The sequence below is a fragment of the Oncorhynchus masou genome, chromosome 2 (assembly GCF_036934945.1).
Source record: "Oncorhynchus masou masou isolate Uvic2021 chromosome 2, UVic_Omas_1.1, whole genome shotgun sequence".
In the NCBI taxonomy this organism is placed as follows: domain Eukaryota; kingdom Metazoa; phylum Chordata; class Actinopteri; order Salmoniformes; family Salmonidae; genus Oncorhynchus; species Oncorhynchus masou.
In genome coordinates, this window is record NC_088213.1 from 8,955,061 (window position 1) to 9,081,725 (window position 126,665).

Genomic DNA, 126,665 nt, shown 5'->3' on the forward strand with positions numbered 1-126,665 from the left:
CGGCAGGTAGCCTAGTGGTTAGAGTGGAGGGGCGGCAGGGTAGCCTAGTGGTTAGAGTGGTGGGGCGGTAGGTAGCCTAGTGGTTAGACTGGAGGGGCGGCAGGGTAGCCTAATGGTTAGAGTGGAGGGGCGGTAGGTAGCCTAGTGGTTAGAGTGGAGGGGCGGCAGGGTAGCCTTGTGGTTAGAGTGGAGGGGCGGTAGGTAGCCTAGTGGTTAGAGTGGAGGGGCGGCAGGGTAGCCTAGTGGTTAGGGCGTTGGGCTAGCTGCCGAAAGGTTGCAAGTTCAAATCCCCGAGCTGACAAGGTACAAATCTGTCGTTCTGCCCCTGAACAGGCAGTGAACCCCACTGTTCCTAGGCTGTCATTGAAAATAAGAATTTGTTCTTAACTGACTTGCCTGGTTAAATAGAGGTTAAATAGAGGTTAAATAGAGGTTAAATAGAGGTTAAATAGAGGTTAAATAGAGGTTAAATAGAGGTTAAATAGAGGTTAAATAGAGGTTAAATAGAGGTTAAATAAAGGTTAAATAAAGGTTAAATAAAAGTAATACTTTGCTCATCCATTAAACCTCTAAAAGGTGTGACACATTACCACACCTCAGATGTCTTGTCAAATAGGAGAAATGAGGCCCAACTTGTATGGGAATGACATCCTCCTTCACACTTTGCTTGTGTCTATAGTCAAAAGTAGTTCACTCCAGAGTGAGTGCCATTTGGCATGCAAGCCTTGTCTTGAAACCTCTCTGGGAGTGGTCTCTACAGCTGGGTGTGATGACAGGTCATTGGAGTTCCCAACATGGCACAGTATCTGTAGTGAGTGAGTGGGTTGTCACTTAGTGCACCTCGCAGTCAATTCTCTAGCAGAGGTTACATTGCCATGGAAATCCTATCTTCACACTGCCAAAACATCATCATTCCTCAATAACTTCAAGCATAGACTGGGGGTCAAAACTACCCAGTAGTAGACATGGAGTCAGGGTTCAGCCTGATGAACCGAACTACTCAGGAGTAGACTAGGGTCAGACTGATGAACTAAACTATCCAGTTGTAGACTAGGGGTCAGGGGTCATCCTGATGAACCAAACTACCCAGTAGTACACTAGGGGTCAGCCTGATGAACCAAACTACCCAGTAGTAGACTAGGGTCAGACTGATGAAACAAACTACCCAGCAGTAGACTAGGGTCAGGGGTCATTCTGATTAACCAAACTACCCAGTAGTAGATGAGGGGTCAGCCTGATGAACCAAACTACCAAGTAGTAGACTAGGGGTCACCCTGATGAACCAAACTACCAAGTAGTAGACTAGGGGTCACCCTGATGAACCAAACTACCCAGTAGTAGACTTGGGGTCAGCCTGATGAACTAAACAACCCAAAATTAGACTAGGGGTCAGGGGTCAGCCTGATGAAACAAACTACCCAGTGGTAGAATAGGGGTCAGGGGTCATTCTGATTAACTATACAACCCAGTCGTAGACTAAGGGTCAGGGGTCAGCCTGATGAACCAAACTACCCAGAAGTAGACTAGGGGTCAGCCTGATGAACCAAATCAAATCAAATCAAATTTATTTATATAGCCCTTCGTACATCAGCTGATATCTCAAAGTGCTGTACAGAAACCCAGCCTAAAACCCCAAACAGCAAGCAATGCAGGTGTAGATGCACGGTGGTTAGGAAAAACTCCCTAGAAAGGCCAAAACCTAGGAAGAAACCTAGAGAGGAACCAGGCTATGTGGGGTGGCCAGTCCTCTTCTGGCTGTGCCGGGTAGAGATTATAACAGAACATGGCCAAGATGTTCAAATGTTCATAAATGACCAGCATGGTCGAATAATAATAAGGTAGAACAGTTGAAACTGGAGCAGCAGCACGGCCAGGTGGACTGGGGACAGCAAGGAGTCATCATGTCAGGTAGTCCTGGGGCATGGTCCTAGGGCTCAGGTCCTCCGAGAGAGAGAAAGAAAGAGAATTAGAGAGAGCATATGTGGGGTGGCCAGTCCTCTTCCGGCTGGAGATTATAACAGAACATGGCCAAGATGTTCAAATGTTCATAAATGACCAGCATGGTCGAATAATAATAAGGTAGAACAGTTGAAACTGGAGCAGCAGCACGGCCAGGTGGACTGGGGACAGCAAGGAGTCATCATGTCAGGTAGTCCTGGGGCATGGTCCTAGGGCTCAGGTCCTCCGAGAGAGAGAAGGAGAGAATTAGAGAACGCACACTTAGATTCACACAGGACACCGAATTGGACAGGAGAAGTACTCCAGATATAACAAACTGACCCCAGCCCCCCGACACATAAACTACTGCAGCATAAATACTGGAGGCTGAGACAGGAGGGGTCAGGAGACACTGTGGCCCCACCCGAGGACACCCCCGGACAGGACCAAACAGGAACCAAACTACCCAGTATAGACTAGGGGTCAGGGGTCAGCCTGATGAACCAAACTACCCAGTACTAGACTAGAGGTCAGCCTGATGAACTAAACAACCCAGAAGTAGACTCGGGGTCAGGGGTCAGCCTGATGAACCAAACTACCCAGTGGTAGGTATATGGGTCAGGGGTTATTCTGATGAACTATACAACCCAGTAGTAGACTAAGGGTCAGGGGTCAGCCTGATGAACCACAATAACCAGTAGTAGACGAGCGGTCAGCCTGATGAAAGAAACTACCCAGCAGTATACTAGGGGTCAGGGGTCAGCCTGATGACACAAACTACCCAGTAGTAGACTAGGGGTCAGAGATAAGTCTGATGACCCAAACTCAAACTACCCAGTAGTAGACAAGGGGTCAGGGGTCAGCCTGATGAACCAAACTACCCAGTAGGAGACTCGGAGTCTGGGGTCAGCCTGATGAACCAAAATACCCAGAAGTAGACTAGGGGTCAGGGGTCAGGTGTCAGCCTGATGAACCACAATAACCAGTAGTAGACTAGGGATCAGGGGTCAGCGTGATGAACTAACTTGTAGTAGACTAGGGGTCAGGGATCATCCTGGTGAACCAAACTACCTAGTAGTAGACTGGGGGTCAGCCTGATGAACCAAACTGCCCAGTATAGACTAGGGGTCAGGGGTCAGCCTGATGTAACAAACTACCCAGTAGTAGACTAAGGGTCAGGGGTCAGCCTGATGACCAAACTACCAAGTAGTAGAATAGGGGTCAGCCTGATGACCCAAAATTCCCCAGTAGTAGACTGGGGTCAGGGGTCATCCTGATGAACCAAACTACCCAGTAGTAGACTAGGGGTCAGGAGTCAGCCTGATGAACTAAACAACAAAGAAGTAGATTAAGGGTCAGGGGTCAGCCTGATGAACCAAACTACCCAGTGGTAGAATCGTGGTCAGGGGTCATTCTGATGAACTATACAACCCAGCCGTAGACAAGGGGTCAGCCTGATGAACCAAACTACCCAATAGTAGACTAGGGATCAGGGGTCAGCCTGATGAACCAAACTAACCAGTAGTAGACTCGGGATCAGGGGTCAGCGTGATGAACTAACCTACCCCGTAGTAGACTAGGGGTCAGAGATCAGCCTGATGAACTAACCTACCCAGTGCTAGACTAGGGGTCAGCCTGATGAAGCAAACAATCCAGTAGCAGACTAGAGGTCAGGGGTCAGTCTGATGAACCAAAATACCCAGTAGTAGACTAGGGGTCAGGGGTGAGCATGATGAACTAAACAACCCAAAGTAGCCTAGGGGTCAGGGGTCATTCTGATGAATTAAATTACCCAGTAGTAGACTAGGGGTCAGCCTGATGAACCAAACTACCCAGTGGTAGAAAAGGGGTCAGGGGACATTCTGATGAACTATACAACCCAATTGTAGACAAGGGGTCAGCCTGATTAACCAATCTACCCAGTAGTAGACTAGAGATCAGGTGTCAACGTGATGAACTAACCCACCCCATAGTAGACTAGGGGTCAGAGATCAATCTGATGAACCAAACTACCCAGTAGTAGACTAGGGGTCAGGAGTCAGCCTGATGAACTAAACAACCCAGAAGTAGATTAAGGATCAGGTGTCAGCCTGATGAACCAAACTAACCAGTAGTAGACTAGGGGTCAGCCTGATGAACCAAACTAATCAGTAGTAGACTAGGGATCAGGGGTCAGCCTGATGAACCAAACTAACCAGTAGTAGACTAGGGATCAGGGGTCAGCCTGATGAACTAAACAACCCAGAAGTAGATTAAGGATCAGGGGTCAGCCTGATGAACCAAACTACCCAGTAGTAGACTAGGGGTCAGCCTGATGAACCAAACTAACCAGTAGTAGACTAGGGATCAGGGGTCAGCCTGATGAACCAAACTACCCAGTAGTAGACTAGGGGTCAGGGGTCCGCCTGATGAACTAAACAATCCAGTGGTAGACTAGGGGTCAGGGGTCAGCCTGATGAACTAAACAACCCAGTGGTAGACTAGGGGTCAGGGGTCAGCCTGATGAACTAACCTACCCAGTGGTAGACTAGGGGTCAGGGGTCAGCCTGATGAACTAACCTACCCAGTAGTAGACTCGGAGTCAGGAGTCAGCCTGATGAACTAAACAACCCAGTGGTAGACTAGGGGTCAGGGGTCAGCCTGATGAACTAAACAACCCAGTGGTAGACTAGGGGTCAGGGGTCAGCCTGATGAACTAACCTACCCAGTGGTAGACTAGGGGTCAGGGGTCCGCCTGATGAACTAAACAGCCCAAAGTAGCCTAGGGGTCAGGGGTCAGCCTGACGAATTAAATTACCCAGTAGTAGTATAGGGGTCAGCCTGATGAATTAAACAACCCAGAAGTAGACTAGGGGTCAGGGGTCAGCCTGATGAACCAAACTACCCAGTAGTAGACTAGGGATCAGGTGTCAACGTGATGAACTAACCCACCCCATAGTAGACTAGGGGTCAGAGATCAATCTGATGAACCAAACTAACCAGTGGTTGACTAGGGATAAGGGGTCAGCGTGATGAACTAACCTACCCCATATTAGACTAGGGGTCAGAGATCAATCTGATGAACCAAACTACCCAGTAGTAGACTAGGTGTCAGGGATCAGCCTGATGAACCAAACAACCCAGTAGTAGACAAGAGGTCAGGGGTCAGCCTGATGAACCAAACTACTCAGTTGTAGACTAGGCGTCAGGGGTCAGCCTGATGACCCAAACTACCCCGTAAAGGACTATGGGTCAGGGGTCATCCTAATTAACCAAACTACCCAGTAGAAGACTAGGGGTCAGCCTAATGAACCTAACTTCCCAGTGGTAGACAAGGGGTCAGGGGTCAGCCTGATGAACTAAACTACCCAGTGGTAGACTAGCAGTCAGGGGTCAGCCTGATGAACCAATCTACCCAGTACTAGACTAGGGGTCAGGGGTCACCCTGATGAACCAAACTACCCAGTAGTTGACTAGGGGTCAGGGGTCAGCCTGATGAATCAAACTACCTTGTAGTAGACTTGAGATCATCCTGACGAACCAAACTTCCCAGGAGTACACTAGGTGTCAGATTGATGAAACAAACAACCCCAGCAGTAGACTAGAGGTCAGACTGATGAACCAAACTACCCAGTAGCAGACAAGGGGTCAGCCTGATGAACCAAACTACCCAGTACTAGACTAGGGGTCAGGGGTCAGCCTGATGGACTAACCTACACAAGTGGTAAACTAGGGGTCACCCTGATGAATCAAACCAGCTAGTAGTAGACCAGGGGTCAGGGGTCAGCCTCATTAACCAATCTACCCAGTAGTAGACTAGAAGTCATCCTAACGCACCAAACTTCCCAGTGGTAGACTAGGGGTCAGGGGTCAGCCTGATGAACTAAACAACCCAAAGTAGCCTAGGGGTCAGGGGTCAGCCTGATGAACCAAACTACCCAGGAGTAGTCTCGGGGTCAGGGGTCATTCTGATGAATTAAATTACCCAGTAGTAGACTAGGGGTCAGCCTGATGAACCAAACTACCCAGTGGTAGAAATGGGGTCAGGGGTCATTCTTATGAACTATACAACTCAATCATAGACAAGGTGTCAGCCTGATTAACCAAACTACCCAGTAGTAGACTAGGGATCAGGTGTCAACGTGATGAACTAACCCACCCCATAGTAGACTAGGGGTCAGAGATCAATCTGATGAACCAAACTACCCAGTAGTAGACTAGGGGTCAGGAGTCAGCCTGATGAACTAAACAACCCAGAAGTAGATTAAGGATCAGGGGTCAGCCTGATGAACCAAACTACCCAGTAGTAGACTAGGGGTCAGCCTGATGAACCAAACTAACCAGTAGTAGACGAAGGGATCAGGGGTCAGCCTGATGAACCAAACTAACCAGTAGTAGACTCGGGATCAGGGGTCAGCGTGATGAACTAACCTACCCCGTAGTAGACTAGGGGTCAGGGATCAGCCTGATGAACTAAACAACCCAGTGGGAGACTAGGGGTCAGGGGTCAGCCTGATGAACTAAACAACCCAAAGTAGCCTAGGGGTCAGGGGTCAGCCTGATGAATTAAATTACCCAGTAGTAGACTAGGGGTCAGCCTGATGAACTAAACAACCCAAAGTAGCCTAGGGGTCAGGGGTCAGCAAACAGAGGGCCACCATGCTACCACCCCATAGACCTTACGATTGCCCCATCGACCTGTTTCCGGGCACTTGCCCCCCAGGGGTCGGATCTTTTCCCTATCTCCACCCGAACGAGCTGCTATGGATACCTACATCAAGGACGCTCTGGAAGCAGGCCTCATGCGTCCATCCACCTCCCCGGCGGGAGCAGGGTTTTTCTTTGTGGCCAAGAAAGACGGTGGATTACGTCCTTGCATCGACTACCGGGGACTCAATGCCATAACCGTCCGTAACCGTTACCCGCTACCCCTTATGGCCACAGCCTTCGAGCTGCTCCAGGAAGCAGTTGTTTTCACTAAGCTTGACCTGCGGAACGCATACCATCTTGTGCGGATCAGACCTGGTGACGAGTGGAAGACCGCTTTCAACACGCCTACTGGTCACTATGAATACTTGGTCAGGCCGAAGGGCATCACCAACGCCCCAGCGGTGTTCCAAGCGCTCATAAACGATGTGCTTAGGGATATGCTTAACATATTTGTGTTCGTTTACTTGGATGACATCCTCATCTTTTCGAGCTCCCTTCAAGAACACACTAAGCATGTCAGACAAGTACTCAAACGCCTCCTAGACAGCCATCTGTACGTTAAGCCGGAAAAATGTGAATTCCATTCATCCCGAGTACAATTCCTGGGATTTGTAGTGGAACCCGGTCGAGTCCAAATGGACCCCAGGAAGGTAGGGGCGGTAGCGGATTGGCCCACCCCCAAATCCGTTAAGGAAGTTCAGCGTTTCCTGGGCTTCACAAACTTTTACCGCAAGTTCATCAAGAACTTCAGCTTGGTGGCAGCCCCTCTCTCAGCTTTAACCAAGGGTGGCAATGCAAGGTTTTTGTGGGGAAGAGAAGCTGAGACGGCCTTCCAAGGACTCAAGCAGCGCGTTCTCTCTGCTCCCATCCTGATAATATATATCCCATTTTAGCAGACGCTTTTGTCCAAAGCGACTTACAAGTCGGCTGGGGCCACTACATTTACATTTACATTTAAGTCATTTAGCAGACGCTCCACTACTTTTACATATGGGTGGCCCCAGCGGGAATCGAACCCACGACGCTTGGCGATGCAAGCACCATGCTCTACCGACTGAGCCACACAGGACTCTGATACTACCGACTACGGATGAACCATTTGTGGTGGAGGTAGACGCATCAGAGGTTGGTGTTGGAGCTGTCCTGTCTCAGAGGGGTGAAGACAAGAAGCTTCATCCGTGCGCTTTCTTCTCACACCGGCTTACCCCGACTGAGAGGAACTACGATGTGGGGGATCGTGAACTCCTAGCGGTTAAGATGGCATTGAAGGAATGGAGACACTGGCTCGAGGGGGCTTCTCACCCGTTTCAAGTGCTTACGGACCACAGAAATCTGGAGTATATCCAGCAGGCGAAGCGGTTGAACTCTAGACAAGCTAGATGGTCTCTTTTCTTCAATCGATTCCAGTTTATCCTCACCTATCGGCCCGGGTCGAAGAATCTCAAACCGGATGCCCTGTCCCGAGTCTACGCTCCTGCCATTCGAGATGACACGGACATGCCTGTCCTTCCTGCTGCTAAGATTGTGGCTCCGATCTCGTGGCAAGTTGAGGATACCGTGAGACGTGCTCAAGCTAGCGAACCGGACCCGAAAGGAGGTCCTGCCAATCGGTTGTTTGTCCCCAAGGCAGTGAGGACTCAGGTCCTTCTGTGGGGGCACTCCTCTCGCCTCACCTGTCATCCGGGCGTAGGTCGCACCTTGGAGTTCATCCAGCGTAAGTTCTGGTGGCCTACCATAAGAGAAGACGTTGTCACTTTCGTCAATGCCTGTCCCGTGTGCTGCCAGGGCAAATCTTCTCACCTCCGCCCTCAAGGACTCCTTCACCCTTTACCTGTTCCCCACAGACCCTGGTCCCATATCTCATTGGACTTTATTACTGGCCTTCCTCCATCCCATGGCAATACTACTATCCTAGTCATAATCGACAGGTTTTCAAAGGCGGCCAGGTTCGTCCCTCTGACTAAGTTACCTTCTGCCAAGGAAACGGCTGAGTTGGTAATTAATCATGTGTTCCGAGTCTTAGGCATTCCTCAAGATATGGTTTCTGACAGAGGTCCCCAGTTCGCCTCAAGGTTTTGGAAGGCCTTCTGCCAACTCATGGGGGCTTCTGCCAGTCTATCTTCAGGGTACCATCCGGAGTCCAACGGCCAAACAGAGAGGATGAATCAAGAGCTGGAAACCACCCTCCGATGTATGACTCGTGACAACCCGTCCACATGGTCATCCTTTATTGTTTGGGCCGAATACGCGCACAACACCTTGCGCTCCTCCTCCACTGGTATGTCCCCGCACGAGTGTCAGTTTGGCTATGCTCCTCCATTGTTCCCGGACCAGGAGGCAGAAGTCAGAGTGCCTTCAGCCTTGAAGTTCGTCAGACGCTGTCGGCTTATGTGGAGGAAGACCCGTCTTAATCTTATGCGTTCCTCACAGAGGTACCAACAACAAGCCAACAGACGTCGCCGTCCCGGGCCTACCCTGCGCCCCGGCCAGAGAGTCTGGCTCTCCACAAGAGACTTACCTCTACGGGTGGAGTCTCGCAAGCTGTCCCAAAAATACATCGGTCCCTTCAAGGTTGCCAGGAGAGTTAACCCAGTTTCTTATCGCCTACACTTACCCAGATCCCTTAAGATTAATCCCACATTTCACATTTCATTGTTAAAACCTGTTGTTTTTTCTCCCCTTGTCCCGGCAGACAGACCTCCCCCTCCGCCTCGTGTCATTGGAGGCCAGCCGGCTTATACCGTCCATCGGATACTGGATTCCCGCCGGGTGCAGCGGTCCTGGCAGTATCTGGTGGACTGGGAAGGCTACGGTCTCGAGGAGCGCTCCTGGGTTCCTGCCAAAGACATCCTGGACCCTGACCTCATTCGTCAGTTCAGGGCCCTCCACCCTGAGAGAGCTGGTAGGAACGTCAGGAGCCGTTCCTAGGGGGGGGATTCTGTCAGGATTTGGCCAGGGTTGTTCCGGGTTTTGGTCACTAGATGCCCCCATTGTGCTTTTTGACCTTGTGTTTTTTCCCTTGTTCCCCATTATTATTTGCACCTGTGCCTCGTTTCTCCTGATTGTATTTAAACCCTTAGTTTCCCTCAGTTCTGTGCTCTGTGTTTGTATGTTAGCACCCAGCCCTAGTGTTCTGTGTATTCTTGTCGATTCCGGTGGATGCTCTTGTGGAATTCTGTTTTTGTTTTTGAGTATCTCTTGAGGCTTTTTTGTGCTATTCCTACCACCTTTTGGATTTGCCATTTTTGTATTGAAGGACTTCTCCTTTTTACTTTATTAAATACACCGTCTTAAGTACTGCTGTGTCTGCCTCATCTTCTGGGTTCTGCTGACTATTCGTGGCTCAGTTGGTTAAGTGACTGTTTCTCACTCCGGACACCCAGGTTCGTAACCGGGTCCTGACAAGTAGTAGACTAGGGGTCAGCCTGATGAACCAAACTAACCAGTAGTAGACTCGGGATCAGGGGTCAGCGTGATGAACTAACCTACCCCGTAGTAGACTAGGGGTCAGGGATCAGCCTGATCAACCAAACTACCCAGTAGTAGACTCGGAGTCAGGAGTCAGCCTGATGAACTAAACAACCCAGTGGTAGACTAGGGGTCAGGGGTCAGCCTGATGAACTAAACAACCCAGTGGTAGACTAGGGGTCAGGGGTCAGCCTGATGAACTAACCTACCCAGTGGTAGACTAGGGGTCAGGGGTCCGCCTGATGAACTAAACAACCCAAAGTAGCCTAGGGGTAAGGGGTCAGCCTGATGAATTAAATTACCCAGTAATAGACTAGGGGTCAGCCTGATGAATTAAACAACCCAGAAGTAGACTAGGGGTCAGGGGTCAGCCTGATGAACCAAACTACCCAGTAGTAGACTAGGGATCAGGTGTCAACGTGATGAACTAACCCACCCCATAGTAGACTAGGGATCAGGTGTCAACGTGATGAACTAATCCACCCCATAGTAGACTAGGGGTCAGAGATCAATCTGATGAACCAAACTAACCAGTGGTTGACTAGGGATAAGGGGTCAGCGTGATGAACTAACCTACCCCGTATTAGACTAGGGGTCAGAGATCAATCTGATGAACCAAACTACCCAGTAGTAGACTCGGAGTCAGGGTCAGCCTGATGAACCAAACTACCTAGTAGTTGACTAGGGGTCAGGGGTCAGCCTGATGAACCAAACTACCCAGTAGTAGACTTGAGATCATCCTGACGAACCAAACTTCCCAGGAGTACACTAGGGGTCAGATTGATGAAACAAACAACCCCAGCAGTAGACTAGAGGTCAGACTGATGAACCAAACTACCCAGTAGCAGACAAGGGGTCAGCCTGATGAACCAAACTACCCAGTACTAGACTAGGGGTCAGGGGTCAGCCTGATGGACTAACCTACCCAGTGGTAAACTAGGGGTCACCCTGATGAATCAAACCAGCTAGTAGTAGACCAGGGGTCAGGGGTCAGCCTGATTAACCAATCTACCCAGTAGTAGACTAGAAGTCATCCTAACGCACCAAACTTCCCAGTGGTAGACTAGGGGTCAGGGGTCAGCCTGATGAACTAACCTACCCAGTGGTAGACTAGGGGTCAGCCTGATGAACCAAACTACCCAGTAGTAGACTAGGGGTCAGGGATCAGCCTGATGAACTAAACAACCCAGAAGTAGCATAGGGGTCAGGGGTCAGCCTGATGAACCAAACTACCCAGGAGTAGTCTAGGGGTCAGGGGTCATTCTGATGAATTAAATTATCCAGTAGTAGACTAGGGGTCAGGGGTCAGCCTGATGAACCAAATTACCCAGTAGTAGACTGGGGGTCAGGGGTCATCCTGATGAACCAAACTACCCAGTAGTAGACTAGGGTCAGCCTGATGAACCAAACTACCAAGTAGTAGACTAGGGGTCAGGGGTCAGCCTGATGAACTAACCCACCCCGTAGTAGACAAGGGGTCAGGGATCAGCCTGATGAAAAAAACTACCTAGTGGTAAACAAGGGGTCAGTATCATTTACATTATCACTGACAGTCCCCAGCTCTCTCTCTATCATATATATTATCACGACAGTCCCCAGCTCTCTCTCTATCACATTATCACTGACAGTCCCAGCTCTCTCTCTATCATATCACAGACAGTATCACCAGCAAAGCACACCCACACCATCACACCTCCACCTCTATGCTTCACGGTGGGAACCACACATGTTGCAAGCATCCGTTCACCTCAGAAAGAGACAGCGGTTGGAACCAAAAATTGCAAATTTGCACTTATCAGAACAAAGGACAGATTTCCACCGGTCTGATGTCCATTGCTCGTGTTTCCTGGCCCAAGCAAGTCTCTTCTTATTATTGCTGTCCTTTAGTAGTGGTTTCTTTGCAACACAGGACACTTTATGTCCCTTAGAGTCATACCTGCTGATCCCTAATCAGATTGACACCACAACAAGACAGTGAAGAATGTAGGTTACAGTCAGTGAGTCAAGATGTGGGGTTTGAAAGGGCTTATTTACTAGACTGAGACCCTTTATCTTAGTCACAGTACACTCTGGTTATGTCAATTCTATTGACCCAGGTCACACACACACACACACACACACACACACACACACACACACACACACACACACACACACACACACACACACACACACACACACACACACACACACACACACACACACACACACACACAGCTCTCTCTCTATCATATACATTATCACTGACAGTACCCAGCTCTCTCTCTATCATATATATTATCACTGACAGTCCCCAGCTCTCTCTCTATCATATACATTATCACTGACAGTCCCCAGCTCTCTCTCTATCATATACATTATCACTGACAGTCCCCAGCTCTCTCTCTATCACATACATTATCACTGACAGTCCCCAGCTCTCTCTCTATCATATATATTATCGTTGACAGTCTGACATCCATGTACTGTCCACCACTACTGCTCCCATCAGAGAGCAGACACACTGAGGGAATTTACTAGTTTGTTTGTGTGTATGTCGTTTAGCCGTCAAAGGTTGCTCATCTTCCAAGAGTCTATAAAGTAGAACATCCCTGCCCTTTAAAACCCACTACAGCTTCTGCCAAGGGGTTTGAGCTTGTTTGGCGCAGCTGGTTATATGGGCATGTCCTCATTGCGCTGAGCTCGTTCTGCCAAGAGGTTTGAGCCTGTTTGGCACAGCTGGTTATATGGGCATGTCCTCATTGCCCAGGGCTCAGTTGCTGGTTTGAGTCCAGTGTTTACAAATTGCATCCCAAATGGCACCATTTTCCCTATACAGTGTACAACTTTGACTAGAGCCCTACTCCCTATATAGTGCACTCCTTTGACTAGAGCCCTATTCCCTATACAGTGCACTCCTTTGACTAGAGCCCTATTCCCTATACAGTGCACTACTTTGACTAGAGCCCTACTCCCTATATAGTGCACTCCTTTGACTAGAGCCCTATTCCCTATACAGTGCACTCCTTTGACTAGAGCCCTATTCCCTATATAGTCCACTACTTTGACTAGAGCCTAAAGGCCCTGTGAATACAATGCCATTTGAGACACATCCCGAATCCACAGACAACCCCCCACCCTCCCCTTCCCCACACTTTACAGTTGAACAAAATGGAGGGTACTACAGGTATAGAGTATCAATCCTAGAAGTACCCTACGTAGGACTGTACTGGCCATGATATGGTGCTTTAAACCTGATCTGAGAAGCACATCGTTCCCATTGCTCACTACTAGCGTCAAGCTCCTTGTGCGTAGGGTCCAGGGAGGAGCTGGAGCTTCAACACTCTGGGCAGATTTCCAAGCAGGGAAATGAGAGGCTATAGAGGCCAATGGACTACAAGTTGGAAATGAGGAAATGTTGAAACTTGGCTCTAGGAGGACCCTATATAATTATGTATTATGATAACATAGATAGGTCAACCACGTTGAATGCATTGGTTACTTGCCCTTCAAAGTGTAAGATTGTATTTATAGGTATCCAAGCAGTGCATGTAGAGGCAGGCTACTGCAGGGCTATTTGACCAGGACGGAGAGTGATAGAGTGCTGCCTCAGATGACCTGGCCTCCACAATCACCCCACCTCAACTCAATTGAGATGGTTTGGGATGAGTTGGACCATAGAGTGAAGGAAAAGCAGTCAACAAGTGCTCAGTATACAGTAGGTGGGATCTCCTTCAAGACTGTTGGAAAAGCATTCCAGGTGAAGCTGGTTGACAGAATGCCAAGAGTGTGCAAAGCTGTCATCAAGGCAAAGGGTGGCTACTTTGAAGAATCTCTCAAATACATTTTGATTTGTTTAACACTTTTTTTGGTTGCTACATGATTCCATATCTGTTATTTCATAGTTTATTGGGGGGGTCGGGGGGGGGTCAGTGAACTTCCTGCATTTCAACACATTTTACCATGGTGCAGAGAGAAAAATGTTCGGTTTTATAATACTATTATACACATTCTGTTTCAAAGTTTTAAAGCTCATTTCCAGCAATTCAACATGTTTTGCCATGGGTCAGGGGGGTTGCTATCTCATATCATGCTTTAGTTCACATTCTGTCATGACACTGAGAGAACTTTTCACTGTTTTAAAGCTGATTTCCTGCTATTACACATATTGACATGATGTTGAGAGAAAATTGTGCAGATTTAAAGCAAATTTCCTGCATTTCTACCCATGTTTCTATCAAATGCTACCTAGGGCCCCACCCAAAGATAGGTTGGGGCCCCTGGGGCACGGGGCCTGCGTGACCATTTGGAAATCCTGCTTTGAGCGCATTAGCTCAACCACCACGAGGTTATCCTAGATCCTGTTAATATGAGTAGTCTGAAAGCAGGCTAACTCTGCTCCCTCCCTGGAGCCTGCTATGCTATGCTCTGTGTGTGTGTGTGTGTGTGTGTGTGTGTGTGTGTGTGTGTGTGTGTGTGTGTGTGTGTGTGTGTGTGTGTGTGTGTGTGTGTGTGTGTGTGTGTGTGTGTGTGTGTCACCTGGGTCAATAGAATTGACATAACCAGAGTGTACTGTGACTAAGGTAAAGGGTCTCAGTCTAGTAAATAAGCCCTTTCAAACCCCACATCCTGACTCACTGACTGTAACCTACATTCTTCACTGTCCTGTTGTGGTGGCAATCTGATTAGGGATCAGCAGGTAGGACTCTAAGGGACATAAAGCGTCCTGTCAGTCAGGAGCCATCTGCTAATTTTCATTCTATCTCAGGCAGAGCCGCCTCTGTCTATAAGCAGACTACATGCTGACCGTCGGGGTCAGTCAGTTTCCCTCTTGTTATGTCAGTCACTGACAGTCAATCAATTACCCATGTCAGCTAACATGTTATAGATTGCCAGTTATCTAAACCTTGTAGAAACAATGGCTGAATTATTGACCAGGCACACAAGGCACGTGCCCAGGGACCCTGACCTCCATTGGGCCAGCATTTATTTTGTTAGTCACTCTCACTCAGATATCATATGATCATGACATACAGTACCTGTCAAAAGGTTTAGAACACCTTCTCATTCAAGAGTTTTTCTTTATTTTTTACTATTTTCTACATTGTAGAAAAATAGTGAAGACATTAAAACTATAAAATAACAGATATGGACTCATGTAGTAACCAAAAAAGTGTTAAACAAATCTAAATATATTTTATATTTCAGAATCTTCAAAGTAGCCACCCTTTGCCTTGATGACAGTTTTGCACACTCTTGGCATTCTCTCAACCAGCTTAATGAGGTAGTCACATGGAATGCATTTCAATTAACAGGTGTGCCTTGTTAAAAGTTAATTTGTGGAATTTCTTTACTTAATGCGAATCAGCCAATCAGTTGTGATGTGACAAGATAAAAATGGTATACAGAAGATAGCCCTATTTGGTAAAATACAAAGTCCATAATATGTCAAGAACAGCTCAAATAAGCAAAGATAAACAACAGTCCATCATTCATTTAAGACATGAAGGTCAGCCAATCAGGAACATTTTAGGAAATGTGAAAGTTTCTTCAAGTGCAGTCGCAAAAACCATCAAGCGCTATGATGAAACTGGCTCTCATGAGGACCGCCACAGGAAAGGAAGACCCAGAGTTACCTCTGCTGCAGAGGATAGGTTCATTAGAGTTAACAGCACCTCCAATTGCAGACCAAATAAATGCTTCACAGAGTTCAAGTAACAGACACATCTCAACATCAACTGTTCAGAGGAGACTGTGTGAATCAGGCCTTCATAGTCAAAGTGTTGCAAAGAAACCACTACTAAAGGACACCAATAATAAGAAGAGACTTGCTTGGGCCAGGAAACACGAGCAATGGACATCAGACCGGTGGAAATCTGTCCTTTGTTCTGATAAGTGCAAATTTGCCATTTTTGGTTCCAACCGCTGTCTCTTTCTGAGGTGAACGGATGCTCGCAACATGTGTGGTTCCCACCGTGAAGCATAGAGGTGGAGGTGTGATGGTGTGGGTGTGCTTTGCTGGTGATACTGTCTGTGATTTATTTAGTCTTCAATGACCTGGCTCCCACAATCACCCAACCTCAAACCAATTGAGATGGTTTGAAATTATTTGGACAGCAGAGAGAAGGAAGTGCTCAGCATATGTGGGAACTCCTTCAAGACTGTTGGACAAGCATTCCTCATGAAGCTGGTTGAGAGAATGCAAAGAGTGTGCAAAGCTGTCATCAAGGCAAAGGGCGGCTACTTTGGAGAATCTAAAATATATTTGGATTTGTTTAACACTTTTTTGGTTACTACATGATTCCATATGTGTTATTTCATAGTTTTGATGTCTTCACTATTATTCTACAATGTAGAAAATAGTAAAAATAAAGAAAAACCCTTGAATGAGTAGGTGTGTCTAAACTTTTGACTGGTACTGTAAGTCACCTTTAAAAATGCTAATTTGTCTCTGTATCCCATGGCAAATTGAGTAGAATCGCATGAAATGTGCTTTAAAACTTCAAGGTTTGCCATATAGCATGCTTCTGTCTCTTTGAGCTGGTTAGTATGTGTAGGTAATCCTGTCAAACGTGTATTTAAAAATATATATATTGCTTAGTAGAACTGCATAAGTGTTGCTCTCCACTTTCTGAGTTTTGAAATCAGTGGAAATGTGCATGTGATAGCTAAGGAGATGGAGAAAACACCTGTCTCCAGATTACATCTTCAAACTATGGCATCCGTGACAGGGAGAAGCATCCAACCATGATGTACACGGGTAAGATAGTCTAGCTAGTTACATTTTCAGATATTGCACGTTTCTAATTTTGACAAAGTAATTTTAATTTCAAGTTAAAGTGTACAGTAAGCTAGCAAGCTAACGTTAGCTGGCTGGCTCGCTAGCTAAGGTCACGTGAATGATCTTTTATATATATATATATATATATATATATTTTATCTCACAGCCATTTGCTTGGCTAGTTATAGCCTAATGTTGGCTAGCTAACATTAAACCTGGTTGGTTAGCTACCTGCAGATTAATGCAGGGTAGTAACATAATGAGTTGGGATTATGGTTAATTGTTTAGCTCGCTAGCTAGCTACATGTCTTAACAAAAGACTCCACTATGCAAGTATCCATTTCAATAGAATGTCACTGCGACAACTGTTGATAGACGTAGCTGGTAAATTTGCTCTGGTTATATACTCCGATTTCAAACCACGGGTAAGATAGTCTAGCTAGCAACATTTTCAGATATTACACATTTCTAATTTCGACAAAAAGTATTTTCATTTCAAGTTAAAGTATACTGTCAGCTAGCTAACTAACGTTACGCGTATGATCTTATGATTTGTATCTCAGATCCATTTGCATTGCTTGTTATAGCCTAACTTTAGCTAGCTAACATTGAACCTGGTTGGTTAGCTACCTGCACTTTGCAAGCGTCCATTTTAATACTGCGACAACTGTTAGCCAGTTAGCTTGTGTTTGCCTGCTTTTGTTAGGTCAGAAAGCTCGGATCAACCCTTAAAGAGATTGGTGGAGCTAAAGCTTAAGAGGGTGTGAACGATACTGAATGGGTGTCGACAAAGAAGAGCTCTCCAGAAGGTACCAAAACATTCAAGGGCCATTTTCTCAAAAGTGAGGTTACAGTTTTATCAACTTTCAAAGCAGTATTACTTTGTCATTGTTCATTGAATGCAGTGCATGATATACAATTTTGTAGCTCAGTGTCTCTGCTTTTATCCAATGTAAAATGTTGCTACATAAGAACGATTCCAGGCGGAAGGTCACAAATGTTATCTTGGCAGCCATGAGGTGGACCCCTAAATTGTTATGCCTGCGAGTTGGGGGGTCAACCAAATCTTGTGTAGGGCCCCCAAAACGCTAGAAGCGGCTCTGTGTGTGTGGCTCTGTGTGTCTATTTTGAGCTGAAAGAGGGTGTATAATATGGGATTTCAGAAGAAAGAATGAAAAACGTGGGCCTCCTGCATTATTAAATACTCAATGCCACGCCCTCACTTGAAAAAACCCATGTTTAGTCGAGTTTAGGCAAAGACAATACTGTACGCTGTGAATCTACAATTTACCCAGAAGCATAGGAGCTCGACGTTGTGCTCAACAATGTACTTGGTTTCTATCCTTTTTGCCAGTTTGGCCATCACACCGCTAGTTCTTAAAACGTTCTTCCCTTACTTCTGGAAAGATGCATTTTACATCGCGAACTTGGTTCGTATTTTGCTGAAGCTTGTTTTACGGAGGAGAAGAAAACCGTTATTTTTGGTTTTGGACCGATTTTTGGAGCAGTCGGTCGCGCATGCCGACAGACCGTTCATCGTGTTTGAAAATAAAACCTATTCGTATCTGGACACGGACAAAAGAAGCAACAAAATAGCCAATGCTTTACAGAGGCACTCGAAGCTGCGACCGGGGGATACCGTGGCTCTTTTTATGGGAAACGAACCTGCCTTCATCTTCACCTGGCTGGCCCTGGCCAAACTGGGATGTCCCGTTGCGTTTCTCAACCATAATATCAGATCTAGATCTCTGCTGCACTGCTTCAACTGTTGCAGCGCCAAGCTGCTCATAGCAGCCGAAGGTAAGTGACCAGTACCACTGGTTCAGTAGGCAGAGAAACTCATCCCGAGGCTAATTCCTCATAGGCGGAAGTGTCTGGTTGAGATTGCTACATTATGACAATAGGTATTAGTTTATCAGAGACATGCACATCCAGACTGATGGAATGAAAAAGATAAACGTGTGTCATAGCCTATTGGAACACAAATGATAATGATAATCAAACGATCATTCAATCATTCAATCACATGGGGGCAAAAGCATTACATTTTTTTTCTCTGCAGTCCAGTTTTGATGAAATATTGAATATTGAGTTGTTTTCTCAGAGCTGCAGGAAGCGGTGGAGGAGGTGCTTCCATCCCTGAGGGAGCAGGGTGTGTGTGTCTACCTGATGACTAAACAGTGTGACACACCTGGCGTGGAGGGGTTCTCTGACCAGGTGGAGGGAGCATCGGACACACCTCTCCCTCAGGCCCTCCGCTCAGACATCACCTTCAAAAGCCCTGCTGTCTACATCTACACCTCTGGGACCACAGGTGAGGGGGAGGACGGAGGGGAAGGGAGAGGGAGGGGTACAGAAGCAGCCACTGTATATGAACCCCCCCTGTCTTCTGCCTGAAGCAGCCACTGTATATGAACCCCCCCCCCCCCTGTCTTCTGCCTGAAGCAGCCACTGTATATGAACCCCCCCCCTGTCTTCTGCCTGAAGCAGCCACTGTATATGAACCCGCCCCCTGTCTTCTGCCTGAAGCAGCCACTGTATATGAACCCCCCTGTCTTCTGCCTGAAGCAGCCACTGTATATTAACCCCCTGTCTTCTGCCTGAAGCAGCCACTGTATATGAACCCCCCTGTCTTCTGCCTGAAGCAGCCACTGTATATGAACCCCCCTGTCTTCTGCCTGAAGCAGCCACTGTATATGAACCCCCCTGTCTTCTGCCTGAAGCAGCCACTGTATATGAACCCCCCTGTCTTCTGCCTGAAGCAGCCACTGTATATGAACCCCCCCCACCCCCTGTCTTCTGCCAGGGCCCATTCTACATTTACATTACATTTAAGTCATTTAGCAGACGCTCTTATCCAGAGCGACTTACAAATTGGTGATTCTACTGCTGTAACTCATCTCTCTCCCCTGTCTGTTACTCCTGTAGGTCTGCCTAAAGCAGCAGTGATTAATCAGAACCGGATGCTGGTAGCCCTGTCCGTGCTGGACTCCACCGGTATCAAACCAGGTGATGTCATCTACCTCAACCTGCCCCTCTACCACACCGCCGGCTTCCTCATCGGCTTCATAGGATCCATCGAGACAGGTGAGTTTATATAGGATCCATAGATACAGGTGAGTTTATATAGGATCCACAGAGACAGGTGAGTTTATATAGGATCCATAGATACAGGTGAGTTTATATAGGATCCACAGAGACAGGTGAGTTTATATAGGATCCATAGAGACAGGTGAGTTTATATAGGATCCATAGAGACAGGTGAGTTTATATAGGATCCACAGAGACAGGTGAGTTTATATAGGATCCATAGAGACAGGTGAGTTTATATAGGATCCACAGAGACAGGTGAGTTTATATAGGATCCATAGAGACAGGTGAGTTTATATAGGATCCATAGAGACAGGTGAGTTTATATAGGATCCATAGACACAGGTGTGTCAAGTTGGCTGGGTGGTGGATCATTCTTCATACACACGTGATATTGTATTGTATGAGGTAGTAGCTGGGTAGGGCTTAAATATTGGGATGGTAGGTGGGTAGGGTTAATATTGAGGTAGTAGGTGGGTAGGGGGTAATATTGAGGTAGTAGGTAGGTAGGGTTAATATTGAGGTAGTAGGTGGGTATGGGGTAATATTGAGGTAGTAGGTGGGTATGGGTTAATATTGAGGTAGTAGGTGGGTAGGGGTTAAATTTTGGGGTGGTAGGTGGGTAGGGTTAATATTGAGGTAGTAGGTGTGTATGGTGTAATATTGAGGTAGTAGGTGTGTATGGTGTAATATTGAGGTAGTAGGTGGGTAGGGGGTAATATTGAGGTAGTAGGTGGGTAGGGGGTAATATTGAGGTAGTAGGTGGGTTGGGGGTAATATTGCTGTAGTAGGTAGGTAGGGGGTTAATATTGAGGTAGTAGGTAGGTAGGGGGTAATATTGAGGTAGTAGGGGTAATATTGAGGTAGTAGGTGGGTAGGGTTAATATTGAGGTAGTAGGTGGGTAGGGGGTTAATATTGAGGTAGTAGGTAGGTAGGGGGTTAATATTGAGGTAGTAGGTGGGTAGGGGGTTAATATTGAGGTAGTAGGTGGGTAGGGGGTTAATATTGAGGTAGTAGGTGGGTAGGGGGTTAATATTGAGGTAGTAGGTGGGTAGGGGGTAATATTGAGGTAGTAGGTGGGTAGGGGGTAATATTGAGGTAGTAGGTGGGTATGGGTTAATATTGAGGTAGTAGGCGGGTAGGGGTTAAATTTTGGGGTGGTAGGTGGGTAGGGTTAATATTGAGGTAGTAGGTGTGTATGGTGTAATATTGAGGTAGTAGGTGTGTATGGTGTAATATTGAGGTAGTAGGTGGGTAGGGGGTAATATTGAGGTAGTAGGTGGGTAGGGGGTAATATTGAGGTAGTAGGTGGGTTGGGGGTAATATTGCTGTAGTAGGTAGGTAGGGGGTTAATATTGAGGTAGTAGGTAGGTAGGGGGTAATATTGAGGTAGTAGGGGGTAATATTGAGGTAGTAGGTGGGTAGGGTTAATATTGAGGTAGTAGGTGGGTAGGGGGTTAATATTGAGGTAGTAGGTAGGTAGGGGGTTAATATTGAGGTAGTAGGTGGGTAGGGGGTTAATATTGAGGTAGTAGGTGGGTAGGGGGTTAATATTGAGGTAGTAGGTGGGTAGGGGGTAATATTGAGGTAGTAGGTGGGTAGGGGGTAATATTGAGGTAGTAGGTGGGTAGGGGGTTAATATTGAGGTAGTAGGTGGGTAGGGGGTTAATATTGAGGTAGTAGGTGGGTAGGGGGTTAATATTGAGGTAGTAGGTGGGTAGGGGGTTAATATTGAGGTAGTAGGTGGGTAGGGGGTTAATATTGAGGTAGTAGGTGGGTAGGGGGTTAATATTGAAGTAGTAGGTGGGTAGGGGGTTAATATTGAAGTAGTAGGTGGGTAGGGGGTTAATATTGAGGTAGTAGGTGGGTAGGGGGTTAATATTGAGGTAGTAGGTGGGTAGGGGGTTAATATTGAGGTAGTAGGTGGGTAGGGGGTTAATATTGAGGTAGTAGGTGGGTAGGGGGTTAATATTGAGGTAGTAGGTGGGTAGGGGGTTAATATTGAGGTAGTAGGTGGGTAGGGGGGTAATATTGAGGTAGTAGGTGGGTAGGGGGGTAATATTGAGGTAGTAGGTGGGTAGGGGGTAATATTGAGGTAGTAGGTGGGTTGGGGGTTAATATTGAGGTAGTAGGTGGGTTGGGGGTTAATATTGAGGTAGTAGGTGGGTAGGGGTTAATATTGAGGTAGTAGGTGGGTAGGGGGTTAATATTGAGGTAGTAGGGGTTAATATTGAGGTAGTAGGTGGGTAGGGGGTTAATATTGAGGTAGTAGGTGGGTAGGGGGTAATATTGAGGTAGTAGGTGGGTAGGGGGTAATATTGAGGTAGTAGGTGGGTAGGGGGTTAATATTGAGGTTGTAGGTGGGTAGGGGGTTAATATTGAGGTAGTAGGGGGTTAATATTGAGGTAGTAGGTGGGTAGGGTTAATATTGAGGTAGTAGGTGGGTAGGGGGGTAATATTGAGGTGGGTAGGGTTAATATTGAGGTAGTAGGGGTAATATTGAAGTAGTATGGGTTAATATTGAGGTAGTAGGTGGGTAGGGTTAATATTGAGGTAGTAGGGGGTTAATATTGAGGTAGTAGGTGGGTAGGGGGTTAATATTGAGGTAGTAGGTGGGTATGGGGTTAATATTGAGGTAGTAGGTGGGTATGGGGTTAATATTGAGGTAGTAGGTGGGTATGGGGTTAATATTGAGGTAGTAGGTGGGTAGGGTTAATATTGAGGTAGTAGGGGGTTAATATTGAGGTAGTAGGTGGGTATGGGGTTAATATTGAGGTAGTAGGTGGGTATGGGGTTAATATTGAGGTAGTAGGTGGGTAGGGTTAATATTGAGGTAGTAGGTGGGTAGGGGGTAATAATGTGGCTTGGCCTGTCTAGTTGAAGCCTTTACTTATCCATTTACTCCCCCCCCCCCCAATGGGAAATAAAATGAAAGAGGTCTTTGTGAACGTAAACCCGGTAGTCTGAACACAGCCAAAGCTACTGGGTGGAAGAAAACTAAACAGCAAGTAGGTTAGTCTGTCCCTTCTTCCTTTTCTCCTCTGCCCCAACTGGCACCCTTTTCCCTTTATAGTGCACTACTTTTGACCAAGGCCCATGCACTATGTAGGGAATAGGGTGCCATCTGATATACCACCTCTCTTCGTGAGACCGTTTTCCTGAGTTCTTCAAGTGGGCTATAGTTCATTCGAGTCCTCTGTTTGACCTCAGAGCAGAGCAGAGGTACTAATTGAAGGAATATTTAATCCTGTAGCGAAAACAAAACAGACTCTTTTACCTTGTCTTGAACTGTGGTTCTGGAATGTCAGGGTCGGTTTAAAGCCAGCCCAAGTTTCCCCCCTCACCACTTAACATGACCAGGAAAAGCTCCTGGCTCTAGTTAGAGACTATGTTTAGGGTCCAGAGTTTTCCCTCACCATGTAATCTGACCAGGACAAATTCTAAACAAGGCTCTAGTTATGGTCTAATGTATAAATGGGGCCTGGAGGTTGCCCAGGGGTTCATTGTATTTGTTCTGGGAAATAATGGTTGATGCTAAATGACTAAAATGTCAAATGAGACAGCAGAGGGAGCACACCCTCATCCACATCGACGGGAGAAGGTGAAAAGCTTCAAGTTTTACACATCACAGACAACCTGAAATTGTCCACCCACACAGACAGTGTGGTGAAGAAGGTGCAACAACACCTCTCCAACCTCAGGAGGCTGAAGAAATTTGTCTTGGCCCCCAGAGCCACGGCCGGTTCATTTCACTACCATCCAGAAGGCCAGGTCAGTACAGGAGCATCAAAGCTGAGAGACTGAAAAACAGCTTCTCTTCTCAAGACCATCAGACTGTTAAATAGTCACCACTATCTGGCTTGTACCCAGTACCCCACCCTGGACTTTAGTCACTGTCACTAGCTGGCTATCATCTGGTTACTCTACCACGCACTTTAATAATGGAACACTGGGCACTTTAATAATGGAACACTGGGCACTTTAATAATGGAACACTGGGCACTTTAATAATGGAACACTGGGCACTTTAATAATGGAACACTGGGCACTTTAATAATGGAACACTGGGCACTTTAATAATGGAACACTGGGCACTTTAATAATGGAACACTGGGCACTTTAATAATGGAACACTGGGCACTTTAATAATGGAACACTGGGCACTTTAATAATGGAACACTGGGCACTTTAATAATGGAACACTGGGCACTTTAATAATGGAACACTGGGCACTTTAATAATGGAACACTGGGCACTTTAATAATGGAACACTGGGCACTTTAATGATGGAACACTGGGCACTTTAATAATGGAACACTGGACACTTTAATAATGGAACACTGGGCACTTTAATGTTTACATACTGTTTTACCCACTTCACATGTATATATCTGTTGAATGCATTCAGTTGTACAATTGACTAGGTATCCCCCTTTCCTTTCCCTTATACTGTATTCCAGTTAAGGTCATCCTATTCAACTATTACTGTACATGTACTATTCCTCAGCAATACTACATATTCTATCCATATACTGTCCATAATGTGTATACACAGCCGGTCAAAAGGTTTAGAACACCTACTCATTCAAGGGGTTTTCTTTATTTTTACTATTTTCTACATTGTATAATAATAGTGAAGACATCAAAACTATGAAATAACACATATGGAGACATGTAGTAAGCAAAGAAGTGTTAAACAAATCAAAATACATTATATATTTGAGATTCTTCAAAGTAGCCACCATTTGCCTTGATGACAGCTTTTCACGCTCTTGGCATTCTCTTAACCAGCTTCACCTGGAATACTTTTCCAACAGTCTTGAAGGAGTTCCCACACACTGTATACTGAGCACTTGTTGGATGCTTTTCCATCACTCTGCGGTCCAACTCATCCCAAACCATCTCAATTGGTGATTGTGGAGGCCAGGTCATCTGATGCAGTACTGCATCACTCTCCGTCTTGGTCAAATAGCCCTTACACAACCTGGAGGTGGGTTGGGTCATTGTCCTGTTGAAAAACAAATGATAGTCCTACTAAGCGCAAACCAGATGTGATGGCGTATTGCTGCAGAGTGCCGTGGTAGCCATGCTGATTAAGTGTGCCTTGAATTCTAAATAGATCACTGACAGTGTCACCAGCATAGCACCCCCACACATCACACCTCCTCCTCCATGCTTCACGATGGAAACCACACATGCAGAGATCATCCGTTCACCTCCTCTATGTCTCACAAAGACACAGCTGTTGGAACCAAAAATATCAAAAGTGGACTCCTCAGACCAATGGACAGATTTCTACCTGTCTAATGTCCATCGCTCGTGTTTCTTGGCCCAAGAAAGTCTCTTCTTCTTATTGGTGTCCTTTAGTAGTGGTTTCTTTGCAGCAATTTGACAATGTAGACTTTATTCACACAGTCTCTTCTGAAAAGTTGATGTTGAGATGTGTCTGTTACTTGAACTCTGTGAATCATTTATTTGGGATGCAATTTCTGAGGCTGGTAACTAATGAACTCATCTTCTGCAGCAGAGGTAACTCTGGGTCTTCCTTTCCTATGGCGGTCCTCGTGAGAGTTTGATCATAGCGCTTGATAGTTTCTGTGACTGCACTTGAAGAAACTTTCAAAGTTCTAGAAATGTTCCTCATTGACTGACCTTCATGCCTTAAAGTAATGATGAACTGTCATTTCTCTTTGCTTATTTGAGCTGTTCTTGCCATAATATGGACTTGGTCTTTTATCAAATAGGGCTGTCTATCTATGTATACCATCCCCCACAACACAACTGATTGGCTCAAACGCATTAAGAAGGAAAGAAATTCCACAAGTGAACTTTTAACAAGGCTCACCTGTTAACTGAAATGCATTCCAGGTGACTACTTCATGAAGCTGGTTGAGAGAATGCCAAGCGTGTGCAAACTGTCACCAAGGCAAAGGGTGGCTATAGATTGTTTAACACTTTTTTTTGTTTAGTACATGATTAAATATGTGTTATTTCATAGTTTTGATGTCTTAACTATTATTCTACAATGTAGAAAATTGTAAAAAAATAAACAAAAACCCTTGAGAAGGTGTGTCCAAACTTACTGTATATATACACTCGGGACTCCGACGTTGCTTGTCCTATTATTGATGTATTTCTTAATTCCATTCTTTTACTTTTAGATTTGTTTGTATTGTTAGATTTTACTGCACTGTTGGAGCTTGGAACACAAGCATTTCACTACACCTGCAATGACATCTGCTGAAGATGTGCATGTGACCAATAACATTTTATTTGAAATGTCCCGGTCAGGTGACGTGGTTAGGAAAAACTCCAAGCTGATTATGATGCACATGCAGTACCAGCTTAGTACTTTCTTTTGTCCACAAAAAAAGGCCCTTGTTCCTCTAATGGATGCATATTTAAGGGACATTTAGTACTGAAGTGAATACAACCGGTTCACAGCATATGTGGCAACTTTTCTGCTCTCACGGCCATTACAAGGTCATTTATAAGAGCACTGTCCTGCTCGTTCCTGTTCCTGGACTAATACCTGTACCTGGGTGTTAGGGATTTTTATGATGATGATGATGATGATGATGCACACTGCTGACTTAGCATAACAGTTTTGTCAGCATTTCAGGTCTGCCATTGGTTGATAATGAAGCGATATCACCTGCATGTTCTTAAAACTGATATTTTCATTGTTCCTCTCTCATCTCTTCTATCTGTCCATCCCAGGCTGCACCATCATTCTGAGGAGGAAGTTCTCAGCCTCGCAGTTCTGGGATGATTGCAGGAAGTACAACGTTACGGTGATCCAGTACATAGGAGAGGTGTTACGCTACCTCTGTAACACACCCAAGGTAAGCAACCTCAGCTGCAAGCTTTATACAAGGTCACCTTCATTTTGTCATTCATTGTTATTACATAATAGTTGCTATGGTTTTCGCATCCTGTCCAGGGGGTTTATGACATAGTAATGACATAGTAGTTGCTATGGTTTTCACATCCTGTCCAGGGGGTTTATGACATAGTAATGACATAGTAGTTGCTATGGTTTTCACATCCTGTCCAGGGGGTTTATGACATAGTAGTTGCTATGGTTTTCACATCCTGTCCAGGGGGTTTATGACATAGTAATGACATAGTAGTTGCTATGGTTTCTAGCATCCTGTCCAGGGGGCTTATGACATAGTAATGACATTGTAGTTGCTATGGTTTATAGCATCCTGTCCAGGGGGTTTATGACATAGTAAAGACATAGTAGTTGCTATGGTTTCCTAGCATCCTGTCGAGGGGGTTTATGACATAGTACTGACATCGTAGTTGCTATGGTTCGTAGCATCCTGTCCAGGGGGTTTATGACATAGTAATGACATCGTAGTTGCTATGGTTTCCAGCATCCTGTCCAGGGGGTTTATGACATAGTACTGACATCGTAGTTGCTATGGTTTCTAGCATCCTGTCCAGGGGGTTTATGACATAGTACTGACATTGTAGTTGCTATGGTTTCCAGCATCCTGTCCAGGGGGTTTATGACATAGTAATGACATCGTAGTTGCTATGGTTCGCAGCATCCTGTCCAGGGTGTTTATGACATAGTAATGACATCGTAGTTGCTATGGTTTCCAGCATCCTGTCCAGGGTGTTTATGACATAGTAATGACATCGTAGTTGCTATGGTTTCCAGCATCCTGTCCAGGGTGTTTATGACATAGTAATGACATCGTAGTTGCTATGGTTTCCAGCATCCTGTCCAGGGTGTTTATGACATAGTAATGACATCGTAGTTGCTATGGCTTCCAGCATCCTGTCCAGGGAGTTTATTTGTACAGCAAGCTGCCTCGTGCCACATAAGCAGGAGGTACGGACCCTTTCTGGCTCAGACAAGGCTTACATATCCTCTCTGGTATTGGGTATGTGACTGACCAGGCATGTTTTCAGCCATGTTTCAGACAAGGTGTTAGTTACAGACTAGTGTTACAGACTGGCGTTACAGACTGGCGTTAACAGAATAGTGGAATCCAGATTGTTCAAGTCAAGTGATCTTCTTCCCAGTATTCAGACAGACTAAGTTAAGTTACACCCGAGGCAGAGTGTCACAGAGAGCTTTTTCTGCATGTTCAAATACTATTTGAAATGTTCAAATACTTTAAAACTTCTTGAAACTCCCCATCCCGGATCCGGGATCGTGACTAAAGCCTCAGGCTCATTAGCATAACGCAACGTTTACGATTTCTGAAAATCGCAAATAAAATGAAAATAATGCGCCTACTCTCAAGCTTAGCCTTTTCTTAAACAGTGTTTTCTGACTGAGCCTTCCTGGCAAGGCTGATGGGCGGGTTTGGACTCGTTGGACTTGGTTCCATTGCATCAGGCATGTTGAATCAAGCACATCTAAACTATTCAAAAGATTACAAATACTACTTGAAGCCAGGTGCGGTTTATGCCCAGGCTTTGTGGCGCGAACTGCTCCCTCTGTGTGTCCAATCAGACCGAGACCCTGTCAGCCACTTCTAAATCTCTCCAGCGAGGTTGTTTTACAACCCGGGCCACAGCTGTAGCGTCAGAAATAGAATCATTAAGATTCCCAGTGTCACCTTACTGTGATGTCACTGACCTGGAATGTTCTAAAGTGATATTTTCAATTGAGTTGGATTGAATCCAGACGATTGATGGAGTTGAAAAGGTCATTGATAGGTTATGTTTCAATCAGGTTATTATGATAGTAGATGTTTCTACCTCTTTTTGGAGGTACAATATGCAGGCAGTTGGGAGATGCCAATTCATGGAAGATGCTATCACCTTTTATTTTCTGGACTAGGCTCCATGCAGACAGTTCTGGACTAGGCTACATGCAGACAGTTCTGGACTAGGCTCCATGCAGACAGTTCTGGACTAGGCTACATGCAGACAGTTCTGGACTAGGCTACATGCAGACAGTTCTGGACTAGGCTACATGCAGACAGTTCTGGACTAGGCTCCATGCAGACAGTTTTGGACTAGGCTACATGCAGACAGTTCTGGACTAGGCTACATGCAGACCGTTCTGGACTAGGCTACATGCAGACCGTTCTGGACTAGGCTACATGCAGACCGTTCTGGACTAGGCTACATGCAGACCGTTCTGGACTAGGCTACATGCAGACAGTTCTGGACTAGGCTACATGCAGACAGTTCTGGACTAGGCTCCATGCAGACAGTTTTGGACTAGGCTACATGCAGACAGTTTTGGACTAGGCTACATGCAGACAGTTCTGGACTAGGCTCCATGCAGACAGTTTTGGACTAGGCTACATGCAGACAGTTCTGGACTAGGCTACATGCAGACAGTTTTGGACTAGGCTACATGCAGACCGTTCTGGACTAGGCTCCATGCAGACCGTTCTGGACTAGGCTCCATGCAGACAGTTTTGGACTAGGCTACATGCAGACAGTTTTGGACTAGGCTACATGCAGACCGTTCTGGACTAGGCTCCATGCAGACAGTTCTGGACTAGGCTACATGCAGACAGTTCTGGACTAGGCTACATGCAGACAGTTCTGGACTAGGCTCCATGCAGACCGTTCTGGACTAGGCTCCATGCAGACAGTTTTGGACTAGGCTCCATGCAGACAGTTCTGGACTAGGCTCCATGCAGACCGTTCTGGACTAGGCTCCATGCAGATAGTACTGGACTAGGCTCCATGCAGACCGTTCTGGACTAGGCTCCATGCAGACCGTTCTGGACTAGGCTACATGCAGACCGTTCTGGACTAGGCTCCATGCAGACAGTTCTGGACTAGGCTACATGCAGACAGTTTTGGACTAGGCTACATGCAGACAGTTTTGGACTAGGCTACATGCAGACAGTTTTGGACTAGGCTCCATGCAGACCGTTCTGGACTAGGCTCCATGCAGACCGTTCTGGACTAGGCTACATGCAGACAGTTTTGGACTAGGCTACATGCAGACAGTTTTGGACTAGGCTCCATGCAGACAGTTCTGGACTAGGCTCCATGCAGATAGTACTGGACTAGGCTACATGCAGACAGTTTTGGACTAGGCTCCATGCAGACAGTTCTGGACTAGGCTCCATGCAGATAGTACTGGACTAGGCTACATGCAGACAGTTCTGGACTAGGCTACATGCAGACAGTTCTGGACTAGGCTACATGCAGACAGTTCTGGACTAGGCTACATGCAGACAGTTCTGGACTAGGCTACATGCAGACAGTTTTGAACTAGGCTACATGCAGACAGTTTTGGACTAGGCTACATGCAGACAGTTCTGAACTAGGCTACATGCAGACAGTTCTGGACTAGGCTCCATGCAGACAGTTATGGACTAGGCTACATGCAGACAGTTTTGGACTAGGCTACATGCAGACAGTTTTGGACTAGGCTACATGCAGACAGTTTTGGACTAGGCTACATGCAGACAGTTTTGGACTAGGCTACATGCAGACAGTTTTGGACTAGGCTACATGCAGACAGTTTTGGACTAGGCTACAGTAGATGCAGACAGTTTTGGACAAGGCTACATGCAGACAGTTTTGGACTAGGCTACATGCAGACAGTTTTGGACTAGGCTACATGCAGACAGTTTTGGACTAGGCTACAGTAGATGTAGACAGTTTTGGACTAGGCTACAGTAGATGCAGACAGTTTTGGACTAGACTACAGTAGATGCAGACAGTTCTGGACTAGGCTACATGCAGACAGTTTTGGACTAGGCTACATGCAGACAGTTTTGGACTAGACTACAGTAGATGCAGACAGTTCTGGACTAGGCTACATGCAGACAGTTTTGGACTAGGCTACAGTAGATGCAGACAGTTATGGACTAGGCTACATGCAGAAAGTTTTGGACTAGGCTACATGCAGACAGTTCTGGACTAGGCTACATGCAGACAGTTATGGACTAGGCTCCATGCAGACAGTTCTGAACTAGGCTACATGCAGACAGTTTTGGACTAGGCTACATGCAGACAGTTTTGGACTAGGCTACATGCAGACAGTTTTGGACTAGGCTACATGCAGACAGTTTTGGACTAGGCTACATGCAGACAGTTTTGGACTAGGCTACAGTAGATGCAGACAGTTTTGGACTAGACTACAGTAGATGCAGACAGTTTTGGACTAGACTACAGTAGATGCAGACAGTTTTGGACTAGGCTACAGTAGATGCAGACAGTTTTGGACTAGGCTACAGTAGATGTAGACAGTTTTGGACTAGGCTACAGTAGATGCAGACAGTTCTGGACTAGGCTACATGCAGACAGTTTTGGACTAGACTACAGTAGATGCAGACAGTTCTGGACTAGGCTACATGCAGACAGTTTTGGACTAGGCTACAGTAGATGCAGACAGTTCTGGACTAGGCTACAGTAGATGTAGACAGTTTTGGACTAGGCTACAGTAGATGCAGACAGTTCTGGACTAGGCTACAGACAGTTTTGGACTAGGCTACAGTAGATGCAGACAGTTTTGGACTAGGCTACAGTAGATGCAGACAGTTTTGGACTAGGCTACAGTAGATGCAGACAGTTTTGGACTAGGCTACATGCAGACAGTTTTGTCTTCTTCTCATGTGGAGAGACTTTTATGAGACTCTTCTGACCAGCATCCCGTTGACCCTCCCAACTAGCCCAACCCCTAACCCTAACCCCCTAACCCTAGCCCAACCCCTAACCTTAACCCTGAACTAATGGTAACCAATTCAGAAATTAAATATTGTTTTGCACGTCATCCACGTCTCCTTACTTTTTTATGGCCGTCATATTTCAGGGCCCTCGAAGGCGTGGCCTGGAGAGCAATGTAAACATTCTGTGTTCCCACCATTGAAACTGAACCCCTCTCCACGTACAGACACACCATGTGACCCTCCCACAGCTTAGTGGTCTACAGCTACATATCAAATGGCAACCAATTCCCTCTATAGTTTCACCAGGGCAACAGTAGTGGACTACAGTATAAAGGGAATAGGTTGCCATTTAGGACACACCCTCGTGGTTCTGATCTGGTGGTCCTCTCAGAATAGCTAGTGGCCTTTACATTGGAACTCTAACATGTGTAATGACAGTCAGTGGCGGGCTGGGGCTGAGGGCTGGCGCTTAGGCTGGGATATATCTGGGTCAGGGAAGGGGAATGTAATCACGTATGGCGGGTCATGTTTTCAAACCTTTTATTGGATAGTTTAAAATAATGTTAGGTTAGAATGTTATAGAACGTTAGGTTAGAATGTTATAGAACGTTAGGTTAGAATGTTTAGAACGTTAGGTTAGAATGTAATGACTGTACAGACTCCTGTCTCTATGACTGTACAGACTCCTGTCTCTATGACTGTACAGACTCCTGTCTCTAATGGTAATACACTATATGAATGTACAGACTCCTGTCTCTATGACTGTACAGACTCCTGTCTCTATGACTGCACAGACTCCTGTCTCTATGACTGCACAGACTCCTGTCTCTATGACTGTACAGACTCCTGTCTCTATGACTGCACAGACTCCTGTCTCTATGACTGCACAGACTCCTGTCTCTATGACTGCACAGACTCCTGTCTCTATGACTGCACAGACTCCTGTCTCTATGACTGCACAGACTCCTGTCTCTATGACTGCACAGACTCCTGTCTCTATGACTGTACAGACTCCTGTCTCTATGACTGTACAGACTCCTGTCTCTAATGGTAATACACTATATGACTGTACAGACTCCTGTCTCTATGACTGCACAGACTCCTGTCTCTATGACTGTACAGACTCCTGTCTCTATGACTGCACAGACTCCTGTCTCTATGACTGTACAGACTCCTGTCTCTATGACTGCACAGACTCCTGTCTCTATGACTGTACAGACTCCTGTCTCTATGACTGCACAGACTCCTGTCTCTATGACTGTACAGACTCCTGTCTCTATGACTGCACAGACTCCTGTCTCTATGACTGTACAGACTCCTGTCTCTATGACTGCACAGACTCCTGTCTCTATGACTGCACAGACTCCTGTCTCTATGACTGCACAGACTCCTGTCTCTAATGGTAATACACTATATGACTGTTCAAATGAGAATTTTAATTAGAAAATCATAATTGTTCACCAAATGTGTGCATTCGTCTTTGACTTCACAATAACATGATTGACATATAACCAAAATTAAAAACATTGAAAAGATGAATGTTTGTGTTTTCTCCCAACGTTCCAGAGAGACAACGACAGAGAGCACAAAGTCAGGCTGGCCATTGGTAACGGTGTGAGAGCAGAGATATGGAGGGAGTTCCTGAACCGCTTTGGGAGCGTCTACGTGAGGGAGTTTTATGCTTCAACTGAGGGCAATGTGGGATTGATCAACTACACCGGGAAGATAGGAGCTATCGGACGAGTCAACTACCTGCACCGGGTAAGGACTGACTACTGAACAGCCCGGTCTCCTGGGCCCGGATTCATAATGTCTCACTACCTACACCAGGTAAGACCTGACTACTGAACAGCCCTGTCTCCTGGGCCCGGATTCATAATGTCTCACTACCTACACCAGGTAAGACCTGACTACTGAACAGCCCTGTCTCCTGGGCCCGGATTCATAATGTCTCACTACCTACACCAGGTAAGACCTGACTACTGAACAGCCCTGTCTCCTGGGCCCGGATTCATAATGTCTCACTACCTACACCAGGTAAGACCTGACTACTGAACAGCCCTGTCTCCTGGGCCCGGATTCATAATGTCTCACTACCTACACCAGGTAAGGACTGACTACTGAACAGCCCTGTCTCCTGGGCCCGGATTCATAATGTCTCACTACCTACACCAGGTAAGGACTGACTCCCGAACAGCCCTGTCTCCTGGGCCCGGATTCATAATGTCTCACTACCTACACCAGGTAAGGACTGACTACTGAACAGCCCTGTCTCCTCAGCCCGGATTCATAATGTCTCACTACCTACACCAGGTAAGGACTGACTACTGAACAGCCCTGTCTCCTGGGCCCGGATTCATAATGTCTCACTACCTACACCAGGTAAGGACTGACTCCCGAACAGCCCTGTCTCCTGGGCCCGGATTCATAATGTCTCACAGAGTGAAGATCTAGGATCAGGTCCCCCCCCCCCTGTTCACGAAACCTTATTCATTATGATCTAAAAGGCAAAATTGGATCCTTGGTCAGTACTCCTACTCTGGGACACTTTATGACTAAGGGGCCTGAAGAGCTGACTCCTAAAGAACCAGGGTTGGGGACAATTCCATTTCATTTCAGTTACTGAATTGAAATGGAATTGACTCCAACTCTACTGAGATATCATGCTTCCCTCTACATTTACATGCCATTTGAATCATTTAAAAGACGCTCTTATCCAGACTCACAGTTAGTACATTTATCTTAACATAGCTAGATACTTATATTTGTATTAAATTGGTAAAGCTTGTACTTCTTACATTGGACATTTTACCAGGGTTGGGATCAACTGAAATGCTGCGTCTTTGTCATAGTGATGTCTCTCTGTTATAGAAGCTGTTTCACTATGTTCTGATCATAGTGTCTCTCCTGTCTCTCTTATAGAAGCTGTTTCACTATGTTCTGATCATAGTGTCTCTCCTGTCTCTCTAATAGAAGCTGTTTCACTATGTTCTGATCATAGTGTCTCTCCTGTCTCTCTTATGGAAGCTGTTTCACTATGTTCTGATCATAGTGTCTCTCCTGTCTCTCTAATAGAAGCTGTTTCACTATGTTCTGATCATAGTGTCTCTCCTGTCTCTCTTATAGAAGCTGTTTCCTTATGCTCTGATTAAATACGACACAGAGAGAGATGAACCAATCAGAGACTCTACCGGACTGTGTGTAGAAGCTCCTAAAGGTGAGATGCTCTTTCATATGTGTGTTAGTATTGGCCTTTATTTAACCAGGGAGATTATTGTACAATAATGACCTCACAATTACACCCATCTCAATGTACATTATGCTATTCATGTTTGGGTGTTTGGCCCGTTCCCTAAGGAAGAGACAGGACTGTTGGTGTGGGTATACATTATTGTGTGTGTGTGTGTGTGTGTGTGTGTGTGTGTGTGTGTGTGTTTGTCTTCCTGAAGATGAAACAGGACTGTTGGTGTGGGTATAAATTAAGGTGTGTGTGTGTGTGTGTGTGTGTGTGTGTGTGTGTGTGTGTGTGACCTGGGTCAATAGAATTGACATAACCAGAGTGTACTGTGACTAAGATAAAGGGTCTCAGTCTAGTAAATAAGCCCTTTCAAACCCCACTTCCTGAAGATGAAACAGGACTGTTGGTGTGGGTATACATTATGGTGTGTGTGTGTGTGTGTTTGTGTTCCTGAAGATGAAACAGGACTGTTGGTGTGGGTATAAATTAAGGTGTGTGTGTGTGTGTGTGTGTGTGTGTGTGTGTGTGTGTGTCTTCCTGAAGATGAAACAGGACTGTTGGTGTGGGTATACATTATGGTGTGTGTGTGTGTGTGTGTGTTTGTGTTCCTGAAGATGAAACAGGACTGTTGGTGTGGGTATACATTATGGTGTGTGTGTGTGTGTGTGTGTGTGTGTGTGTGTCTTCCTGAAGATGAAACAGGACTGTTGGTGTGGGTATACATTATGGTGTGTGTGTGTGTGTGTCTTCCTGAAGATGAAACAGGACTGTTGGTGTGCAAGATCACAGACAGTGCTCCTTTTGTTGGATACGCTAACAGCCAGCAGACAGAGAAGAAGAGACTGAGAGACGTGTTTCAGAAAGGAGATGTGTACTTTAACAGTGGAGACCTGCTGAAGATAGGCCAGGACAACTTTATTTACTTTCAGGATCGAGTCGGAGATACATTCAGGTACGTATTCTGACCTACAGTATGGCATTCCAAATATATGGAACCATATGTAGTAGAAAATCGGATCAAATACAACGCATTACAGAACTTGTGAAGTCAATTCGGCTTTTTAATACAATAATATAGCAAGCCGGGAAGGTCCATGGAACACACTCCACTTCCCAGAGCCCCGGCTCCAGTATTTATCCACATATTGCATATGAGCCCATCCCAAATGCAAATAAAGTTACATTCCAATCCGTGCATCCCGCTTGTTCAGCTCAACAACGCCCATACCTGCTTTCCGTCAGATTATAATGATAAGACCCTTGCCTTGTTCTTGTATTTAGCTAAAAGCATTCTTTTGTTTGTGGACTATCCAGGATCAGCAGACTATGTGTCTCCTCAGTTTCTAGCATGTCCAGCTATACTAAAAATAGTTTACATTCCTCTATTTTACAGCCCTATGCTTTGGCTCTGTAATTAACTCTGTGTCCCTTTTGTGTGTGTGTCTTCATCTCCTTTAGCTTTAGGGTGCCCAGCTGTTCTGGTCGCCTTCACTTCATATGGCTGTCTAAGATCAAACAGACTTGTATCTCCCCTGTGATGTGATTGATATCTGTAATCCATCAGTTGGTCCTTTGGCTGACCCCCTCCTTATACAACCTCTGACCTTTGTATGTCCAGCTGGACTAGGCTTCTATGTGTCCTTCTCTTCATGTAGTCTGGTTTTAATGTTCAGCTATTCTGTACATCTTATGCATTTGTCTATGTGTTATATTTGCTCCCACACATATTATATTATATTGAGTTGACTTGTATTGACCCCTACAGGTGGAAGGGAGAGAATATATTATATTTAGTTGAGTTGTATTGACCCCTACAGGTGGAAGGGAGAGAATATATTATATTTAGTTGAGTTGTATTGACACCTACAGGTGGAAGGAAGAGAATATATTGTATTTAGTTGAGTTGTATTGACCCCTACAGGTGGAAGGGAGAGAATATATTATATTTAGTTGAGTTGTATTGACCCCTACAGGTGGAAGGAAGAGAATATATTATATTTAGTTGAGTTGTATTGACCCCTACAGGTGGAAGGGAGAGAATATATTATATTTAGTTGACTTGTATTGACCCCTACAGGTGGAAGGGAGAGAATATATTATATTGTATTTAGTTGAGTTGTATTGACCCCTACAGGTGGAAGGGGGAGGTTATATTATATTTAGTTGACTTGTATTGACCCCTACAGGTGGAAGGGAGAGAATATATTATATTTAGTTGAGTTGTATTGACACCTACAGGTGGAAGGAAGAGAATATATTGTATTTAGTTGAGTTGTATTGACCCCTACAGGTGGAAGGGGGAGGTTATATTATATTTAGTTGACTTGTATTGACCCCTACAGGTGGAAGGGAGAGCATATATTATATTATATTTAGTTGAGTTGTATTGACCCCTACAGGTGGAAGGGGGAGGTTATATTATATTTAGTTGACTTGTATTGACCCCTACAGGTGGAAGGGGGAGGTTATATTATATTTAGTTGACTTGTATTGACCCCTACAGGTGGAAGGGAGAGCATATATTATATTATATTTAGTTGAGTTGTATTGACCCCTACAGGTGGAAGGGGGAGGTTATATTATATTTAGTTGACTTGTATTGACCCCTACAGGTGGAAAGGAGAGAATGTGGCCACAACTGAAGTAGCTGACATCCTCACCCTGATAGACTTTGTCCAAGAGGCAAATGTCTACGGTGTTCAAGTACCAGGTAAATCTAACCCTAACCTTATCCAAATACCAGATAAAGCTAACCTTAATCCAAGTATCATGTAAATCTAACTTTAACCTTAATCCAAGTACCAGGTAAATCTAACCCTAACCTTAATCCAAGTACCAGGTAAATCTAACCCTAACCTTATTCCAAGTACCAGGTAAATCTAACCCTAACCTTAATCCAAGTACCAGGTAAATCTAACCCTAACCTTAATCCAAGTACCAGATAAATCTAACCTTAATCCAAGTACCAGGTAAATCTAACCCTAACCTTAATCCAAGTACCAGGTAAATCTAACCCTAACCTTAATCCAAGTAGCAGGGAACCCTAACCCTAATCCAAGTACCAGGTAAATCTAACCCTAACCTTAATCCAAGTAGCAGGGAACCCTAACCCTAATCCAAGTACCAGGTAAATCTAACCCTAACCTTAATCCAAGTAGCAGGGAACCCTAACCCTAATCCAAGTACCAGGTAAATCTAACCCTAACCTTAATCCAAGTAGAAGGGAACCCTAACCCTAATCCAAGTACCAGGTAAATCTAACCCCAACCTTAATCCAAGTAGCAGGGAACCCTAACCCTAATCCAAGTAGCAGGGAACCCTAACCCTAATCCAAGTAGCAGGTAAATCTAACCCTAACCTTAATCCAAGTAGCAGGGAACCCTAACCCTAATCCAAGTACCAGGTAAATCTAACCCTAACCTTAATCCAAGTAGAAGGGAACCCTAACCCTAATCCAAGTACCAGGTAAATCTAACCCCAACCTTAATCCAAGTAGCAGGGAAACCCTAACCCTAATCCAAGTAGCAGGGAACCCTAACCCTAATCCAAGTAGCAGGTAAATCTAACCCTAACCTTAATCCAAGTAGCAGGGAACGCTAACCCTAACCTTAATCCAAGTAGCAGAGAACCCTAACCCTAACCTTAATCCAAGTAGCAGGGAACCCTAACCTTAATCCAAGTAGCAGGGAACCCTAACCTTAATCCAAGTAGCAGGGAACCCTAACCCTAATCCAAGTAGCAGGGAACCCTAACCCTAATCCAAGTAGCAGGTAAATCTAACCCTAACCTTAATCCAAGTAGCAGGGAACCCTAACCCTAATCCAAGTACCAGGTAAATCTAACCCTAACCTTAATCCAAGTAGAAGGGAACCCTAACCCTAATCCAAGTACCAGGTAAATCTAACCCCAACCTTAATCCAAGTAGCAGGGAAACCCTAACCCTAATCCAAGTAGCAGGGAACCCTAACCCTAATCCAAGTAGCAGGTAAATCTAACCCTAACCTTAATCCAAGTAGCAGGGAACGCTAACCCTAACCTTAATCCAAGTAGCAGAGAACCCTAACCCTAACCTTAATCCAAGTAGCAGGGAACCCTAACCTTAATCCAAGTAGCAGGGAACCCTAACCTTAATCCAAGTAGCAGGGAACCCTAACCTTAATCCAAGTAGCAGGGAACCCTAACCTTTCCCTTAAAATCAAACAGTACAATAATCCCCATAATAATCTGTCAGTTTAAACTAGAGATATCTTGCATTGGCGTCTCAATCCACCACATCCGCCGATGTCGCACTTCTGCATCTGCAGTGATCGGTGACGGAGCGGTGTTGTCAGACCAATAGGACAGGCACTTCAGAACAACCTTGTTATTCAATGTGTTTGTATGGGCTAATAGCAGTAAGGACAAATTCACTTTGACATCAAATCAGTGTTTTTTCTATCTTTTTTTATACTTCAAGGGGTCTTAGAATTCTAAATTAAATAGATAAATGATCCTTGGTATGACCTTCTTAAAACAATTCCATATAGTTTAGTGGAACGCCCCCTCTCCCTCCCTCCCTCCCCAGCTTAGACGGGGTTTAGACTGTAGAGGGTTTTAAAGGGTTTAAACAGTCCATTCACTCTGACCTGTAATTAACCAGTAGGTCCCAATCATAAGAATACAAAAACACAACCATTACTATAAGTATTTGCCAAATGAAATGTACAACTATTGTTTCCCATTGCAAACATCTTTTTCACATTCAGCACTAAAAAGTAACCAGTGATCTAAAGATGAACTAAAACAATGTTTCACACAGCAAGCGAGCTGGTATAAAAAGTACGGTTCCACTCACCACGTGATCATCATTTCAAACTTAACTTCTTAATAAAAGTGAAAGGAAAATTCCCCTGCAAAAACGATCTTTCGGTATTGTTTTCATTCGTCCACTGTTGATACAGTCCCAAAATGTTTTGCATGTCAACATTAAAAGTTTTCAAGGATTGGAACTTTAAGATACAGGAAGTGTCGTCACAGTATGATGCGTTCTGATTGTTTAGTTGTTGGAATGAGGGATTGTTGTATTCTGTCTCCAAGGCAACGAGGGCAGGATAGGAATGGCTGCCGTCACGGTGAAGCGGGGAGAACAGTTTGATGGCAACAAAACGTTCAGCCATGTAGCCAGCTACCTACCGGCGTATGCACGGCCCCGCTTCATACGCATCCAGGTAACTATTCAAAAGTCTTGCTTCCTTATATTTACATCATTCATTGTAGACAATTCATGTTATTATTTATTTGAAAGTAGAATCAAAAAATGTTTGCTTTTGTTTCAACCTAAGGGTTGAAAAACGCTATGTGGGAGCATATCGGGGTGCGTGGACTCTTTTTGTGGTTATGAGATCAGGGGTTTATCTGGATAAAAAATGAATGTAAGTGCTGGACGTGACAGGGAGCGCTATCAGCCCGTCGGCTTGGCTGCATATTGGAGACAATTTTAGAGGCCCCCATCTTGGTGATGTAGAGACATATTTGCATTTTGAAGTCAATTTCCTACAATTCTACACGTCTCAATTGAGCTGAAACAAGTTTTTGCAGTTTTAAAGCTAATTTCCTGCAATTCTAGGCATTTAGCCATGTTCAATGCTGTGTTCTTTTGTTCAACCTAAAAAACAAAATCTATACGATCCAGGCTGTATCACATCCGGCCGTGATTGGGAGTCCCATAGAGGGGCGCACAATTGGCCCAGTGTCGCCTGGGTTTGGCCGGGGTAGGCCCTCATTGTAAATAACAATTTGTTCTTAACTGACTTGCCTCGTTAAATAAATCTTACATGTAAAAATAAAACAAATCTATAATGCAAAATTCATTGTTTTTGTAACGTTCTATTTTCCCTGACTGTCTAGCTTTTATTTTGGTTATTGTTAGTTCTCAAAGATTATATTATTGAAAAATAATATTTTAGTCGTTTAAGTTTACACTGAAATGTTTTTTCACCCCAAAAAGGTATTTAAAAATAAATTTTTACACTGTTTGGACTTCAATGGCAGAAAAATCCCTGGAGATTAATAGTGAATAGTCCACTGAGCCAAAAGCCTGTGTGTGTTTACATGTCTCTCTATGCCCCCTCTCTCTCGTCTGTCTGTCTGTCTGTGTGTGTGTGTCTCTCTCTCTCTACCCCCCCCCATCCAGAATGCGGTGCAGGTGACGGGGACCTTCAAGCAGATGAAGGTGAGGTTAGTGGAGGAAGGTTTCGACCCGGCAGGCATCACAGACCCTCTGTATATTCTACAGGAGAGAAATCAGAGTTACACACCAATGACTGGCCAGATCTACGGCTCCATAGTGGCAGGCATCATCAAGCTGTGAACAGATCTATGGTGATACTACTCCTGGGTCCTATTCATTAGGACATGCAATTGAAAATGTTTCAAAAATGTTTTGCAACGGAAAACAAAAATGAGCATTACTTAGTCCCTCCCTGTTTTAGTCCACGCCAGCCCTCATTCTTTACCTGCGCATCGTCTGAGACCGGCCACCCGGACAGCTAATGACATTTAGGAGTATTTCTGTCCGTAATAAAGCTCTTTTGTGTGGAGAATCTAATTCTGATGGGCTGGGCCTGTGTTGAAGTGATTTAAATGTTGAAAGATAATGATGAAATAATTCCACTCTGAAACCTTATAACTGTATGAAATTGATTAGAATCATACAATTATTATCTGATGGTTTTGTGTAGTTTTAGTCAGTAAAATTATATATCTGTGAGTGTAGTTTTAGTCAGAATTAGGGTTAAACAATATATCTGTACAATATGTCTTTAGAGTATCTTAAACACAGACTCTCTGAGCAAAATTCAGTGCCGACCTGGCTAGAGGTTTGGGAGAGGACAAGGAGTACTTCTCAAGGTCTCCCTAATCTTTGTTGGCTGGGTAATGATACAGTATGTGTGTAGGATACCTACTGTTTGTGTGTGAAAGTATGTGCGTAGGATACCTACTGTTTGTGTGTGAAAGTATGTGCGTAGGATACCAACTGTTTGTGTGTGAATGTAAGTGCATAAGGAGCCAGTATAAAATGAATGGTTTTGTACAACGGACTAGCGCTGTCATGAATAAACATTTTGACTATCATAGCTGGGCCTCTGTCTGTTTCAATCAACCAGTATCTTACAAATTCTGGGTTGCAGACCGAGTAGTTTAATTGAATTGGGTTTTGAACATTGAGAACATAATTCTCGTGACAGCCTGGGCCTGGCTCCCAAGTGGGTGGGCCTGGCTCCCAAGTGGGTGGGCCTGGCTCCCAAGTGGGTGGGCCTGGCTGCCAAGTGGGTGGGCCTGGCTACCAAGTGGGTGGGCCTGGCTCCCAAGTGGGTGGGCCTGGCTGCCAAGTGGGTGGGCCTGGCTGCCAAGTGGGTGGGCCTGGCTCCCAAGTGGGTGGGCCTGGCTCCCAAGTGGGTGGGCCTGGCTGCCAAGTGGGTGGGTCTGGCTGCCAAGTGGGTGGGCCTGGCTCCCAAGTGGGTGGGCCTGGCTGCCAAGTGGGTGGGCCTGGCTGCCAAGTGGGTGGGCCTATGCCCTCCTAGGCCCATCCATGGCTAGCCTACACCTTCACCAGGGGTCAGAGAGCAGATTTTTACATCTATATAGACTAGGTAGAGCCTACACCTTGACCAGGGGTCACAGAGCAGATATTACATCTATATAGACTAGGTAGAGCCTACACCTTGACCAGGGGTCACAGAGCAGATATTACATCTATATAGACTAGGTAGAGCCTACACCTTGACCAGGGGTCACAGAGCAGATATTACATCTATATAGACTAGGTAGAGCCTACACCTTGACCAGGGGTCATAGAGCAGATATTACATCTGTAGTAAGATGTCCCTTGGGGGCATCCGTACCTATGTAGGACATGCAAGGGTTAGGTTAATAAACAGGCTGGAGCTAGAACCTCGTGGTCGCACGTCTTTATTTTAGATCATACTACAACATCTATATAGACTAGGTAGAGCCTACACCTTGACCAGGGGTCACAGAGCAGATATTACATCTATATAGACTAGGTAGAGCCTACACCTTGACCAGGGGTCATAGAGCAGATATTACATCTGTAGTAAGATGTCCCTTGGGGGCATCCGTACCTATGTAGGACATGCAAGGGTTAGGTTAATAAACAGGCTGGAGCTAGAACCTCGTGGTCGCACGTCTTTATTTTAGATCATACTACATGGTGTCAGAAGTAGTTTAAAAATTCACATAAACGTGAAGGAGGTACCAAGTAAATCATACATTCAGGCTGTTTCAAAGCAGGGAGGGCACAGTGTTGGAGATAAAACAGCGCATATCATTATTTCGCTAGCTAACGGGCAACGACTAAGTTACTGTTAAGCAACATGTTGCAAGAGGAAGAAGCTGGCGGGATTTCAGGGTTTGCGACTCCAAGTTCAACGGGCTCTGGCGCAAACACGGCCAGGCCAGTGGCTCGTGCTGACGGATTTCGCATTAGTTCCCCGGAGAATTTTGTTTGTATGGACATTCAAAACTGGCCGAAATGGATCAGGCGCTTTGAAAGGTACAGGGTAGCATCAGACTTATACGTGAATAATGAGGCATTTCAAGTTAATACACTGATCTACTCTGGGTGATAAAGCCGAGGATATATTAAATGGTTCAACGTTGACCGAGGAAGAGACACTTAACTACAGGGCCGTTAAAGACTGTTTTGAAACGCATTTTGTAGGGAGACACAACATTATTTTTGAGAGAGAGAGACCCCCCCCCCCGGGTGCCTATCCCTTTACTGGCTAGAGTAAAGGAAGAGTTGGGGAGGATGGAAGACATTGGGGCGGTGTCTAAAATAGAGAGTCCCTCAGACTGGTGTGCACGGATGGTTGGTGGTCCCAAAAGCCAATGGGGAAATAAGGATCTGTGTGGACAACTAAATTGAATGAGGCACTCTGCAGAGAGAGACGCATCTTACCATCAGTGGAGCAGTCACTGGCTCAGTTGGATGGCTCACAAGTCTTCACAAAGCTGGATGCCCGCTCAGGTTTCTGGCAGATAACGCTGTCATCAGAGAGTAGGGCACCACAACGTTTATAACACCGCTGTCGTCAGAGAGTAGGACACTCAACGTTATAACACCGCTGTCGTCAGAGAGTAGGACACTCAACGTTATAACACCGCTGTCATCAGAGAGTAGGGCATCACAACGTTTATAACACCGCTGTCATCACAGAGTAGGGCATCACAACGTTTATAACACCGCTGTCATCAGAGAGTAGGGCATCACAACGTTTATAACACCGCTGTCATCAGAGAGTAGGGCATCACAACGTTTATAACACCGCTGTCATCAGAGAGTAGGGCTCACAACGTTTATAGCACCGCTGTCATCAGAGACTAGGTCACCACAACGTTTATAACACCGCTGTCATCAGAGAGTAGGCCATCACAACGTTTATAACACTGCTGTCATCAGAGAGTAGGGCATCACAACGTTTATAACACCGCTGTCATCAGAGAGTAGGGCTCACAACGTTTATAACACCGCTGTCATCAGAGAGTAGGGCATCACAACGTTTATAACACCGCTGTCGTCAGAGAGTAGGGCATCACAACGTTTATAACACCGCTGTCATCAGAGAGTAGGGCATCACAACGTTTATAACACTGCTGTCATCAGAGAGTAGGGCATCACAACGTTTATAACACCGCTGTCATCAGAGAGTAGGGCATCACAACGTTTATAACACCGCTGTCGTCAGAGAGTAGGGCTCACCACGTTTATAACACCGCTGTCATCAGAGAGTAGGGCATCACAATGTTTATAACACCGCTGTCATGAGAGAGTAGGGCTCACAACGTTTATAACACTGCTGTCATCAGAGAGTAGGGCACCACAACGTTTATAACACCGCTGTCATCAGAGAGTAGGGCATCACAACGTTTATAACACTGCTGTCATCAGAGAGTAGGGCACCACAACGTTTATAACACCGCTGTCATCAGAGAGTAGGGCATCACAACGTTTATAACACTGCTGTCATCAGAGAGTAGGGCATCACAATGTTTATAACACCGCTGTCATCAGAGAGTAGGGCATCACAATGTTTATAACACCGCTGTCATCAGAGAGTAGGGCATCACAACGTTATAACACCGCTGTCGTCAGAGAGTAGGGCATCACAACGTTTATAACACCGCTGTCATCAGAGAGTAGGGCATCACAACGTTTATAACACCGCTGTCATCAGAGAGTAGGGCTCACAACGTTTATAACACCGCTGTCATCACAACGTTTATAACACCGCTGTCATCAGAGAGTAGGGCATCACAACGTTTATAACACCGCTGTCATCAAGAGTAGGGCATCACAACGCTTATAACACCGCTGTCATCAGAGAGTAGGGCATCACAACGTTTATAACACCGCTGTCATCAGAGAGTAGGGCATCACAACGTTATAACACCGCTGTCATCAGAGAGTAGGGCATCACAACGTTTATAACACCGCTGTCATCAGAGAGTAGGGCATCACAACGTTTATAACACCGCTGTCATCAGAGAGTAGGGCATCACAACGTTTATAACACCGCTGTCATCAGAGAGTAGGGCACTCACAACGTTTATAACACCGCTGTCATCAGAGAGTAGGGCATCACAACGTTTATAACACCGCTGTCATCAGAGAGTAGGGCATCACAACGTTTATAACACCGCTGTCATCAGAGAGTAGGGCATCACAACGTTTATAACACCGTTTATAACACCGCTTTATAACACCGTCATCAGAGAGTAGGGCACTCACAACGTTTATAACACCGCTGTCATCAGAGAGTAGGGCATCACAACGTTTATAACACCGCTGTCGTCAGAGAGTAGGGCACTCACAACGTTTATAACACCGCTGTCGTCAGAGAGTAGGGCATCACAACGTTTATAACACCGCTGTCATCAGAGAGTAGGGCATCACAACGTTTATAACACCGCTGTCATCAGAGAGTAGGGCATCACAACGTTTATAACACCGCTGTCATCAGAGAGTAGGGCACTCACAAAGTTTATAACACCGCTGTCATCAGAGAGTAGGGCACTCACAACGTTTATAACACCTCTGTCATCAGAGAGTAGGGCATCACAACGTTTATAACACCGCTGTCGTCAGAGAGTAGGGCATCACAACGTTTATAACACCGCTGTCATCAGAGAGTAGGGCATCACAACGTTTATAACACCGCTGTCATCAGAGAGTAGGGCACTCACAACGTTTATAACACCGCTGTCATCAGAGAGTAGGGCATCACAACGTTTATAACACCGCTGTCATCAGAGAGTAGGGCACTCACAACGTTTATAACACCGCTGTCATCAGAGAGTAGGGCATCACAACGTTTATAACACCGCTGTCATCAGAGAGTAGGGCATCACAACGTTTATAACACCGCTGTCATCAGAGAGTAGGGCATCACAACGTTTATAACACCGCTGTCATCAGAGAGTAGGGCATCACAACGTTTATAACACCGCTGTCATCAGAGAGTAGGGCATCACAACGTTTATAACACCGCTGTCATCAGAGAGTAGGGCACCACAACGTTATAACACCGCTGTCGTCAGAGAGTAGGGCACTCACAACGTTTATAACACCGCTGTCATCAGAGAGTAGGGCACTCACAACGTTTATAACACCGCTGTCATCAGAGAGTAGGGCACCACAACGTTATAACACCGCTGTCATCAGAGAGTAGGGCATCACAACGTTTATAACACCGCTGTCATCAGAGAGTAGGGCACTCACAACGTTTATAACACCGCTGTCATCAGAGAGTAGGGCATCACAACGTTTATAACACCGCTGTCATCAGAGAGTAGGGCATCACAACGTTTATAACACCGCTGTCATCAGAGAGTAGGGCATCACAACGTTTATAACACCGCTGTCATCAGAGAGTAGGGCATCACAACGTTTATAACACCGCTGTCATCAGAGAGTAGGGCATCACAACGTTTATAACACCGCTGTCATCAGAGAGTAGGGCATCACAACGTTATAACACCGCTGTCATCAGAGAGTAGGGCATCACAACGTTTATAACACCGCTGTCATCAGAGAGTAGGGCATCACAACGTTTATAACACCGTTTGGCTGTTACTGTTTTCATGTTTTGCCATTTGGAATCGCTTCCGGTCCTGAGCATTTCCAAAGACCCATGTCCCAGCTGTTGGAGGGGCTGAGCGGCGTCATAATCCACGCGGACGATGTGCTCGTGTGCAGAAGGGACAGAGCAGAACATGATGTAAGGCTTACAGCAGTTCTGACCCAACTCCAGGAGACAGGCCTGACACTCAATGAATAATGCACTTTTACACAATCAGAGGTCTTGTTCTTGGGACACAAAATCAGTGCAGCTGGAATAGAGCCGCACCCAGAGAAGATCAGCGCCATCACAGATATGCCCAGACCCCAGAATGTGGCTGAAGTCAGGACCTTCTTAGGCATGGTCTCATATGTGGGTAAGTTCCTCCCACACTTCTCAGATACAACCAAACCTCTGAGAGACTTACTAGCCAAAGAGAATGACTGGTCATGGGGTCACATGCAACAGGTAGTGTTTGACAAAAGCAAAGGAGATCTGGCCTCACAGAGAGTGCTGGCCCAGTACCGTCCCCACGCTAAGACAAACGTATCAGCAGATGCATCATCCTTTGGGCTAGGGGCGGTCCTCACACAGATGCATCATCCTTTGGGCTAGGGGCGGTCCTCACACAGATGCATAATCCTTTGGGCTAGGGGCGGTCCTCACACAGATGCATCATCCTTTGGGCTAGGGGCGGTCCTCACACAGATGCATCATCCTTTGGGCTAGGGGCGGTCCTCACACAGATGCATCATCCTTTGGGCTAGGGGCGGTCCTCACACAGATGCATCATCCTTTGGGCTAGGGGCGGTCCTTACACAGATGCAGGACAACATGGAGTGGCGTCCAATAGCATACATCTCCCGAAGCTTATCCGACACAGAGCAAAGATATGCTCAAGTGGAGAAGGAGGCGTTGGCTATCACATGGGCATGTGAAAGGCTCAGCCAATACCTTATTGGCCTGCAGTTTACAGCAGAGACTGACCACAAACCACTGCTCTGTTAGGGACAAAAGCACTGGACGACTTGCCTCCCAGAGTTCTGCGCTTCCGCCTCAGATTACTGAGGTTCACCTACAAGATGGTTGTGGTCGCACGTCTTTATTTTAGATCTACAACATCTATATAGACTAGGTAGAGCCTACACCTTGACCAAGGTCACAGAGCAGATATTACATCTATATAGACTAGGTAGAGCCTACACCTTGACCAGGGTCACAGAGCAGATATTACATCTATATAGACTAGGTAGAGCCTACACCTCGACCAGGGGTCAGAGAGCAGATATTACATCTATATAGACTAGGTAGAGCCTACACCTCGACCAGGGGTCACAGAGCAGATATTACATCTATATAGACTAGGTAGAGCCTACACCTTGACCAGGGGTCACCTTGATCAGGGGTCACAGAGCAGATATTACATCTATATAGACTAGGTAGAGCCTACACCTTGACCAGGGTCACAGAGCAGATATTACATCTATATAGACTAGGTAGAGCCTACACCTTGACCAGGGGTCAGAGAGCAGATATTACATCTATATAGACTAGGTAGAGCCTACACCTTGACCAGGGGTCACAGAGCAGATATTACATCTATATAGACTAGGTAGAGCCTACACCTTGACCAGGGGTCACCTTGATCAGGGGTCACAGAGCAGATATTACATCTATATAGACTAGGTAGAGCCTACACCTTGACCAGGGTCACAGAGCAGATATTACATCTATATAGACTAGGTAGAGCCTACACCTTGACCAGGGTCACAGAGCAGATATTACATCTATATAGACTAGGTAGAGCCTACACCTTGACCAGGGTCACAGAGCAGATATTACATCTATATAGACTAGGTAGAGCCTACACCTTGACCAGGGGTCAGGGCAATGATATTGGCTGTGTACCACCCTCAAATTCACATCTGGGCATCGAAGACGGTTCCACTGCTTTAAAAAAAAATCTTGTTCATATCCGTGATTATTTTAGACCTGGGACACCAGGTGGGTGCAATAAATGATCAGGTGGAACAGAAAACCAGCAGTAGTCTGGCCCTGGTGCATTTGAATACCCTTGGTGTATGGTAGAAGACAGGGGTCAACAATGAAACCCTTTTACAGAAATAGAAAATAAAAGAAAACTGATATGTTGGTTGATGTATTTATGAAGCCATGGTCTAATGTAAAACCCACAGCCATAAACACAGAGACAGTGATTGAACGATGTTGCTGAGATTTATTACATTGTAATAAAAACGTATGTTTGAGCCTTCTGACTCTCCCAACAGGACCGGCATGTAGCCTGCCTATGCTGTTACAGCCCCACAGGCCATAACACAATAAAATGTCTACTCGCAAACAAGGAGAAATTATATTGGCCTATTGATAGAGGTCAGCAGGGGTAAACTGGGACCAGAAATCAGCTCCGGCATTTCCAACATAGGGCCATATTTTCTATGTTCTCCCCACCCCCGAAAAATAAAGTTAGACTGGCCCAATAGGCAAAAGATGCCAGATGGCCAGTCTGCCCATGGAGGTCAATGCCCTAGAGGTGTCTGCCTGTAACATGTCACTGCCATAGTAATAATTAGAAGAATAGAATATCCTACTACTTCCTTACTTTATATTCTTCGCAACGCCATTGGCTGTTGGGGATTTCACGCCTGCATGCGTCCAAAGGTTGTGGAGAGTTGTGGACTGGAGCTGTTGCAATAACCTGTTACATTCTGAAATAGCACGGCCAAGAAGACAATACCTTTTATTGGCAATCACAAAGAAGTAGACCTTAACTTTCAATATGTACATGTTATTATATACCATATTGGCAGGATTGGCTATACTGCCACTCTTCATTTATCTCAGAAATCCTTATTTTACGCAGGACCTGCGCTACACAGTGACTTGCATCTTACTCGGGTTACGAATGAACAGAATCAAGAGGAGCAAACCGTTCTACAGCATGCTGGACTGTTTTCTCGATAAGGTCAAAAAACACCCCAACAAACAGTTTATTGTATTCGAGAAGAGTTCGTATACATACCGGGACGTTGACAAGCAGAGCAACAAGTTGGCCCGGGCGCTCTCACAGCACGCCAGCGTGAAGGAAGGGGACACTGTCGCCCTCTTCATGGGTAACGAGCCCATGTATGTGTTTATCTGGCTGGCCCTGGCTAAACTTGGATGTACAGCCGCTCTGCTCAACTACAACATCAGGTCCAAGTCCTTATTGCACTGTTTCACCTGCTGCGGAACCAACGTGCTCCTGGCTGCTTCAGGTAAGTCCAGCCCACTTACCTTGGTGTTGCCGTTTACAATATCATTGTTAATACAGCTATTTTGAATAATAATTAATATATCTATAATAACTAGTGTAGAGACCTATGGTGTCTAGATCGGCAGGTAGCCTAGTGGTTAGAGCGTTGGGCCAGTAACCGGTATGTAGGCTAGTGGTTAGAGCGTTGGGCCAGTAACCGATATGTAGGCTAGTGGTTAGAGCGTTGGGCCAGTAACCGGTATGTAGGCTAGTGGTTAGAGCGTTGGGCCAGTAACCGGTATGTAGGCTAGTGGTTAGAGCGTTGGGCCAGTAACCGGTATGTAGGCTAGTGGTTAGAGCGTTGGGCCAGTAACCGATATGTAGGCTAGTGGTTAGAGCGTTGGGCCAGTAACCGGTATGTAGGCTAGTGGTTAGAGCGTTGGGCCAGTAATCTATATGTAGGCTAGTGGTTACATTTACATTTAAGTCATTTAGCAGACCCTCTTATCCAGAGCGACTTAGAGCGTTGGGCCAGTAACCGGTATGTAGGCTAGTGGTTAGAGCGTTGGGCCAGTAACCGGTATGTAGGCTAGTGGTTAGAGCGTTGGGCCAGTAACCGGTATGTAGGCTAGTGGTTAGAGCGTTGGGCCAGTAACCGGTATGTAGGCTAGTGGTTAGAGCGTTGGGCCAGTAATCGATATGTAGGCTAGTGGTTAGAGCGTTGGGCCAGTAACCGATATGTAGGCTAGTGGTTAGAGCGTTGGGCCAGTAACCGATATGTAGGCTAGTGGTTAGAGCGTTGGGCCAGTAACCGGTATGTAGGCTAGTGGTTAGAGCGTTGGGCCAGTAACCGGTATGTAGGCTAGTGGTTAGAGCGTTGGGCCAGTAACCGATATGTAGGCTAGTGGTTAGAGCGTTGGGCCAGTAACCGGTATGTAGGCTAGTGGTTAGAGCGTTGGGCCAGTAACCGGTATGTAGGCTAGTGGTTAGAGCGTTGGGCCAGTAACCAATATGTAGGCTAGTGGTTAGAGCGTTGGGCCAGTAACCGATATGTAGGCTAGTGGTTAGAGCGTTGGGCCAGTAACCGGTATGTAGGCTAGTGGTTAGAGCGTTGGGCCAGTAACCGGTATGTAGGCTAGTGGTTAGAGCGTTGGGCCAGTAATCAATATGTAGGCTAGTGGTTAGAGCGTTGGGCCAGTAACCGGTATGTAGGCTAGTGGTTAGAGCGTTGGGCCAGTAACCCGAAAGGTTGCTGGATCGTATTCCTGAACTTACAAGGTAAACATCTGTCGTTCTGCTCCTGAGCAAGGCAGTTAACCCACTGTTCCCTGGACGCTGAAAACGTGGATGTTGATTATGTCAGCCTCTCTGATTCAGATGGGGTTGGGTTAAATGTGGAAGTTCAATGCATTCAGTTGTACAACTGACTAGGTATCCTCCTTTCCCTCTATGCAGCTAGTGGGAGACAGTGCTAGTAGTGCACAGGCCATAATGAATAGGATGCTGTCTCATGCTTGCTCTGTCTGTGTCCCTCTCTCTCCTCCCCCAGAGTTGCGTGGAGCGGTAGAGGAGGTTCTCCCCACCCTGAGGGAGCAGAGTGTACGTGTGTTTGTGCTGGGTGAGGAGGAGGAGAAGTGTGTGACGGAGGGAGTGAATACTCTGAGCAGCAGCAGGATACAGCAGGCCTCAGATCGACCTCTGGACCCACAGCTCAGGTCAAAGGTCACCTTAAAGAGCCCTGCCCTCTACATCTATACGTCAGGAACTACAGGTAAGCTGGGCCAAACCAAGCTGGACTGGACTGGCCTGGTTATGCATCCAGCATAGTTGCAGGAAGTCTGCTAGAAAGAACAATGTGAAAAATAAAATGTCCAGGCCAGTAAAGTATGACTCTGGTCAGCCCTGTAGAGTGAATTAAATAGAATACCACAGATGTTTATGGCAGACAGGTAAATATTTTTAGATTGCACAACTCTGATTGGTCAAAGATATAAGGTACCATTTGAGATTTTCATCAGCCTTGATACTCTGTTTCCTGCCCTTCCTGTTGTCTCGTCCTCAGGTCTGCCGAAGGCTGCGGTGATCACATATGAGAGGCTGTACATGGCCTCCTCTATGCAGGCCATCTCAGGTGTGGCCTCTGATGACGTCATCTACATCTACCTTCCTCTCTACCACACCGCCGGCTTCATAATGGGTTTGACTGGAGCCATAGAGAGAGGTACACTACTGTACTGTATGGCACAGTTGGTGAGAGTGTTGTTCTGGCAGCCGCCAGGTCGTGGGTTCAATTCCTGCATGGATAACATGCACCTCATAGTAGTGCAGTATATGGGAGAAAGATATGAAGAGGTGTGAAGAACTGAACTGGTTCAGAACTTCTTTAGATCTGGTTCAGAACTGGTTCAGAACTTCTCTAGATCTGGTTCAGAACTGGTTCAGAACTGGTTCAGAACTTCTTTAGATTTGGTTTAGAACTTGTTTCTGGTTCAGAACTTCTCTAGAACTGGTTCAGAACTTATTTAGATCTGGTTCAGAACTGGTTCAGAACTTCTCTAGATCTGGTTCAGAACTGGTTCAGAACTTCTTTAGATCTGGTTCAGAACTGGTTCAGAACTTCTTTAGATCTGGTTCAGAACTTCTCTAGAACTGGTTCAGAACTTTTTTAGATCTGGTTCAGAACTTCTCTAGATCTGGTTCAGAACTGGTTTAGAACTAGTTCAGAACGTCTTAAAAACTGGTTCAGAACTTCTTTAGATCTGGTTCAGAACTGGTTCAGAACTTCTCTAGATCTGGTTCAGAACTGGTTCAGAACTTCTTTAGATCTGGTTCAGAACTGGTTCAGAACTTCTTTAGATCTGGTTCAGAACTTCTCTAGAACTGGTTCAGAACTTATTTAGATCTGGTTCAGAACTTTTTTAGATCTGGTTCAGAACTTCTCTAGATCTGGTTCAGAACTGGTTCAGAACTGGTTTAGAACTAGTTCAGAACTTCTTAAAAACTGGTTCAGAACTTCTTTAGATCTGGTTCAGAACTTCTCTAGATCTGGTTCAGAACTGGTTCAGATCTTCTTTAGATCTGGTTCAGAACTAGTTCAGAACCTCTCTAGATCTGGTTCAGAACTGTTTCAGAACTGGTTCCATGCCATCTCTAGCAATTACAATGTAATAACGTTGTTATGATGTTGACCAGGGTTTACTAAGTTAGTTAGTTAGTTAGTTAGTTAGGTAATAATTTAGTCAGTCAGTGAGTTAGTTAGTTAGGTAATAATTTAGTCAGTCAGTGAGTTAGTTAGGTAATCATTTAGTGAGGCAGTAAGTTAGTTAGTTAGTTAGTTAGGTAATAATTTTGTCAGTAAGTTTGTTAGTTTGTTAGGAAATAATTTAGTCAGTTAGGGAGTTAGTTAGTTAGGTAATCATTTAGTCAGTTGGTGAGTTAGTTTGTTAGGTAATAATTTTGTCAGTTAGTTTGTTAGTTAGTTAGGTAATCATTTAGTCAGTCAGTTAGTTAGTTAATAATTTAGTGAGTTAGTTAGTTAGGTAATCATTTAGTCAGTCAGTTAGTTAGTTTGTTTGTTAGCTAATCATTTTGTCAGTCAGTTAGTGAGTTAGTTTGTTTGTCCGTGAGGTTGTTGTGTTCCTCTGTTGAATGTTGGTGCTTTATCTTCTCCTCTCAGGCAACACTGTTGTCCTGAGGCGTAAATTCTCTGCCTCTAACTTCTGGGATGACTGCAGGAAACACAAGGTGACAGTGATCCAGTACATAGGAGAGATCATGAGGTACCTCTGTAACTCACCCAAGGTACTGGGACACATGCCTCCTGTTGCTTTCATCATTCAGACCATTAAAGACCCTAAAGAAATGGGCTGATAGTATTAAATCATTAATCAATGTAAACCAAATGCCTGTACATCCTATCCTCTTCTCCCCTCGCCTCTCCTCACCTCTTCTCTCCTCACTTCTCCCCTCCTCCTCGTCTCTTTACCTCTCCTCTTCTCTCCTCTTCTCTCCTCACCTCTCCTCACCTCTTCTCTCCTCACCTCTCCCTACCTCTTCTCTCCTCCCTTCTCCCCTCCTCTTGTCTCTTTACCTCTCCTCCCCTCTTCTCTCCTCGCCTCTCCTCACCTCTTCTCTCCTCCCTTCTCCCCTCCTCCTCTTGTCTCTTTACCTCTCCTCTTCTCTCCTCTTCTCTCCTCACCTCTCCTCACCTCTTCTCTTCTCCCCTCTTCTCTCCTCACCTCTCCTCACCTCTTCTCTCCTCGCCTCTCCCTACCTCTTCTCTCCTCACCTCTCCTCACCTCTTCTCTCCTCACCTCTCCTCACCTCTTCTCTCCTCACCTCTCCCTACCTCTTCTCTCCTCCCTTCTCCCCTCCTCCTCTTGTCTCTTTACCTCTCCTCACCTCTCACCTCTCTCCTGTCCTCTTCTCTCCTCACCTCTCCTCACCTCTTCTCTCCCTACCTCTTCTCTCCTCCCTCCTCTTGTCTCTTCACCTCTCCTCTGCTGTCCTCTTCTCTCCTCAGAAAGATAATGACAGGCATCACAAGGTACGTCTGGCCCTGGGTAACGGGCTGAGAGCAGACACCTGGTCAGAGTTCCTGCAGCGTTTTGGTGACATCCGTGTCTGTGAATGTTACGGAGCCACAGAGGGAAACGTCGGCTTCATCAACTACACCGGGAAAGTCGGAGCGATTGGCAAAGAGCATTTCCTTCATAAAGTGAGACTACTGTCCGGGACAATAATGGCTGTTGTGTTCCAAATACCAGCCTGTTCACTTTCCAGTGCACTACTTTCAACCAGGGTCCCTAGGGATCTGGTCAAATGTAGTGCACTATATAGGGAATAGGGTGCCGTTGGGATGCAGACACTGAGCTTCTGAGAAAGACTACCTTGTTTCTATTTCTAAACAGTCTATGTGAGATGTATCACGTCAGTGTGATGAAGTGTGTCAGGAAACTCAAATAGAAGTAGAACATCTTTGCTTTCTGGTGGCATTATACTATCTTCACTGTTATTAGATACTCGTATTATATAGTTATTGTATTGCAACAAAATAGGAAAAACACCAAGGCTGAATACTTTTGAAAGATTCCTTTTTGTTACATAGATACAGTATATTACACTGTTTATGTACATACATTGTTATTATTTGGCCCTGCTGGTCATCTATGAACATTTGAACGTCTTGGCCATGTCCTGTTATAATCTCCACCCGGCACAGCCAGAAGAGGACTGGCTACCCCACATAGCCTGGTTCCTCTAGGTTACTAATCTCCACCCGGCACAGCCAGAAGAGGACTGGCCACCCATTATAGCCTGGTTCCTCTAGGTTTCTAATCTCCACCCGGCACAGCCAGAAGAGGACTGGCCACCCATTATAGCCTGGTTCCTCTAGGTTTCTAATCTCCACCCGGCACAGCCAGAAGAGGACTGGCTACCCCACATAGCCTGGTTCCTCTAGGTTTCTAATCTCCACCCGGCACAGCCAGAAGAGGACTGGCTACCCCACATAGCCTGGTTCCTCTAGGTTTCTAATCTCCACCCGGCACAGCCAGAAGAGGACTGGCCACCCATTATAGCCTGGTTCCTCTAGGTTTCTAATCTCCACCCGGCACAGCCAGAAGAGGACTGGCCACCCATTATAGCCTGGTTCCTCTAGGTTTCTAATCTCCACCCGGCACAGCCAGAAGAGGACTGGCCACCCCACATAGCCTGGTTCCTCTAGGTTTCTAATCTCCACCCGGCACAGCCAGAAGAGGACTGGCCACCCCACATAGCCTGGTTCCTCTAGGTTTCTAATCTCCACCCGGCACAGCCAGAAGAGGACTGGCCACCCCACATAGCCTGGTTCCTCTAGGTTTCTAATCTCCACCCGGCACAGCCAGAAGAGGACTGGCCACCCCACATAGCCTGGTTCCTCTAGGTTTCTAATCTCCACCCGGCACAGCCAGAAGAGGACTGGTCACCCCACATAGCCTGGTTCCTCTAGGTTTCTAATCTCCACCCGGCACAGCCAGAAGAGGTCTGGCCACCCCACATAGCCTGGTTCCTCTAGGTTTCTAATCTCCACCCGGCACAGCCAGAAGAGGACTGGCCACCCCACATAGCCTGGTTCCTCTAGGTTTCTAATCTCCACCCGGCACAGCCAGAAGAGGACTGGCCACCCATTATAGCCTGGTTCCTCTAGGTTTCTAATCTCCACCCGGCACAGCCAGAAGAGGACTGGCCACCCCACATAGCCTGGTTCCTCTAGGTTTCTAATCTCCACCCGGCACAGCCAGAAGAGGACTGGCCACCCCACATAGCCTGGTTCCTCTAGGTTTCTAATCTCCACCCGGCACAGCCAGAAGAGGACTGGCCACCCATTATAGCCTGGTTCCTCTAGGTTTCTAATCTCCACCCGGCATAGCCAGAAGAGGACTGGCCACCCATTATAGCCTGGTTCCTCTAGGTTTCTAATCTCCACCCGGCATAGCCAGAAGAGGACTGGCCACCCATTATAGCCTGGTTCCTCTAGGTTTCTAATCTCCACCCGGCACAGCCAGAAGAGGACTGGCCACCCATTATAGCCTGGTTCCTCTAGGTTTCTTCCTAGGTTCTGGCCTTTCTAGGGAGTTTTTCCTAGCCACTGTGCTTCTACATCTGCATTGCTTGCTGTTTGGGGTTTGAGGCTGGGTTTCTGTACAGCACGTTGTTACATCAGCTGATGTAAGAAGGGCTTAATAAATACATTTGATTGATTGATTGATACGGTGTATCATTGTCCTCTCTTGTTATGTGTTGTCTGTCTGTCTGTCTGTCTGTCTGTCTGTCTGTCTGTCTGTCTGTCTGTCTGTTCTATGTGTGTTCGCAGGCAAACTTCTCCTACGTTCTGATTCAGTATGACACAGAGAGAGGGGAACCTGTCAAAGACTCTAGAGGTTTCTGTATCAAAGTCCCTAAAGGTGAGAACACACATACACACACACATAAACACACACAAACACACACCTCATTACTTGTTGTTTTGGTCCTCAGGAGAAACTGGATTGCTGGTTGCCAAGATTACGGCGCAGGCTCCGTTTAGTGGCTATGCTAATAACCAGCAGCAGACAGACGGGAAGAAGCTGAGAGATGTGTTTGTTAAGGGAGATCTGTACTTCAACAGTGGAGACCTGCTGAGGATCGACCACGAGGGTTTTGTTTACTTCATGGACCGCATCGGAGACACCTTCAGGTCAGAAACGCTTTAGGTGTTTTCACTTTAGTAGTTATCAACTAAAGGTTTATTAATGAGCTGGGTTATTTATGGGGTTGCAGGCAACCTAGTGGGTAGAGCGTTTGACACCTAACCGAAAGGTTGCAGGAATCCCTGAGCTGACTAGGTAAAAAAAATCTGTTGTTCTGCCCCTGAACAGGCAGTTAACCCACTGTTCCTAGACCAGTTAACTCACTGTTCCTAGACCAGTTAACCCACTGGCTGTCATTGAAAATAAGAATTAGTTCTTAACTGACATGCCTAGTTAAATAAAGGTTAAAAAAATATACAATGTCCTGTTCTGTAAATCACCTGCAGGTTGAGTTATGAGCTGGGTTTAATACTATAGATGTCATGCTACTGTCCTGTTCTGTAAATCACCTGCAGGTTGAGTTATGAGCTGGGTTTAATACTATAGATGTCATGCTACTGTCCTGTCCTGTAAATCACCTGCAGGTTGAGTTATGAGCTGGGTTTAATACTATAGATGTCATGTTACTGTCCTGTCCTGTAAATCACCTGCAGGTTGAGTTATGAGCTGGGTTTAATACTATAGATGTCATGCTACTGTCCTGTCCTGTAAATCACCTGCAGGTTGAGTTATGAGCTGGGTTTAATACTATAGATGTCATGCTACTGTCCTGTTCTGTAAATCACCTGCAGGTTGAGTTATGAGCTGGGTTTAATACTATAGATGTCATGCTACTGTCCTGTCCTGTCCTGTTCTGTAAATCACCTGCAGGTTGAGTTATGAGCTGGGTTTAATACTATAGATGTCATGTTACTGTCCTGTAAATCACCTGCAGGTTGAGTTATGAGCTGGGTTTAATACTATAGATGTCATGCTACTGTCCTGTCCTGTAAATCACCTGCAGGTTGAGATATGAGCTGGGTTTAATACTATAGATGTCATGCTACTGTCCTGTAAATCACCTGCAGGTTGAGTTATGAGCTGGGTTTAATACTATAGATGTCATGCTACTGTCCTGTGAATCACCTGCAGGTTGAGTTATGAGCTGGGTTTAATACTATAGATGTCATGCTACTGTCCTGTAAATCACCTGCAGGTTGAGTTATGAGCTGGGTTTAATACTATAGATGTCATGTTACTGTCCTGTCCTGTCCTGTAAATCACCTGCAGGTTGAGTTATGAGCTGGGTTTAATACTATAGATGTCATGTTACTGTCCTGTCCTGTGAATCACCTGCAGGTTGAGTTATGAGCTGGGTTTAATACTATAGATGTCATGCTACTGTCCTGTAAATCACCTGCAGGTTGAGTTATGAGCTGGGTTTAATACTATAGATGTCATGCTACTGTCCTGTAAATCACCTGCAGGTTGAGTTATGAGCTGGGTTTAATACTATAGATGTCATGCTACTGTCCTGTGAATCACCTGCAGGTTGAGTTATGAGCTGGGTTTAATACTATAGATGTCATGCTACTGTCCTGTAAATCACCTGCAGGTTGAGTTATGAGCTGGGTTTAATACTATAGATGTCATGTTACTGTCCTGTCCTGTCCTGTAAATCACCTGCAGGTTGAGTTATGAGCTGGGTTTAATACTATAGATGTCATGCTACTGTCCTGTCCTGTAAATCACCTGCAGGTTGAGTTATGAGCTGGGTTTAATACTATAGATGTCATGCTACTGTCCTGTCCTGTAAATCACCTGCAGGTTGAGTTATGAGCTGGGTTTAATACTATAGATGTCATGTTACTGTCCTGTAAATCACCTGCAGGTTGAGTTATGAGCTGGGTTTAATACTATAGATGTCATGTTACTGTCCTGTCCTGTGAATCACCTGCAGGTTGAGATATGAGCTGGGTTTAATACTATAGATGTCATGTTACTGTCCTGTAAATCACCTGCAGGTTGAGTTATGAGCTGGGTTTAATACTATAGATGTCATGCTACTGTCCTGTAAATCACCTGCAGGTTGAGTTATGAGTTGGGTTTAATACTATAGATGTCATGCTACTGTCCTGTAAATCACCTGCAGGTTGAGTTATGAGCTGGGTTTAATACTATAGATGTCATGTTACTGTCCTGTCCTGTGAATCACCTGCAGGTTGAGATATGAGCTGGGTTTAATACTATAGATGTCATGCTACTGTCCTGTAAATCACCTGCAGGTTGAGTTATGAGTTGGGTTTAATACTATAGATGTCATGCTACTGTCCTGTCCTGTAAATCACCTGCAGGTTGAGATATGAGCTGGGTTTAATACTATAGATGTCATGTTACTGTCCTGTAAATCACCTGCAGGTTGAGTTATGAGCTGGGTTTAATACTATAGATGTCATGTTACTGTTCTGTAAATCACCTGCAGGTTGAGTTATGAGCTGGGTTTAATACTATAGATGTCATGCTACTGTCCTGTAAATCACCTGCAGGTTGAGTTATGAGCTGGGTTTAATACTATAGATGTCATGCTACTGTCCTGTCCTGTAAATCACCTGCAGGTTGAGTTATGAGCTGGGTTTAATACTATAGATGTCATGTTACTGTCCTGTAAATCACCTGCAGGTTGAGTTATGAGCTGGGTTTAATACTATAGATGTCATGTTACTGTCCTGTCCTGTCCTGTCCTGTCCTGTAAATCACCTGCAGGTTGAGTTATGAGCTGGGTTTAATACTATAGATGTCATGTTACTGTCCTGTGAATCACCTGCAGGTTGAGTTATGAGCTGGGTTTAATACTATAGATGTCATGCTACTGTCCTGTAAATCACCTGCAGGTTGAGTTATGAGCTGGGTTTAATACTATAGATGTCATGCTACTGTCCTGTCCTGTAAATCACCTGCAGGTTGAGTTATGAGCTGGGTTTAATACTATAGATGTCATGCTACTGTCCTGTAAATCACCTGCAGGTTGAGTTATGAGCTGGGTTTAATACTATAGATGTCATGCTACTGTCCTGTCCTGTCCTGTTCTGTAAATCACCTGCAGGTTGAGTTATGAGCTGGGTTTAATACTATAGATGTCATGCTACTGTCCTGTCCTGTAAATCACCTGCAGGTTGAGTTATGAGCTGGGTTTAATACTATAGATGTCATGTTACTGTCCTGTCCTGTAAATCACCTGCAGGTTGAGTTATGAGTTGGGTTTAATACTATAGATGTCATGTTACTGTCCTGTCCTGTGAATCACCTGCAGGTTGAGTTATGAGCTGGGTTTAATACTATAGATGTCATGCTACTGTCCTGTTCTGTGAATCACCTGCAGGTTGAGTTATGAGCTGGGTTTAATACTATAGATGTCATGCTACTGTCCTGTCCTGTAAATCACCTGCAGGTTGAGTTATGAGTTGGGTTTAATACTATAGATGTCATGCTACTGTCCTGTTCTGTAAATCACCTGCAGGTTGAGTTATGAGCTGGGTTTAATACTATAGATGTCATGTTACTGTCCTGTAAATCACCTGCAGGTTGAGTTATGAGCTGGGTTTAATACTATAGATGTCATGTTACTGTCCTGTCCTGTAAATCACCTGCAGGTTGAGTTATGAGCTGGGTTTAATACTATAGATGTCATGTTACTGTCCTGTAAATCACCTGCAGGTTGAGATATGAGCTGGGTTTAATACTATAGATGTCATGCTACTGTCCTGTAAATCACCTGCAGGTTGAGTTATGAGCTGGGTTTAATACTATAGATGTCATGCTACTGTCCTGTCCTGTAAATCACCTGCAGGTTGAGTTATGAGCTGGGTTTAATACTATAGATGTCATGCTACTGTCCTGTAAATCACCTGCAGGTTGAGTTATGAGCTGGGTTTAATACTATAGATGTCATGTTACTGTCCTGTCCTGTAAATCACCTGCAGGTTGAGTTATGAGCTGGGTTTAATACTATAGATGTCATGTTACTGTCCTGTCCTGTGAATCACCTGCAGGTTGAGTTATGAGCTGGGTTTAATACTATAGATGTCATGCTACTGTCCTGTCCTGTAAATCACCTGCAGGTTGAGTTATGAGCTGGGTTTAATACTATAGATGTCATGCTACTGTACTGTCCTGTAAATCACCTGCAGGTTGAGTTATGAGCTGGGTTTAATACTATAGATGTCATGTTACTGTCCTGTCCTGTAAATCACCTGCAGGTTGAGTTATGAGCTGGGTTTAATACTATAGATGTCATGCTACTGTCCTGTCCTGTAAATCACCTGCAGGTTGAGTTATGAGCTGGGTTTAATACTATAGATGTCATGTTACTGTCCTGTCCTGTAAATCACCTGCAGGTTGAGTTATGAGCTGGGTTTAATACTATAGATGTCATGTTACTGTCCTGTGAATCACCTGCAGGTTGAGATATGAGCTGGGTTTAATACTATAGATGTCATGTTACTGTCCTGTCCTGTAAATCACCTGCAGGTTGAGTTATGAGCTGGGTTTAATACTATAGATGTCATGTTACTGTCCTGTAAATCACCTGCAGGTTGAGTTATGAGCTGGGTTTAATACTATAGATGTCATGCTACTGTCCTGTAAATCACCTGCAGGTTGAGTTATGAGCTGGGTTTAATACTATAGATGTCATGCTACTGTCCTGTAAATCACCTGCAGGTTGAGTTATGAGCTGGGTTTAATACTATAGATGTCATGTTACTGTCCTGTAAATCACCTGCAGGTTGAGTTATGAGCTGGGTTTAATACTATAGATGTCATGTTACTGTCCTGTAAATCACCTGCAGGTTGAGATATGAGCTGGGTTTAATACTATAGATGTCATGTTACTGTCCTGTAAATCACCTGCAGGTTGAGTTATGAGCTGGGTTTAATACTATAGATGTCATGTTACTGTCCTGTAAATCACCTGCAGGTTGAGTTATGAGCTGGGTTTAATACTATAGATGTCATGTTACTGTCCTGTAAATCACCTGCAGGTTGAGTTATGAGCTGGGTTTAATACTATAGATGTCATGTTACTGTCCTGTCCTGTAAATCACCTGCAGGTTGAGTTATGAGCTGGGTTTAATACTATAGATGTCATGCTACTGTCCTGTAAATCACCTGCAGGTTGAGTTATGAGCTGGGTTTAATACTATAGATGTCATGTTACTGTCCTGTCCTGTAAATCACCTGCAGGTTGAGTTATGAGCTGGGTTTAATACTATAGATGTCATGTTACTGTCCTGTCCTGTAAATCACCTGCAGGTTGAGTTATGAGCTGGGTTTAATACTATAGATGTCATGTTACTGTCCTGTCCTGTAAATCACCTGCAGGTTGAGTTATGAGCTGGGTTTAATACTATAGATGTCATGCTACTGTCCTGTTCTGTAAATCACCTGCAGGTTGAGTTATGAGCTGGGTTTAATACTATAGATGTCATGTTACTGTCCTGTCCTGTAAATCACCTGCAGGTTGAGTTATGAGCTGGGTTTAATACTATAGATGTCATGCTACTGTCCTGTAAATCACCTGCAGGTTGAGTTATGAGCTGGGTTTAATACTATAGATGTCATGTTACTGTCCTGTAAATCACCTGCAGGTTGAGTTATGAGCTGGGTTTAATACTATAGATGTCATGTTACTGTCCTGTAAATCACCTGCAGGTTGAGTTATGAGCTGGGTTTAATACTATAGATGTCATGTTACTGTCCTGTAAATCACCTGCAGGTTGAGATATGAGCTGGGTTTAATACTATAGATGTCATGTTACTGTCCTGTAAATCACCTGCAGGTTGAGTTATGAGCTGGGTTTAATACTATAGATGTCATGTTACTGTCCTGTCCTGTCCTGTCCTGTCCTGTAAATCACCTGCAGGTTGAGTTATGAGCTGGGTTTAATACTATAGATGTCATGTTACTGTCCTGTGAATCACCTGCAGGTTGAGTTATGAGCTGGGTTTAATACTATAGATGTCATGCTACTGTCCTGTAAATCACCTGCAGGTTGAGTTATGAGCTGGGTTTAATACTATAGATGTCATGCTACTGTCCTGTGAATCACCTGCAGGTTGAGTTATGAGCTGGGTTTAATACTATAGATGTCATGCTACTGTCCTGTAAATCACCTGCAGGTTGAGTTATGAGCTGGGTTTAATACTATAGATGTCATGCTACTGTCCTGTTCTGTAAATCACCTGCAGGTTGAGATATGAGCTGGGTTTAATACTATAGATGTCATGCTACTGTCCTGTAAATCACCTGCAGGTTGAGTTATGAGCTGGGTTTAATACTATAGATGTCATGCTACTGTCCTGTAAATCACCTGCAGGTTGAGTTATGAGCTGGGTTTAATACTATAGATGTCATGCTACTGTCCTGTTCTGTGAATCACCTGCAGGTTGAGTTATGAGTTGGGTTTAATACTATAGATGTCATGCTACTGTCCTGTAAATCACCTGCAGGTTGAGTTATGAGCTGGGTTTAATACTATAGATGTCATGCTACTGTCCTGTAAATCACCTGCAGGTTGAGATATGAGCTGGGTTTAATACTATAGATGTCATGCTACTGTCCTGTAAATCACCTGCAGGTTGAGTTATGAGCTGGGTTTAATACTATAGATGTCATGCTACTGTCCTGTTCTGTAAATCACCTGCAGGTTGAGTTATGAGTTGGGTTTAATACTATAGATGTCATGCTACTGTCCTGTCCTGTCCTGTTCTGTAAATCACCTGCAGGTTGAGTTATGAGCTGGGTTTAATACTATAGATGTCATGCTACTGTCCTGTCCTGTAAATCACCTGCAGGTTGAGTTATGAGTTGGGTTTAATACTATAGATGTCATGCTACTGTCCTGTTCTGTGAATCACCTGCAGGTTGAGATATGAGCTGGGTTTAATACTATAGATGTCATGCTACTGTCCTGTAAATCACCTGCAGGTTGAGTTATGAGCTGGGTTTAATACTATAGATGTCATGCTACTGTCCTGTAAATCACCTGCAGGTTGAGTTATGAGTTGGGTTTAATACTATAGATGTCATGCTACTGTTCTGTAAATCACCTGCAGGTTGAGTTATGAGCTGGGTTTAATACTATAGATGTCATGCTACTGTCCTGTTCTGTGAATCACCTGCAGGTTGAGTTATGAGCTGGGTTTAATACTATAGATGTCCTGTCCTGTTCTGTAAATCACCTGCAGGTTGAGTTATGAGCTGGGTTTAATACTATAGATGTCATGCTACTGTCCTGTCCTGTAAATCACCTGCAGGTTGAGTTATGAGCTGGGTTTAATACTATAGATGTCATGTTACTGTCCTGTAAATCACCTGCAGGTTGAGTTATGAGCTGGGTTTAATACTATAGATGTCATGCTACTGTCCTGTAAATCACCTGCAGGTTGAGTTATGAGCTGGGTTTAATACTATAGATGTCATGCTACTGTCCTGTTCTGTAAATCACCTGCAGGTTGAGTTATGAGCTGGGTTTAATACTATAGATGTCATGCTACTGTCCTGTCCTGTAAATCACCTGCAGGTTGAGTTATGAGCTGGGTTTAATACTATAGATGTCATGTTACTGTCCTGTCCTGTAAATCACCTGCAGGTTGAGTTATGAGCTGGGTTTAATACTATAGATGTCATGCTACTGTCCTGTTCTGTGAATCACCTGCAGGTTGAGTTATGAGCTGGGTTTAATACTATAGATGTCATGTCCTGTCCTGTAAATCACCTGCAGGTTGAGTTATGAGCTGGGTTTAATACTATAGATGTCATGCTACTGTCCTGTCCTGTAAATCACCTGCAGGTTGAGTTATGAGCTGGGTTTAATACTATAGATGTCATGCTACTGTCCTGTCCTGTAAATCACCTGCAGGTTGAGTTATGAGCTGGGTTTAATACTATAGATGTCATGCTACTGTCCTGTAAATCACCTGCAGGTTGAGTTATGAGCTGGGTTTAATACTATAGATGTCATGCTACTGTCCTGTAAATCACCTGCAGGTTGAGTTATGAGCTGGGTTTAATACTATAGATGTCATGTTACTGTCCTGTCCTGTAAATCACCTGCAGGTTGAGTTATGAGCTGGGTTTAATACTATAGATGTCATGTTACTGTCCTGTCCTGTAAATCACCTGCTAGTTGAGATATGAGTTGGGTTTAATACTATAGATGTCATGTTACTGTCCTGTAAATCACCTGCAGGTTGAGTTATGAGCTGGGTTTAATACTATAGATGTCATGCTACTGTCCTGTCCTGTAAATCACCTGCAGGTTGAGTTATGAGCTGGGTTTAATACTATAGATGTCATGTTACTGTCCTGTCCTGTAAATCACCTGCAGGTTGAGTTATGAGCTGGGTTTAATACTATAGATGTCATGTCCTGTCCTGTAAATCACCTGCAGGTTGAGTTATGAGCTGGGTTTAATACTATAGATGTCATGTTACTGTCCTGTGAATCACCTGCAGGTTGAGTTATGAGCTGGGTTTAATACTATAGATGTCATGCTACTGTCCTGTCCTGTCCTGTTCTGTAAATCACCTGCAGGTTGAGTTATGAGCTGGGTTTAATACTATAGATGTCATGTCCTGTCCTGTAAATCACCTGCAGGTTGAGTTATGAGCTGGGTTTAATACTATAGATGTCATGTCCTGTCCTGTAAATCACCTGCAGGTTGAGTTATGAGCTGGGTTTAATACTATAGATGTCATGCTACTGTCCTGTAAATCACCTGCAGGTTGAGTTATGAGCTGGGTTTAATACTATAGATGTCATGTCCTGTCCTGTAAATCACCTGCAGGTTGAGTTATGAGCTGGGTTTAATACTATAGATGTCATGTTACTGTCCTGTCCTGTAAATTACCTGCAGGTTGAGTTATGAGCTGGGTTTAATACTATAGATGTCATGTCCTGTCCTGTAAATCACCTGCAGGTTGAGATATGAGCTGGGTTTAATACTATAGATGTCATGCTACTGTCCTGTAAATCACCTGCAGGTTGAGATATGAGCTGGGTTTAATACTATAGATGTCATGTTACTGTCCTGTAAATCACCTGCAGGTTGAGATATGAGCTGGGTTTAATACTATAGATGTCATGCTACTGTCCTGTTCTGTAAATCACCTGCAGGTTGAGTTATGAGCTGGGTTTAATACTATAGATGTCATGTCCTGTCCTGTAAATCACCTGCAGGTTGAGTTATGAGCTGGGTTTAATACTATAGATGTCATGTTACTGTCCTGTAAATCACCTGCTAGTTGAGTTATGAGCTGGGTTTAATACTATAGATGTCATGCTACTGTCCTGTCCTGTAAATCACCTGCAGGTTGAGATATGAGTTGGGTTTAATACTATAGATGTCATGCTACTGTCCTGTCCTGTAAATCACCTGCAGGTTGAGATATGAGCTGGGTTTAATACTATAGATGTCATGCTACTGTCCTGTAAATCACCTGCAGGTTGAGTTATGAGCTGGGTTTAATACTATAGATGTCATGCTACTGTCCTGTAAATCACCTGCAGGTTGAGTTATGAGCTGGGTTTAATACTATAGATGTCATGTTACTGTCCTGTAAATCACCTGCAGGTTGAGTTATGAGCTGGGTTTAATACTATAGATGTCATGCTACTGTCCTGTAAATCACCTGCAGGTTGAGTTATGAGCTGGGTTTAATACTATAGATGTCATGTTACTGTCCTGTCCTGTAAATCACCTGCAGGTTGAGTTATGAGCTGGGTTTAATACTATAGATGTCATGCTACTGTCCTGTAAATCACCTGCAGGTTGAGTTATGAGCTGGGTTTAATATTATAGATGTCATGTTACTGTCCTGTCCTGTAAATCACCTGCAGGTTGAGATATGAGCTGGGTTTAATACTATAGATGTCATGCTACTGTCCTGTCCTGTAAATCACCTGCAGGTTGAGTTATGAGCTGGGTTTAATACTATAGATGTCATGTTACTGTCCTGTAAATCACCTGCAGGTTGAGTTATGAGCTGGGTTTAATACTATAGATGTCATGCTACTGTCCTGTAAATCACCTGCAGGTTGAGTTATGAGTTGGGTTTAATACTATAGATGTCATGCTACTGTCCTGTCCTGTAAATCACCTGCAGGTTGAGTTATGAGCTGGGTTTAATACTATAGATGTCATGTTACTGTCCTGTCCTGTAAATCACCTGCAGGTTGAGTTATGAGCTGGGTTTAATACTATAGATGTCATGTTACTGTCCTGTCCTGTAAATCACCTGCAGGTTGAGATATGAGCTGGGTTTAATACTATAGATGTCATGCTACTGTCCTGTAAATCACCTGCAGGTTGAGTTATGAGCTGGGTTTAATACTATAGATGTCATGCTACTGTCCTGTCCTGTAAATCACCTGCAGGTTGAGTTATGAGCTGGGTTTAATACTATAGATGTCATGCTACTGTACTGTCCTGTAAATCACCTGCAGGTTGAGTTATGAGCTGGGTTTAATACTATAGATGTCATGTTACTGTCCTGTCCTGTAAATCACCTGCAGGTTGAGTTATGAGCTGGGTTTAATACTATAGATGTCATGCTACTGTCCTGTCCTGTAAATCACCTGCAGGTTGAGATATGAGCTGGGTTTAATACTATAGATGTCATGTTACTGTCCTGTCCTGTGAATCACCTGCAGGTTGAGTTATGAGCTGGGTTTAATACTATAGATGTCATGTTACTGTCCTGTAAATCACCTGCAGGTTGAGTTATGAGCTGGGTTTAATTATGAGCTATAGATGTCATGTTACTGTCCTGTAAATCACCTGCAGGTTGAGTTATGAGCTGGGTTTAATACTATAGATGTCATGCTACTGTCCTGTAAATCACCTGCAGGTTGAGTTATGAGCTGGGTTTAATACTATAGATGTCATGTTACTGTCCTGTCCTGTAAATCACCTGCAGGTTGAGTTATGAGCTGGGTTTAATACTATAGATGTCATGTTACTGTCCTGTCCTGTAAATCACCTGCAGGTTGAGTTATGAGCTGGGTTTAATACTATAGATGTCATGTTACTGTCCTGTCCTGTAAATCACCTGCAGGTTGAGTTATGAGCTGGGTTTAATACTATAGATGTCATGCTACTGTCCTGTCCTGTCCTGTCCTGTAAATCACCTGCAGGTTGAGTTATGAGCTGGGTTTAATACTATAGATGTCATGCTACTGTCCTGTCCTGTAAATCACCTGCAGGTTGAGATATGAGCTGGGTTTAATACTATAGATGTCATGCTACTGTCCTGTAAATCACCTGCAGGTTGAGTTATGAGCTGGGTTTAATACTATAGATGTCATGCTACTGTCCTGTAAATCACCTGCAGGTTGAGTTATGAGCTGGGTTTAATACTATAGATGTCATGCTACTGTCCTGTAAATTACCTGCAGGTTGAGTTATGAGCTGGGTTTAATACTATAGATGTCATGTTACTGTCCTGTCCTGTAAATCACCTGCAGGTTGAGTTATGAGCTGGGTTTAATACTATAGATGTCATGCTACTGTCCTGTGAATCACCTGCAGGTTGAGTTATGAGCTGGGTTTAATACTATAGATGTCATGTTACTGTCCTGTAAATCACCTGCAGGTTGAGTTATGAGCTGGGTTTCTCGAGGTTTCTTCCTTCTTGGAAGGGTTTGCAGTGTTTGCAGTGTTCTAGGCCAGGCGACTGTCTGAATGAATGTGATATGAGTCCAGGTGGAAAGGAGAGAACGTGGCCACCACGGAGGTGACAGAGCACCTGATCATGGTGGAATGTATCGAAGAAGCCAACGTCTACGGTGTCAAGGTTCCAGGTGATTTGACTTTTGATTTTAGTCATTTAACAGACTGTCCTATCCAGAGGTAGCTTGGTTCATTTAACAGACTCTCTTAGCCAGACCTAGCTTGGTTCATTTAACAGACTCTCTTAGCCAGAGGTAGCTTGGTTCATTTAACAGACTCTCTTAGCCAGAGGTAGCTTCGTTCATTTAACAGACTCTCTTATCCAGAGGTAGCTTGGTTCATTTAACAGACTCTCTTAGCCAGAGGCAGCTAGGTTCATTTAACAGACTCTCTTAGCCAGAGGCAGCTTGGTTCATTTAACAGACTCTCTTAGCCAGAGGCAGCTTGGTTCATTTAACAGACTCTCTTAGCCAGAGGTAGCTTGGTTCATTTAACAGACTCTCTTAGCCAGAGGCAGCTTGGTTCATTTAGCAGACTCTCTTATCCAGAGGTAGCTAGGATCATTTAACAGACTCTCTTAGCCAGAGGTAGCTTGGTTCATTTAACAGACTCTCTTAGCCAGAGGTAGCTTGGTTCATTTAACAGACTCTCTTAGCCAGACCTAGCTTGGTTCATTTAACAGACTCTCTTAGCCAGAGGTAGCTTGGTTCATTTAACAGACTGTCCTATCCAGAGGTAGCTTGGTTCATTTAACAGACTCTCTTATCCAGAGGTAGCTAGGTTCATTTAACAGACTCTCTTAGCCAGAGGTAGCTTGGTTCATTTAACAGACTCTCTTAGCCAGAGGTAGCTTGGTTCATTTAACAGACTCTCTTAGCCAGAGGTAGCTTGGTTCATTTAACAGACTCTCTTATCCAGAGGTAGCTTGGTTCATTTAACAGACTCTCTTAGCCAGAGGTAGCTTGGTTCATTTAACAGACTCTCTTAGCCAGAGGTAGCTTGGTTCATTTAACAGACTCTCTTAGCCAGAGGTAGCTTGGTTCATTTAACAGACTCTCTTAGCCAGAGGTAGCTTGGTTCATTTAACAGACTCTCTTAGCCAGAGGTAGCTTGGTTCATTTAACAGACTCTCTTAGCCAGAGGTAGCTTGGTTCATTTAACAGACTCTCTTAGCCAGAGGTAGCTTGGTTCATTTAACAGACTCTCTTATCCAGAGGTAGCTTGGTTCATTTAACAGACTCTCTTAGCCAGAGGTAGCTAGGTTCATTTACCAGACTCTCTTAGCCAGAGGTAGCTTGGTTCATTTAACAGACTCTCTTATCCAGAGGTAGCTAGGTTCATTTACCAGACACTCTTACCTCATGAAACGTTTTTATTTTTAATAGAATTTAATAGAATAGAATATAATAATAGGTTTATTCATAGAATGTTTTATATACCACTACACACAGTTGACATAGTATATATAGCTACATATAACAATACACACCTACAACACTCACAGTCACATCATTGTGTAGTTGTTGTCCCAGTGTGTTCTTCTCATGTCAAGCTGTGAATGACCAGAACATTAAAGGGGGAGAATTCAAAATCAATAGTAATTTCTGAAAATGTATGGGAAGTCAGCTGTCTCTCTTGGTGATCCTGCTTTGTGACGTATCCCACAGGGCACGAGGGGAGGGTTGGAATGGCAGCGATCAAACTGAAAGATGACATGGAGTTTGACAGTAGCGCCACACTGGAGCACGTCAAGTCCTCCCTGCCCAGCTACGCTCGACCGCGCTTCATACGCATACAGGTGATCGCGTGGAAATAACGTCCTCATTACAATGATCGTCATGACACCTTTTATTAGCGCGTTAAGCCACCGTCTGGGACACGTTGAAGAGATTGTCCCAGGTTGTTCCTTTTTTAAAAAGATTTTCTCAAAACGATTAATATTCATTAAACATGCATTTTAATGTCATTTATTTTATTTTAAAAATCCCAGAATTCCCTGGCTGTGACTGGAACGTTCAAGCAGATAAAGGTGAAGCTAGCCGAAGAGGGATTCAACCCATCCATGATGCAGGATCGATTATACTACCTGGAGGACAGTAAGGGATACATCCCCATGACGCAGGAGATGTTCCACTCTATTTCTGATGGAAAGATACACTTTTGATTGATTTTTTTTATTTACATATTTTCTAACTGTTAATCTCTTATTTTAAAATTAACTGTCAAATTATTTATCTGATGTACATTTTATGACTATAGAAAAACAATGTGAAAATTGAAAACTGTATGGAACATTTGTAAATAACTAAATATAGATTGATTTTGTAATAAATACAAAAAAACACATTGTATATCTATCTGAGATGTGTGGCTGTGTCACTTTAAAAAAATATCTGATTAAAAAAAATCTAAAAATAAATTAAAGACCTCAGAGCTCTGCCATCTCTACACCCTGAAACCACAAAGGTGTTTGTGGGAAACATTTGGTAGGGAGACTACAGGGTCGTATGCATCAGGCACCAAATGGAAGAAAATGGATTGGACCAAGGTGGTCTTGTACAATAAGAAACATTCATTTTCATTTTCCATTGCAAAACATTTTGCTACGTTGTGCCTAATGAATACGACCCAGGCGCTAACCTTGGCTACATTAGAGCAGGAAAGTTAGCAGTATCTACTGGAGTCACATAGGAACAAGACCAACAGCGGAGTCTCCTACACCCAGAGGAGGACCAGGGTTTTGGGGAGATCTGAGCTTTGGGGCGATCTGAAGTCCCCTGACAGGGCAGCACACCTGGTAGCGCCCACACTGCACCCACAGGTGGCAGAAACTGGGCAAGCTGTAGAACTTGGTGAGCTTCCTCAGCACCCGTTTTCCCAGCTGGGTGGAATTGGTTGGAGAAGGCCACTCTGGGATCTGAAAGAGGCCTGAGGGGCTTGGGCTGGAAGACAGACGTCTGAGCTGGGTGTCATTTAGGGGGTGGATGAAGTCTGGGTCTTTATGTCCAGGCTGTGAGTCCGTGACAGAGCTAGAGAGAGGCTTAGAAAGGGGGTCAGTGTTATGACCAAACAGTGGCCCAGTGGGGCCAGGTAAGGGCTCACTGCTGCAGCTCAGAGAGCGTACTGTCCTCCTCGGCCTGTTCTCAGAACCAGGCTTTTCTTTATCCATCCAGAATGGTGGATGTGGTCTAAATCCAGTCTTATCACTGTCCAAGCGGAGCTGTGGTTGGACCCTCTGAACTCTGAAGGCAGCAGTACAGGGGATCTCCTCAGGGCCGTCTCTGGCTCCTGTCTCTGGGTCCTGGCTGGTCTGGGCCAGGCTGGTTCCAAGCTTTCTGGATCCTGTCTTGGGGCTGGTCTGTGTCGGGCCGACCTCTAGCTCTTTGCATCCTGTCTTGGGGCTGGTCTGTGTCGGGCCGACCTCTAGCTCTTTGGATCCTGTCTTGGGACTGGTCTGTGTCGGGTCGACCTCTAGCTCTTTGGATCCTGTCTTGGGACTGGTCTGTGTCGGGCCAACCTCTAGCTCTTTAGATCCTGTCTTGGGGCTGGTCTGTGTCGGGCCGACCTCTAGCTCTTTGGATCCTGTCTTGGGGCTGGTCTGTGTCGGGCCGACCTCTAGCTCTTTGGATCCTGTCTTGGGGCTGGTCTGTGTCGGGCCGACCTCTAGCTCTTTGGATCCTGTCTTGGGGCTGGTCTGTGTCTGGCCGGTCTCCAACTCTTTAGATCCTGTCTTGGGGCTGGTCTGTGTCTGGCCGGTCTCCAACTCTTTAGATCCTGTCTTGGGGCTGGTCTGTGTCTGGCCGGTCTCCAACTCTTTAGATCCTGTCTTGGGGCTGGTCTGTGTCTGGCCGGTCTCCAACTCTTTGGGTGTTTTCAGTGGTTCGTCCTCTGTGTCACTGATGGCCTTTTCAATCTCCTTTGGTTTCCTCGTCATGAGAGAGGCAGCCAAGTCCTCTGCTGCTTTTGTTGTGTGATTCCCCAAATCACTGTTTGTCTCTGACAGCTTCTCAACAGTTTTTCTGACTGGAGACTGCTGCTCCTCCATTTTACTGACCGCCTGTTTATCGGCCTCCTCGGCCAGAAGGTCGGCGGCCATTTTGCGAATGATGTCCCAGTCCCTGATAATGTCCTCTGAGGTGGTCAGCTGTGACGTCACGGTGAAGCGGATGATGCGTTTCCCATCGATGTCGGCGGGGACAAGGTACATGGTGCGGGACCGCGTCAATCGCCGTAGCAACTCCTGAGTCAGAGCATTCCCTTCCTGAGAGAGAGAGAGGGGTAGACAGAGAGAGGGGGGAGAGAGGGGGAGAGACAGAGAGAGGGGGAGAGAGGGGGAGAGACAGAGAGAAGGGGAGAGAGGGGGAGACAGAGAGAGGGGGAGAGGGGGGGAGAGACAGAGAGAGAGAGGGGTAGAGAGAGAGAGGGGGAGAGAGGGGGGGAGACAGAGAGAGAGGGGTAGACAGAGAGAGGGGGAGAGAGGGGTAGACAGAGAGAGGGGGAGAGGGGGAGACAGAGAGAGGGGGAGACAGAGAGAGAGGGGTAGACAGAGAGGGGGGGACAGAGAGAGGGGGTAGACAGAGAGAGGGGGAGTGAGGGGGGGGGGGACAGAGAGAGAGGGGGTAGACAGAGAGAGAGGGGAGACAGAGAGAGAGGGGTAGACAGAGAGAGGGGGGGGGACAGAGAGAGAGGGGAGAGAGGGGGGAGACAGAGAGAGGGGGTAGACAGAGAGAGGGGGGGGACAGAGAGAGAGGGGTAGACAGAGAGAGGGGGAGAGAGGGGGAGAGAGGGGGAGACAGAGAGAGAGGGGTAGACAGAGAGAGGGGGAGAGAGGGGGGCAGACAGAGAGGGGGAGACAGAGAGAGGGGGAGAGAGGGGGGGGGGGGGCAGAGAGAGGGGGGTAGACAGAGAGAGGGGGAGAGAGAGGGGGTAGACAGAGAGAGGGGGGATACAGAGAGAGAGGGGTAGACAGAGAGAGGGGGGAGAGAGGGGGGGGACAGAGAGAGGGGGTAGACAGAGAGAGGGGGGAGAGGGGGGGTAGACAGAGAGAAGGGGGAGAGAGGGGGAGACAGAGAGAGGGGGGAGAGAGAGAGAGGGGTAGACAGAGAGAGGGGGGGAGACAGAGAGAGGGGGGAGAGAGAGAGAGGGGTAGACAGAGAGAGGGGGGAGACAGAGAGAGGGGTAGACAGAGAGAGGGGGGGGGACAGAGAGATTTGACAGTTGAGAGAAACCTGTGTTTGGCCCTTTTCTCATTCACATAAGTTTGAGGAGAGGCAGTGCGACGAGATTTCAATTGACATAATATGTAAGTAAGTTCTGTATTTATATCCTAAAATAGGCCCATTTATTTGTGATCAAATTTTTATTTTTATTCAAACTAGAGTTGGGTTCAATACTTAGGCCGGAATTCAATCCAAGTCAGGTTGGAGTTGGGTTCAATACTTAGGCCGGGATTCAATCCAAATCAGGTTGGAGTTGGGTTCAATACTTAGGCCGGGATTCCATCCAATCAGGTTGGAGTTGGGATCAATACTTAGGCCGGGATTCAATCTATTCAGGTTGGAGACAATGCTGCTTTTAAAGGCAATGTTCCCACGTTAGCAGAGACCTCATTAAAATGCTCCGTATGTAGACTCAACCAGAAATAACCTTTAAGTGGAGCATTGTCCAAAGACTGTGATCGGATTGAATCCCAGCCTTAAAGGTGGGTTGGGCACACCCAGGTTATCCATGTGAAGGAAGGATCTCTATCATTGCTCTGTACTTTACGGGGTGGCAGGTAGCCTAGTGGTCAGAGCATTGGAAGGTACAACAAGGTACAAATCTGTTGTTCTGCCCCTGAACAAGGCAGTTAACCCACTGTTCCTAGGCGGTCATTGAAAATAAGAATTTGTTCTTAACTGACTTGCCTAGTTAAATAAAGGTCAAATTTAAAAAAATAAACCTTGAGCATCATAATAACACACATACCTGTTACCTCATAGGCTTAAACCTGCAATGACTGACCTTTGAACTCCTCGCTGTAATAGCAGTTGCCAATTGCAATGAACAAGCATTGTCAATCATTATCCAGCTCAGAGCAACAACTGACTTCTGACCTATACAGTGTGTTCACAGGTGACCATGACATGACATGACAGAGACCTATATCTATCTATATACTGTGTTCTGTCTCTATCTCTATACTGTGTTCTGTCTCTATCTCTATACTGTGTTCTGTCTCTATCTCTATACTGTGTTCTATCTCTATACTGTGTTTTGTCTCTATCTCTATACTGTGTTCTATCTCTATACTGTGTTCTGTCTCTATCTCTATACTGTGTTATATCTCTATACTGTGTTCTGTCTCTATCCCTGTCTCTATCTCTATACTGTGTTCTGTCTCTATCTCTATACTGTGTTCTGTCTCTATCTCTATACTGTGTTCTGTCTCTATCCCTGTCTCTATCTCTATACTGTGTTCTGTCTCTATCGCTATCCCTGTCTCTATCCTGTGTTTTGTCTCTATCTCTATACTGTGTTCTATCTCTATACTGTGTTCTGTCTCTATCTCTATACTGTGTTATATCTCTATACTGTGTTCTGTCTCTATCCCTGTCTCTATCTCTATACTGTGTTCTGTCTCTATCTCTATACTGTGTTCTGTCTCTATCTCTATACTGTGTTCTGTCTCTATCTCTATACTGTGTTCTATCTCTATACTGTGTTTTGTCTCTATCTCTATACTGTGTTCTATCTCTATACTGTGTTCTGTCTCTATCTCTATACTGTGTTATATCTCTATACTGTGTTCTGTCTCTATCCCTGTCTCTATCTCTATACTGTGTTCTGTCTCTATCTCTATACTGTGTTCTGTCTCTATCTCTATACTGTGTTCTGTCTCTATCCCTGTCTCTATCTCTATACTGTGTTCTGTCTCTATCGCTATCCCTGTCTCTATCCTGTGTTTTGTCTCTATCTCTATACTGTGTTCTATCTCTATACTGTGTTCTGTCTCTATCTCTATACTGTGTTATATCTCTATACTGTGTTCTGTCTCTATCCCTGTCTCTATCTCTATACTGTGTTCTGTCTCTATCTCTATACTGTGTTCTGTCTCTATCTCTATACTGTGTTCTGTCTCTATCCCTGTCTCTATCTCTATACTGTGTTCTGTCTCTATCTCTATCCCTGTCTCTATCCTGTGTTCTGTCTCTATCTCTATACTGTGTTCTGTCTCTATACTGTGTTCTGTCTCTATACTGTGTTCTGTCTCTATCTCTATCCCTGACTCTATCTCTATACTGTGTTATATACTGTGTTATATGTGTCTATACTGTGTTATATCTCTATACTGTGTTCTATCTCTATCTCTATACTGTGTTATATCTCTATACTGTGTTATATCTCTATACTGTGTTCTATCTCTATCTCTATACTGTGTTATATCTCTATACTGTGTTATATCTCTATACTGTGTTCTATCTCTATACTGTGTTATATCTCTATACTGTGTTCTATCTCTATACTGTGTTATATCTCTATACTGTGTTCTATCTCTATCTCTATACTGTGTTATATCTCTATACTGTGTTCTATCTCTATCTCTATACTGTGTTATATCTCTATACTGTGTTCTATCTCTATCTCTATACTGTGTTATATCTCTATACTGTGTTATATCTCTATACTGTGTTCTATCTCTATGCTGTGTTCTATCTCTATACTGTGTTCTATCTCTATACTGTGTTATATCTCTATACTGTGTTCTATCTCTATACTGTGTTCTATCTCTATACTGTGTTCTATCTCTATACTGTGTTCTATCTCTATACTGTGTTCTATCTCTATACTGTGTTCTATCTCTATACTGTATTCTATCTCTATACTGTGTTCTATCTCTATACTGTGTTCTATCTCTATACTGTGTTCTATCTCTATACTGTGTTCTATCTCTATACTGTGTTCTATCTCTATACTGTGTTCTATCTCTATACTGTGTTCTATCTCTATACTGTGTTCTATCTCTATACTGTGTTCTATCTCTATACTGTGTTCTATCTCTATACTGTGTTCTATCTCTATACTGTGTTCTATCTCTATACTGTGTTCTATCTCTATACTGTATTCTATCTCTATACTGTGTTCTATCTCTATACTGTGTTCTATCTCTATACTGTGTTCTATCTCTATACTGTGTTCTATCTCTATACTGTGTTCTATCTCTATACTGTATTCTATCTCTATACTGTGTTCTATCTCTATACTGTGTTCTATCTCTATACTGTGTTCTATCTCTATATTGTGTTCTATCTCTATACTGTGTTCTATCTCTATACTGTATTCTATCTCTATACTGTGTTCTATCTCTATACTGTGTTCTATCTCTATACTGTGTTCTATCTCTATACTGTGTTCTATCTCTATACTGTGTTCTATCTCTATACTGTGTTCTGTGTGAGATGGTGAATCCTGTTCAAATATTCTATATATTCTATATTCTATAGAATATTCTATTCTAATATTGAATATTCTATTCAACACAACTTTACAACACAATACAATACAACACAACTTTACAATACAACACAATACAATACAACACAATACAACACAGCACAATACAACATGTACAGTATTTGATACAACACAACTTTACAATACAATACAATACAACACAACTTTACAATACAACACAACACAATACAACACAACACAGTTTTACAAAACAATACAACACAATTTTACAATACAACACAATACAATACAACACAACTTTACAACACAACTTTACAATACAATACAACACAATTTTACAATACAACACAATACAGCACAACACAACACAACACAATTTTACAATACAACACAACACAACTTTACAATACAACATAACAACTTTACAATACAACACAATACAACACAACACAACTTTACAATACAACACAACAACTTTACAATACAATTTTACAATACAACACAACACAACTTTACAAAACAACTTTACAATACAATACAACACAACTTTACAATACAATACAACACAACACAACTTTACAATACAATACAACTTTACAATACAATACAACACAACTTTACAATACAACACAACTTTACAATACAATACAACACAACACAACTTTACAATACAATATAACACAACTGTACAATACAATACAACACAACTGTACAATACAATACAACACAACTTTACAATACAACCCAACTTTACAATACAACACAACTTTACAATACAATACAACACAACACAACTTTACAATACAATACAACACAACACAAGTATAGGCCACATACCTTGAGACAGAAGACCACCAAGCCAAGGTGTCTATCAGCAGGCATGTCAAAGTTAGGGTCACATCTAACCAGGGACTCCAGTAGCTTAGCCATCTCTACACCCTGAAAACACAAACGTAGAGGTCAGTCCCTGTAATGTAGCATCTCAAATTACAGAGAGGGAGAAAGAAACCGACAGACAGACACACAGACAGACACACACAGACACACACAGACACACACAGACAGACACACACAGACAGACACACAGACACACACAGACAGACACACACACACACAGACAGACAGTCAGACACACAGACAGACAGTCAGACACACAGACAGACAGAAACACAGACAGACAGACAGACAGACACACATACAGACAGACACACAGACACACAGACAGACAGACAGACACACATACAGACAGACACACAGACAGACAGACAGATTGCCTACAGACAGACAGACACAGAGACAGACAGACAGACAGACAGACAGACAGACAGACAGACTGCCTACAGACAAACAGACACACACAGTGACAGGCAGACAGACAGACAGACAGACAGAAACACACACAGACAGACACACAGATAGACAGACAGACACACAGAGACAGACACACAGACAGACAGACAGACAGACAGACAGACACACAGACACAGACAGACAGGTTACATACGTGTCTGATGTGTCCCTGAAGGTTCTTCAGCCCGAAGCAGCGCATCACAAACCACAGCTTCAGAGAGCGGAACCGTCGACTCAGGGGGATCTGCCAATGCTGACAGACACACAGACAGACTCAGGGGGATCTACCAATGCTGTCAGACACACAGACAGACTCAGGGGGATCTGCCAATGCTGTCAGACACACAGACAGACTCAGGGGGATCTGCCAATGCTGACAGACACACAGACAGACTCAGGGGGATCTGCCAATGCTGACAGAGACACAGACAGACTCAGGGGGATCTGCCAATGCTGACAGAGACACAGACAGACTCAGGGGGATCTGCCAATGCTGACAGACACACAGACAGACTCAGGGGGATCTGCCAATGCTGACAGACACACAGACAGACTCAGGGGGATCTGCCAATGCTGTCAGACACACAGACAGACTCAGGGGATCTGCCAATGCTGACAGACACACAGACAGACTCAGGGGGATCTGCCAATGCTGACAGACACACAGACAGACTCAGGGGGATCTGCCAATGCTGACAGACACACAGATAGACAGACTCAGGGGGATCTGCCAATGCTGACAGACACACAGACAGACTCAGGGAGATCTGCCAATGCTGACAGACACACAGACAGACTCAGGGAGATCTGCCAATGCTGACAGACACACAGACAGACTCAGGGAGATCTGCCAATGCTGACAGACACACAGACAGACTCAGGGGGATCTGCCAATGCTGACAGACACACAGACAGACTCAGGGGCATCTGCCAATGCTGACAGACACACAGACAGACTCAGGGGCATCTGCCAATGCTGTCAGACACACAGACAGACTCAGGGGGATCTGCCAATGCTGACAGACACACAGACAGACTCAGGGGCATCTGCCAATGCTGTCAGACACACAGACAGACTCAGGGGGATCTGCCAATGCTGACAGACACACAGACAGACTCAGGGGGATCTGCCAATGCTGACAGACACACAGACAGACTCAGGGGGATCTGCCAATGCTGACAGACACACAGACAGACTCAGGGGGATCTGCCAATGCTGACAGACACACAGACAGACTCAGGGGGATCTGCCAATGCTGACAGAGACACAGACAGACAGACTCAGGGGCATCTGCCAATGCTGACAGACATTTACATTTACATTTAAGTCATTTGGCAGACGCTCTTATCCAGAGCGATCAGGATCAAGGTTAAAACATTCAAATCAACATTAACATCTATAGTAAGATTATGATCCAGATCAGGTTCAAGATCAGGTTCAAGATCCAGATCAGTTTCCAGAAGTTTTGCATGCTTTCCCGACAGTGGTTAATGTTAGGATTTGGGTACTGCTGATCCTAGATCTGTGTTAAAAGGCAGAAGTTGGACCAACAATGTTGATCATCAAATGTATTTATAAAGCCCTTTTTACATCAGCCGATGTCACAAAGTGCTGTACAGAAACAGTCTGTGTCATGGTAAGAGCAGGTGTCCTTAATGTTTTGTACACTCAGTATAAGTTGTGTCTACAAGCTCATTCCCACAGAAACCTGCAGAGGGAAGCAGCACCAGCCAGTCAACCATCAGACTCCATTGTGAGACGCCTCACAGAGGATATTCAACCATAATTGCAAATCCAAGATCTCAATATCTTTACAGTAGAAGCTAACAAAACACACAACCTGACAAGGTGCACACTGATCAGTAAAGAGAAGAGAGGCGACCATTCTAGAATGCTCCCTTCTTTCTGCACGGTTCTCACAGTGAGAACCAATAGGATTACAATACAGTGTTCTACGCTTTCTTCATTTGATCCAATTCAAAGTTGCCAATTATTTAATGGGATGAGAATTAGGTGGAGTGACTAATCTTAGCTGATGAGATTATGTACCGTGAAGTAAAGGTCAAAAATACAGTCTGCCAATTGGTAGATAAGTATAGAGCGTGGCTCAGTTTGCAACGCCAGGGTTGTGGGTTCGATTCCCATCAGGGGACCAGTCCGAAGAAAGTAGGAAAATGTCTGCACTCACTACTGCAAGTCGCTCTGGATAAGCGCGTCTGCTTAATGACTAAAAAGTCAAATGAAGGTAGTTTGTACCATGAAGTCGGTGGCTCGGTCTGAGTTTTCGTGTCGGAGGTAGACGGGGTCAACACTGAAGGTTTGTTGGAGCTTGCACTTGTCCTTCACCCTGTTAGGACCACCGGAGAAAAACATGTTACTGTATGTCTTCCCAGACAGGATGCCGTGGGGCTGAGCAGTTCTATTTTCTCTGCCTTGGCTGAGTGGCTTTCACGTGCACGAGCCCAGCTCCAAACAATGAAAAACAGCTTCTATCTCAAGGCCATCAGACTGTTAAACAGCTTCTATCTCAAGACCATCAGACTGTTAAACAGCTTCTGTCTCAAGGCCATCAGACTGTTAAACAGCTTCTGTCTCAAGGCCATCAGACTGTTAAACAGCTTCTATCTCAAGGCCATCAGACTGTTAAACAGCTTCTGTCTCAAGGCCATCAGACTGTTAAACAGCTTCTATCTCAAGGCCATCAGACTGTTAAACAGCTTCTGTCTCAAGGCCATCAGACTGTTAAACAGCTTCTATCTCAAGGCCATCAGACTGTTAAACAGCTTCTATCTCAAGGCCATCAGACTGTTAAACAGCTTCTGTCTCAAGGCCATCAGACTGTTAAACAGCTTCTGTCTCAAGGCCATCAGACTGCCATCAGACTGTTAAACAGCTTCTATCTCAAGGCCATCAGACTGTTAAACAGCTTCTATCTCAAGGCCATCAGACTGTTAAACAGCTTCTGTCTCAAGGCCATCAGACTGTTAAACAGCTTCTGTCTCAAGGCCATCAGACTGTTAAACAGCCACCACTAACATTGAGTGGCTGCTGCCAACACACTGACTCAACTCCAGCTACTTTATTGATGGAAATTGATGTAAAATATATCACTAGCCACTTTAAACAATGCTACTTAATATAATGTTTACATACCCTACATTACTCATCTCATATGTATATGTATATACTGTACTCTATATCATCTACTGCATCTTTATGTAATACATGTATCACTAGCCACTTTGTTTACATACCCTACATTACTCATCTCATATGTGTGTACTGTACTTGATACCATCTACTGTATCTTGCCTATGCTGCTCTGTACCATCACTCATTCATATATCTTTATGTACATATTCTTTATCCCTTTACACTTGTGTGTATAAGGTAGTAGTTGGGGAATTGTTCGGTTAGATTACTCGTTGGTTATTACTGCATTGTCGGAACTAGAAGCACAAGCATTTCGCTACACTCGCATTAACATCTGCTAACCATGTGCATGTGACAAATAAAATTTGATTTGATTTGATGAATGGGCAACGCCGCCTCCGCTTCGTGTCTGGAAAGCCCTCGAGGGTCGTCATAACTCCTCTCTACCCCCCCTCTCTCTTTAAAATGTTTTACTGCAGTGGGTCAGGGTCCCCTAAATCAGGGTCACACAATGTTTCTTGGTAGTGTTATTAAACAAATCTACTTCACACACATGGTTATGGGTTTAAAAACAGAAGACACCTGTCTGATATGGAGTTTAAATGTATTACACTTTGAGTTTGAATCCCAATATTACACTTCATATACATCACAGAAGACTAAATATAACACAACCGTTTGACATCGAATCACCAGATTTCCGTCTGTCTTTCTGAAATAATGTTCATTTAATTATTATTAATATTCCACCCATGAGGCCACTAGAGGGCGTTTTGGTCATTAGACTGCAGGACAGGATGACAACCAGGTCTTCCTCCCACTCTCTCTCTTCCCTCTCTCCCTCCCCTTTCTTCCATCCTCTCTCTCTCCCTCTCTCCCTCCCATTCCTCTCTCCCTCCCCTTTCTCTCTCCCTCCCCTTCCTCTCTCCTTCCCTCCCTTCCCCCCCCCTCTCTCCCTCTCTCTCTCTCTCTCTCTCTCTCTCTCTCTCTCCCCTCCCTTCCCCCTCCCTCTCCTCCCCTCTCTTCTCTCCCTCCTCCCTCCAGAAGGCAGTGCAGTCGAAGTGGACCATCATCCATTTGGAGGGGTTGAATGCGAAGGAGTCAGCGTACTCTATACCTCCCAGAGGTCCTCTCAGCTCAGGGCAGAGAAACGCTGAGCCTGCGTACGCTGCATCCACATGCAGCCACAGACCTTCCTCTGCACCTAGGTCAGGCAGGGGGAGGAATGTAAATATATCACTAGCCACTTTAAACAATGCTACCTTATATAATGTTACTTACCCTACATCATTCATCTCATATGCATACGTATATACTGTACTCTATATCATCGACTGCATCCTTATGTAATACATGTATCACTAGCCACTTTAACTATGCCACTTTGTTTACATACTCATCTCATATGTATATACTGTACTTGATACCATCTACTGTATCTTGCCTATGCTGCTCTGTACCATCACTCATTCATATATCCTTATGTACATATTCTTTATCCCCCTTACACTGTGTATAAGACAGTAGTTTAGGAATTGTTAGTTAGATTACTTGTTGGTTATTACTGCATTGTCGGAACTAGAAGCACAAGCATTTCGCTACACTCGCATTAACATCTGCTAACCATGTGTATGTGACAAATAAAATTTGATTTGATACCAACACGTTTTGCAGAGAATCTGGGGGGGGAGTCCGAGTGGAACTTGAACCTGCGACCCTGATCTGTATTCAGCGTCTCAGAGTAAGTGTGAAGTAGCGGGAACCTTGGCTTGTGGAGCAGGAATGGCTCACAGGGGCAGAGCAACCCGTTCATTCATGATCAGTGCTGTTACTCTGAGACTCTTTATGAATAAGGACCCGGGACGCTGAGATTCTCCAGAGTCATACAAAGGTCACATGTCATACATGTTATGTGTGGTACATGTTGTCTGTCATACAGCTGTGTATCATAATGAGGAGGTAGGGGAGTACAGACGTACACACTGGTCCCAGCTCTGACAGGTCGTCGAAGGCACACACCCCCGTGGTCCCCAGAGTGGCACACAGCTGAAACAAACAAACAAACAAACATGATCTTTGGTTTGGTTACAACCTTGGTTACGACCTTGGTTACAACTGTTTCTGACCTTCCATGACCTACTATGACCTACCATCCACTAATATACCCTACCATGACCTACCACCCCCTAATATACCCTACCATGACCTACCACCCCCTTATATACCCTACCACGACCTACCGCCCCCTTATATACCCTACCATGACCTACCACCCCCTAATATGACCTACCACGTCCTACCGCCCCCTTATATACCCTACCACGTCCTACCGCCCCCTAATATACCCTACCATGACCTACCAACCCCTAATATACCCTACCACGACCTACTGCCCCCTAATATACCCTACCATGACCTACCACCCCTAATATACCCTACCATGACCTACCACCCCTAATATACCCTACCATGACCTACCACCACCTAATATACCCTACCATGACCTACCACCCCCTAATATACCCTACCATGACCTACCACCCCTAATATACCCTACCATGACCTACCACCACCTAATGTACCCTACCATGACCTACCACCCCTAATATACCCTACCATGACCTACCGCCCCCTAATATACCCTACCATGACCTACCACCCCTAATATACCCTACCATGACCCACCACCCCCTAATATACCCTACCATGACCTACCGCCCCCTAATATACCCTACCATGACCCACCACCCCTAATATACCCTACCATGACCTACCGCCCCCTAATATACCCTACCATGACCTACCGCCCCCTAATATACCCTACCATGACCTACCACCCCCTAATATACCCTACCATGACCTACCGCCCCCTAATATACCCTACCATGACCTACCACCCCCTAATATACCCTACCATGACCTACCACCCCCTAATATACCCTACCATGACCTACCGCCCCCTAATATACCCTACCATGACCTACCACCACCTAATATACCCTACCATGACCTACCATCCCCTAATATACCCTACCATGACCTACCGCCCCCTAATATACCCTACCATGACCTACCACCCCCTAATATACCCTACCATGACCTACCGCCCCCTAATACACCCTACCATGACCTACCGCCCCCTAATATACCCTACCATGACTTACCAACCCCTAATATACCCTACCATGACATACCGCCCCCTAATATACCCTACCATGACCTACCACCCCTAATATACCCTACCATGACCTACCGCCCCCTAATATACCCTACCATGACCTACCGCCCCCTAATATACCCTACCATGACCTACCACCACCTAATATACCCTACCATGACCTACCACCACCTAACATACCCTACCATGACCTACCGCCCCCTAATATACCCTACCATGACCTACCACCCCCTAATATACCCTACCATGACCTACCACCCCTAATATACCCTACCATGACCTACCACCCCTAATATACCCTACCATGACCTACCACCACCTAATATACCCTACCATGACCTACCACCCCCTAATATACCCTTCAATGACCTACCACCCCTAATATACCCTACCATGACCTACCACCCCCTAATATACCCTACCATGACCTACCGCCCCCTAATATACCCTACCATGACCTACCATGACAGGTACCAGTCCTCTCCTCCTGTCCTCCTGGATGGCCTGTTTCAGAGTGTCTCCTCTCAGGGAGAAGTGGTCGTCTGGAGGGAGGAACCTGATCTTCACCAGGGAGATCAGACCTGCCTTCTCCACTGAGGAGTGAGCCTGATGGAGGCAGAGAGCAGACGGAGAGATGGACGGACACACAGACAGACAGACAGACAGGCAGATGGAGGGACACACGGACAGACAGACAGGCAGATGGACGGACACACGGACAGACAGACAGGCAGATGGACGGACACACGGACAGACAGGCAGATGGATGGACACACGGACAGACAGGCAGATGGACGGACACACGGACAGACAGACAGACAGACAGACAGGCAGATGGACGGACACACGGACAGACAGGCAGATGGACGGGCACACGGACAGACAGGCAGATGGACGGGCACACGGACAGACAGGCAGATGGACGGGCACACGGACAGACAGGCAGATGGACGGACACACGGGCAGACAATCAATCAATCAATCATTATGCAGATCTCACTATTTATGTGTGTGTGTGTGTGTGTGTGTGTGTGTGTGTGTGTGTGTGTGTGTGTGTGTGTGTGTGTGTGTGTGTGTGTGTGTGTGTGTGTGTGTGTGTGTGTGTGTGTGTGTGTGTGTGTGTGTGTGTGTGTGTTTGCAAACGTTGCATATGTGTGTGTGTGTGTGTGGGTCCCTAACCCATCCCATCTTGACCTGGTCTGATGCGTAGGCCACCAGTCTGGAGTTGACCACTGAGTCGTCCAGGTCTCTGTCTGCTGGATCTGTCCTCTTCAGCTGTTGGATCCTGTGCTTCCTGGCAGCTAGCAGAGCTACCAGACTACTCTCACTCACTGTGCTCTGAGAGTAGAGAGGGATGGGGGGGAGAGGAGGGAGGGAGGAGGGAGGGGGAGGGGGAGGGAGGGAGAGAGGAGGGAGGGAGGGAGGGAGGGAGGGAGGGAGGGAGGGAGGGAGGGAGGGAGGGAGGGAGGGAGGGAGGGAGGGAGGGAGGAGGGAGGGAGGGAGAGAGAGAGAGAGAGAGGGAGGGAGGGAGGGAGGGAGGGAGGGAGGGAGAAAAGCACTAAGTTTATGTGAACTGAAACACCTGAGAGCTCTTATTTACTGCTCTCTGAGAGGAGTGTAGAGAATGGTATTCCCATTCACCACTAGGTGGTGCTGTGAGAGTACATGTCTCGCCAATAGACAGTCAGGTACATGTCTACCTGCAGTATTCCTCAATATGGTCAGGTGTATCCAGGTGCATCTATCCTACCTGCAGTATTCCTCCCCTGGTGCTGTCTGGTTGGTACTGTAAGGTGAGTATGGTCAGGTATGGTCTGGTATGGTCACGTATATCCAGGTATATCAATCCTACCTGCAGTATTCCTCCCCTGGTGCTGTCTGGTTGGTACTGTAAGGTGAGTATGGTCAGGTATGGTCAGGTATATCTATCCTACCTGCAGTATTCCTCCCCTGGTGCTGTCTGGTTGGTACTGTAAGGTGAGTATGGTCAGGTATGGTCAGGTGTATCTATCCTACCTGCCTATTCCTCCCCTGGTGCTGTCTGGTTGGTACTGTAAGGTGAGTATGGTCAGGTATGGTCAGGTGTATCTATCCTACCTGCCTATTCCTCCCCTGGTGCTGTCTGGTTGGTGCTGTAAGGTGAGTATGGTCAGGTATGGTCAGGTGTATCTATCCTACCTGCAGTATTCCTCCCCTGATGCTGTCTGGTTGGTACTGTAAGGTGAGTATGGTCAGGTATGGTCAGGTGTATCTATCCTACCTGCAGTATTCCTCCCCTGGTGCTGTCTGGTTGGTGCTGTAAGGTGAGTATGGTCAGGTATGGTCAGGTGTATCTATCCTACCTGCAGTATTCCTCCCCTGGTGCTGTCTGGTTGGTGCTGTAAGGTGAGTATGGTCAGGTATGGTCAGGTATGGTCAGGTATGGTCAGGTGTATCTATCCTACCTGCAGTATTCCTCCCCTGGTGCTGTCTGGTTGGTACTGTAAGGTGAGTATGGTCAGGTGTACCCAGGTGTATCTATCCTACCTGCAGTATTCCTCCCCTGATGCTGTCCGGTTGGTACTGTAAGGTGAGTATGGTCAGGTATGGTCAGGTATATATATCCTACCTGCCTATTCCTCCCCTGGTGCTGTCTGGTTGGTACTGTAAGGTGAGTATGGTCAGGTATGGTCAGGTGTATCTATCCTACCTGCCTATTCCTCCCCTGGTGCTGTCTGGTTGGTACTGTAAGGTGAGTATGGTCAGGTATGGTCAGGTATGGTCAGGTATGGTCAGGTGTATCTATCCTACCTGCAGTATTCCTCCCCTGATGCTGTCTGGTTGGTACTGTAAGGTGAGTATGGTCAGGTATGGTCAGGTATGGTCAGGTGTATCTATCCTACCTGCCTATTCCTCCCCTGGTGCTGTCTGGTTGGTACTGTAAGGTGAGTATGGTCAGGTATGGTCAGGTGTATCTATCCTACCTGCCTATTCCTCCCCTGGTGCTGTCTGGTTGGTACTGTAAGGTGAGTATGGTCAGGTATGGTCAGGTATGGTCAGGTATGGTCAGGTGTATCTATCCTACCTGCAGTATTCCTCCCCTGGTGCTGTCTGGTTGGTACTGTAAGGTGAGTATGGTCAGGTATGGTCAGGTGTATCTATCCTACCTGCAGTATTCCTCCCCTGGTGCGGTCTGGTTGGTACTGTAGGGTGAGTATGGTCAGGTATGGTCAGGTATGGTCAGGTATGGTCAGGTGTATCTATCCTACCTGCAGTATTCCTCCCTGGTGCTGTCTGGTTGGTACTGTAAGGTGAGTATGGTCAGGTATGGTCAGGTGTATCTATCCTACCTGCAGTATTCCTCCCCTGGTGCTGTCTGGTTGGTACTGTAAGGTGAGTATGGTCAGGTATGGTCAGGTATATCTATCCTACCTGCCTATTCCTCCCCTGGTGCTGTCTGGTTGGTACTGTAAGGTGAGTATGGTCAGGTATGGTCAGGTGTATCTATCCTACCTGCAGTATTCCTCCCCTGATGCTGTCTGGTTGGTACTGTAAGGTGAGTATGGTCAGGTATGGTCAGGTATATCTATCCTACCTGCCTATTCCTCCCCTGATGCTGTCTGGTTGGTACTGTAAGGTGAGTATGGTCAGGTATGGTCAGGTATGGTCAGGTGTATCTATCCTAACTGCCTATTCCTCCCCTGATGCTGTCTGGTTGGTACTGTAAGGTGAGTATGGTCAGGTATGGTCAGGTGTATCTATCCTACCTGCCTATTCCTCCCCTGGTGCTGTCTGGTTGGTACTGTAAGGTGAGTATGGTCAGGTATGGTCAGGTGTATCTATCCTACCTGCCTATTCCTCCCCTGGTGCTGTCTGGTTGGTACTGTAAGGTGAGTATGGTCAGGTATGGTCAGGTATGGTCAGGTGTATCTATCCTACCTGCAGTATTCCTCCCCTGGTGCTGTCTGGTTGGTACTGTAAGGTGAGTATGGTCAGGTATGGTCAGGTGTATCTATCCTACCTGCAGTATTCCTCCCCTGGTGCTGTCTGGTTGGTACTGTAAGGTGAGTATGGTCAGGTATGGTCAGGTATGGTCAGGTATGGTCAGGTGTATCTATCCTACCTGCAGTATTCCTCCCCTGGTGCTGTCTGGTTGGTACTGTAAGGTGAGTATGGTCAGGTATGGTCAGGTGTATCTATCCTACCTGCAGTATTCCTCCCCTGGTGCTGTCTGGTTGGTACTGTAAGGTGAGTATGGTCAGGTATGGTCAGGTATATCTATCCTACCTGCCTATTCCTCCCCTGGTGCTGTCTGGTTGGTACTGTAAGGTGAGTATGGTCAGGTATGGTCAGGTGTATCTATCCTACCTGCCTATTCCTCCCCTGGTGCTGTCTGGTTGGTACTGTAAGGTGAGTATGGTCAGGTATGGTCAGGTGTATCTATCCTACCTGCAGTATTCCTCCTCCGGTGCTGTCTGGTTGGTACTGTAAGGTGAGTATGGTCAGGTATGGTCAGGTGTATCTATCCTACCTGCAGTATTCCTCCCCTGGTGCTGTCTGGTTGGTACTGTAAGGTGAGTATGGTCAGGTGTATCTATCCTACCTGCAGTATTCCTCCCCTGGTGCTGTCTGGTTGGTACTGTAAGGTGAGTATGGTCAGGTATGGTCAGGTGTATCTATCCTACCTGCCTATTCCTCCCCTGGTGCTGTCTGGTTGGTACTGTAAGGTGAGTATGGTCAGGTATGGTCAGGTGTATCTATCCTACCTGCCTATTCCTCCCCTGGTGCTGTCTGGTTGGTACTGTAAGGTGAGTATGGTCAGGTGTATCTATCCTACCTGCAGTATTCCTCCCCTGGTGCTGTCTGGTTGGTACTGTAAGGTGAGTATGGTCAGGTGTATCCAGGTGTATCTATCCTACCTGCAGTATTCCTCCCCTGGTGCTGTCTGGTTGGTACTGTAAGGTGAGTATGGTCAGGTATGGTCAGGTGTATCTATCCTACCTGCCTATTCCTCCCCTGGTGCTGTCTGGTTGGTACTGTAAGGTGAGTATGGTCAGGTGTATCCAGGTGTATCTATCCTACCTGCAGTATTCCTCCCCTGGTGCTGTCTGGTTGGTACTGTAAGGTGAGTATGGTCAGGTATGGTCAGGTGTATCTATCCTACCTGCCTATTCCTCCCCTGGTGCTGTCTGGTTGGTACTGTAAGGTGAGTATGGTCAGGTATGGTCAGGTGTATCTATCCTACCTGCAGTATTCCTCCCCTGGTGCTGTCTGGTTGGTACTGTAAGGTGAGTATGGTCAGGTGTATCAATCCTACCTGCCTATTCCTCCCCTGGTGCTGTCTGGTTGGTACTGTAAGGTGAGTATGGTCAGGTATGGTCAGGTATATCTATCCTACCTGCCTATTCCTCCCCTGGTGCTGTCTGGTTGGTACTGTAAGGTGAGTATGGTCAGGTGTACCCAGGTGTATCTATCCTACCTGCAGTATTCCTCCCCTGGTGCTGTCTGGTTGGTACTGTAAGGTGAGTATGGTCAGGTATGGTCAGGTGTATCTATCCTACCTGCAGTATTCCTCCTCCGGTGCTTTCTGGGTGGTGATGGAGGAAGAAGGTGGGGAGACCAAGAGCTTTACACAACCAGTCCATCACATTCATCTCCAGCTCTGTACATGCCGGGCTGGAGGCCTGGACCCAACACACAACAACATCATGTTATTCTATCATAAATAGTCATTACAATTATAATATCACACTACTATCGGATTTCCTGCAGGGGTTTTCAGTAGCACATGATTGTATCCAAAGTAATTTATAAATTAAAGATTATATTATGGATTTTTTTTAAACTCACAAACTTGATGTCACAGTTAATGTGTTGCCAGGAAATATCTTTTAAAAAACAAACATGATATTCGAGTCTTTAAACCAAAACTTTAGTTGGATAATTAAGTGAGTGAATTTTGTGTAGTTCCACACAAAGTGTAAATCAAGTTTGATGTGGTAAGACAGTTACCCAGGTGAATCCGATGTTGTTGATGGCGTCAGCCAACATGTCTCCTAACATGGAGGGCCAGGAGGTCAGGGCTGGATAGTACGCATGCATGTAGGGGCTCTGCCAGTGGACCACCTGACCAACACACACACACGCACGCACGCATGCACACACACACACACACTCCATCATTAGTGCCGCCAGAAAGATACTTTGGGGGACAGAATATCCTTACAAGTTACAGTGAGGGGCGGCAGGGTAGCCTAGTGGTTAGAGTGGAGGGGCGGCAGGGTAGCCTAGTGGTTAGAGTGGAGGGGCGGCAGGGTAGCCTAGTGGTTAGAGTGGAGGGGCGGCAGGGTAGCCTAGTGGTTAGAGTGGAGGGGCGGCAGGGTAGCCTAGTGGTTAGAGTGGAGGGGCGGCAGGGTAGCCTAGTGGTTAGAACGTTGGACTAGTTATTGAAAGGTTGCATGTTCAAATCCCCGAGCTGACAAGGTACAAATCTGTCGTTCTGCCCCTGAACAGGCAGTTAACCCAATGTTCCTAGGCCGTCATTGAAAATAAGAGTTTGTTCTTAACTGACTTGCCTAGTAAAGTAAAGGTAAAATAAATAAAAACAGTGAACAATCAATGCTTGATCCACAATGGTCCTGGTAACATCTCATAGTCATTTGGCAAGAAACATCCTCTCACTGTCAACTGTTTATTTTCAACTTAACATGTGTACATATTTATATGAACATAACAAGATTCAACAACTGAGACAAACTGAACAAGTTCCACAGACATGTGACTAACAGAAATGGAATAATGTGTCCATGAACAAAGGGGGGGTCAAAATCAAAAGTAACAGTATCTGATGTGGCCACCAGCTGCATTAAGTACTGCAGTGCATCTCCTCATGGACTGCACCAGATTTGCCAGTTCCTGCTGTGAGACTGTACCCCACTCTTCCACCAAGGCACCTGCAAGGTCCCGGACATTTCTGGGGGGGGAATGGCCCTAGCCCTCACCCTCCAATCCAACAGGTCCCAGACGTGCTCAATGGGATTGAGATCTGGGCTCTTCGCTGGCCATGGCAGAACACTGACATTTCTGTCTTGCAGGAAATCATGCACAGAACGAGCAGTATGGCTGGTGGCATTGTCATGCTGGAGGGTCATGTCAGGATGAGCCTGCAGGAAGGGTACCACATGAAGGAGGAGGATGTCTTCCCTGTAAGGCACTGCGTTGAGATTGCCTGCAATGACAACAAGCTCAGTCCGATGATTCTGTGACACACCGCCCCAGACCATGACGGACCCTCCACCGCCAAAGGCGACGTTGTTGCCGGTGATGTCTGGTGAGGACAAGTCTTACAACAGGCCTACAAGCCCTCAGTCCAGCCACTCTCAGCCTATTGCGAACAGTCTGAGCACTGATGGAGGGATTGTGCGTTCCTGGTGTAACTCAGGCAGTTGTTGTTGCCATCCTCTACCTGTCCCGCAGGTGTGATGTTAGGATGTACCGATCCTGTACAATCAGCTGTCCGTCCTGTCTCCCTGTAGCGCTGTCTTAGGCGTCTCACAGTACGGACAATGCAATTTATTGCCCTGGCCACATCTGCAGTCCTCATGCCTCCTTGCAGCATGCCTAAGGCATGTTCACGCAGATGAGCAGGGACCCTGGGCATCATTCTTTTGGTGTTTTTCAGAGTCAGTAGAAAGGCCTCTTTAGTGTTCTAAGTTTTCATAACTGTGACATTAATTGCCTACGGTCTGTAAGCTGTTAGTGTCTAAACAACCGTTCGACAGGAGCATGTTCATTAATTGTTTATGGTTCATTGAACAAGCCTGGGAAACAATGTTTAAACCCTTTACAATGATCTGTGACGTTATTTGGATTTTTACGAATTCTCTTTGAAAGACAGGGTCCTGAAAAAGGGGCGTTTCTTTTTTTGCTGAGTATATCATGTGTGAACATAACGTACCCCAGGCATGATGACCTTCTCTATGTCCCTGAAGATACAGTCCCAGTCCTCCGGGTCAGTGGGGGCGCTGTCTGGCAGCAGCGCTCTCATATAGCCAGGCTTCACCTCTGGGCCTGGGGTCACCTTCCTCTCTCTGATGGTGGTCAGGTACCTAGTGATGTAATCCACCATCTCCTTACCTGGACGACGTACAACACACAACAGACAGATTACACAATATGAGATAGCATATTATATTATATAGGATATCAATCACAAACCATGTTTAACCACTCTTTGAGATCTGTGGAAATAGATGTAAGAGGATTAAAATCACTGTGTTTTGGTCTTCTTCAGGGTGTAACAAAACAACAGACAGATTACACAATATGAGATAGCATATTATATAGGATATCAATCACAAACCATGTTTAACCACTCTTTGAGATCTGTAGAAATAGATGTAAGAGGATTAAAATCACTGTGTTTTGGTCTTCTTCAGGGTGTAACAAAACAACAGACAGATTAGACAATATGAGACAGCATATTATACTGAGCAAATACAGAAACGCAACATGCAAAAAATGTCAATGATTTTACAGTTGAGTTACAGTTCATATAAGGACTTTTTTCCCCAAAGGAAATCAGTTAATTTTAATTAATTAATTAGACCCTAATCTATGGATTTGACATGACAGGGACGCAGCCATGGGTGGACCAGGGAGACGTCGGCCCCATTTGGGAGCCAGGTCCATCTACTGGGAAACCAGGCCCAGCCAATCAGAATGTTTTCTTCCCCACAAAAGAGCTTTATTACAGTTTCATCAGCTGTCTGGGTGGCTGGTCTCAGACAAACCCACAGTTTCATCAGCTGTCTGGGTGGCTGGTCTCAGACAAACCCACAGTTTCATCAGCTGTCTGGGTGGCTGGTCTCAGACAAACCCACAGTTTCATCAGCTGTCTGGGTGGCTGGTCTCAGACAAACCCACAGTTTCATCAGCTGTCTGGGTGGCTGGTCTCAGACAAACCTACAGTTTCATCAGCTGTCTGGGTGGCTGGTCTCAGACAAACCCACAATTTCATCAGCTGTCCAGGTGGCTGGTCTCAGACAAACCCACAGTTTCATCAGCTGTCTGGGTGGCTGGTCTCAGACAAACCCACAGTTTCATCAGCTGTCTGGGTGGCTGGTCTCAGACAAACCCACAGTTTCATCAGCTGTCCAGGTGGCTGGTCTCAGACAAACCCACAGTTTCATCAGCTGTCTGGGTGGCTGGTCTCAGACAAACCTACAGTTTCATCAGCTCTCCAGGTGGCTGGTCTCAGACAAACCCACAGTTTCATCAGCTGTCCAGGTGGCTGGTCTCAGACAAACCCACAGTTTCATCAGCTGTCTGGGTGGCTGGTCTCAGACAAACCCACAGTTTCATCAGCTGTCCGGGTGGCTGGTCTCAGACAAACCCACAGTTTCATCAGCTGTCCAGGTGGCTGGTCTCAGACAAACCCACAGTTTCATCAGCTGTCTGGGTGGCTGGTCTCAGACAAACCCACAGTTTCATCAGCTGTCCAGGTGGCTGGTCTCAGACAAACCCACAGTTTCATCAGCTGTCTGGGTGGCTGGTCTCAGACAAACCCACAGTTTCATCAGCTGTCCAGGTGGCTGGTCTCAGACAAACCCACAGTTTCATCAGCTGTCCGGGTGGCTGGTCTCAGACAAACCCACAGTTTCATCAGCTGTCTGGGTGGCTGGTCTCAGACAAACCCACAGTTTCATCAGCTGTCTGGGTGGCTGGTCTCAGACAAACCCACAATTTCATCAGCTGTCTGGGTGGCTGGTCTCAGACAAACCCACAGTTTCATCAGCTGTCTGGGTGGCTGGTCTCAGACAAACCCACAGTTTCATCAGCTGTCCAGGTGGCTGGTCTCAGACAAACCCACAGTTTCATCAGCTGTCCAGGTGGCTGGTCTCAGACAAACCTACAGTTTCATCAGCTGTCCGGGTGGCTGGTCTCAGACTAACCCACAGTTTCATCAGCTGTCTGGGTGGCTGGTCTCAGACAAACCCACAGTTTCATCAGCTGTCTGGGTGGCTGGTCTCAGACAAACCCACAGTTTCATCAGCTGTCCGGGTGGCTGGTCTCAGACAAACCCACAGTTTCATCAGCTGTCCAGGTGGCTGGTCTCAGACAAACCCACAGTTTCATCAGCTGTCTGGGTGGCTGGTCTCAGACAAACCCACAGTTTCATCAGCTGTCTGGGTGGCTGGTCTCAGACAAACCCACAGTTTCATCAGCTGTCTGGGTGGCTGGTCTCAGACAAACCTACAGTTTCATCAGCTGTCCAGGTGGCTGGTCTCAGACAAACCCACAGTTTCATCAGCTGTCTGGGTGGCTGGTCTCAGACAAACCCACAGTTTCATCAGCTGTCTGGGTGGCTGGTCTCAGACAAACCCACAGTTTCATCAGCTGTCCAGGTGGCTGGTCTCAGACAAACCCACAGTTTCATCAGCTGTCTGGGTGGCTGGTCTCAGACAAACCCACAGTTTCATCAGCTGTCCAGGTGGCTGGTCTCAGACAAACCCACAGTTTCATCAGCTGTCCGGGTGGCTGGTCTCAGACAAACCCACAGTTTCATCAGCTGTCTGGGTGGCTGGTCTCAGACAAACCCACAGTTTCATCAGCTGTCTGGGTGGCTGGTCTCAGACAAACCCACAATTTCATCAGCTGTCTGGGTGGCTGGTCTCAGACAAACCCACAGTTTCATCAGCTGTCTGGGTGGCTGGTCTCAGACAAACCCACAGTTTCATCAGCTGTCCAGGTGGCTGGTCTCAGACAAACCCACAGTTTCATCAGCTGTCCAGGTGGCTGGTCTCAGACAAACCTACAGTTTCATCAGCTGTCCGGGTGGCTGGTCTCAGACTAACCCACAGTTTCATCAGCTGTCTGGGTGGCTGGTCTCAGACAAACCCACAGTTTCATCAGCTGTCTGGGTGGCTGGTCTCAGACAAACCCACAGTTTCATCAGCTGTCTGGGTGGCTGGTCTCAGACAAACCCACAGTTTCATCAGCTGTCCAGGTGGCTGGTCTCAGACAAACCTACAGTTTCATCAGCTGTCCTGGTGGCTGGTCTCAGACAAACCTACAGTTTCATCAGCTGTCTGGGTGGCTGGTCTCAGACAAACCCACAGTTTCATCAGCTGTCCTGGTGGCTGGTCTCAGACAAACCCACAGTTTCATCAGCTGTCTGGGTGGCTGGTCTCAGACAAACCTACAGTTTCATCAGCTGTCTGGGTGGCTGGTCTCAGACAAACCCACAGTTTCATCAGCTGTCCAGGTGGCTGGTCTCAGACAAACCCACAGTTTCATCAGCTGTCTGGGTGGCTGGTCTCAGACAAACCCACAGTTTCATCAGCTGTCTGGGTGGCTGGTCTCAGACAAACCCACAGTTTCATCAGCTGTCCTGGTGGCTGGTCTCAGACAAACCCACAGTTTCATCAGCTGTCTGGGTGGCTGGTCTCAGACAAACCCACAGTTTCATCAGCTGTCTGGGTGGCTGGTCTCAGACAAACCCACAGTTTCATCAGCTGTCTGGGTGGCTGGTCTCAGACAAACCCACAGTTTCATCAGCTGTCCAGGTGGCTGGTCTCAGACAAACCCACAGTTTCATCAGCTGTCCAGGTGGCTGGTCTCAGACAAACCCACAGTTTCATCAGCTGTCCAGGTGGCTGGTCTCAGACAAACCCACAGTTTCATCAGCTGTCCGGGTGGCTGGTCTCAGACAAACCCACAGTTTCATCAGCTGTCCTGGTGGCTGGTCTCAGACAAACCCACAGTTTCATCAGCTGTCCGGGTGGCTGGTCTCAGACAAACCCACAGTTTCATCAGCTGTCCGGGTGGCTGGTCTCAGACAAACCCACAGTTTCATCAGCTGTCCGGGTGGCTGGTCTCAGACAAACCCACAGTTTCATCAGCTGTCCGGGTGGCTGGTCTCAGACAAACCCACAGTTTCATCAGCTGTCCGGGTGGCTGGTCTCAGACAAACCCACAGTTTCATCAGCTGTCCGGGTGGCTGGTCTCAGACAAACCCACAGTTTCATCAGCTGTCCGGGTGGCTGGTCTCAGACAAACCCACAGTTTCATCAGCTGTCCGGGTGGCTGGTCTCAGACAAACCCACAGTTTCATCAGCTGTCCAGGTGGCTGGTCTCAGACAAACCCACAGTTTCATCATCTGTCCAGGTGGCTGGTCTCAGACAAACCCACAGTTTCATCAGCTGTCTGGGTGGCTGGTCTCAGACAAACCCACAGTTTCATCAGCTGTCCGGGTGGCTGGTCTCAGACAAACCCACAGTTTCATCAGCTGTCCGGGTGGCTGGTCTCAGACAAACCCACAGTTTCATCAGCTGTCCAGGTGGCTGGTCTCAGACAAACCCACAGTTTCATCAGCTGTCCGGGTGGCTGGTCTCAGACAAACCCACAGTTTCATCAGCTGTCCAGGTGGCTGGTCTCAGACAAACCCACAGTTTCATCAGCTGTCCGGGTGGCTGGTCTCAGACAAACCCACAGTTTCATCAGCTGTCCAGGTGGCTGGTCTCAGACAAACCCACAGTTTCATCAGCTGTCTGGGTGGCTGGTCTCAGACAAACCCACAGTTTCATCAGCTGCCTGGGTGGCTGGTCTCAGACAAACCCACAGTTTCATCAGCTGTCTGGGTGGCTGGTCTCAGACAAACCCACAGTTTCATCAGCTGTCTGGGTGGCTGGTCTCAGACAAACCCACAGTTTCATCAGCTGTCTGGGTGGCTGGTCTCAGACAAACCTACAGTTTCATCAGCTGTCTGGGTGGCTGGTCTCAGACAAACCCACAGTTTCATCAGCTGTCCTGGTGGCTGGTCTCAGACAAACCCACAGTTTCATCAGCTGTCCAGGTGGCTGGTCTCAGACAAACCCACAGTTTCATCAGCTGTCCGGGTGGCTGGTCTCAGACAAACCCACAGTTTCATCAGCTGTCTGGGTGGCTGGTCTCAGACAAACCCACAGTTTCATCAGCTGTCCGGGTGGCTGGTCTCAGACAAACCCACAGTTTCATCAGCTGTCCGGGTGGCTGGTCTCAGACAAACCCACAGTTTCATCAGCTGCCTGGGTGGCTGGTCTCAGACAAACCTACAGTTTCATCAGCTGTCTGGGTGGCTGGTCTCAGACAAACCCACAGTTTCATCAGCTGTCTGGGTGGCTGGTCTCAGACAAACCCACAGTTTCATCAGCTGTCTGGGTGGCTGGTCTCAGACAAACCCACAGTTTCATCAGCTGTCTGGGTGGCTGGTCTCAGACAAACCTACAGTTTCATCAGCTGTCTGGGTGGCTGGTCTCAGACAAACCCACAGTTTCATCAGCTGTCTGGGTGGCTGGTCTCAGACAAACCCACAGTTTCATCAGCTGTCTGGGTGGCTGGTCTCAGACAAACCCACAGTTTCATCAGCTGTCTGGGTGGCTGGTCTCAGACAAACCCACAGTTTCATCAGCTGTCTGGGTGGCTGGTCTCAGACAAACCCACAGTTTCATCAGCTGTCTGGGTGGCTGGTCTCAGACGATCCTGCAGGTGAAGAAGCCGGATGTGGAGGTCCTGGGCTGACGTGGTTAACGAGGCCGATTGGACGTACTGCCAAATTCTCTAAAACATCGTTGGAGGCGGCTTATGGTTGAGAAATGAACATTCAATTCTCTGGCAACCGCTCTGGTGTACATTCCTGTAGTCTGCATGCCATTTGCACGCTCCCTCAAAACCTGACACATCTGTGGCATTGCGTTGTACAGTATGACAAAACTGCATATTTTAGAGTGGCCTATTATTGTCCCCATCTACCTACCTACAATACCAACCATCTATCTACCTACAACACCAACCATCTACCTGCCTACAATAACTACCTACAATACCTACCTAAAATAAATACCTACAATACCTACCGGTACCTACAATAACTACCTACAATATCTACCTAAAATAACTACCTACAATAACTACCTACAATACCTACCTACAATAACTACCTACAATAACTACCTACAATACCTACCTACAATAACTACCTACAATAACTACCTACAATAACTACCTACAATACCAACCTACAATACCTACCTACAATAACTACCTACAATACCAACCTACAATACCTACCTACTATACCTACCTACCATACCTACCTACTATACCTACCTACCATACCTGCCTACAATACCTACCTACAATAACTACCTACAATAACTACCTACAATAACTACCTACAATTATTACCTACAATAACTACCTACAATACCTACCTACAATAACTACCTACAATACCTACCTACAATAACTACCTACAATACCTACCTACAATACCTACCTACAATAACTACCTACAATAACTACCTACAATAACTACCTACAATCTAAATACGTGGTTTTAGCTTTACTCAGCACTATATAGAGAAGAAGCCCAGCTTACCTCTACGATTGTATTCCTCTGCCTGCATCCTTGTAGCAATAGAGTTGTCAGCTGAGAGGTGTACAGTAGTGTGTTAGATCAGTGTTTCTCTCTGCTGGTGTTGTTTAGTTAAGAGACGGAGGTACAGACATATATATATATATACAGGGCCACCGATGGAGACCGCCCTAAAGGTACTGACGTAGACTGACATAGAAACTAATTCTCGTCTCTCTACCTTCCCACCTACAGTTAAATAAACATCAAGGGCTGCATCTCATTTCACAATAGATGTTCTCTCTCCACGTGCCCTGGTGCAGTGCACTCCCGCTCTCCCCTTCATGGGTCTATCTGTCTGGGATGAATAGGTAAATGTGACGGTCACACACACACACACAGACACAGACACAGACACACACACACACACACACACACACACACACACACAGACACAGACACAGACACAGACACACACACACACACACACACACAGAAAAAGACACACACAGACACAGACACACGTATGCACGCACGCACGCACACACACACACACACACGCACGCACGTACGCACGCACACACACACACAATCACCGCACGCACGTACGCACGCACACACACACGCACACACACACACAAAGATGTGTTGAAAGTAAATTAAACTTTCGTCCACTCCTCATTTTCCCTCTGTGAACTAAATAAACTAACATGACACACTGATGGTGTTTGAAGAGAATAATGTCAACTAGGTAAAGAAACCTGGTGTGACGTGATTTATTAACAGAACAGAACGCTACTTCATGGAATCACTGACAAATGCTTCCAATCACATATCACAGCGGATGTGGCTTGTGTTTTCGAGTATCTCTGACTGATGTAGGCATAGAGATGCATCCCAAAGGGCACCCTTTACCCTATATAGCCCTATAGGCTCTGGTCAAAAGTAGTGCCCTGTAAAGGAGATAGGGCTCCATCTGGAACACAGCCAGGTCTAGGATGTCTTACTCAGAGAACCAGCAGATGTTATCATATACAGGATGTTATCATATACAGGATGTTATCATACAGTGCCTTGCGAAAGTATTCGGCCCCCTTGAACTTTGCGACCTTTTGCCACATTTCAGGCTTCAAACATAAAGATATAAAACTGTATTTTTTTGTGAAGAATCAACAACAAGTGGGACACCATCATGAAGTGGAACGACATTTATTGGATATTTCAAACTTTTTTAACAAATCAAAAACTGAAAAATTGGGCGTGCAAAATTATTCAGCCCCTTTACTTTCAGTGCAGCAAACTCTCTCCAGAAGTTCAGTGAGGATCTCTGAATGATCCAATGTTGACCTAAATGACTAATGATGATAAATACAATCCACCTGTGTGTAATCAAGTCTCCGTATAAATGCACCTGCAATGTGATAGTCTCAGAGGTCCGTTAAAAGCGCAGAGAGCATCATGAAGAACAAGGAACACACCAGGCAGGTCCGAGATACTGTTGTGAAGAAGTTTAAAGCCGGATTTGGATACAAAAAGATTTCCCAAGCTTTAAACATCCCAAGGAGCACTGTGCAAGCGATAATATTGAAATGGAAGGAGTATCAGACCACTGCAAATCTACCAAGACCTGGCCGTCCCTCTAAACTTTCAGCTCATACAAGGAGAAGACTGATCAGAGATGCAGCCAAGAGACCCATGGTCACTCTGGATGAACTGCAGAGATCTACAGCTGAGGTGGGAGACTCTGTCCATAGGACAACAATCAGTCGTATATTGCACAAATCTGGCCTTTATGGAAGAGTGGCAAGAAGAAAGCCATTTCTTAAAGATATCCATAGAAAGTGTTGTTTAAAGTTTGCCACAAGCCACCTGGGAGACACACCAAACATGTGGAAGAAGGTGCTCTGGTCAGATGAAACCAAAATTGAACTTTTTGGCAACAATGCAAAACGTTATGTTTGGCTTAAAAGCAACACAGCTCATCACCCTGAACACACCATACCCACTGTCAAACAAGGTGGTGGCAGCATCATGGTTTGGGCCTGCTTTTCTTCAGCAGGGACAGGGAAGATGGTTAAAATTGATGGGAAGATGGATGGAGCCAAATACAGGATCATTCTGGAAGAAAACCTGATGGAGTCTGCAAAAGACCTGAGACTGGGACGGAGATTTGTCTTCCAACAAGACAATGATCCAAAACATGAAGCAAAATCTACAATGGAATGGTTAAAAAATAAACATATCCAGGTGTTAGAATGGCCAAGTCAAAGTCCAGACCTGAATCCAATCGAGAATCTGTGGAAAGAACTGAAAACTGCTGTTCACAAATGCTCTCCATCCAACCTCACTGAGCTTGAGCTGTTTTGCAAGGAGGAATGGGAAAGAATGTCAGTCTCTGGATGTGCAAAACTGATAGAGACATACCCCAAGCAAATTACAGCTGTAATCGCAGCAAAAGGTGGCGCTACAAAGTATTAACTTAAGGGGGCTGAATAATTTTGCACGCCCAATTTTTCAGTTTTTGATTTGTTAATAAAAAAGTTTGAAATATCCAATAAATGTCGTTCCACTTCATGATTGTGTCCCACTTGTTGTTGATTCTTCACAAAAAAATACAGTTTTATATCTTTATGTTTGAAGCCTGAAATGTGGCAAAAGGTCGCAAAGTTCAAGGGGGGCGAATACTTTCGCAAGACACTGTATGCAGGATGTTATCATATACAGGATGTTATCATATACAGGATGTTATCATATATAGGATGTTATCATATATAGGATGTTATCATATGCAGGATGTTATCATATACAGGATGTTATCATATGCAGGATGTTATCATATATAGGATGTTATCATATGCAGGATGTTATCATATGCAGGATGTTATCAAATGCAGGATGTTATCATATGCAGGATGTTATCATATATAGGATGTTATCATATACAGGATGTTATCATATATAGGATGTTATCATATGCAGGATGTTATCATATGCAGGATGTTATCATATACAGGATGTTATCATATATAGGATGTTATCATATGCAGGATGTTATCATATGCAGGATGTTATCATATGCAGGATGTTATCATATGCAGGATGTTATCATATACAGGATGTTATCATATACAGGATGTTATCATATACAGGATGTTATCATATGCAGGATGTTATCATATACAGGATGTTATCATATGCAGGATGTTATCATATACAGGATGTTATCATATGCAGGATGTTATCATATACAGGATGTTATCATATACAGGATGTTATCATATACAGGATGTTATCTCGATTTGCTCACTCACCTCTGAATCCTCACAAGGCGTTCCGACCTTCTCGCTCTGTATCTCCGCCTTTTCTTCATCGAATGACAGGGATTTGTCCCTGGTCTCTGGAAAGTAGTATATCCTCTGCATTGGACTCATTCAAGAAAAAATCTCCGTCCACATTACGGTAAACCTCCCATTGACAGATGAATGAGATGGAATAACTCTTATGACATAATCTCTATTTCTCAATTTTCCTCATCTATGTGTAATTTCAATTGACAAATGAGAATGTATTCATCCATCAAAAAATAAAGAATGAATCATTGGTCCTTAGAACAGAAAAAGGCCGCAGTATTTTGAAGAGCATCCCAACTCCATCGGTACTTTGGAAAGCATCAGCTGTTCAGTTACTCTAATTGCCTTTTAATGTACAAAATGAAGAGGATGAAGATGGAAACGTAGGTCCTCCTGTGTAAACAAAATATTTGACATTGTGTTCCCATTTCAACTTTGCTGTGCTTTTAAATGGTTGAAAGTGCAGTGATAGACATTTGGGTGACAACTACATTTAAAAAAAAAAATCTGACATTTTTTTCCGTTGGAATTTGGTATGTTTTTAGATGGTTGAAAGCATAGTGATAGTACATTGGACATTCAACTAACTTTTGTCTGTCTTTTTGAGGAGGTGAATATAAGTGATTATCTGGGGTGGCAGGGTAGCCTAGTGGTTAGAGCATTGGACTAGTAACTGGAAGGTTGCGAGTTCAAACCCCCGAGCTGACAAGGTACAAATCTGTCATTCTGCCCCAGCAGTTAACCCACTGTTCCCAGGCCGTCATTGAAAATAAGAATGTGTTCTTAATTAACTGACTTGCCTGGTTAAATCAAAGGTAAAATAAATAAAAATCTCATTTATCAACACCTCAACCAAATATTTCCCCAGTTATCCATGTTGAAATGAGGCTCTGAACCCAGTGGACTGTGACTTCCAGGAAGGTTTTCAACACCTCACTCCAACATTTCTCAGCGTTGTCACCATCATTGTAAAGCCCGAGTTACTGTGTCGATTTGACAGTCATTTCTGAAGACTATTATTTACTTCATGTGATTAGTGATTCACTTTAAGAAAACAGAAAAAAACGGTCCCTCATTTTAAAGTAAAGTTAACTGAACTCTCATTTTAAAATGGTGAAACTATTCTTTTTAAAATATGTTTTTCTAAATAAACATTGAACATCTAATAGTCAAATCACAGTGTAAAACAGGTGAGCTGCTTTTGGCACTCTTCTGGTAGAAAACTGAACGGGTCGAGCACAACACACCAACCCTGTTACCCAACACGTCGAGCCTGTTACCCAACAAGTCAACTCTGTTACCCAACACGCCAACCCTGTTACCCAACACATCAACCCTGTTACCCAACACGTCAACCCTGTTACGCAACACGTCAACCCTGTTACCCAACACGTCAACCCTGTTACCCAACACGTCAACCCTGTTACCCAACACGTCGACCCTGTTACCCAACACATCGACCCTGTTACCCAACACGTCGAAACCTGTAACCCAACACGTCAACCCTGTTACCCAACACATCAACCCTGTTACCCAACACGTCAACCCTGTTACCCAACACGTCAATCCTATTACCCAACACGCCGACCCTGTTACCCAACATGTTGACCCTGTAACCCAACACGTCAACCCTGGTACCCAACAAGTCAACTCTATTACCCAACACGTCGACCCTGATACCCAACACGTCAACCCTGTTACCCAACAAGTCAACCCTATTACCCAACACGTCAACCCTGTTACCCAACAAGTCAACTCTATTACCCAACACGTCAACCCTGTAACCCAACAAGTCAACTCTATTACCCAACACGTTGACCCTGTAACCCAACACGACAACTCTATTACCCAACACGTCAACCCTGTTACCCAACAAGTCAACTCTATTACCCAACACGTCAACCCTGTTACCCAACAAGTCAACTCTATTACCCAACACGTCAACCCTGTAACCCAACAAGTCAACTCTATTACCCAACACGTTGACCCTGTTACCCAACAAGTCAACTCTATTACCCAACACGTTGACCCTGTAACCCAAAATGTCAAACCCTGTTTACCAACACGTCAAACCCTGTTACCCAAAACAGCACTTCAAACCCTGTTACCCAACACGTCGACTCTGTTACCCAACACAACACGTCAAACTCTGTTACCCAACACGTCAAACTCTGTTACCCAACACAACACGTCAAACTCTGTTACCCAACACGTCGACTCTGTTACCCAACACAACACGTCAAACTCTGTTACCCAACACGTTGACTCTGTTACCCATAACTAGACAGGCTAGAAATGTTTTAACAGTTATTGTCGGTTCTTTTGTGAAGCTTGCATTTCCCTTGTCAAAATGTGATTCATGGCTGATTTAAATATTAAATGTTGGCTGAGATCCCTGTTACTTTACTTGGCACTTAATAGGCACTTACTATAGTCGTTTTTTTAAATTCAAACACTTGAAATGGGAAACATTGTTTTTTAAATTCAGTTTAACATTATTTTTGACAGAATGTTAAAATGAGGGGAAATCAATGGTTCCACATCTCAAACCTAATTGGTGGAACGCCCCACCTCTCTTCTCCCAACGTGGGTCTGTCTGTGGGCGAGAGACTCAGGGCAGAGCTCACATTTATCATGTTTACAATAGCATGATAGCCGCACAACAAAAAGCCCCACGCCATCACCTTTTGTGAGAACATATTCCATGCTAAAAGACCCATTGTTCTGATTCAACACAGAAGGCATCCAGATAACGTACGGTCATTCTGAGTTGGAAATACATGGCAAACCTTAAATAAACATTAAAACAAGAAGAAACTAAACAGTATAAAACACAGAGAATGACAGACGTTACCACTGCATCAGAATGGTTTACAAGTGTAACACTGGTTAGAAGTGGAGTTCTCAGATCACAATGTGGAGGTCAATGACAGACTGGATTAATAACAGTCATCAGGTCCACCAGACGTCCCTGTAGGTGCACACACACACACATACAGACACACACACACACACACACACACACACACACACACACACACACACACACACACACACACACACACACACACACACACACACACACACACACACACACACACACACACAATCACACACACACACACACACACACACACGCGCGCGCGCTCGCACGATACATAGGTCCACCAGACGTCCCTGTAGATACACACACACACACACACACACACACACACACACAGACACAGACACAGACACAGACACAGACACACACAGACACACACACACACACACACACACACACACACACACACACACACACACACAGACACACAGACACACACGCGCGCGCGCTCGCACGATACATAGGTCCACCAGACGTCCCTGTAGGTGCACATACACACACACATACACACACACACACAAATACACACACAAACACACACACACGCGCGCGCACAATACACACACACACACAAAGCTGTGTTGAAAGTAAAATAAACTTTCGTTCACTCCTCATTTTCCCTCTGTGAACTAAATAAACTAACATGACACACTAATGTTGTTTGAAGAGAATAATGTCAACTAGGTAAAGAAACCTATGTATTGAATGTATTGACGTCGGTTTCCTGTCCGACTAGCTGAATGTATTGACGTCGGTTTCCTGTCCGACTAGCTGAATGTATTGACGTTGGTTTCCTGTCTGACTAGCTGAATGTATTGACGTTGGTTTCCTGTCTAACTAGCTGAATGTATTGACGTTGGTTTCCTGTCTGACTAGCTGAATGTATTGACGTTGGTTTCCTGTCTGACTAGCTGAATGTATTGACGTTGGTTTCCTGTCTAACTAGCTGAATGTATTGACGTTGGTTTCCTGTCTAACTAGCTGAATGTATTGACGTTGGTTTCCTGTCTAACTAGCTGAATGTATTGACGTTGGTTTCCTGTCCGACTAGCTGAATGTATTGATGTTGGTTTCCTGTCTAACTAGCTGAATGTATTGACGTTGGTTTCCTGTCTGACTAGCTGAATGTATTGACGTTGGTTTCCTGTCCGACTAGCTGAATGTATTGATGTTGGTTTCCTGTCTGACTAGCTGAATGTATTGATGTTGGTTTCCTGTCTAACAAGCTGAATGTATTGACGTTGGTTTCCTGTCCGACTAGCTGAATGTATTGATGTTGGTTTCCTGTCCGACTAGCTGAATGTATTGACGTTGGTTTCCTGTCTAACTAGCTGAATGTATTGACGTTGGTTTCCTGTCTGACTAGCTGAATGTATTGATGTTGGTTTCCTGTCTGACTAGCTGAATGTATTGATGTTGGTTTCCTGTCTGACTAGCTGAATGTATTGATGTTGGTTTCCTGTCTAACTAGCTGAATGTATTGATGTTGGTTTCCTGTCTAACTAGCTGAATGTATTGACGTTGGTTTCCTGTCTAACAAGCTGAATGTATTGACGTTGGTTTCCTGTCCGACTAGCTGAATGTATTGATGTTGGTTTCCTGTCTGACTAGCTGAATGTATTGACGTTGGTTTCCTGTCTAAATCGCTGAATGTATTGACGTCGGTTTGGTTTCGCTCACATCTGTGATGTTTGAGTTGTAATGATGGTTTCAAAACAAACGAGGTGAAACATTACAGAATGGAGACCAAACACTGAATCAAAGGTCTTTGTCACACCTGTCTATTTCACTGGCTGAGGATACCATGGGCCCGTTCCAATTGGCTCCCTATTCCCTATGGGCTCTGGTCAAAAGTAGTGCACTATATAGGGAATAGGGTGTCGTTTGGGACACCGTCCATATGTATATCACTGCCACAAGCCCAGGCACCAGCTGCAGTGTTCCCATCATTCTCATCCTCTGACCTTTAAACACTGTGAAATACACACTTCCTCTCGTTCATTTCTCACGGGACAGAAACCAATCCATTAGTGCAAATATACACAGCAAACAGGGTACAGATTAGTATTTAAAAGGCAGGAAGACATATTTCAGAAGGTTATGGATTAAAGGTGCATTCTGTAAGTATAATTTTAGGTCAAAGTGATACCCCTTTAATAAAAAAAATGTTTAAAAAAACTTTACATCGTCATAACACAAACTGCGTCTCTCAAGTCTATACCCATCTGGAAAATGATTATCATCATTGAGAAATTTTGAATATTTTTTTTATTACCTTTATTTAACTAGGCGAGTCAGTTAAGAACAAATTCTTATTTTCAATGACGGCCTAGGAACAGTGGGTTAACTGTCTGTTCAGGGGCAGAAAGACAGATTTGTACCTAATGGAATTGACCACCACCACTTTTTTAACACATCCAGTACTCTGAACCTGTAGGATCTCAGCCAGCTGGTCGTCGACGTTGTCGAGGGCGAGTTTACAGAACTTGCTGGATGTTCACTGGATCAGCAGATCCCCCACCTCTCTGTCGCCGTGCTGCACAGCCCAGAGGAGAGATCTTCAGCATGGCTTTAGTATTCACATCAGCCCTGTGCTGGAACACAGAGAGAGATAGCAGGGAGGGGGGTGGGGTCAGTCAATCTATTGATCCATCAAATTGATCTCGATCAATCGAATCAAACTTGATCTATTGATCTCGATGAATCAATCAATTGTTCGAACGAAGGAGCAGAAGTCTTCTCACTCACTCATTCATTCATTCATCAATATAAACAATTGACAACAACAAAAACATCAACATATAGCATTACTGTCCCAGACAGTTGGGACATTCATTATGCAGTAAAGAATGTCCCCTGTACAGCAGGCCTGGTCATTGACGTCAGCGGATCCCATGCTACATGCTACAGCAGAGCAGATCAATGGGGCCATTGTCCTGTGCTCCCTGTTCCCTACAGTCCCTGGGCATGCCCCAAATGGCACACTATTCCCTACAAAGTGCACTACTTTTGCGCAGGGCCCTATTAGAGATCAGTCTTTCTACTATTCTACCCTATGGGTCCTGGTTAAAAAGTAGTGCACTATATAGGGAAAAGGGTGGCATTATGAACGTATCCCCTATGACAGTGGATGAGTGTGTAGTTAATAACAGCATTAGCTCGGTGGCCCTGCGACAGCAGTTATTAATGGCATTAGCTCGGTGGCCCTGTGACAGTGGACGACTGTTGCTGATGGCAGGAGATCACAGGGGAACGGGGCCGTAATGGTAGAATGACTACTGATCTTCTGTAATGGAGGTCTGAACAGAGCCGGGAGTTTTAGACAGACATCAAAGTCGTCCAGGTGAATCTGAATCGGGAATCTCACAGTCCTTTCTTCCATTCATAGCATCATCAATTCATTTTTGAACGTCAGGTTGTTTTATGAATGAATTAAACAACGTTGTTATTTTGTGAATAATTTCTGTGACATTTTTTTTATATGTAAAATTAAACATATATTAATTAAGAGCCTTTTAAGCTACTAACTATGTTGTTACGCAATGCCAAATAAAAATGTTATTCACATTTTTTTTTATTATAAAAAATCTTCACATTTTCAAACAGTCCCTTTTATATTTTCCAACGGGGCTATACATTTGGGTGAGGTCTTTTTCTCCCATGAGTAGCCTCGTTTCACTGCCCAAAATAAAATGAAACCATCTAGTGTTCAGGGAACTAACAAACCTGTCAAATACAGGTAGCGTAGTCAAATAATTAACATCCAATCACGATAACCGTTACTCTCTCGCGGGAATTCCCCTAATGGTCCGTATGTAGCCAAACATAGCTGCTGTTCATTCCGTTTATTTGAAAATTGATAAATGGTTAAAAAAAAGTAAGGCTTGTGTACATAGAGACACATGCCCGCTCTACTGGTAGTGCAGTACTACAACTGCTCCTGTCGACGACACAAGTTGTTCTGCTTCCACGAGAACATCCAATGCAAGCATCAGTAATTCTACATTTGTTGTTAGCCCAGCTAGCAGGGACACTAAACAGTTGTGAATCTGATGCAGCTGAAAAGCTACTGCCCCCTTACCCGGGAAAGCACCGAACGTGATTGGATACACCACCCGATGTTACAGGAAGCCCATAAAGATCATCAAGGACATCAACCACCCGAGCCACTGCCTGTTCACCCCGCTATCATCCAGAAGGCGAGGTCAGTACAGGTGCATCAAAGCTGGGACCGAGAGACTGAAAAACAGCTTCTATCTCAAGGCCATCAGACTGTTAAACAGCCACCACTAACATTGAGTGGCTGCTGCCAACACACTGACTCAACTCCAGCCACTTTAATAATGGGAATTGATGGGAAATGATGTAAATATATCACTAGCCACTTTAAACAATGCTACCTTATATAATGTTACTTACCCTACATTATTCATCTCATATGCATACGTATATACTGTACTCTATATCATCGACTGCATCCTTATGTAATACATGTATCACTAGCCACTTTAAACAATGCTACCTAATATAATGTTTACATACCTTACATTATTCATCTCATATGCATACGTATATACTGTACTCTATATCATCGACTGCATCCTTATGTAATACATGTATCACTAGCCACTTTAACTATGCCACTTTGTTTACATACTCATCTCATATGTATATACTGTACTCGATATCATCTACTGTATCTTGCCTATGCTGCTCTGTACCATCACTCATTCATATATCCTTATGTACATATTCTTTATCCCCTTACACTGTGTATAAGACAGTAGTTTAGGAATTGTTAGTTAGATTACTTGTTGGTTATTACTGCATTGTCGGAACTAGAAGCACAAGCATTTCGCTATACTCGCATTAACATCTGCTAACCATGTGTATGTGACAAATACAATTTGATTTGAACAACAGACAGGGACGTTGGACCAGCGAAGAGGCGCAAATATGACGAGAACTACATTGATTTGGGGTTCACTTATAATGGGAGTAGTGCCTTTCCTCAGAAACACAGTGTGTTATATGTGCAAAAGTACTATCTCACAACTCAATGAAACCTTTACTCTTGAGCAGACATTTAGAAACAAATCGTGCCAATTTGAAAAATAAGCCCCAGGAGTTTTTTTGAGCGAGAAGTAAGATTACTTTTGAGGTGTAAGACGTATAAAAGCAACAGATACCATTAAGAAGGGTCTAGAACTGTTTTATATGGTGAGCTACCGAGTGGCTAGGACAGGCAAGCCCCATACTATTGTGGAGGACTTCATTCTTCCTGCTGCAGCGGATATGGCTGGGACAATGCTGGGGGAAAAGGCCAAAAAAACGATACAGACAACGTCTTCATCAAACGACGCATCAGTGACATGGCAGGAGATGTTTTGAAACAATTACTGCTTCACATACAAGCCAGTGAATTATATGCGTTACAGCTGGATGAGTCAACAGACGTGGCGGGCCTGGCACAGCTCCTGGTATAAGTCCGTTACGTTTATGGGAGAGTCAATAAAGGAAGACATCCTCTTCTGCAAACCACTGGAAACCAGGACAACAGGAGAGGATATTTTTAAAGTACTGGACAGCTTTGTGACATCAAATGGACTTTGGTGGTCAAGATGTGTTGGTATCTGTACAAATGGACTTTAGTGGTCAAGATGTGTTGGTATCTGTACTGATGGCGCAAAAGCCATGACAGGGAGACATAGGGGAGTGGTAACGCACGTGCAAGCATTTGGGTACTCTGCAGCGTACACCGAGAGGCTCTTGCTGCCAAGGAAATGTCTGACAGCTTGAAAAACGTTTTGGACACTACAGTGAAAATTGTTAACTTTGTTAAAGCCCTGATCTCTCGTGTATTTTCTGCACTATGCAGTGATATGGGCAGCGACCATGTAACACTTTTAAACATACAGAAGTGCGCTGGTTATCAACGTTCTTTTGAATTGAGAGACAAGCTTAAACGTTTCTTTACAGACTATAATTTGCACTTGTCTGACAGCTTGCATGATGACGCGTTTCTCACACGACTGGCCTATCGAGGAGTTGTTTTTTCCTGCCTGAACGATCTGAATCTAGGATTACAGGGACACTCCGCAACTATATTCAATGTGCGAGACAACGCACAGACCTTTCCATCATTGTATGATGTATCCGGCAAATCGCGCTGTGAAGATGCTGATGCCCTTAGCAACCACGTACCTATGTGAGAGTGGATTCTCGGCCCTCACTGGCGTGAAACTAAATACAGGCACAGAAATGGGAAATGATTTAAGACTGAGACTCTCTCCAATACAACATTGCAGAGTTATGTGCCTCCTTCAAGCACACCCTTCTCATTCACCTGTGGTGAGTTATTCACATTTTCGATGAACAAATAAGGTTTTATATATAAGATGGTTAAAACAAAACAAAAAAATTATTGATTATTATTATTTGTGCTCTGATCCTATGAGCTCTTTGTCAATTCCCATGAGCCGAGTTGTGACAAAAATTCACACTCATTCTTCTGTTTAATTAATGTATCGTATAGTGTGTGTGTGTGGCAGGCTTAACATGATGGCAAAAAAACAACATTTGAGAGTGGCGCTGACCCTGATGCTAGAGGGGGTACGCAGCTGGACGTTGAATGTTTGAAGGGGTAAGGGGCTTTCAAAAGTTTGGGAACCACTGGTTTAGAGTAACACTATTTGGAGGGGGGGGGGTGTAACTGTTTGCTGATTCTCTCGGTCAGGGCTCCCTTGACAAAGAAACATTGAAATCTAAATAGGACTCACCTGGTTAAATAGACAGTCAACCATGTGGAGGGAGGCTGTGCCTGGAGCAGCCATGTGGAGGGAGGCTGTGCCTGGAGCAGCCATGTGGAGGGAGGCTGTGCCTGGAGCAGCCATGTGGAGGGAGGCTGTGCCTGGAGCAGCCATGTGGAGGGAGGCTGTACCTGGAGCAGCCATGTGGAGGGAGGCTGTACCTGGAGCAGCCATGTGGAGGGAAGCTGTACCTGGAGCAGCCATGTAGAGGGAGGCTGTACCTGGAGCAGCCATGTAGAGGGAGGCTGTACCTGGAGCAGGAGCTCTACGATGCCTGTCCCTGCTGGAGCAGCCATGTGGAGGGAGGCTGTGCCTGGAGCAGCCATGTGGAGGGAGGCTGTACCTGGAGCAGGACCTCTACAATGCCTGTCCCTGCTGGAGCAGCCAGGTGGTAGGAGGCTGCACCTGGAGCAGATATGTAGAGGGTGGTGTGGTCCACCTTGGTCCGGGCACCATGGCTGACCCCTGGCCTCAGTAGAACCTCCATTGGGGAGTACTGATCGTACTGGGCAGACAGGTCCCCAGCTACACTCACAGGTGGAGTAGAGAGATCTCAGTCAGTCAGACAATCAATCAATCAGTTAATCATCCAAATGTAAAAGTTTGTCCAGTAACCCAACCCGCTTGTCCATGTAATCTCAAGAATAATTATTTAAATGGTCAAACTGCTCCAAGATCAGCACTTCTAATCTGAGATGCTTTGCTGCATAGCGAATAGTCCTGGTCCAATGTAGTGCACTAAATAGGGAATAGGTTGCCATTTGGGATGCTATTTTTATGAATAGGGGCCCTGGTGAGAACCTGGCTGCTTCCACAAGCTTCCTTCACAGGTCCACTAGAGACCTCTAGTGGTGAGAGGAGAGCATTACAACACACAACACAGCACACGTTATCATCACCACCGAACCCAAACGCTGTCTCAGGTCTTATACCTGACCCTTTATCTCAGGTCCACCAGCGACATCTAGTGGTGGAAGGAGAGCATTAAAACACAACACAGCATGTGGGAACTCCACTCGGGCATTTTTTTCATGCCTGCTAAATTAGGTTAAGGGGAAGGTGTTGTGGGAGATGAGGAGTTGGTAGATTTAGCCTATTAAGCCAATGACTATTATGTGCTTTTCCAGGTCTTCCTGTATTGTCTGACCTGTTGGTACACCAGACTCTTGGCACATTTGGGCAGAAGTGTCTAGAAAAAAGATGAACCTAACCCTGGCTCTGGCCCTAACCCTTACCTTTACCGTTACCCTGGCCCTAACCCTTACCGTTACCCTGGCCCTAACCCTTACCGTTACCCTGGCTCTGGCCCTAACCCTTACCGTTACCCTGGCCCCTAACCCTTACCGTTACCCTGGCTCTGGCCCTAACCCTTACCGTTACCCTGGCTCTGGTCCTCAACCTTACCGTTACCCTGGCTCTGGTCCTCAACCTAACCGTTACCCTGGCTCTGGCCCTAACCCTTACCGTTACCCTGGCTCTGGCCCTAACCCTTACCGTTACCCTGGCCCCTAACCCTTACTTTTACCGTTACTCTGGCTCTGGCCCTAACCCTTACCTTTACCGTTACCCTGGCTCTGGCCCTACCCCTTACCGTTACCCTGGCCCCTAACCCTTACCGTTACCCTGGCCCTTAACCCTTACCGTTACCCTGGCTCTGGCCCTAACCCTTACCGTTACCCTGGCCCTAACCCTTACCGTTACCCTGGCCCCTAACCCTTACCGTTACCCTGGCTCTGGCCCTACCCCTTACCGTTACCCTGGCCCCTAACCCTTACCGTTACCCTGGCCCCTAACCCTTACCGTTACTCTGGCTCTGGCCCTAACCCTTACCTTTACCGTTACTCTGGCCCTAACCCTTACCATTACCGTTACTCTGGCCCTAACCCTTACCGTTACCCTGGCCCCTAACCCTTATCGTTACCCTGGCTCTGGCCCTAACCCTTACCGTTACCGTTACCCTGGCCCCTAACCCTTACCGTTACCCTGGCCCCTAACCCTTATCGTTACCCTGGCTCTGGCCCTAACCCTTACCGTTACCCTGGCTCTGGCCCTCAACCTTACCGTTACCCTGGCTCTGGCCCTAAACCTTACCGTTACCCTGGCCCTAACCCTTACCCTTACCGCTACCCTGGCCCTAACCCTTACCGTTACCCTGGCTCTGGTCCTAATCCTTACCGTTACCCTGGCCCTAACCCTTACCGTTACCCTGGCTCTGGCCCTAACCCTTACCGTTACCCTGGCCCCTAACCCTTACCGTTACCCTGGCCCTAACCCTTACCGTTACCCTGGCCCTAACCCTTACCATTACCCTGGATCTGGCCTTAACCCTTACCGTTACCCTGGATCTGGCCCTAACCCTTACCGTTACCCTGGATCTAGCACTCAACCTTACCGTTACCCTGGCTTTGGCCCTAACCCTTTCCGTTACCCTGGCCCTAACCCTTACCGTTACCCTGGATCTGGCCTTAACCCTTACCGTTACCCTGGATCTGGCCCTAACCCTTACCGTTACCCTGGATCTAGCACTCAACCTTACCGTTACTCTGGATCTAGCCCTCAACCTTACCGTTACCCTGGATCTAGCCCTCAACCTTACCGTTACCCTGGACCTGGCCCTAACCCTTACCGTTACCCTGGACCTGGCCCTAAACCTTACCGTTACCCCGGATCTGGCCCTAACCCTTACCGTTACCCCGGATCTGGCCCTAACCCTTACCGTTACCCTGGCCCTAACCCTTACCGTTACCCTGGCTCTGGCCCTAACCCTTACCATTACCCTGGATCTGGCCTTAACCCTTACCGTTACCCCGGATCTGGCCCTAACCCTCACTGGTGTAGACAGTTAAATTTACATTAACCACAAGCCACAGTTTGGATAGAAATAACTTTTCTTGCAAGCTCTTTCCTTCCCTAATAACCAGTGTAGATCCTCCACCAAGGGGAGCAGCGGACCAGTCAACAACTAATGTCATGAATCTTTCCAAATCCTTCATACCCACAGCAGCACAGGTAAAGCTTCTGGAGAGAGGGCTGACATTCATCCCTCGCCCAAACAAATTAGATCGGGAGGAACTTCAAAGGGACACCCACAAATATCATAGAAGACTTAAACTGTTGGACTATTTTGACGACAACACAGATGACAATCACCTACCATTTACTCTACCATCTACCTGGGAACCTAAAACCTCCCAGATAGATGGTAGAATCAGGAGACTAATCAGAATGGACAAAAACACACTTCACAACCATCAGACTCACACAGATAGGGAGGATAACCTCACACACGTAGAACGACAGGCAATACAACAACTTAAAAATAACCCACATATAATCATCAAACCAGCAGATAAAGGTTCAAAAATAGTCACATTGGATAAACATCAATACATGTATGAAGCCAACAGACAGTTATCAAACACCAAACATTATAATCAAATAGAAAACAGTATACAACCACAGACACAGCTAAGGACAGTAATAAAAAGACTCTACGACCAACACTACATCACAGCAAAACAACGGGACTTTCTCTACGGTACAGACGCCCCACTACCCAGACTATTCTACTGACTGTTAACACCAGGAACCAGAGACATGGACAATTCCCTTTGAAGTTCCTCCTGGCAGACCCAGTGTCTCAGACTGCAATAGTGAATCCTATAACATTTCACAATATATAGATCACCATATCAACCCTCTCTCCACAAGGCACCCCAGCTTTCTCAGGGACACCTACCACTTCATGGAGAGGATTGGACCTAGAGTTGTTCCCTCCCACACACATATATTCACGATAGATATTGATAGCCTATACACCAACATAAATACAGCAACAGGAATACAAGCAATTAGAAATATCTTTAAGAGACACCCAGACAACACGGACAAAGACATATTACAACTATTAGAAATCAGCCTGACTAGCATTGACTTTTTATTCAATGATCATTATGACCTGCAGGTGGAGGGAACAGCGATGGGCAAAACATGTGCACCTGCTTACGCCAATATATACATGGCTGAATGGGAGAGAGAGGCACTGGCCGAGTGTCCATATCAACCCACTTTTTAGACGACATGATAGGAGCCTGGCCCCACGACATCCAGTTATTCACAGACTTTATGAACATTCTCAACGGTCATCATCCATCCATTAAGGTTAAAGACACAATTCATCCGCAAGAAGTCAACTTCTTGGACACAACAGTTTTGTTCCAGTAATAACAATCAATCACAGAAAACACTACACACTAGAGTTCACTTCAAACCAACAGACACACATGCTTTACTTCATAAACACAGTTACCATCCTAAACATACATTTAAGGGAATAATACAATCACAAATCATACGGTTCTACAGGATATCATCTTGCAAGCAAGACCTGGATTATGCAATAAATACACTATTCAATTAACTTAGAAGAGGATATTCAAAACGATTTTTAAGAACCATTAAAAACAACACATTGGCCGCCCTCCCTCCCATTCATCCAGCACTCACAGACCACAGCAAATCATCCACCTCTCTTAACCTTAACCTCAATCCTACTCCTAACCTTAACCCCTCCCCTAACCCCACACCTGACCTTAACCTTTCCCTGAACCCCACACCTAACCTTAACCCCTCCCCTAACCCCACACCTGACCTTAACCTTTCCCTTAACCTTTCCCCTAACCACATGCCTAACTTTAACCTTTCTCCAAACCCCACGCCTAACCCTAATGTGTACCATTACCCTAACCAGGGTTCTCATCCTACCTCCCTCCCTCACCCTAATCCTGACTCCCCTATGGAAAGTGATCTGCACCAATCACTAAACCGAAACACTTCCTCTGTCTCTTCTCTCTTGTCATCAATACTCAATCAACAGACAATTATCATCCCCCTAGTAACCACATATTTCACATTGATGTAGGGGTCTAATTCTATCAATCAAACAACTTCTCTACAGTTCAGCACTGTTACACACGCCTCTATGAAGAGGGAACGCAACACCCTGCTACAACTAAACTCTCCGTGAAGTGAAAAAGGTTTGGACTGTAGGTGCAAGAAAGAATGACAACAGACAGAATGTGGTACCTTTTACCAGGACTTTATTCCTTTACACGGTAATATGGGGAAAAGAGCTGGACGGAACCAAAGCAAAGAAAGTAAATCTCAAAGCCCCCCCCTCTCCTATCTTACCTGCCTACCCACTACTTACCTAATTCAGCACCACCTGGTGCCCTAACCAAAATACAAGGGGGTGGTCCGCCCAGGTCTTACCTAGTGTGCCTAGACAGCGAATATGCTACGGGTATATGTATGCCCGCGGGCCTCTTGCCTAAGCACTCTCTAGGTGCCTTCCCCTTCCCCCCTGGGAACAAATGAAACAGAATATTAAACAATTTTCGCAAACAAACTAAGAAACAAAGGATGTCAAATAAGCTCTATCTGAGCAACAAACTCACTAAACATACCAACTCTCAGCAATGAACTCCCAGCAAAATCTCTAGCAAAATATCTGCAATGACCTCCCAGCAAAACTCTCTAGCAAATCTACCTCCAGCAAAATCTCTCTAGCAAAATCTACCTCTAGCAAATCTACCTCTAGCAAATCTACCTCTAGCAAATCTACCTCTAGTAAAATGTTTGTATGCTGGTTTTAGGGTCGTGCCAATTCGAATTGAAGGCTGTTAATTTGTTAAATAAACTGAAATTCAAATTCAGTATCTTATTTTCAAAGATTTTTCAATCATCTGAAAAATAATATACTAATTTCAAATATTTGTAAATTTTAGTTTAAAAAATCACTTCCTGAATTGACTCCAATTTGAATTGACCCCAACCCTGCTTGGTATGTTTAATTTTAGGAAGATTTATTATGATGTGTTAAAATAGATCCTAATAAATAAACACTTTCAACTCTATTATTTAATTAGATGACATTTTAAATGTTATTAAAAAAAATACAATTTATTTAAAACAATATGTTATTTTATTAGCGGTCAAGCCTGCTATCCTATTGAATTACCAAATCACTAGTAGCAGAGGAAGTTCCTCATCTCCTCACAGTCCCTGGTTCCCCAAAGCTCTCCCTCTCTGGCCAGGGTCCCACAGCGGAGGTGCTGGGCGGGGCAGTGGGGCAGCCTCCCCCCGGTCCAGGCCTCGTACTCCAGGGGGTCTCCATTCACCCACAACCAGAAGCCACTGAAAAAGCGTAGACCGGTCCACACATGGTCCGTCTGGGCCCCCTTTGAATTCATCATTCTCTGGACGAGGAGCTGCTCATTCTCAGACAGCAGGCTGGTGAGGTCAGTGTAGTGCTTCCTGCAGTGATCCAGAGCCTCCTCCCACGTCTTGTTCTCCTTCACCAGGACCACATTCAGATCAAAGCACCAGAAAGGGTGTGTTTGTTTACACAAGCTGTCAGCCATCTCACCCTTTATCACACCGACACAGTCCTGGTTGACAACAAGATGGTTTGGCAGGCCTTTACTCCAGAACCTGAATGTTGAGTTCCACCCTCCAGACCACTTCCACTCTGTTGAGTCATTGGTATCTCTGTACAGACCGATCCAAGTCAAACCAAACCAGTTGAATTCAGAAGTTAAGACGTTGGAGAACAGCTCTGCTTCCTCCTGGTCGGTGATGAAGGCCAGGTCAATGTATTTCTCTCTGCAGTACTGCTGAGCTTCTTGCCAGGTCAGTTGTTTATCCACATAGTAGAACTGTTTGGTAAGACCAGAGACTACTGCAAACAGAGCAGTGATGAGGAGCCCAGTGGAGCTGCTCTTCCTCTGCATGATGTCCCAGCACTCAGTCAGTGTGGAGTGGAGTTAACCCTGCTGCTGCTCTTATGATCACCAACTAACAATAGTACCGGGCGCTTCCTTGGCTCACCTCTACACACAAAGCAAATCGATCAGAGAGGCTTCATTAACTCACCTGTATACCCAACCCACCAATGAGAACACTTCATTAACTCACCTGTAAACATGGGCCCTTTTGCTGCCACTACCACATCGCTCTCTCTCTCTCTCTCTCTCTCTCAACCTCTCTCTACCTCTCTCTACCTCTCTCTATCATTCACTTTCTCCCCCTTCTCACTCACTCTGTCTCTTTCTCTCCCTCCCTCTCTTACTGGGTGGAAGGCTCATTTGATTTCCATCATTGGGTGTCTCCCCAATAGAATGGCCCTATGGGGTCGATGCAAAACGAGTGGGCCCACTCACCCCCCTTCTCTTTCTTTCTCATTCTCTCTCTAGGTCACTTCCCTTCCCTCTACAGTCCTTCATTAGGTAAATCTCCTCACTGCCTCTCAGTCAAATGTTTCCAGCCATGCAAAGACCCTGGGTTGCTCTAGGTAGGTCTGGGTTGGGCTGATCTGGGTGGGTCTGGTCTAGGTTTGTCTGTGTTTGTATAGGTTGGGCTGATCTGGGTGGGTCTGGTCTAGGTTTGTCTGTGTTTGTATAGGTTGGGCTGATCTGGGTGGGTCTGGTCTAGGTTTGTCTGGGTTGAGCAGCAGAAGAACAGAGAGGATGGTTCCCAGTTAAATCCCCCAGGTCATGGATCAGAGTGACTGTATTGTTTGATTTGATCTCACCCGTACAACCAGCCCACCAATCAGAGAGACTTCCTCAGCTCACCCGTACAACCAGCCCACCAATCAGAGAGACTTCCTCAGCTCACTTGTACACCCAGCCCACATATCAGAGAGGCTTTTTTTAACAGTGGTGAATTTTCATCAAATCAAATCAAATTTATTTGTCACATACACATGGTTAGCAGATGTTAATGCGAGTGTAGCGAAATGCTTGTGCTTCTAGTTCCGACCAGGCAGTAATAACCAACAAGTAATCTTTGGATCCCAAAGGGAAAACATTTCCACTAAAAAAATACAAAAACATAAAATCATGTATCTTTCATCTCTCTGTGTTTCATAATTTTTCTTCAATTTGCAAGAGGCTGAGTGTATCTCATCATAGAAAACATCTGAGCGAGTAAAACAGCTCCCCCCTGTCTGTATGTGTAGCCCATCTATCTGATGCTCTGTGGTCCAAAAATAGGATGATATTGTTGGAGCATTGAATGCAAGGGAAGCCAGTGAGCATTTGGCCTCCCTTGATAAAAAATAAATAATACAATAATAGCCCATCAGTGTTGAGCTAAACTGAGTGAGCTCAACTGTGAATGGTCCTGGCACACCAAAACAAAGTGCCAGACCAATCACATCACATCAAGCCAAACATCATTGATAAATCTATATTTTGTTGTGTTGTTGTACACCGGTGGCTAGCTAGCTAATAAAATGTTCCCTTCCATGGACGGAGATAAGGATTTGGACATGTGTTTTTACTTAATGATCCATACTGGCCTGAGTAGACGAAAGCTCAATATGTAGTTAGATGCATTTTAGCCAGGTAGCCTAGGACAACAAAAACTAAAAACGTGTATTGTCTGACAGAGTGATAGACCATTTCAGCAACATGAAAGAGAGGAGGATGGCATTTCTTTACAAGTAGGATGAGTCAACATGCGTTGTGACGTGTGGTCTGCCACTGCGAGGACAATCAGATGTCCGTCCTGTCTCCCTGTAGCGATGTCTTCGGCGTCTCACAGTACGAACATTGCAATTTGTTGCCCTGGCCACCTCTGTAGTCCTCATGCCTCCTTGCAGCCTAAGGCACGTTCACGCAGATGAGCAGGGACCCAGGGCATCTTTCTTTTGGTGTTTTTCAGGGTCAGTAGAAAGGCCTCTTTAGTGTCCTAAGTTTTCATAACTGTGACCTTAATTGCCTACCGTCTGTAAGCTATTACTGTCTTAACGACCGTTCCACAGGTGCATGTCAATGAATTGTTTATGGTTCATTGAACAAGCCTGGGTAACAGTGTTTAAACCCTTTACAATGAAGATCTGTGAAGTTATTTGGATTTTTATGAATTCTCTTTGAAAGACAGGATCCTGAAAAAGGGACGTTTCATCGTTCGCTGAGATTACATCACTGACAGATCAAGTAAACACAATAGGACAACAGGCCTGAAGAGTGAATAAAGACGATGATCCATGACCTTGGGGAATTAACTTGGGGACATCTTCCCTGCTGTACTGCTGCCCAACCCAGGCTTGGCTGAAAAGGTCTGAAGGGTTTTTACATGGCTGAAAAACATTTGACTGAGATGCAGAGAGGAGATTTACCTAACAAAGAAATGTAGAGGGAAGGGAAGTGACCCTTGATGAAAATGAAAACGTGTCAGTTTGTTACTTTCACAAGGAGTAACAACATGTTCAACTACTTAAGACATCGTCTCGAATCATCTATGCAGAACAAAAATATAAACGCAACACGCAACAATTTCAACGATTTTACCAAGTTACAGTTCATATAAGGAAGTCAGTCCATTTCAAATTCATTAATAAGGCCCTAATCTATGGATGTCACCTGACTGGGCAGGGGTGCAGCAATGGGTAGGTCTGGGAGGGCAATGGGTAGGTCTGGGAGGGCAATGGGTAGGTCTGGGAGGGCAATGGGTAGGTCTGGGAGGGCAATGGGTAGGTCTGGGAGGGCAATGGGTAGGTCTGGGAGGGCATAGGCCCACTCACTGGGGAGACTGGCCCACCTACTGGGGATCAAGGCGCAGCCAATCAGAATGAGTTTTTACCGACAAAAGGGCTTTAATATAGACAGAAATACTCCTCAGTTTCATCAGCTGTCCGGGTGGCTGGTTTCAGATGATCCCGCAGGTAAAGCCGCCGGATGTTGGTGGGTGATTGGCTGTGCAATCAGAGAAACCCTTTCTGGTGCTTTGATCTGAATGGTTTGTTTTGTTTGATCGTAGCTAGCTAGCTACATAGCCGTCTTTGTATCTAAGACAATTGTGTAGCCTAGAGCGATTTTCTAGGTTAGCTGGCCAGCTATTGTCGTTCTTCTAACGTAGCTAGCCAGCTAGCCCCCGAATAGCAGCACTGTAGTAACTATTACAGTACAACGGTTTGTTTTGTTTGATCGTAGCTAGCTAGCTACATAGCCGTCTTTGTATCTAAGACAATTGTGTAGCCTAGAGCGATTTTCTAGGTTAGCCAGCCAGCTATTGTCGTTCTTTTAAGTAACGGAACGCAATCAACCTTGCTAGCTAGCCAGCTAGCCCCGAATAGCAGCACTGTAGAAACTATTACACTCGACGGAACGACTTGATTAGTGTAGTGTCAACATCGCAGCCACTACCAGCTAGCCTACTCCAGCAGTACTGTATCATTTCAATCATTTTAGTCAATAAGATTCTTGCTACGTAAGCTTAACTTTCTGAACATTCGAGACGTGTAGTCCACTTGTCATTCCAATCTCCTTTGCATTAGCGTAGCCTCTTCTGTACCCTGTTAACTATGTGTCTATCTATCCCTGTTCTCTCCTCTCTGCACAGACCATACAAACGCTCCACACCGCGTGGCCGCGGCCACCCTAATCTGGTGGTCCCAGCGCGCACGACCCACGTGGAGTTCCTGGTCTCCGGTAGCCTCTGGAACTGCCGATCTGCGGCCAACAAGGCAGAGTTCATCTCAGCCTATGCCTCCCTCCAGTCCCTCGACTTCCTGGCACTGACGGAAACATGGATCACCACAGATAACACTGCTACTCCTACTGCTCTCTCTTCGTCCGCCCACGTGTTCTCGCACACCCCGAGAGCTTCTGGTCAGCGGGGTGGTGGCACCGGGATCCTCATCTCTCCTAAGTGGTCATTCTCTCTCTCTCCCCTTACCCATCTATCTATCGCCTCCTTTGAATTCCATGCTGTCACAGTTACCAGCCCTTTCAAGCTTAACATTCTTATCATTTATCGCCCTCCAGGTTCCCTCGGAGAGTTCATCAATGAGCTTGATGCCTTGATAAGCTCCTTTCCTGAGGACGGCTCACCTCTCACAGTCCTGGGCGACTTTAACCTCCCCACGTCTACCTTTGACTCATTCCTCTCTGCCTCCTTCTTTCCACTCCTCTCCTCTTTGACCTCACCCTCTCACCTTCCCCCTACTCACAAGGCAGGCAATACGCTCGACCTCATCTTTACTAGATGCTGTTCTTCCACTAACCTCACTGCAACTCCCCTCCAAGTCTCCGACCACTACCTTGTATCCTTTTCCCTCTCGCTCTCATCCAACACTTCCCACACTGCCCCTACTCGGATGGTATCGCGCCGTCCCAACCTTCGCTCTCTCTCCCCCGCTACTCTTTCCTCTTCCATCCTATCATCTCTTCCCTCTGCTCATACCTTCTCCAACCTTTCTCCTGACTCTGCCTCCTCAACCCTCCTCTCTTCCCTTTCTGCATCCTTTGACTCTCTATGTCCCCTATCCTCCAGGCCGGCTCGGTCCTCCCCTCCCGCTCCGTGGCTCGATGACTCATTGCGAGCTCACAGAACAGAGCTCCGGGCAGCCGAGCGGAAATGGAGGAAAACTCGCCTCCCTGCGGACCTGGCATCCTTTCACTCCCTCCTCTCTACATTTTCCTCCTCTGTCTCTGCTGCTAAAGCCACTTTCTACCACTCTAAATTCCAAGCATCTGCCTCTAACCCTAGGAAGCTCTTTGCCACCTTCTCCTCCCTCCTGAATCCTCCTCCCCTCCCCCCTCCTCCCTCTCTGCAGATGACTTCGTCAACCATTTTGAAAAGAAGGTCGACGACATCCGATCCTCGTTTGCTAAGTCAAACGACACCGCTGGTTCTGCTCACACTGCCCTACCCTGTGCTCTGACCTCTTTCTCCCCTCTCTCTCCAGATGAAATCTTGCTTCTTGTGACGGCCGGCCGCCCAACAACCTGCCCGCTCGACCCTATCCCCTCCTCTCTCCTCCAGACCATTTCCGGGGACCTTCTCCCTTACCTCACCTCGCTCATCAACTCATCCCTGACCGCTGGCTACGTCCCTTCCGTCTTCAAGAGAGCGAGAGTTGCACCCCTTCTGAAAAAACCTACACTCGATCCCTCCGATGTCAACAACTACAGACCAGTATCCCTTCTTTCTTTTCTCTCCAAAACTCTTGAACGTGCCGTCCTTGGCCAGCTCTCCCGCTATCTCTCTCAGAATGACCTTCTTGATCCAAATCAGTCAGGTTTCAAGACTAGTCATTCAACTGAGACTGCTCTTCTCTGCATCACGGAGGCGCTCCGCACTGCTAAAGCTAACTCTCTCTCCTCTGCTCTCATCCTTCTAGACCTATCGGCTGCCTTCGATACTGTGAACCATCAGATCCTCCTCTCCACCCTCTCCGAGTTGGGCATCTCCGGCGCGGCCCACGCTTGGATTGCGTCCTACCTGACAGGTCGCTCCTACCAGGTGGCGTGGCGAGAATCTGTCTCCTCGCCACGCGCTCTCACCACTGGTGTCCCCCAGGGCTCTGTTCTAGGCCCTCTCCTATTCTCGCTATACACCAAGTCACTTGGCTCTGTCATAACCTCACATGGTCTCTCCTATCATTGCTATGCAGACGACACACAATTAATCTTCTCCTTTCCCCCTTCTGATGACCAGGTGGCGAATCGCATCTCTGCATGTCTGGCAGACATATCAGTGTGGATGACGGATCACCACCTCAAGCTGAACCTCGGCAAGACGGAGCTGCTCTTCCTCCCGGGGAAGGACTGCCCGTTCCATGATCTCGCCATCACGGTTGACAACTCCATTGTGTCCTCCTCCCAGAGCGCTAAGAACCTTGGCGTGATCCTGGACAACACCCTGTCGTTCTCAACCAACATCATGGCGGTGGCCCGTTCCTGTAGGTTCATGCTCTACAACATCCGCAGAGTACGACCCTGCCTCACACAGGAAGCGGCGCAGGTCCTAATCCAGGCACTTGTCATCTCCCGTCTGGATTACTGCAACTCGCTGTTGGCTGGGCTCCCTGCCTGTGCCATTAAACCCCTACAACTCATCCAGAACGCCGCAGCCCGTCTGGTGTTCAACCTTCCCAAGTTCTCTCACGTCACCCCGCTCCTCCGCTCTCTCCACTGGCTTCCAGTTGAAGCTCGCATCCGCTACAAGACCATGGTGCTTGCCTACGGAGCTGTGAGGGGAACGGCACCGCAGTACCTCCAGGCTCTGATCAGGCCCTACACCCAAGCAAGGGCACTGCGTTCATCCACCTCTGGCCTGCTCGCCTCCCTACCATTGAGGAAGTACAGTTCCCGCTCAGCCCAGTCAAAACTGTTCGCTGCTCTGGCCCCCCAATGGTGGAACAAACTCCCTCACGACGCCAGGACAGCGGAGTCAATCACCACCTTCCGGAGACACCTGATACCCCACCTCTTCAAGGAATACCTAGGATAGGATAAGTAATCCTTCTCACCACCCCCCCTTAATGATTTAGATGCACTATTGTAAAGTGGCTGTTCCACTGGATGTCAGAAGGTGAATTCACCAATTTGTAAGTCGCTCTGGATAAGAGCGTCTGCTAAATGACTTAAATGTAAATGTAAATGTAATGTGATCCTGGTACAGATGAACAAGACGTGGGAGGAGCCTCTGGATCACTGCAGGAAGCACTACACTGACCTCACCAGCCTGCTGTCTGAGAATGAGCAGCTCCTCGTCCAGAGAATGATGAATTCAAAGGGGGCCCAGACGGATCATGTGTGGACCGGTCTACGCTTTTTCAGTGGCTTCTGTCTGTGGGTGAACGGGGACCCCTGGAGAACCAGGCCTGGACTGGGAGGAGGTTGGCTCAGGCTGCCCCACCCAACACCTCCGCTGTGGGACCCTGGCCAGAGAGGGAGAGCATTGGGGAACCAGGCCTGGACTGGGAGGAGGTTGTCTCAGGCTGCCCCGCCCAACACCTCCGCTGTGGGACCCTGGCCAGAGAGGGAGAGCATTGGGGAAACAGGCCTGGACTGGGAGGAGGTTGGCTCAGGCTGCCCCACCCAACACCTCCGCTGTGGGACCCTGGCCAGAGAGGGAGAGCATTGGGGAACCAGGCCTGGACTGGGAGGAGGTTGGCTCAGGCTGCCCCACCCAACACCTCCACTGTGGGACCCTGGCCAGAGAGGGAGAGCATTGGGGAACCAGGCCTGGACTGGGAGGAGGTTGGCTCAGGCTGCCCCACCCAACACCTCCACTGTGGGACCCTGGACAGAGAGGGAGAGCATTGGGGAACC

The 126,665-nt window shown here is 45.7% G+C and overlaps 4 protein-coding genes across 7 annotated transcripts in view; 2 read left to right on the forward strand and 2 right to left on the reverse strand.

The window, feature by feature from the left end:
* The window catches only part of LOC135554885 (glycine amidinotransferase, mitochondrial), a 30,221-nt gene extending 18,114 nt beyond the window's left edge, over positions 1-12,107 (reverse strand). The window contains exon 1 of one of the 2 annotated variants that reach the window (XM_064987318.1): positions 12,032-12,107. The gene's annotated coding sequence lies outside the window, so the exon portion shown is untranslated. The other variant, XM_064987317.1, reaches the window with a different exon arrangement.
* A 5,986-nt stretch (positions 12,108-18,093) lies between these two features.
* LOC135554864 (long-chain fatty acid transport protein 2-like) lies at positions 18,094-41,908 on the forward strand. 3 transcript variants are annotated; one of them, XM_064987305.1, is made up of 11 exons: positions 18,095-18,655; positions 18,960-19,169; positions 19,784-19,942; positions 26,667-26,791; positions 33,122-33,316; positions 34,682-34,772; positions 35,408-35,426; positions 35,614-35,745; positions 37,406-37,503; positions 39,870-40,000; positions 40,966-41,908. In XM_064987305.1, exons 1-11 carry the CDS (start codon positions 18,181-18,183, stop codon positions 41,140-41,142), a joined length of 1,812 nt encoding a protein of 603 aa, XP_064843377.1. In that variant the 5' UTR covers positions 18,095-18,180; the 3' UTR covers positions 41,143-41,908. The 3 variants fall into 3 exon arrangements, 2 of the variants coding, with proteins under 2 accessions (XP_064843377.1, XP_064843371.1); XM_064987299.1 differs by lacking the exon at positions 35,408-35,426 and having other exon boundaries at positions 18,096-18,655; positions 35,550-35,745; XR_010457753.1 differs by lacking the exons at positions 35,408-35,426; positions 39,870-40,000; positions 40,966-41,908 and adding an exon at positions 36,559-37,353 and having other exon boundaries at positions 18,094-18,655; positions 35,550-35,745; positions 37,406-37,467.
* A 7,671-nt stretch (positions 41,909-49,579) lies between these two features.
* Positions 49,580-71,342, forward strand: LOC135554853 (long-chain fatty acid transport protein 2-like). Its single transcript, XM_064987293.1, has 10 exons — positions 49,580-50,190; positions 51,718-51,939; positions 52,231-52,389; positions 53,845-53,969; positions 54,691-54,885; positions 57,022-57,112; positions 57,186-57,384; positions 69,019-69,116; positions 70,653-70,783; positions 70,976-71,342. The coding sequence occupies exons 1-10, from the start codon at positions 49,713-49,715 to the stop codon at positions 71,147-71,149; spliced, it is 1,872 nt and encodes a 623-aa protein (XP_064843365.1). The 5' UTR covers positions 49,580-49,712; the 3' UTR covers positions 71,150-71,342.
* A 32-nt stretch (positions 71,343-71,374) lies between these two features.
* On the reverse strand, positions 71,375-99,721 carry LOC135554957 (histidine decarboxylase-like). Its single transcript, XM_064987344.1, has 12 exons — positions 99,521-99,721; positions 93,058-93,236; positions 91,113-91,226; positions 90,662-90,784; positions 86,316-86,459; positions 85,584-85,727; positions 83,923-83,989; positions 82,986-83,147; positions 81,047-81,138; positions 78,944-79,042; positions 78,277-78,378; positions 71,375-73,246 (listed from the first exon to the last, which is right to left on the reverse strand). Exons 1-12 carry the CDS (start codon positions 99,546-99,548, stop codon positions 71,669-71,671), a joined length of 2,832 nt encoding a protein of 943 aa, XP_064843416.1. The 5' UTR covers positions 99,549-99,721; the 3' UTR covers positions 71,375-71,668.
* Between the last annotated feature and the right edge of the window lie 26,944 nt (positions 99,722-126,665).

Excerpts from the sequence above, each read along its gene's own strand:
- LOC135554957 (XM_064987344.1), bottom strand. The coding sequence starts at position 99,548 with ATGCAGGCAGAGGAATACAATCGTAGAG. Across the intron at positions 86,460-90,661 it reads CCGGAGGAGGAATACTGCAG|AGCACAGTGAGTGAGAGTAG; the intron begins GTAGGATAGATA and ends CTCTACTCTCAG. Across the intron at positions 83,990-85,583 it reads GAGGACTGGTACCTGTCATG|CTGTGTGCCACTCTGGGGAC; the intron begins GTAGGTCATGGT and ends TGTTTGTTTCAG.
- LOC135554853 (XM_064987293.1), top strand. The coding sequence starts at position 49,713 with ATGTACATGTTATTATATACCATATTGGCAGGATTGGCTATACTGCCA. Across the intron at positions 52,390-53,844 it reads GACTGGAGCCATAGAGAGAG|GCAACACTGTTGTCCTGAGG; the intron begins GTACACTACTGT and ends TTCTCCTCTCAG. Across the intron at positions 57,113-57,185 it reads CTGTATCAAAGTCCCTAAAG|GAGAAACTGGATTGCTGGTT; the intron begins GTGAGAACACAC and ends TTTGGTCCTCAG.
- LOC135554864 (XM_064987299.1), top strand. The coding sequence starts at position 18,181 with ATGTACTTGGTTTCTATCCTTTTTGCCAGTTTGGCCATCACACCGCTA. Across the intron at positions 19,170-19,783 it reads CTACACCTCTGGGACCACAG|GTCTGCCTAAAGCAGCAGTG; the intron begins GTGAGGGGGAGG and ends TTACTCCTGTAG. Across the intron at positions 19,943-26,666 it reads CATAGGATCCATCGAGACAG|GCTGCACCATCATTCTGAGG; the intron begins GTGAGTTTATAT and ends TGTCCATCCCAG.